At 59.1% G+C, this 122,384-nt stretch overlaps 6 protein-coding genes across 7 annotated transcripts in view; 1 reads left to right on the forward strand and 5 right to left on the reverse strand.

Annotated features, from left to right (window-relative positions):
- Window positions 1-16,386: 16,386 nt before the first annotated feature.
- On the reverse strand, window positions 16,387-57,101 carry LOC135982782 (fibril-forming collagen alpha chain-like). Its single transcript, XM_065590959.1, has 8 exons — window positions 56,991-57,101; window positions 56,497-56,694; window positions 54,998-55,195; window positions 53,663-53,725; window positions 26,841-27,128; window positions 17,847-18,113; window positions 17,092-17,379; window positions 16,387-16,451 (listed from the first exon to the last, which is right to left on the reverse strand). Exons 1-8 carry the CDS (start codon window positions 57,040-57,042, stop codon window positions 16,387-16,389), a joined length of 1,419 nt encoding a protein of 472 aa, XP_065447031.1. The 5' UTR covers window positions 57,043-57,101.
- A 488-nt stretch (window positions 57,102-57,589) lies between these two features.
- On the reverse strand, window positions 57,590-69,016 carry LOC122173137 (natural cytotoxicity triggering receptor 3 ligand 1-like). The gene is made up of 3 exons (XM_065590960.1): window positions 68,867-69,016; window positions 58,031-58,360; window positions 57,590-57,915 (listed from the first exon to the last, which is right to left on the reverse strand). The coding sequence occupies exons 1-3, from the start codon at window positions 68,946-68,948 to the stop codon at window positions 57,590-57,592; spliced, it is 738 nt and encodes a 245-aa protein (XP_065447032.1). The 5' UTR covers window positions 68,949-69,016.
- Window positions 69,017-75,404: 6,388 nt separating this feature from the next.
- On the reverse strand, window positions 75,405-86,948 carry LOC112061013 (tyrosine-protein phosphatase non-receptor type substrate 1-like). The gene is made up of 6 exons (XM_065591051.1): window positions 86,672-86,948; window positions 85,629-85,958; window positions 84,970-85,272; window positions 82,212-82,496; window positions 78,001-78,390; window positions 75,405-77,422 (listed from the first exon to the last, which is right to left on the reverse strand). The coding sequence occupies exons 1-6, from the start codon at window positions 86,715-86,717 to the stop codon at window positions 77,361-77,363; spliced, it is 1,416 nt and encodes a 471-aa protein (XP_065447123.1). The 5' UTR covers window positions 86,718-86,948; the 3' UTR covers window positions 75,405-77,360.
- A 1,575-nt stretch (window positions 86,949-88,523) lies between these two features.
- Window positions 88,524-94,602, reverse strand: LOC122173221 (natural cytotoxicity triggering receptor 3-like). Its single transcript, XM_042847233.2, has 3 exons — window positions 93,428-94,602; window positions 92,727-93,080; window positions 88,524-92,356 (listed from the first exon to the last, which is right to left on the reverse strand). The coding sequence occupies exons 1-3, from the start codon at window positions 93,486-93,488 to the stop codon at window positions 92,145-92,147; spliced, it is 627 nt and encodes a 208-aa protein (XP_042703167.2). The 5' UTR covers window positions 93,489-94,602; the 3' UTR covers window positions 88,524-92,144.
- A 143-nt stretch (window positions 94,603-94,745) lies between these two features.
- CD19 (CD19 molecule) lies at window positions 94,746-119,379 on the reverse strand. Of its 2 annotated transcripts, XM_065591052.1 has the most exons (17): window positions 119,069-119,379; window positions 118,446-118,724; window positions 111,404-111,637; window positions 105,933-106,229; window positions 105,286-105,378; window positions 104,764-104,812; window positions 104,366-104,436; window positions 102,736-102,843; window positions 100,704-100,754; window positions 100,434-100,499; window positions 99,491-99,550; window positions 99,199-99,258; window positions 98,758-98,829; window positions 97,717-97,794; window positions 97,535-97,621; window positions 96,276-96,359; window positions 94,746-96,157 (listed from the first exon to the last, which is right to left on the reverse strand). In XM_065591052.1, the coding sequence occupies exons 1-17, from the start codon at window positions 119,313-119,315 to the stop codon at window positions 96,078-96,080; spliced, it is 2,016 nt and encodes a 671-aa protein (XP_065447124.1). In that variant the 5' UTR covers window positions 119,316-119,379; the 3' UTR covers window positions 94,746-96,077. The 2 variants fall into 2 exon arrangements, with proteins under 2 accessions (XP_065447124.1, XP_065447125.1); XM_065591053.1 differs by lacking the exon at window positions 96,276-96,359.
- Window positions 119,380-121,737: 2,358 nt separating this feature from the next.
- Window positions 121,738-122,384, forward strand: part of RABEP2 (rabaptin, RAB GTPase binding effector protein 2) — a 6,395-nt gene continuing 5,748 nt past the window's right edge. The window contains 1 exon segment of the mRNA XM_065590961.1: window positions 121,738-121,744. Coding sequence (XP_065447033.1) covers window positions 121,738-121,744 — 7 coding nt within the window.

The raw sequence follows: 122,384 nt of genomic DNA on the forward strand, positions 1-122,384 counted from the left end.
TGTATAACCGGGTGGGGTTGGAGCAGCTGTATGACATCTGCCCTCCGGACCTTAAGATGTGGCTGGTGGACCGGAAGCCCAAAGATCTGCGCAGTGCAGGGGTGCTGGCAGATGAGTTTGTGGACAGCAGATCGGGGCAGGAGGGAGACCCACATCGGGGACTCAGAAGGGGAGTCACCCAGAGACCTCTCCAAGGTGGGACTTCAGGGACCTGAAATGTAATTACTGTGGCCAAAAGGGACACAAGGTGGCCCAGTGCCTGAAGATGAAGGAAATGGCCAAGCAGAACCCGCGGGGTGTCAACTAGGTGGAAGCCCCAGAGAGGGGGCACCGCCGGTCCAGGGGGGTGCAGTCGAGAGGGCTGTGCCGGGGGAGGGGGAGTGCCAATGTTATAGCCGATGGTATACCATGGGGCGGGGGCCCTGAACTTCCCCAGGTGACTGGCTAAGTGACCCTGCTCCGTTCAGCCTCGAAGGGGGGAGAGATGTGACAAAGTGGGGGATTTTCTTGTTTGTTTTCTTGTTTTCAGTGGGGTTTCAATGGTTTGCATGCAGAGGGGGTGGGACTCAGTTTCCCTGGGTTTTACTGGTTTAACGAGGGGAGGGGAGAGGGAGTTTGTTGGTATAGAGAACCGGAGAGGGAACTTGGGACCCTCCAATGGCCTGGAGGATGGAGACCCCAGCGACCGGACCTGGAGACCCAGCTCAGGAATCGCAGCCGGTTCCAGCCAGAGGACAGAAGCGAGGAGAGGAGGCCCAGGGGACCCGGTTTACGACCCTGTTTCCCTAGAGAGAAGACAATGGACAGAGGCGGGGCTTGGGGCCGGGGATCTCAGATGCCCAGCTGGGAGCAAGGGGGCTCTGGGCTGGAGAGGGGGAGCAGGCAGAGCCCACCTGGATGCAGAGAGACTGGGATGTGCTGTGCTGAGGGAGGACAGGCCTGAGGGTCAGAGAGTTTCCTGTGCTGTGTTCAACTCTCAATAAACCCTCCTGTTTTACGCTGGCTGAGAGTCGCTCTGAGCTAGAGATCAGGGTTGCATCAACCCCTTCGGGGGTGGAGGCCCGGGGGGTCCAGAGCGAGTGGACTCCCTGAGGGGGCCCATGGCAGAGACAGACGTGCTAAGGCTCAGAGAGGTGCGGCTCCAGGAGGTGGAGGGGCCTGACCCCGAGAGAGAGTGGACCCCCGAGAAGGGCTGTCGCACTGAAAGGGGCACCCCCCACGGACCGCACGGGGCCAAGAGTGGGCACGATCTGTGAGTCCGTGACAGCAGGATTTCCAAGTTTATGGATCTTGGGTAGCAAATAGAATACCCTGGTCGGGGTTCTAGGCATGTGTCTGTACAGATCTGTTCCTGTGCTTTGTCAGGGAGTTTCTTGAGCAGATGGTGTAGTTTCTTTTGGGAACCCTCAGTGGGATCAGAGGTTAATGACCTGTAGAATGTGGTGTCAGAGAGTTGCCTAGCAGCCCCTTGTTCATATTCTGACCTATTCATAATGACAACAGCACCTCCTTTGTCAGCCTTTTTGATTATGATGTCAGAGTTATTCCTGAGGCTGTAGATGGCGTTGTGTTCAGCACGGCTTAGGTTATGGGGCAAGTGATGTTGCTTTTCCACAATTTCAGCCCGTGCACGTTAACGGAAGCAATCTATGTAGAAGTCCAGTCTGTTGTTTTGATCATCCGGAGGAGTCCACGCAGAATCCTTCTTTTTGTAGTGCTGGTAGGGGGGATTCTGTGGGTTAGTATGTTGTTCAGAGATATGTTGGAAATATTCTTTGAGTCGGAGACGTCAAAAGGAGGATTCTAGGTCACCGCAGAACTGTATCATGTTCGTGGGTCTGGAGGGACAAAAGGAGAGGCCCCAAGATAGGACAGACTCTTCTGCTGGGCTAAGAGAATAGCTGGAAATATTAACAATATTGCTGGTTGGGTTAAGGGAGCTACTGTTGTGGCTCCTTGTGGCATGTAGCAGTTTAGATAGTTTAGTGTCCTTTTTCCTTTGTAGAGAGGCAAAGTTTGTCTTGTAAATGGCTTGTCTAGTTTTTGTAAAGTCTATCCATGAGGAAGTTTGTGTGGAAGGTTGGTTTCTTATGAGAGTATCCAGTTCTGAGAGCTCATTCTTAATCTTTCCCTGTTTGCTGTATAGGATGCTGATCAGGTGGTTTCGCAGTTTCTTTGAGAGTGTGTGACACAGTCTCTCAGCATAGTCTGTGTGATATGTAGATTGTAATGGATTTTTTACCTTTAGTCCTTTTGGTATGATGTCCATCTGTTTGGATTAGGAAAGGAAGATGATGTCTGTCTGTATCTGTACGAGTTTTTTCATAAAATTGATAGATTTCCACTCCATACAGCTAAATGCAGTGCCTTGCATAATGACAGGTTTCAGAGTAGCAGCCGTGTTAGTCTGTATCCGCAGAAAGAACAGGAGTACTTGTGGCACCTTAGAGACTGACACATTTCTCTGAGCATAAGCTTTCGTGGGCTACAGCCCACTTCTTCGGATGCATAGCCTGGAACATATAGTGAGGAGATACTGTATATACACATACAGAGAACATGAAAAAGTGGGGGTTGCCCTACCCACTCTAAGAGGCTAATTAATTAAGATGAGCTATTATCAGCAGGAGAAAAAAAACTTTTGTAATGATAATCAAGATGGCCCATTTCAGACAGTTTGACAGCAAGGTGTGAGGATACTTAACATGGGGAAATAGATTCAATGTGTGTAATGGCTCAGCCACTCCCAGTCTCTATTCAAACCTGAGTTGATGGTGTTTAATTTGCATATTCATTCAAGTTCAGCAGTTTCTCGTTGGAGTCTGTTTTTGAAGCTTTTCTGCGGCAAAATTGCCACCTTTAAATCTGTTACTGATTGGCCAGAGAGGTTGAAGTGTTCTCCTACTGGTTTTTGAATGTTATGATTCCTGATGTCAGATTTGTATCCATTTATTCTTTTGCGTAGAGACTGTCCGGTTTGGCCAATGTACATGGCAGAGGGGCATTGCTGGCACATGATGGCATATATCACATTGGTAGATGTGCAGGTGATTATAGCTCATCTTAATTAATTAGCCTCTTAGAGTGGGTAGGGCAACCCCCACCTTTTCACGTCCTCTGTATGTGTATATATATCTCCTCACTATATGTTCCATTCTATGCATCCGAAGAAGTGGGCTGTAGCCCACGAAACCTTATGCTCAAATAAATTTGTTAGTCTCTAAGGTGCCACAAGTACTCCTGTTCTAATAGCTGGGTACTCTGACCTGCCCCGAGGGCCTCAGCAAAATCACACACCCAATTTCCACCACTAAAGAATTTGTGCAGTACACAGGGAAACTAAGGTACACACAGTATTAGTGTGGGACAGTAAGACTCACATGCAACATAACAAGATGAATAAAACCCCACTTCGTCACACAGTCTCACCCCTCATCGGTCCTCACACCTCCCCTTGTATTTTTGAACATCCCCCATAATTTCAATTCCTGGAGAAAACACTTGTGGAAACTCTGTCCCTCGCGCCGTCTCCTTCCTTCCCTGGCCTGGCCGGGCCTGCCTCGGCTTCGGCTGAGCTGTCCCCGTTCGGTGCAGGGGCCCCAGGAACAGCAGCAACGGCTTCTCCCCCTTCCTGGGACTTGCTCACTTTGGATCCAGCAAAATCTGAACATCCCAGAAAACAAAATGAGTGAGAGGGTTCATCAGTCCGGTCTCCTGATATTTCGCCCCAGCCCCTCACCAGCCCTGGCGTCCAGTGCGAGAACTGAAATGGTTTTAAGCCTGTTCCTGATTCTGGGCGGCCTGACTCATGCTTGAGCCATGGGGGCTGGGGAATACAGCTGGCCCCATGTGACCCCATCAGCCCCACCCATGCAGTGACCCCCCATCCTCCCACCGTGGGATCCACAGCCCACAGGCAGTGGAATGAGACCGACCCCATAGCGTGACCCCTCTGGAGTCGCTCTCCCCTCCTGCCCCTCACCTGTGCCCTGCGCCCCGTCCTGCTCCTGTGTCTCGCTCTGGTCCTGGCCCTGAGCAGGTAACAGCGGCTGCTGCTCAGACCCCTCCCCGGCGTCGCTGACCCCGTCATTCCCCATCCCCACCGTGTCCTCGCTGCACGTCTTGTCTCCGCTCCCAGCTGGGTCCTCAGGGGGCGTCTCCCAGGCACTGGAAGGAGCTAGACAGAGACAATGAGACAGACGGGGTCGGAGCGACACACCGGGTCAGTGTGTGTGTGTGGGTGTCTCGTAGACACGTCCGGCTGGAGCTCGGGGCCAGGAACGGTGGATCCCTGAGAGCAGGCGGGTGAAACCTCCCCTGGGGATGGGCCCTGCTGCAGGGGGCTGAGTCTGTAGAGAGACCCCCCAGCCCCGCAGCCCCTGAGGTGTCCCTGGCTGTGTCCCTGCCCCCACAGTCTCCCCGGACTCTCTGCTCCTGCTGGCCCTGCGCTCCCTCCCCCGTGTGCCCCTGGGGGCTGCTGTTCTGCCCCTCCAGCTCCCCTCTCCCCCGTCTCTCCTGCCCTTCTGCGCATTTCTAGGGTTTTCAGCTTTCTAATCGAACAAAATTGAACACCCTTGCCCCGCCCCTGCCCCACCCCGGCCCCGAGGACCCACCCCTACCCTGCCCCTTCCCCAAGGTCCCACCCCCAGCTCATTCACTCCCCCTCCCTCTGTCCCTCGCTCTCCCCCACCCTCACTCACTCGCTCATTATCACCCGGCTGGAGCAGGGGGCTGCGGTGCAGGAGGGGAAGAGGGCTCCGGCTGGGGTTGCAGGCTCTGGAGCGGGGCTGGGGATGAGGAGTTTGGGATGCAGGAAGGGGCTCTGGGCTCGGGTGGAGAGGTTTGGAGTGTCAGAGGTGGCTCTGAGCTGATGCAGGGGGTTGGGGTGTGGGAGGGAGTAAAGGCTCTGGGTGCAGGCTCCGGGCTGGGGCCAGAAAAGAGGGATTCAGGGTGAAGAAGGGGGCTCAGGACTAGGCCAGAGGGTTGGGGTGTGGGAGGGGGTGCAGGGTGCGGGCTCCGGTTGGTGCTGACCTCAGATGACTCCCAGGAAGTGGCCGACGTCCCTCTGGCTCCTAGGCGGAGGCGCGTCTAGACGGCTCCATGAGCTGTGCCCGCCCACAAGCACCTTCTCCCCAGCTCCCATTGGCCATGGTTCCCAGCCAATAGGAGCTGCAGAGTGGCGCGCGGGCCAGGAGCACCGCACGTAGCCCCGGTGGATGCCCCTACACCTAGGAGCTGGAGGGACATGCCGGCCACTTCCCGAGAGCTGCGCGGAGCCGGATACGGAGCCTGCCAGCCCTGCGCTAACAGGAGTTTTAATGGCCCGGTTGGCAGTGCTGACCAGAGCCGCCAGGGTCCCTTTTCGACCAGGTGTTCCGGTCCAAATCTGGACACTTGGCAACCCTCGGCATTTCTCCTGCCCCCTTTCCTCCCATGATACTCCCCCCACTCACCGCTGCCTCCTGGCTCTCTTGGGGCGTCTTCCTTTTGTGCAGTATCCAGCACCGTGTTTGCAGCTGGCTCCCCCGTCCCCGCTGCAGTGACACTGGAGGCAGCGTCTCTCCCCTGCTGCCCAGCCAGCGCTGCCGAAGCTCCTTCCGTCCCCGGCCCGGCTGGGCCTGCCTTGGCGTTGGCTGAGCTGTCCCCGTTCGGTGCAGGGGCCCCTGGGCCTGGAGCAGCAGCGACGGCTTCTCCCCGTTCCTGGCACTCGCTCAGTTCGGATCCAGCAGAATCTGAACGGCCTAGAGAACAAACCGAGCGGGAGGGTGAGTCGCCGAGGGGGTCCCTGGGTCAGTTCCTTTGGCAGAACAGGAGCCCCCGGGGTTACCCTGAGCCTGGCAGCGCCACAGGCTACCCCAGCCCCGCCTGGAAACAAAGGGTTAACTCAGGCCCCAGAGTCTCTGCCCAGTTCCTTGGTCCGGTCTCCTGATATTTCGGCCCAGCCCCTCACCAGCCCTGGTGTCCAGTGCGAGAACTGAAATGGGTTTAAGCCTGTTCCTGATTTGGACGGTGGGGGCGGGGGGCCTGACTCATAGTGTTTGAGCCATGGGGGCTGGGGAATACAGCTGGCCCCATCTGGCCCCCGTCAACCCTCCCATGTACTGTCCCCCCATCCTCCCACCTTGGGATCCACAGGCACACATAGCGGAAGGAGACCGACCCCATAACGTGACCCCTCTGGATTCGCTCTCCCCTCCTGCCCCTCACCTGTGACCTGTGCCCTGTCCTGCTCCTGTGTCTCACTCTGGTCCTGGCCCTGAGCAGGTAACAGCGGCTGCTGCTCAGACCCCTTCCCGGCGTCGCTGACCCCATCATTCCCCGTCCCCACCGTGTCCTCGCCGCAAGTCTTGTCGCTGCTCCCAGCTGGGTCCTGGGGGATCGTCCCCCGCATGGAGCAGCTCAGGGTCACCTCCTGTCCCAGGAGACACTGTGCTGGCCCCAGCACCTCGGAGACTAAGTGGGGGGCTCCCCTGCCTGGGGTCAGAGCGACACGGGGTCAGTGGGGGAGGGTCTGGGAGACGCGTCCGGCCGGAGCTCGGGGCCGGGAACAGCAGATCCCTGAGAGCAGGAGGGTGAAACCTCCCCTGGGGATGGGCCCTGCTGCAGGGGGCTCAGTCTGTAGAGAGATCCCCCCCAGTCCCACAGCCCCTGGGGTGTCCCTGGCTGTATCCCTGTCCCCTCAGCCTCCCCAGACTCTCTGCTCCCTCTGGCCCTGCGCTCCCTCCCCCCTGTGCCCCGGGGGCTGCTGTTCTGCCCCTCCACCTCCCCTCTTCCCCGTCTCTCCTGCCCTTCTGGGCATTTCTAGGGTTTTCAGCTTTCTAATCGAACAAAATTGAACACCCTTGCCCCGCCCCTGCCCCACCCCGGCCCCGAGGACCCACCCCTACCCTGCCCCTTCCCCAAGGTCCCACCCCCAGCTCATTCACTCCCCCTCCCTCTGTCCCTCGCTCTCCCCCACCCTCACTCACTCGCTCATTATCACCCGGCTGGAGCAGGGGGCTGCGGTGCAGGAGGGGAAGAGGGCTCCGGCTGGGGTTGCAGGCTCTGGAGCGGGGCTGGGGATGAGGAGTTTGGGATGCAGGAAGGGGCTCTGGGCTCGGGTGGAGAGGTTTGGAGTGTCAGAGGTGGCTCTGAGCTGATGCAGGGGGTTGGGGTGTGGGAGGGAGTAAAGGCTCTGGGTGCAGGCTCCGGGCTGGGGCCAGAAAAGAGGGATTCAGGGTGAAGAAGGGGGCTCAGGACTAGGCCAGAGGGTTGGGGTGTGGGAGGGGGTGCAGGGTGCGGGCTCCGGTTGGTGCTGACCTCAGATGACTCCCAGGAAGTGGCCGACGTCCCTCTGGCTCCTAGGCGGAGGCGCGTCTAGACGGCTCCATGAGCTGTGCCCGCCCACAAGCACCTTCTCCCCAGCTCCCATTGGCCATGGTTCCCAGCCAATAGGAGCTGCAGAGTGGCGCGCGGGCCAGGAGCACCGCACGTAGCCCCGGTGGATGCCCCTACACCTAGGAGCTGGAGGGACATGCCGGCCACTTCCCGAGAGCTGCGCGGAGCCGGATACGGAGCCTGCCAGCCCTGCGCTAACAGGAGTTTTAATGGCCCGGTTGGCAGTGCTGACCAGAGCCGCCAGGGTCCCTTTTCGACCAGGTGTTCCGGTCCAAATCTGGACACTTGGCAACCCTCGGCATTTCTCCTGCCCCCTTTCCTCCCATGATACTCCCCCCACTCACCGCTGCCTCCTGGCTCTCTTGGGGCGTCTTCCTTTTGTGCAGTATCCAGCACCGTGTTTGCAGCTGGCTCCCCCGTCCCCGCTGCAGTGACACTGGAGGCAGCGTCTCTCCCCTGCTGCCCAGCCAGCGCTGCCGAAGCTCCTTCCGTCCCCGGCCCGGCTGGGCCTGCCTTGGCGTTGGCTGAGCTGTCCCCGTTCGGTGCAGGGGCCCCTGGGCCTGGAGCAGCAGCGACGGCTTCTCCCCGTTCCTGGCACTCGCTCAGTTCGGATCCAGCAGAATCTGAACGGCCTAGAGAACAAACCGAGCGGGAGGGTGAGTCGCCGAGGGGGTCCCTGGGTCAGTTCCTTTGGCAGAACAGGAGCCCCCGGGGTTACCCTGAGCCTGGCAGCGCCACAGGCTACCCCAGCCCCGCCTGGAAACAAAGGGTTAACTCAGGCCCCAGAGTCTCTGCCCAGTTCCTTGGTCCGGTCTCCTGATATTTCGGCCCAGCCCCTCACCAGCCCTGGTGTCCAGTGCGAGAACTGAAATGGGTTTAAGCCTGTTCCTGATTTGGACGGTGGGGGCGGGGGGCCTGACTCATAGTGTTTGAGCCATGGGGGCTGGGGAATACAGCTGGCCCCATCTGGCCCCCGTCAACCCTCCCATGTACTGTCCCCCCATCCTCCCACCTTGGGATCCACAGGCACACATAGCGGAAGGAGACCGACCCCATAACGTGACCCCTCTGGATTCGCTCTCCCCTCCTGCCCCTCACCTGTGACCTGTGCCCTGTCCTGCTCCTGTGTCTCACTCTGGTCCTGGCCCTGAGCAGGTAACAGCGGCTGCTGCTCAGACCCCTTCCCGGCGTCGCTGACCCCATCATTCCCCGTCCCCACCGTGTCCTCGCCGCAAGTCTTGTCGCTGCTCCCAGCTGGGTCCTGGGGGATCGTCCCCCGCATGGAGCAGCTCAGGGTCACCTCCTGTCCCAGGAGACACTGTGCTGGCCCCAGCACCTCGGAGACTAAGTGGGGGGCTCCCCTGCCTGGGGTCAGAGCGACACGGGGTCAGTGGGGGAGGGTCTGGGAGACGCGTCCGGCCGGAGCTCGGGGCCGGGAACAGCAGATCCCTGAGAGCAGGAGGGTGAAACCTCCCCTGGGGATGGGCCCTGCTGCAGGGGGCTCAGTCTGTAGAGAGATCCCCCCCAGTCCCACAGCCCCTGGGGTGTCCCTGGCTGTATCCCTGTCCCCTCAGCCTCCCCAGACTCTCTGCTCCCTCTGGCCCTGCGCTCCCTCCCCCCTGTGCCCCGGGGGCTGCTGTTCTGCCCCTCCACCTCCCCTCTTCCCCGTCTCTCCTGCCCTTCTGGGCATTTCTAGGGTTTTCAGCTTTCTAATCGAACAAAATTGAACACCCTTGCCCCGCCCCTGCCCCACCCCGGCCCCGAGGACCCACCCCTACCCTGCCCCTTCCCCAAGGTCCCACCCCCAGCTCATTCACTCCCCCTCCCTCTGTCCCTCGCTCTCCCCCACCCTCACTCACTCGCTCATTATCACCCGGCTGGAGCAGGGGGCTGCGGTGCAGGAGGGGAAGAGGGCTCCGGCTGGGGTTGCAGGCTCTGGAGCGGGGCTGGGGATGAGGAGTTTGGGATGCAGGAAGGGGCTCTGGGCTCGGGTGGAGAGGTTTGGAGTGTCAGAGGTGGCTCTGAGCTGATGCAGGGGGTTGGGGTGTGGGAGGGAGTAAAGGCTCTGGGTGCAGGCTCCGGGCTGGGGCCAGAAAAGAGGGATTCAGGGTGAAGAAGGGGGCTCAGGACTAGGCCAGAGGGTTGGGGTGTGGGAGGGGGTGCAGGGTGCGGGCTCCGGTTGGTGCTGACCTCAGATGACTCCCAGGAAGTGGCCGACGTCCCTCTGGCTCCTAGGCGGAGGCGCGTCTAGACGGCTCCATGAGCTGTGCCCGCCCACAAGCACCTTCTCCCCAGCTCCCATTGGCCATGGTTCCCAGCCAATAGGAGCTGCAGAGTGGCGCGCGGGCCAGGAGCACCGCACGTAGCCCCGGTGGATGCCCCTACACCTAGGAGCTGGAGGGACATGCCGGCCACTTCCCGAGAGCTGCGCGGAGCCGGATACGGAGCCTGCCAGCCCTGCGCTAACAGGAGTTTTAATGGCCCGGTTGGCAGTGCTGACCGGAGCCGCCAGGGTCCCTTTTCGACCAGGTGTTCCGGTCCAAATCTGGACACTTGGCAACCCTCGGCATTTCTCCTGCCCCCTTTCCTCCCATGATACTCCCCCCACTCACCGCTGCCTCCTGGCTCTCTTGGGGCGTCTTCCTTTTGTGCAGTATCCAGCACCGTGTTTGCAGCTGGCTCCCCCGTCCCCACTGCAGTGACACTGGAGGCAGCGTCTCTCCCCTGCTGCCCAGCCAGCTCTGCCGAAGCTCCTTCCGTCCCCGGCCCGGCTGGGCCTGCCTTGGCGTTGGCTGAGCTGTCCCCGTTCGGTGCAGGGGCCCCTGGGCCTGGAGCAGCAGCGACGGCTTCTCCCCGTTCCTGGCACTCGCTCAGTTCGGATCCAGCAGAATCTGAACGGCCTAGAGAACAAACCGAGCGGGAGGGTGAGTCGCCGAGGGGGTCCCTGGGTCAGTTCCTTTGGCAGAACAGGAGCCCCCGGGGTTACCCTGAGCCTGGCAGCGCCACAGGCTACCCCAGCCCCGCCTGGAAACAAAGGGTTAACTCAGGCCCCAGAGTCTCTGCCCAGTTCCTTGGTCCGGTCTCCTGATATTTCGGCCCAGCCCCTCACCAGCCCTGGTGTCCAGTGCGAGAACTGAAATGGGTTTAAGCCTGTTCCTGATTTGGACGGTGGGGGCGGGGGGCCTGACTCATAGTGTTTGAGCCATGGGGGCTGGGGAATACAGCTGGCCCCATCTGGCCCCCGTCAACCCTCCCATGTACTGTCCCCCCATCCTCCCACCTTGGGATCCACAGGCACACATAGCGGAAGGAGACCGACCCCATAACGTGACCCCTCTGGATTCGCTCTCCCCTCCTGCCCCTCACCTGTGACCTGTGCCCTGTCCTGCTCCTGTGTCTCACTCTGGTCCTGGCCCTGAGCAGGTAACAGCGGCTGCTGCTCAGACCCCTTCCCGGCGTCGCTGACCCCATCATTCCCCGTCCCCACCGTGTCCTCGCCGCAAGTCTTGTCGCTGCTCCCAGCTGGGTCCTGGGGGATCGTCCCCCGCATGGAGCAGCTCAGGGTCACCTCCTGTCCCAGGAGACACTGTGCTGGCCCCAGCACCTCGGAGACTAAGTGGGGGGCTCCCCTGCCTGGGGTCAGAGCGACACGGGGTCAGTGGGGGAGGGTCTGGGAGACACGTCCGGCCGGAGCTCGGGGCCGGGAACAGCAGATCCCTGAGAGCAGGAGGGTGAAACCTCCCCTGGGGATGGGCCCTGCTGCAGGGGGCTCAGTCTGTAGAGAGATCCCCCCCAGTCCCACAGCCCCTGGGGTGTCCCTGGCTGTATCCCTGTCCCCTCAGCCTCCCCAGACTCTCTGCTCCCTCTGGCCCTGCGCTCCCTCCCCCCTGTGCCCCGGGGGCTGCTGTTCTGCCCCTCCACCTCCCCTCTTCCCCGTCTCTCCTGCCCTTCTGGGCATTTCTAGGGTTTTCAGCTTTCTAATCGTACAAAACTGAACACCCTTCTCCTGCCCCCTGCCCCACCCTGGCCCCGAGGCCCCACTCCTGCCCCACACCGTCTTCAAAGTCCCATCCCACGCTCACACCCCCTCCCTGTTGCTCGCTCTCCCCCACTCTCACTCACTTGCTCATTTTCACCTGGCTGGAGCAGGGGGCTGGGGTGCGGGAGGGGGTGAGGGCTCTGGCTGGGGTTGCAGGCTCTTGGGTGGGCCCAGAGATGAGAGATTTGGGGTACAGGAGGGGGATTCAGGTTGGGGATGATGGGTTCAGACTGTGGGAGGGGGTTCGAAGCCGGGGCAGGGGGTTGGGGTGCAGGAGGGGGTGCAGGGTGCAGGCTCTGGGAGTGAGTTTGGGTGCGGGAGGGGGCTCAGTGCTGGGCCAGGAGGTGCAGGGTACGGGCTCTGGTTGGCACTGACCTCAGACAGCTCCCAGGAAGTGGCCGGCATGTCCCTCCAGCTCCTAGGCGGAGGCGCAGCTAGGTGGCTCTGCGAGCTGCGCCCGTCCGCAAGCACCTTCTCTGCAGCTCCCATTGGCCATGGTTCCCAGCCAATGGGAGCTGTGGAGTGGCGCTTGGGGCGAGAGCACCGTGTGGAGCCCTGGTGGCTGCCCCTACACCTAGGAGCTGGAGGGACATGCCGGCCACTTCCCGAGAGCTGCACGGAGCCGGATACGGAGCCTGCCAGCCCTGCGCTAACAGGAGTTTTAATGGCCCGGTTGGCAGTGCTGACCAGAGCCGCCAGGGTCCCTTTTCGACCAGGTGTTCCGGTCCAAATCTGGACACTTGGCAACCCTCGGCATTTCTCCTGCCCCCTTTCCTCCCATGATACTCCCCCCACTCACCACTGCCTCCTGGCTCTCTCGGGGCGTCTTCCTTTTGTGCAGTATCCAGCACCGTGTTTGCAGCTGGCTCCCCCGTCCCCGCTGCAGTGACACTGGAGGCAGCGTCTCTCCCCTGCTGCCCAGCCAGCGCTGCCGAAGCTCCTTCCGTCCCCGGCCCGGCTGGGCCTGCCTTGGCGTTGGCTGAGCTGTCCCCGTTCGGTGCAGGGGCCCCTGGGCCTGGAGCAGCAGCGACGGCTTCTCCCCGTTCCTGGCACTCGCTCAGTTCGGATCCAGCAGAATCTGAACGGCCTAGAGAACAAACCGAGCGGGAGGGTGAGTCGCCGAGGGGGTCCCTGGGTCAGTTCCTTTGGCAGAACAGGAGCCCCCGGGGTTACCCTGAGCCTGGCAGCGCCACAGGCTACCCCAGCCCCGCCTGGAAACAAAGGGTTAACTCAGGCCCCAGAGTCTCTGCCCAGTTCCTTGGTCCGGTCTCCTGATATTTCGGCCCAGCCCCTCACCAGCCCTGGTGTCCAGTGCGAGAACTGAAATGGGTTTAAGCCTGTTCCTGATTTGGACGGTGGGGGCGGGGGGCCTGACTCATAGTGTTTGAGCCATGGGGGCTGGGGAATACAGCTGGCCCCATCTGGCCCCCGTCAACCCTCCCATGTACTGTCCCCCCATCCTCCCACCTTGGGATCCACAGGCACACATAGCGGAAGGAGACCGACCCCATAACGTGACCCCTCTGGATTCGCTCTCCCCTCCTGCCCCTCACCTGTGACCTGTGCCCTGTCCTGCTCCTGTGTCTCACTCTGGTCCTGGCCCTGAGCAGGTAACAGCGGCTGCTGCTCAGACCCCTTCCCGGCGTCGCTGACCCCATCATTCCCCGTCCCCACCGTGTCCTCGCCGCAAGTCTTGTCGCTGCTCCCAGCTGGGTCCTGGGGGATCGTCCCCCGCATGGAGCAGCTCAGGGTCACCTCCTGTCCCAGGAGACACTGTGCTGGCCCCAGCACCTCGGAGACTAAGTGGGGGGCTCCCCTGCCTGGGGTCAGAGCGACACGGGGTCAGTGGGGGAGGGTCTGGGAGACGCGTCCGGCCGGAGCTCGGGGCCGGGAACAGCAGATCCCTGAGAGCAGGAGGGTGAAACCTCCCCTGGGGATGGGCCCTGCTGCAGGGGGCTCAGTCTGTAGAGAGATCCCCCCCAGTCCCACAGCCCCTGGGGTGTCCCTGGCTGTATCCCTGTCCCCTCAGCCTCCCCAGACTCTCTGCTCCCTCTGGCCCTGCGCTCCCTCCCCCCTGTGCCCCGGGGGCTGCTGTTCTGCCCCTCCACCTCCCCTCTTCCCCGTCTCTCCTGCCCTTCTGGGCATTTCTAGGGTTTTCAGCTTTCTAATCGTACAAAACTGAACACCCTTCTCCTGCCCCCTGCCCCACCCTGGCCCCGAGGCCCCACTCCTGCCCCACACCGTCTTCAAAGTCCCATCCCACGCTCACACCCCCTCCCTGTTGCTCGCTCTCCCCCACTCTCACTCACTTGCTCATTTTCACCTGGCTGGAGCAGGGGGCTGGGGTGCGGGAGGGGGTGAGGGCTCTGGCTGGGGTTGCAGGCTCTTGGGTGGGCCCAGAGATGAGAGATTTGGGGTACAGGAGGGGGATTCAGGTTGGGGATGATGGGTTCAGACTGTGGGAGGGGGTTCGAAGCCGGGGCAGGGGGTTGGGGTGCAGGAGGGGGTGCAGGGTGCAGGCTCTGGGAGTGAGTTTGGGTGCGGGAGGGGGCTCAGTGCTGGGCCAGGAGGTGCAGGGTACAGGCTCTGGTTGGCACTGACCTCAGACAGCTCCCAGGAAGTGGCCGGCATGTCCCTCCAGCTCCTAGGCGGAGGCGCAGCTAGGTGGCTCTGCGAGCTGCGCCCGTCCGCAAGCACCTTCTCTGCAGCTCCCATTGGCCATGGTTCCCAGCCAATGGGAGCTGTGGAGTGGCGCTTGGGGCGAGAGCACCGTGTGGAGCCCTGGTGGCTGCCCCTACACCTAGGAGCTGGAGGGACATGCCGGCCACTTCCCGAGAGCTGCACGGAGCCGGATACGGAGCCTGCCAGCCCTGCGCTAACAGGAGTTTTAATGGCCCGGTTGGCAGTGCTGACCAGAGCCGCCAGGGTCCCTTTTCGACCAGGTGTTCCGGTCCAAATCTGGACACTTGGCAACCCTCGGCATTTCTCCTGCCCCCTTTCCTCCCATGATACTCCCCCCACTCACCACTGCCTCCTGGCTCTCTCGGGGCGTCTTCCTTTTGTGCAGTATCCAGCACCGTGTTTGCAGCTGGCTCCCCCGTCCCCGCTGCAGTGACACTGGAGGCAGCGTCTCTCCCCTGCTGCCCAGCCAGCGCTGCCGAAGCTCCTTCCGTCCCCGGCCCAGCTGGGCCTGCCTTGGCGTTGGCTGAGCTGTCCCCGTTCGGTGCAGGGGCACCTGGGCCTGGAGCAGCAGCGACGGCTTCTCCCCGTTCCTGGCACTCGCTCAGTTCGGATCCAGCAGAATCTGAACGGCCTAGAGAACAAACCGAGCGGGAGGGTGAGTCGCCGAGGGGGGCCCCTGGGTCAATTCCTTTGGCAGAACAGGAGCCCCCGGGGTTACCCTGAGCCTGGCAGCGCCACAGGCTACCCCAGCCCTGCTTGGGAACAAGGGGTTAATTCAGTCTCCAAAGCCCCTGCCCAGTTCATCGACCCAGTCTCCTGAGTCTGGGGGGGCCTGACTCTGTGACAAAGTGGGGGGTTTTCTTGTTTTCTGTGGGGTTTCAATGGTTTGCATGCAGAGGGGGTGGGACTCAGTTTCCCTGGGTGTTACTGGTTTAACAAGGTGAAGGGAGAGGGAGTTTGTTGTTACAGAGGACCGGAGAGAGGACTTGGGGACCCAGCCAATGGCCGGGAGGATGAATACCCCAGCGACCAGTGACCTGGTGACCTGGAGACCCAGCCCAGGAGTTGCAGCCGGTTCTGGCCAGTGGGTGGACAATGGGCTGCAGAGTGAGGACCCAGTGACCTAACCAGCCGGTTCCAGCCAGAGGACAGAAGCGAGGAGAGGAGGCCCCGGTTTACGACCCTGTTTACCTGGAGAGAAGACAATGGACAGAGGCGGGGCCTGGGGCCGGGGATCTCAGATGTCCAGCTGGGATCAGGGGGGCTCTGGGCTGGAGAGGGGGAGCAGGCAGAGCCCACCTTGATGCAGGGAGACTGGGATGTGCTGGGCTGAGGGAGGCCAGGCCTGAGGCCCTGAGAGTTTCCTGTGCTGTGTTCAACTCTCAATAAACCTCCTGTGTTATGCTGGCTGAGAGTCACTCCGGTCTAGAGAACAAGGCGGGGGGAGGGCATCGTCCCCTTCGGGGGTGGAGGTCCCGGGAGCCCAGAGCGAGTGGACTCCCTGAGGGGGCCCATGGCAGAAACAGAGGTGCTAAGGCTCACAGAGGTGCGGCTCCAGGAGGTGTAGGGGCCTGACCCCGAGAGAGAGTGGACCCCCGAGAAGGGCTGTCGCACGGAAAGGGGCTCCCCCCACGGACCGCACGGGGCCACGAGTGGACACAATCTGTGAGTCCGTGACAGACTCATAGTGTGTTAGCCATGGGGGCTGGTGAAGACAGTTGGCCCCTTGTGAACCCCATCAGCCCCCCCATGCAGTGACCCCCCCCCATCCTCCCACCTTGGGATCCACAGGCACATGTAGCGGAAGGAGACGGACCCCATAGCGTGACCCCTCTGGATTCGCTCTCCCCTCCTGCCCCTCACCTGTGCCCTGCGCCCCGTCCTGCTCCTGTGTCTCGCTCTGCTCCTGGCCCTGAGCAGGTAACAGCGGCTGCTTCTCAGGCCACTTCCTGACCCCCCACCCCAGCCTCGCAGTCCCTGGCTGTGTCCCTGTCCCTTCAGCCTCCCCAGACTCTCTGCTCCCACTGGCCCTGCGCTCCCTCCCCCCTGTGCCCCTGGGGGCTGCTGTTCTGCCCCTGCAGCTCCCCCCCGTTCTGGGCATTTCTAGGGTTGCCAGTTTTCTAATCCCACAAAACCAAACAGCCTTGCCCTGCCCTCTGCCCTCTACCCCACCCCTGACTTTGGACCACGCCCCCACCCTGCCCCTTCCCCAAGGTCCCACCCCCAGCTCACTCACTCCCCCTCCCTCTGTCCCTCGCTCTCCCCCACCCTCACTCACTCGCTCATTATCACCCGGCTGGAGCTGGGGGCTGTGGTGTGGCAGGGGCGAGGGCTCCAGCTGGGGTTTCAAGCTCTGGGGTGGGGACAGGGATAAGGGGTTCAGAGTGCAGGAGGAGGCTCTGAGCTGCTGCAGGGGTTTGGGGTATGGAGGGGTGTGGGCTCCGGCTGGGGGTGTGGGCTCTGGGTGGCCCAGAGATGAGGGATTTCAGGTGCGGGAGGGGGCTTTGTGCTCGGCCAGGGGGTTGGGGTACGGGAGGAGGTGCAGGGTGTGGGCTCTGGTTGGCACTGACCTCAGACAGCTCCCAGGAAGTGGCTGGCATGTCCTCCAGCTCCTAGGCGGAGGCGCAGCTAGGCGGCTCCATGAGATGCGCCCGTCCGCAAGCACCTTCTCCGCAGCTCCCATTGGCCATGGTTCCCAGCCAATGGCAGCTGCAGAGTGGCGCGCGGGCCAGGAGCACCGCACGTAGCCCCGGTGGATGCCCCTACACCTAGGAGCTGGAGGGACATGCCGGCCACTTCCCGAGAGCTGCGCTGAGCCGGATACGGAGCCTGCCAGCCCTGCGCTAACAGGAGTTTTAATGGCCCGGTTGGCAGTGCTGACCGGAGCCGCCAGGGTCCCTTTTCGACCAGGTGTTCCGGTCCAAAGCTGGACACTTGGCAACCCTCGGCATTTCTCCTGCCCCCTTTCCTCCCATGATACTCCCCCCACTCACCACTGCCTCCTGGCTCTCTCGGGGCGTCTTCCTTTTGTGCAGTATCCAGCACCGTGTTTGCAGCTGGCTCCCCCGTCCCCACTGCAGTGACACTGGAGGCAGCGTCTCTCCCCTGCTGCCCAGCCAGCGCTGCCAAAGCTCCTTCCGTCCCCGGCCCGGCTGGGCCTGCCTTGGCGTTGGCTGAGCTGTCCCCGTTCGGTGCAGGGGCCCCTGGGCCTGGAGCAGCAGCGACGGCTTCTCCCCGTTCCTGGCACTCGCTCAGTTCGGATCCAGGAGAATCTGGACGGCCTAGAGAACAAACCGAACGGGAGGGTGAGTCGCCGAGGGGGGCCCCTGGGTCAGTTCCTTTGGCAGAACAGGAGCCCCCGGGGTTACCCTGAGCCTGGCAGCGCCACAGGCTACCCCAGCCCCGCCTGGAAACAAAGGGTTAACTCAGGCCCCAGAGTCTCTGCCCAGTTCCTTGGTCCGGTCTCCTGATATTTCGGCCCAGCCCCTCACCAGCCCTGGTGTCCAGTGCGAGAACTGAAATGGGTTTAAGCCTGTTCCTGATTCGGACGGTGGGGGCGGGGGGCCTGACTCATAGTGTTTGAGCCATGGGGACTGGGGAATACAGCTGGCCCCATCTGGCCCCCGTCAACCCTCCCATGTACTGTCCCCCCATCCTCCCACCTTGGGATCCACAGGCACATGTAGCGGAAGGAGACGGACCCCATAGCGTGACCCCTCTGGATTCGCTCTCCCCTCCTGCCCCTCACCTGTGCCCTGCGCCCCGTCCTGCTCCTGTGTCTCGCTCTGGTCCTGGCCCTGAGCAGGTAACAGCGGCTGCTGCTCAGACCCCTTCCCGGCGTCGCTGACCCCGTCATTCCCCGTCCCCACCGTGTCCTCGCCGCAAGTCTTGTCGCTGCTCCCAGCTGGGTCCTCGGGGATCGTCCCCCCTATGGAGCAGCTCAGGGTCACCTCCTGTCCCAGGAGACACTGTGCTGGCCCCAGCACCTCGGAGACAAAGTGGGGGGCTCCCCTGCCTGGGGTCAGAGCGACACAGGGTCAGTGGGGGAGGGTCTGGGAGACGCGTCCGGCCGGAGCTCGGGGCCGGGAACGGCAGATCCCTGAGAGCAGGAGGGTGAAACCTCCCCTGGGGATGGGCCCTGCTGCAGGGGGCTCAGTCTGTAGAGAGATCCCCCCCAGTCCCACAGCCCCTGGGGTGTCCCTGGCTGTATCCCTGTCCCCTCAGCCTCCCCAGACTCTCTGCTCCCTCTGGCCCTGCGCTCCCTCCCCCCTGTGCCCCGGGGGCTGCTGTTCTGCCCCTCCACCTCCCCTCTTCCCCGTCTCTCCTGCCCTTCTGGGCATTTCTAGGGTTTTCAGCTTTCTAATCGTACAAAACTGAACACCCTTCTCCTGCCCCCTGCCCCACCCCGGCCCCGAGGCCCCACTCCTGCCCCACACCGTCTTCAAAGTCCCATCCCACGCTCACACCCCCTCCCTGTTGCTCGCTCTCCCCCACTCTCACTCACTTGCTCATTTTCACCTGGCTGGAGCAGGGGGTTGGGGTGCGGGAGGGGGTGAGGGCTCTGGCTGGGGTTGCAGGCTCTTGGGTGGGCCCAGAGATGAGAGATTTGGGGTACAGGAGGGGGATTCAGGTTGGGGATGATGGGTTCAGACTGTGGGAGGGGGTTCGAAGCCGGGGCAGGGGGTTGGGGTGCAGGAGGGGGTGCAGGGTGCAGGCTCTGGGAGTGAGTTTGGGTGCGGGAGGAGGCTCAGTGCTGGGCCAGGAGGTGCAGGGTACGGGCTCTGGTTGGCACTGACCTCTGTGGAAGCAGAGAAAGAACTGACAGGAAGGGGATGCAATACATGACAGTTTGTTAGCAAGAGTCAGACTAACTGTAACCCTGATAACGCGAGATGTGTAGAAGCGAGGAATGTGTGAGGCGGGTGAGAAAGAGCTGTGTAAGAAGTCATTATGACCTGGTATAGATAAGGTGTAGAAGACCTTGTGTAGATAAGGTATAGAAAATATTGTATGTTGTCAAGAGTCAAAACAAGTGAGGAAATTAGATATCAAGATGGCCTATGTATAAACAAAATGCAACTGTTGCTCATTATTGTCTGTAACAAAAGGTATAAATGCTTGCTGTAATTGTTTACCTGTTGAGAGACCTGCTTAGCTCTCTCCCTCTGCGCAATTGTGAGAGTTAATAAAGCATCTGACTTGCTATACCTAAACAAATAGTGAGAACTCTGTTTTTCTCCGACAATTTGGGGGCTCGTCCGGGATGGCAACGCCCGCAGAGGCACCGGCAGCTGCTACGGATCGTTCCCCTTTGAACCCCATGGCGCCACAATAGAGGTAGGAGACCTTTTGAAATCTCTATTGGGGTGTCGGAGGAGGACTGTCCGTGGGGCCGTCTGTCCCTGTTGGGCTCACGCCATCCGAACTTATTGACTGTGCAGCAAGGTCAGATGCTGAGCGGCGTAATAGGGGAATTGTTTGCCGCCCCCTGTATGCATATGCTAGGTGCATAGGGTTTGCACCTGTGTTGAGGGGTTGTTACCGCCTCAGGAGGGGTTTTTACCGCCTCAAGTGATGCATCGAGGTACTTGGGAATAGTACCTGGAGGTACTTGGGAATAGTACCTGGAATAAGGCCTTGGTGTGTGTGTGTGTGTGTGTACACCAGTGTGAATTGAGTGTTACCGGAAGACGCCCAGAGTACTCTGCGAAGTCTTTTGGCTCGTGACCAGAACTACTCTAACGCAAGCCCGGTAACTAGAGGATCTTTTAGGAGATCCGACCCACGGTGGGCTAACTCGGCCTGGCATCGTCCGGCGAGGAGGCTACCTGGGTCTAGGAGTGTGTGAAACCCATCTTCCCTCCCCTTTTTCCTCTCTGTGTGAGCCACTGACAGTCTGATCATCTCACTGGATGTAACAGAGTAAGCGGCGCCGTCTCTCTGAGACTAGCCGACGCTCTTTGCTGAAGGGAGGTGTAGGAGGGTCGTGGCCATCCTTGTTAGTCTCTCCTGTGTGAATACCCTGTAGGGAGAGATCCTTAGTTTATGTGCCGCTAGCGCGGACAGGGCATCCTCCTCCCTGTGTGTGTGATTGGAAAATGGGTGGGGGACAGTCTAAGGATTCCCTCTCACCCACTAAGGGTACCCCAGCTTATTTCATGTACGTACATTATAGTACTAAAACCTGCAGGTATTTAGAGAATTGAAATCATTACACGCGTGAAAATTCATCTAAACAATGCCCACTAGAAGGTACCTTCAATCTAGATAAGATCATACATCTCAGAGGAGCTTTTAATCACCAAAAAGCCTCTGACACTCAATGGGAGCAATTTGTCTATTGAGGAAAGGAACGGGTTAATTTGAAATTCAGCTTGGTCCAGAGATAAAGAGAAAGTTAATCTGCGATCAAGGTCAAGAATCAATGCAGACCAGGCTAAGTACAAAGAAAAACTGCTTTCGGCCCCAGCTGACTGTGAAAAAATATAGACAGAGTCAAACCAAAGGCAATACAAGTTACAGTGCTGAGATTACATTTGCAAAGCTTAACTGTCCAGTGAGATCCAACAGTCTGCCTTTGCGACCCTGGAGCCGGCGTGGTTTGGGGAAGCTGAAGAAGCCACAGGCAGCCGGCCTGGACTGGAATCACTGAAAAGACGCCCCAGGAGACCCCAGGGTGTAAAAGAACTGCCCTCCCAAGAGAGGAAGCAAGTTGGAGATTGCACAGCACCTTCTCTGAACGTTATACACAGACGTGGCCAGTCTGGACGTACGTGTGTGAGTATGAAAGTGTGCCTACTCTCAGCCGCAGTAAGTCTGAGAACCGGAGAGGGGTTTAGCATTCCTCTTTCCACCCCGGCTGACCGGGAAGGGTGTCAGGTGGATCTACCCCAGTCGTAGCAGGACTGGGCAATAGAGAAGTTGGAGAAAAGGGAAGAGTTGTGTACTTGATAACTAGAATTGAGCAATTAAGAGCATAGATCATGAACCAGGCAGCAACTCAAACCTACGCCCAGGGCAAGTTGCAAGCCTTGAGACAGGACTTCCAGGCAGAAAAGGAAGCACTGGCTAAGCAAGTACCGGTCCTTCAGGGACTTGTCAGAATTTAACCATTTGTGTTTGCATATGCTGTAAGAGCAGTGTGTTTGCCACAAGAGAAAATTGAATAGTTAAATGCCAATGGGTCATGTGTTTTGCCCAAGTGGCAAGCCTCACGAGGGAGGACTCGGGTAGCCTTGTGAGTAAGAATGTTTAAGAGAAGAGACCAGGAAGGGTGGGGGCTAGTTGAGAAGCCCACCCTCCTATCTAAATTGGTAGTGAAAAAGCTGGTGCCCATAGAAGGGACGGTTCAGCGAGAAAAGCAGGATCGGGCCCAAGCGGGCAGGCAATAGATAGAGAGATTGGAGAACAGGTTGGAAACTTTGAGGGCATAATGGAAGGAAAGGAGTAAGTAATTATAAGCATGGGGATTTCAAATCCCCAGGATAATAATGTGTGTAAGACAGAGTCTTTGTACCAAGGTGCAAGGCTCTCCTTTCTTCTGCTGAATAAAGCAACTCTTCCTTATCCCTGTCTGGCTGTTATTGGCTCTCAGCTAGGTGGACCCAATATTTTGGTGACAGTTACTGGCGACTCCGGTTAATGAATTTCTGTCTTATACATTTAGGCGTTAGGTGTGTGGACGGAACTGAGCCTCTCATTTGTAATTCCTCAGAGTGGAAGCCATCGCGTGCAATGAAGCTCTGAGGTTGAATTGGGATCCCTCTGTCCCGTCCCCTGTAGAGGTCAGTATTAGTAGAAATTCCTGTAATAGGATCCTATTAGGCCATAATTCCCTCTGTTCTCTGTGTAATTCTCTGTTAGAGTATCAGCAGGCAGATGGGTGGGTCTCTGGTAAAACCCTCTAAGGATAGCCCTTTGAATTATATGTTAAGTAAATGGCTTTTACCCAGTGTTCAGGAAAGAATAAAGATTTGAATTTGTTTTTGGGTAACAAAATAGCAGATGAAAGATCTGGTAAAAAGAGAGAGAAGGACAGTGCCCCTGGCTCTGTGTGGTCGAGCTGTCACTTTACTAGGGGTGCATGGAGATTTTGTAAGCACAAAAGAAACAGTTACACCTTGTGTAGAAATTGATGTGGCTAGTGTTGTGGAAATTGAATTGTGAAGAGGATGTGCATTTTCCCCAGAACATGTGCAGTGTATATTGTAGCAGAGGTAAAAGAAATGCAAACCTACCAATATAGGTTGTGTTGTCTCTTTCAGATCACTGGGTGTTTGAAAGCAGGAGTTAGAAGTAAAAGGCAATCAAAAGTCTGGGAAAGTTAATTGTGTCCCTTTTTACATAAGAATTTTTAAGCTGTGGATAGCTTTGGATCTGGAAGCAAGCCAGAAAGCATCTGTATTAATGCAATTTTCTAACTAATAAAGTAGAAGCCACTGAAACCTGGGCTGCCTATGAAACAAATACAAGGAAATATGGGGTAATTCCTCTGTTTTGTCTAAAATCAACAAGAGTATGTGTGTATATAAAGGAAATATTTTAAGCAATGACTGACTACCCAGAAGGGGTAGACCTCTGTTCTTTTGTCTTTCAGATCATCAGAGAAAACGGATGCCAGCTGAACAGCATTCAATGTACCATGTATTTACTGGTACAATAGGAACTATTTTTGTGTTCTTTGTCCTGTCTTGTGGTGTTTGTCTTGTGGCCAGAATTGTTGGGTTTAATATTTTCATAAGACAGTCTAGTTCAAAATTAAATAGAAGGGTTAAATCAAAAAGCAGATACTTGTTTTTATTCAACTTGGAATACAAAAAGTGTTTGGATAAATCAGGAAAATGTGATATACTAAAGTCTAATACAGTTGCTTAAGTAAGAAAAAGAAACTTCATTGGCCAGATTTTTTTAATTGAAAAAATTGTTGTTAAAATTTGCGTACCAACAGTCTTTTGAAGCAAGGACATGGAAGGTTAACCCACTCCCCATATTGCCCATGGGATCCTTCTGGCTACCTCAGATTTCTAGCCAGAGGGCTGGGGAGGGAGGAAAGCTATTGGACACCTGAGGTTGTACCGAGTGGACTCCTCAAAAGTGGGTGTGCTTGTCCTGGTTTGTTGCTCCAAAGCTCTGTAATAAAGTTATTTTACTGGAAGGGTGTACATGGCATACATTGAATAATAAGACTAATGTACTGTATAATGGCAATGTGTATGTGTTCATTGTTGGGAAAAGGTGTATGAGTGAAAAGTGGAAGTTTCCTTTGTAGGTTAAAAGAAGCCAAGAAGGGGAGAAGGAAAAAGAACAGAACGAGTTAACTGAGGAAAAATAGCTAGCAAGCTCAGTCCAAAGATAAGATGCTGGCACCATCCAAGGACACTGCCCACAGCTAAGACTTGGCTGATAGCCAAGAAAAGGGGGGCCTGAATGTGCCCAAGCAACTATGAGATCTGCAAAACACTGCCAGGCATTAATGAAATGTGTTAGGTTTCTTTTCTCACAGATAAAAGAAGTGCTACCCAAAGACCCCAGCAGCCCTGCCATTCATTGAAACAAGGAGACTGAGTCTACGTAAAGTCCATCAACGAAAGACTGCTTTGGCTCCACACTAGAAAGGCCCTTTCCAAGTCCTGTTAACCACCAACACCGCTGTGAAGTGCCAAGGACTGCCTGCCTGGACCCATGCTTCTCACTGTAAAAAGACCCCTCCACCTCGGGAGGACTCTTCGACTGATAAGCCTATTTCTCCTTCTAGCTCTGCTGTGTCTTCTGGACAGCAGGGAAAAGAAAGAAAGAAAAAAAAGACAAGGTGAAGTGCTAGTAACCTCTCCCTTGTCCACTGACAGACCTACTGTGCCTCTGGATTTTTCTAGAAGAAGCAAAACCATTACAGGGTGATGTGCTAGTAACCTCTCCCCTGTATGATGCTAAACCACACTGTTTCAGGAAAAGAGAAGAAGGAACACTTGCTTCACTGAAACCACAAAGTCCAGGGATTCCTGACTACAAGAGACATTAAGAACTGACCCTGGTGAAGAAACAAAGAATTATACACTGGCAGGAAGAAACTTGTGGGACCCATGCTTGGGAACGTGGTATTGATTGGATTTTGGGGTTTATTCTACAGGCTGCGCCCTGTGTTTTGGATAAGTCCTTCAGCATGTATTGCCCTCCCTAATTGGATTTTAAATGATAAGTACCAAAGGCACCTTGTTGCCATTGCCCCTGCCATCTCCTCCATTACACTATTACCCCTGTAACACATCCAAATACAGACAATGCCATATATTTGATAAAACCAATCCCTTCACACTTTAGTGATTTATTTAAATATTGTTTAAATATATTTTTAAAGTTCAGGATATCCCATATAAGCGAACAATTGAATGGATCAGTGGAGATAAAAGTATATGATATCACTACCAGTGAACCCCAAGAATTTATAATTGCTCACAGGGGGCTGCCATTAGATTAGCACAACAGAGGGCTTGGGTTATTTCCTCTAGAAAGAAGAGAGACTTGACCGGATCCCTTTGGGATGGGGCCAATAATGCAGCAGCAGTTTGGAATATTTTTAAGAACCAAGAACATGATGAGAAATTGGGGCAACTAGAGAAGGCCATTGGCCTTGTTTCTGGAGCACAACTAACCCAGGTACAGGCTGGAGTTGATGAGTTACATGTTATTTCCGCCCTTAGTTCAATGACCCAGAAGTTGCTGACAGAGATGGTATTGAATATCACTGAGGCTGGGAAGGCATTGCAGTGGGATCTAGCATGCTCAGAGATTCAGGATTTCTTGAATGACCAGCTAATGGCCATTCGGAATGATCTAGAGCACCAGGCTTGGCCCACTGCCCTTACAGACACATCAGGAGTACCATCTGATCTGTGGCCATGGAGACATACTTGGAAACTTTCTGGGTGGAAGTGTGGACGTTCTCAGTGCTCCTTCCAAGCATATGGACCGGTTCAGGGGGTGTGGGCTCCCACATACCGAATCCTGCCGGGTCCATGGGGAGGATGCATGTGGGATTGGGTAATTCATCGAGACATCTGGGAAATTAGACCACCTGGTATGCCCAATCGATTTTTAGTCAGTGCTCCTGGGATTACATCTGACATTTGGATGGGGTTAGGGAGTCAATGGACATTTTGGCCGTTACAACCCCCACAGCTTCAGTGTATCCGTAAACTGAAGCCAGGAGAAGTTGTTACTCTTCATGACTACATTTGCTGGGAGGGTAGGGGACAAGGAACTACCCTGACAGGACACTTATTTTTTTAAGCTAATGATAGCTGTGTGTATGTTAAAGCCACCACATTGCAAGACATACATTTTAATCTCATTACCACTGCAGGCAATCATATTATTTACTGGCCTGCAGATAGAATTTTGCAAGTAGTCCTTAGGTTCCAGATACCCTTTAATTGGACTAGTTTAGTACCTGATCGATTTCAAAATTTGCTTTCATTGTTACCAGAGGTTCAGAAAATCTCTGAAGTACAAGGGCAAATTCACATGCTTCAAAATATGTATCAAGTTAAAAAGTATGCCTTTCAGACAGCTTATAGAGTATCCACCTTATGTACTAAGTATGATGTATTGTGTTATATGACTAAGGCTGTACAACAACCCCATCATATTATCGCTATGGGAATGTTATTGCTTGTGTTGTGCAGGAGTATGTTATTGTTGTTGTAAAGGACGTAATAATAGTAATACCTTTCATGTCCATGCTCATCATGCATTGTCATTACATCCAATCAAAACCCCTAACGTTGAAGCATCTGATGTAGAATCTGAATTCCGAGATTTAATGCAAATAGAGATTTGAAAATGTTTGTTGTACTAGTAGTACAAAAGGGGGGGTTGTGGAAGCAGAGAAAGAACTGACAGGAAGGGGATGCAATACATGACAGTTCGTTAGCAAGAGTCAGGCTAACTGTAACCCTGATAACGCGAGATTTGTAGAAGCGAGGATTGTGTGAGGCGGGTGAGAAAGAACTGTGTAAGAAGTCATTATGACCTGGTATAGATAAGGTGTAGAAGACCTTGTGTAGATAAGGTATAGAAAATATTGTATGTTGTCAAGAGTCAAAACAAGTGAGGAAATTAGATATCAAGATGGCCTATGTATAAACAAAACGCAGCTGTTGCTCATTATTGTCTGTAACAAAAGGTATAAATGCTTGCTGTAATTGTTTACCTGTTGAGAGACCTGCTTAGCTCTCTCCCGCTGCGCAATTGTGAGAGTTAATAAAGCATCTGACTTGCTATACCTAAACAAATAGTGAGAACTCTGTTTTTCTCCGACACCTCAGACAGCTCCCAGGAAGTGGCCGGCATGTCCCTCCAGCTCCTAGGCGGAGGCGCAGCTAGGTGGCTCTGCGAGCTGCGCCCGTCCGCAAGCACCTTCTCTGCAGCTCCCATTGGCCATGGTTCCCAGCCAATGGGAGCTGTGGAGTGGCGCTTGGGGCGAGAGCACCGTGTGGAGCCCTGGTGGCTGCCCCTACACCTAGGAGCTGGAGGGACATGCCGGCCACTTCCCGAGAGCTGCACGGAGCCGGACACGGAGCCTGCCAGCCCTGCGCTAACAGGAGTTTTAATGGCCCGGTTGGCAGTGCTGACCGGAGCCGCCAGGGTCCCTTTTCGACCAGGTGTTCCGGTCCAAATCTGGACACTTGGCAACCCTCGGCATTTCTCCTGCCCCCTTTCCTCCCATGATACTCCCCCCACTCACCGCTGCCTCCTGGCTCTCTCGGGGCGTCTTCCTTTTGTGCAGTATCCAGCACCGTGTTTGCAGCTGGCTCCCCCGTCCCCACTGCAGTGACACTGGAGGCAGCGTCTCTCCCCTGCTGCCCAGCCAGCGCTGCCAAAGCTCCTTCCGTCCCCGGCCCGGCTGGGCCTGCCTTGGCGTTGGCTGAGCTGTCCCCGTTCGGTGCAGGGGCCCCTGGGCCTGGAGCAGCAGCGACGGCTTCTCCCTGTTCCTGGCACTCGCTCAGTTCGGATCCAGCAGAATCTGAACGGCCTAGAGAATAAACCGAGCGGGAGGGTGAGTCGCCGAGGGGGGCCCCTGGGTCAATTCCTTTGGCAGAACAGGAGCCCCCGGGGTTACCCTGAGCCTGGCAGCGCCACAGGCTACCCCAGCCCTGCTTGGGAACAAGGGGTTAATTCAGTCTCCAAAGCCCCTGCCCAGTTCATCGACCCAGTCTCCTGAGTCTGGGGGGGCCTGACTCTGTGACAAAGTGGGGGATTTTCTTGTTTTCAGCCCAGACCCTCACCAGACCTGTGCGAGAACTGAAATGGATTTAAGCCAGTTCCTGATTCTGGGGGGGCCTGACTCTGTGACAAAGTGGGGGATTTTCTTGTTTTCTGTGGGGTTTCAATGGTTTGCATGCAGAGGGGGTGGGACTCAATTTCCCTGGGTGTTACTGGTTTAACGAGGTGAGGGGAGAGGGAGTTTGTTGTTACAGAGGACCGGAGAGGGCACTTGGGACCTCAGCCAATGGCCTGGAGGATGGAGACCCCAGCGACCGGTGACCTGGCGACCCGGAGACCCGGCGACCCGGAGACCCAGCCCAGGAGTTGCAGCCCTCCCTGAGGGGGCCCACAGCAGAGACAGACGTGCTAAGGCTTAGAGAAGTGCGGCTCCAGGAGATAGCGGGGCATGACCCCGAGAGAGAGTGGACCCCCGAGAAGGGCTGTCGCACTGAAAGGGGCACCCCCACGGACCACACGGGGCCACGAGTGGGCACGATCTGTGAGTCCGTGACAGACTCATAGTGCTTTAGCCATGGGAGCTGGTGAAGACAGTTGGCCCCTTGTGAACCCCATCAGCCCCCCCGTGCAGTGACCCTCCATCTTCCCACTTTGGCCACATGCAGCGGAATGAGACTGACCCCATAGCGTGACCCCTCTGGAGTTGCTCTCCCCTCCTGCCCCTCACAGGTTTTTGTATATTGCCATTCCTGATATCTGAATGGCAATATACAAAAACCTGTAGGAGAACACTTCAACCTCCCTGGCCACACAATAGCAGATGTAAAGGTAGCCATCTTACAGCAAAAAAACTTCAGGACCAGACTCCAAAGAGAAACTGCTGAGCTCCAGTTCATTTGCAAATTTGACACCATCAGATCAGGATTAAACAAAGACTTTGAATGGCTATCCAACTACAGAAACAGTTTCTCCTCCCTTGGTGTTCACACCTCAACTGCTAGCAGAGCACCTCACCCTCCCTGATTGAACTAACCTCGTTATCTCCACACTGATATATACCTGCCTCTGGAGATTTCCATTACTTGCATCTGAAGAAGTGAGGTTCTTACCCACGAAAGCTTATGCTCCCAATACTTCTGTTAGTCTCAAAGGTGCCACAGGACCCTCTGTTGCTTTTTACAGATTCAAACTAACATGGCTACCCCTCTGATACTAGTCTGTACAGAGACCCTCCCAGCCCCGCAACCCCTGGGGCGTCCCTGGCTGTGTCCCTGTCCCCTCAGCCTCCCCGGACTCTCTGCTCCTGCTGGCCCTGCGATCCCTCCCCCGTGTGCCCCTGGGGGCTGCTGTTCTGTCCCTCCAGCTCCCCTCTCCCCCGTCTCTCCTGCCCTTCTGGGCATTTCTAGGGTTTTCAGCTTTCTAATCGAACAAAACGAAACAGCCTTGCCCTGCCTTCTGCCCCACCCCTGACTTCGGGCCCCACCTCCACCCTGCCCCTTCCCCAAAGTCCCACCCCCAGCTCATTCATCCCCCTCCCTCTGTCCCTCGCTCTCCCCCACCCTCACTCACTCGCTCATTATCACCCGGCTGGAGCTGGGGGCTGGGGTGTGGCAGGGGCGAGGGCTCCAGCTGGGGTTTCAAGCTCTGGGGTGGGGACAGGGATAAGGGGTTCAGAGTGCAGGAGGGGGCTCTGAGCTGCTGCAGGGGTTTGGGGTATGGAGGGGTGTGGGCTCCGGCTGGGGGTGTGGGCTCTGGGTGGCCCAGAGATGAGGGATTTCAGGTGCGGGAGGGGGCTTTGTGCTCGGCCAGGGGGTTGGGGTACGGGAGGAGGTGCAGGGTGCGGGCTCTGGTTGGCACTGACCTCAGACAGCTCCCAGGAAGTGGCCGACATGTCCCTCTGGCTCCTAGGCGGAGGCGCAGCTAGGCGGCTCCATGAGATGCGCCCGTCCGCAAGCACCTTCTCTGCAGCTCCCATTGGCCATGGTTCCCAGCCAATGGCAGCTGCAGAGTGGCGCGCGGGCCAGGAGCACCGCACGTAGCCCCGGTGGCTGCCCCTACACCTAGGAGCTGGAGGGACATGCCGGCCACTTCCCGAGAGCTGCGCGGAGCCGGATACGGAGCCTGCCAGCCCTGCGCTAACAGGAGTTTTAATGGCCCGGTTGGCAGTGCTGACCAGAGCCGCCAGGGTCCCTTTTCGACCAGGTGTTCCGGTCCAAAGCTGGACACTTGGCAACCCTCGGCATTTCTCCTGCCCCCTTTCCTCCCATGATACTCCCCCCACTCACCGCTGCCTCCTGGCTCTCTCGGGGCGTCTTCCTTTTGTGCAGTATCCAGCACCGTGTTTGCAGCTGGCTCCCCCTGTGACGCAGCAGGGAGCGGGGCGGATTGACCTGGGAATGTCATCTAGTTTTACTGGGACTGTCTGCATGGGGGATGGGAGAGTAGGGGGTGACTTCGCTGGAGGGGCGATACCTGAGCCTGTAACCTGAGCCAGGAGGGGGGTGGGGCCAGGTGACACCTTTGCCAGGGAAACTGGACAAAGGGACGGGAGGAGCCGGGGGAAGGGGAGAGAGACGACTAGAGGGGGTTTTGGTTTCAGTTTTGGGCTGGGTGGTGAAATGCAGGGAACCCCAAAGCTGGGGTCTAAGCTCCCTAACACCCCCGCTACCCCGCCCAAGGACTTGACTGAGGGGTCTTGGTTGTACCTACAAGCTCTGCTTGGGATTGTGTTTCTGTCGTCTAATAAACCTTCTGTTTTACTGTCTGGCTGAGAGTCATGGTGAATCGCAGGAAGTGGGGGGTGCAGGGCCCTGACTCCCCCACACTCCGTGACACCCCTGTCCCCACTGCAGTGACACTGGTGGCAGCACCTGTCCCCTGCTTCCCAGCCAGCTTTGCCGAAGCTGCTGCTGGCCTCATCCTGGCCGGGCCTGCCTCGGCATTGGCTGAGCTGTCCCCGTTCGGTGCAGGCTCCCCGGGACCTGACGCAGCAGCGATGGCTTCTCTCCCTTCCTCGGACTTGCTCAGTTCGGATGCAGGAGAATCTGAACGTCCCAAAAAACAAAACGAGTGGGAGGGTTCATCAGTCCAGTCTCTGGGGATGCATGCTCTGGGGTGGGGCCGGAGATGAGGAATTTGGGGTGCAGGAGGGGGCTCTGGGCAGGTGCAGGCATTTGGGGTGTGGATGGTGTCACGGAGTATTGGGGAACTCAGGGCCCTGCACCCCCGGCTTCCTGCGATTCACCATGACTCTCAGCCAGCCAGTAAAGCAGAAGGTTTATTTGGATGACAGGAATACAGTCCAAGACAGGTCTTGCAGGCACAGACAGCAGGACCCCCTCAGTTAAGTCCAGCTTGGGGTCCCAGGGCATCCCAGCCCACCCCCCTTTGGGGGGAGTCAGGGCCATCTCTGCCTCCCAGCCATCTCTCCAGCCCGCTTCCAGCACACTGCCTTCAGCGACCCCTCCCACAGCCTTTGTCCAGTTTCCCGGGCTAAGGAGTCACCTGGCCGCCAACCCCTTCCTGGGTTCTCATGTTACAAGCTCAGGTATGTTCCCTCGGGCAGACTCAGACTCCCATCCCCCAACGCAGACTATCCCAGCCACACTCCCCTGTCAGCATTCACAGACCACAGTAAGAACAGGCCCAGTTCGTCACATCTCTCCCCCCTTCGAGACCGAACTGAGCGGGGTCACTTTAGCCAGTGACCCGGGGAAGTTCGAACCTACCCCCGTTCCCATGGATGCCCCCGCATCCCTTCCATTCCTTGGTGAAAATTACACCAGGCCCCTCCAGTTTCACGCCCCTCCCTTAGGTCGGGGTGCTTGATGGCACTCGCAGTTCGCATGTGGGAAGGTTTATGCGGCCTGTGCCCTTTTCCCACCCCCATACCTCTGGGGTTCCAACTGGGCTGTGGTCTTCTCCCAGCGCTCCAGTCTGGAGGTCTGTGCTTTGGGCTCTCTTGGTTTAGAGCCGCCCTTTTAACCTTGGCCACCCTCCGGAAAGGATCCTTTATGCTGGGCAAGGGTCCTAAAGCTGTTTTCCCCTTGTCCCAGGCCTTCCTCCCCCTCTGACAGGGGTCACAGGATCCGCAGTACTGTCGGACAGTAACAAAGACCCCAGGCCAGTAAAAGCTCCGTAGCAGCCTCTGCTGGGTACGCCAGGTTCCCTGGTGCCCTGAGAGAGGAATGTCATGGGCCCGGCACAGCAGCTGGCGGCGATACTTCTGGGGTACCACCAGCTGCCTCCTGATCCCCCCTGACTCAATTTTCCCTGGGGGAGCCCATTCTCGGTACAGGAACCCCTTCTCCCACGGGAACCTTTTCCGGCCACCTCGTCCCATGGTCTGTACCGCATTGAGGTCGGCCAGGTCCCTTATCTTCCGCAAGGAGGGATCTCTCTGTAACTCGGCCTGGAACTCAGCAGCTGGGACAGGGATGGCCACCTGCTCTTTCTCGCCCGCTGGGTCCGAAGCTGCAGCCTCCCTGAGCTGTGTCCCTGGGCGTTCCCTCCCCACCAGGTTAGGGTCCTGCGCCTCAGGCAAGGCACCCCCCCCGAGGCCAGGGCGCAGTGCCCCTCGCCGGCTCTGACTGCGGGTCACAACTAAGGCGGTCTGGGGGCTGCTTGGCCAGTCCTCTAGGTCCCCCCCCATCAACACCTCAGTGGGCAAATGGTGGTGCACTCCCACGTCCTTGGGGCCCTCCTTGGCCCCCCATTTCAGGTGTACCCTCGCTACGGGAACCTTGAATGGGGTCCCGCCCACCCCGGTCAGGGTCAGGAAGGTGTTGGGCACCACCCGATCTGGGGCCACCACCTCGGGCCGGGCCAGTGTCACCTCTGCGCCCGTGTCCCAGTATCCATAAACTTTCTTCCCATCCACCTCCAGGGGAACAAGGCACTCGCTCCGCAGGGACAGCCCCGCGCCAACCCTGTAAACGGAGAACTTTGAATCCGGAGCATCTGGCCCCCCAGAGAAGCTGGCCTAGGGCCCTTCTCTTTCTTGAGCAGTTGATAAGCTGCCAGCCCCTCTTGCGTGAGAAGCCTGCCCCTCGTCCGTCTGGGCCTCTACCAAGTTAACCCGGTGCGGGTTCGGTCTGCTCAGTCTGTCCTTGAGCTTGGGGCACTGGGCCCGAACGTGGCCTCTTCGGCCGCAGTAATAGCAGCTCAGGTCCCGTGGGTCCCCTCGAGCCGGTCGGTTGTCCCTGATGCTGGGCATTTCCCGGGGGAGGGGATTCCCAATATTCCCCCTTTGGGAGGTCCCAGGGTGACTCTCTCTCTGCATCGCGGCGGGCCTGTTCCTTTGGGGCTCCTCCCTGCCACCCCCTGACCGGCTCTTTACAAACTCATCAGCCAGCTGCCCGGCGTGTCGCGGGTTCTCTGGCTTTCTGTCCACCAACCACAGCCTCAGGTCGGATGGGCACCGCTCATACAGTTGCTCCAGTACCAGCAGTTTAATCAGGTCCTCCTTCGTCTGGGCCCCACCAGCCCACTTGCTGGCGTATCTTTCCATGCGGACGGCTAGTTGCAGATATGAGACCTCAGGGGTTTTATCTTGACTCCGGAACCTTTCCCGGTACATCTCAGGAGTCAGCCCAAACTCACGTAGCAGGGCCTTTTTGAATAGTTCGTAGTCCCCTTTCTCTGCCTCTCCCAGTTGGCGGTACAATGCCACGGATTTGGGGTCCAGTAAGGGGGTAAGGACCCGGAGTCTGTCCGCGGGATCCACCCGGTGCAGCTCGCAGGCCGTCTCAAAGGCCTCCAGGAAGTCATCCATGTCCTCCCCCTCCTTGTATGGGGCCATGATGCACTTATCAAAGCTCCGTGCAGTCCTGGGTCCCCCCTCACTCACCGCAGCCGGGGGTTCGCTGCCCTTCAATCTCGCCAGTTCCAGGTCATGCTGACGCTGTCTCTCATTCTCCTGTCTCTGTCTCTCATTCTCCTGTCTCTGTCTCTCATTCTCCTCCCGTTCACGCTGATGCTGTCTCTCTTTCTCCTCCCGTTCATGCTGACGCTGTCTCTCTTCATGCTGTCTCTGTTGTTCATGATCCTCCAGCTCTCTCAGTTTTAGCTCTTTCTCCCATTCCAGCCAATTCCGCTCCACGGATGCCGAACGTCGCCGGGAGGATCCCCTGCTGGCCGGCGAGCTTCGCCGGGAGGGTCCCCTGCTGGCCGGGGGGGCCACGGCGCCTTCGGTATTTGCTGGGCTCCTCCCCACCCCTCCCCTAGGCATAGGAAGGAGGGGTCTCGGGAAGCCCTCAGCAGCCGGCTGACCACTCCCAGCTGGGACAGACACTGGTGCCTGCGCTGCATTTGCCAGGCTGCTTCCCTGAGACACAGGGATCAGTTCATTCGCGCGATCTTCCGCCTCCAGCTGGGCAATGAGCTGTTCTTTGGTGAGCCTCCCAATGCGCAGCCGCCTCTGCTTGCACAGCTCCACCAGGTCGCTCTTAAGCCGCTTGGCATACATCTTCCTGCTGGCCACTCACCGGCCTGTGTGCTCACAGCTCCCCACAGTTCCCAGGGGGCCCCCTAGTGTGCCAGCCCTTCTCGAGGTCACCACCTCTCTGCCAGGGTCGAGCTGCAGACTCCTCCGCCCCTGGGACCACTCGCTGCGATCCCCCCGGGGGACCCTGTTACTGCAAAAGTCCTTCTCGCTGGTCACACACTCCCAGGGGTAATAACCATCTCTCTCCCACTCTTCAGCAGGCCTGGTCCCCGTCAATCCCCCTTCGTTTTACTGCTCCCCAGTCACTTACTGCAGGAAGTGCCGTCCACAGGGTGCAGTAGATCCCACCGCTGCCACCAGTTGTCACGGAGTATTGGGGAACTCAGGGCCCTGCACCCCCGGCTTCCTGCGATTCACCATGACTCTCAGCCAGCCAGTAAAGCAGAAGGTTTATTTGGATGACAGGAATACAGTCCAAGACAGGTCTTGCAGGCACAGACAGCAGGACCCCCTCAGTTAAGTCCAGCTTGGGGTCCCAGGGCATCCCAGCCCACCCCCCTTTGGGGGGAGTCAGGGCCATCTCTGCCTCCCAGCCATCTCTCCAGCCCGCTTCCAGCACACTGCCTTCAGCGACCCCTCCCACAGCCTTTGTCCAGTTTCCCAGGCTAAGGAGTCACCTGGCCGCCAACCCCTTCCTGGGTTCTCATGTTACAAGCTCAGGTATGTTCCCTCGGGCAGACTCAGACTCCCATCCCCCAACGCAGACTATCCCAGCCACACTCCCCTGTCAGCATTCACAGACCACAGTAAGAACAGGCCCAGTTCGTCACAGATGGGTGAGGTCTCCGGCTTGGGGTGTGGGCTCTGGGGTGGCCCAGAGATAGAATAATAGACTATCAGGGATGGAAGGGACCTCAGGAGGTATCTAGTCCAACCCCCTGCTCAAAGCAGGACCTAATCCCAACTAAATCATCCCAGCCAGGGCTTTGTCAAGCCTGACCTTAAAAACCTCTAAGGAAGGAGATTCCACCACCTCCCTAGGTAACGCATTCCAGTGTTTCACCACCCTCCTAGTGAAAAAGTATTTCCTAATATCCAACCTAGACCTCCCCCACTGCAACTTGAGACCATTGCTCCTTGTTCTGTCATCTGCCACCACTGAGAACAGTCTAGATCCATCCTCTTTGGAACCCCCCTCAGGTAGTGAAAGCAGCTATCAAATCCCCCCCCCATTCTTTTCTTCTGCAGACTAAATAACCCCTATTCCCTCAGCCTCTCCTAAGTCATGTGCTCCAGCCCCTAATCATTTTTGTTGCCCTCCGCTGGACTCTTTCCAATTTTTCCACATCCTTCTTGTAGTGTGGGGCCCAAAACTGGACACAGTACTACAGATGAGGCCTCACCAATGTTGAATAGAGGGGACTAATCACTTCCCCCGATCTGCTGGCAATGCCCCTACTTATACAGTCCCCTACAATCCCCTACTTATACAGCCCAGATGAGGGATTTGGGGTGCAGGAGGTGGATCTGGGCTGGGGTTGATGGGTTCAGAGTGAGGGATGGGGTTCCAAGCTTGGGCAGGGAGCTGGGGTGTGAGAGAGGGTGCAGGCTCAAGGACAGGGTTTGAGTGCAGGAGGGGGCTCCGGGCTAGTGTGACGTTATTGACATAAACTGGGACCATATAGATCATTGTTGCAACCAAGGTCCTGTAGTGGCACCCAAATCTTGTATAAAGGGGGTCAAATGGGGTGTCTAAGACAAGGTTATGGTTTACTGGTTATGATTATGCTGTCTATATGTGTGTATCAGTTTTGTAGTTGAAGTTATGAATATTGGCTCTATACTGTCTGTATTTCAAACTTATGCTATGCTGCTGGGTGACATCCCAGACAAGCTGAGATTAGCTCTGCCTAGCCTGCTTGATGGCCCATTAAGGACCATCAGCTATACAATAGACTCATTGAGAGAAGGCAAATATGCCTTCAGACTCAGCAAAGTATGCAGGGACTGGCCCATGTGACTCCAGACTCCATTTTGCTGTAATTTTCCACAGTAAGAACAAAGAGGTGATCTTACACCTGGAAAAGACTATATAAGGCTGATGCCTCATCTCCATCTCGTCTTCAATCCTGCTTCTTACCTCTGGAGGAACTTTGCTACAAACTGAAGCTCTGAACAAAGGACTGAGGACCCATCCCAGCGGGGGATGTATTCCAGAGACTTGATTTGAACCTGCAGTTTATTCCATCACTGCTACAAGCCTGAACCAAGAACTTTGCCATTACTGTGTGTAATTGATTCCATTTAACCAATTCTAACTCTCATCTCTATCTTTTTCCTTTTATGAATAAACCTTTAGATTTTAGATTCTAAAGGATTGGCAACAGTGTGATTGGTGGGTAAGATCTGATTTGTATATTGACCTGGGTCTGGGGCTTGGTCCTTTGGGATCAGGAGAACCTTTTTTCTTTTCCTGGGGTATTGGTTTTCATAACCATTTGTCCCCATAACGAGTGGCACTGGTGGTGATACTGGGAAACTGGAGTGTCTAAGGGAATTGCTTGTGAGACTTGTGGTTAGCCGGTGGGGTGAGACTGAAGTCCTCTTAGTCTGGCTGGTCTCTCAAAGGTGATGAAATATTCAGCAATATCACTGGATTCATCATACTCTGGACATAGTTGCTCCCATTTGTGGATTTTTGGGGAAGGATTGTTGGGGTTATTCGGTAGGTTTGCCTTAGAGGTGGAAAAACCCCAGCCTTGGGCTGTAACTGCCCTATTTGAGCAATTTGTCCTGCGTTGGCACTCTCAGTTGGGTTCCGCCAGAACCGCATTGTCACAGCTAGGGCAGGGTGTTGGGGTGTAGGAGGGGGTGTGGGAGGGGGTGCACCCTCGGGGAGGGAATCTGGGTGAGGGAGGGGGCTCTGGACTGGGGCTGGGGTTTGGGGTGTGTGACGAAGCAGGGGATTTTCTTGTTTTTTCGTGGTTTTCCAATGGTTTGCATGCAGAGGGAGTGGGACTCAGTGTCCCTGGGTGTTACTGGTTTAACGAGGTGAGGGGAGAGGGAGTGTGTTTTACAGAGGACCGGAGAGAGAACTTGGGGACCCAGACGATGGCCTGGAGGATGGATACCCCAGCGACCGGTGACCTAACGACCCGGAGACGCAGCGCAGGAATTGCAGCCGGTTCTGGCCAGTGGGCGGACAATGGGCTGCAGAGTGAGGACCCAGTGACCTAACCAGCCGGTTCCAGCCAGAGGACAGAAGCGAGGAGAGGAGGCCCCGGTTTATGACCCTGTTTACCTGGAGAGAAGACAATGGACAGAGGTGGGGCCTGGGGCCGGGGATCTCAGATGCCCAGCTGGGAGCAGGGGGGCTCTGGGCTGGAGAGGGGAAGCAGGCAGAGCCCACCGGGATGCAGAGAGACTGGGGTGTGCTGGGCTGAGGGAAGCCAAGCCTGAGGCCCTGAGAGTTTCCTGTGCTGTGTTCAACTCTCAATAAACCTCCTGTTTTACGCTGGCTGGGAGTCACTCCGGTCTAGAGAACAGGGTTGCAACAACCCCTTCGGGAGGTGGAGGCCCGGGGGCCCAGAGCGAGTGGACTCCCTGAGTGGCCCACGGTGAGAGAAAGACGTGCTAAAGCTCAGAGAGGTGCGGCTCCAGGAGGTGGAGGGGCCTGACCCCGAGAGAGAGTGGACCCCCGAGAAGGGCTGTCCCACTGAAAGGGCACCCCCACCCCCACGGACCACACGGGGCCAAGAGTGGGTATGACCTGTGATTCCGGGGGTGGGAGCTGGAGCTGAAAGCGAAGGAGCTGGAGCTGGAGAAATGGAGGCTGGTGGACCGTGCAGAACAGCAGAAGCAGGTGTTGGAGTTGGACGAGCGGCGAGCCAAGAGGGCCTGCCGGGGGCTAAGTGGGGAAGGGCCTCGAGATGCCAAGACCAAACTGCTGCCCCAGTTTGAGGAGAGGGGGGATATTGATGCTTACCTCAAAGGCTTGTGAACTGAACCAGATTGACCCCGCAGACAGGCTCCGCTGTCTGCCCCCCAGCTGGGTCCCAAAGCCATACAGGCGTTCAGTCAAATGGATGGTGTTGAGATGTGGGACTACGACCTGTTCAAACAGGCTTTGCTGCTGAAGTTTGAACTGACCCCCGAGGCGTACAGGAAACGATTCCGGGGTGTGCGCAAGGCCTCAGGTGTCTCTTACAAGGAGGTCACCAACTTGCTGGGGGAATATCTCTGTGTGACAAACTGGGCCTGTTCTCACTGTGGTCTGTGAATGCTGACAGGGGAGTGTGCTGGGATAGTCTGCATTGGAGGATGGGATCGGCCCGGGGGCGCATTCCTGGGAGTGTAACATGAGAACCCAGGAAGGGGTTGAAGGCCAGGTGACTCCTTAGCCCGGGAAACTGAACAAAGGCTGTGGGAGGGGTCGCTGAAGGCAGAGTGCTGGAAGCGAGCTGGAGAGATGGCTGGGAGACAGAGATGGCTCTGACCCCCCCCCTTCGAAGGGGGGCGGGCTGGGATGCCCTGGGACCCCAAGCTGGACTTAACTGAGGGGGTCCTGTTGTCTGTGCCTGCAAGACCTGTCTTGGACTGTGTTCCTGTCCTCAAATAAACCTTCTGCTTTACTGGCTGGCTGAGAGTCATGGTGAATCGCAGGAAGCCGGGGGTGCAGGGCCCTGAGTCCCCCAATACTCCGTGACAACTGGTGGCAGCGGTGGGATCTACTGCACCCCGTGGACGGCGCTTCCTGCAGTAAGTGACTGGGGAGCAGTAAAACGAAGGGGGATTGACGGGGACCAGGCCTGCTGAAGAGTGGGAGAGAGACGGTTATTACCCCTGGGAGTGTGTGACCAGCAAGAAGGACTTTTGCAGTAACAGGGTCCCCCGGGGGGATCGCAGCGAGTGGTCCCAGGGGCGGAGGAGTCTGCAGCTCGACCCTGGCAGAGAGGTGGTGACCTCGAGAAGGGCTGGCACACTAGGGGTCCCCCTGGGAACTGCGGGGAGCTGTGAGCACACAGGCCGGTGAGTGGCCAGCAGGAAGATGTATGCTGTGACGAACTGGGACTGTTCTTGCTGGGGTGTGTGAATGCTGACAGGGGAGTGTGACTAGGATGGTCTGCATCGGGGGATGGGAGCCGGCCCAAGGGAACATACCTGAGCTTGTAACATGAGAACCCAGGAGGGGGTTGGAGGTCAGATGACTCCGGGGCCCGGGAAACTGAACAAAGGCTGTGGGAGGGGTCGCTGAGGGCAGAGTGCTGGAAGCAGGCTGGAAGGAGGCTGGAGAGATGGCTGGGAGGCAGAGATGGCTCTGACCCCCCAAGGGGGTGGGCTGGCATGCCCTGGGACCCCAAGCTGGACCTAACTGAGGGGGGCCCTGTTGTCTGTGCCTGCAAGACCTGTCTTGGACTGTATTCCTGTCATCCAAATAAACCTTCTGCTTTACTGGCTGGCTGAGAGTCATGGTGAATCGCAGGAAGCCGGGGGTGCAGGGCCCTGAGTTCCCCAATACTCCGTGACAACTGGTGGCAGCGGTGGGATCTACTGCACCCCGTGGACGGCGCTTCCTGCAGTAAGTGACTGGGGAGCAGTAAAACGAAGGGGGATGGACGGGAACCAGGCCTGCTGAAGAGTGGGAGAGAGACGGTTATTACCCCTGGGAGTGTGTGACCAGCGAGAAGGACTTTTGCAGTAACAGGGTCCCCCGGGGGGATCGCAGCGAGTGGTCCCAGGGGCGGAGGAGTCTGCAGCTCGACCCTGGCGGAGAGGCGGTGACCTCGAGAAGGGCTGGCACACTAGGGGGCCCCCTGGGAACTGTGGGGAGCTGTGAGCACACAGGCCGGTGAGTGGCCAGCAGGAAGATGTATGCCAAGCGGCTTAAGAGCGACCTGGTGGAGCTGTGCAAGCAGAGGCGGCTGCGCATTGGGAGGCTCACCAAAGAACAGCTCATTGCCCAGCTGGAGGCGGAAGATCGCGCGAATGAACTGATCCCTGTGTCTCAGGGAAGCAGCCTGGCAAATGCAGCGCAGGCACCAGTGTCTGTCCCAGCTGGGAGTGGTCAGCCCGCTGCTGAGGGCTTCCCGAGACCCCTCCTTCCTATGCCTAGGGGAAGGGTGGGGAGGAGCCCAGCAAATACCGAAGGCGCTGTGACCCCCCCGGCCAGCAGGGGGTCCCCCCGGCGAAGCTCGCCGGCCAGCAGAGGATCCTCCCGGCGACGTTCGGCATCCGGGGAGCGGAATTGGCTGGAATGGGAGAAAGAGCTAAAACTGAGGGAGCTGGAGGATCGTGAACAACAGAGACAGCATGAACGGGAGGAGAATGAGAGACAGCATCAGCGTGAACGGGAGGAGAAAGAGAGACAGCATCAGCGTGAAGAGAGACAGAGACAGCATGAACGGGAGGAGAATGAGAGACAGCATCAGCGTGAAGAGAGACAGCATCAGCGTGAACGGGAGGAGAAAGAGAGACAGAGACAGGAGAATGAGAGACAGCGTCAGCATGACCTGGAACTGGCGAGATTGAAGGGCAGCGAACCCCCGGCTGCGGTGAGTGAGGGGGGACCCAGGACTGCACGGGGCTTTGATAAGTGCATCATGGCCCCATACAAGGAGGGGGAGGACATGGATGACTTCCTGGAGGCCTTTGAGACGGCCTGCGAGCTGCACCGGGTGGATCCCGCGGACAGACTCCGGGTCCTTACCCCCTTACTGGACCCCAAATCCGTGGCATTGTACCGCCAACTGGGAGAGGCAGAGAAAGGGGACTACGAACTATTCAAAAAGGCCCTGCTACGAGAGTTTGGGCTGACTCCTGAGATGTACCGGGAAAGGTTCCGGAGTCAGGATAAAACCCCTGAGATCTCATATCTGCAACTAGCCGCCCGCATGGAAAGATACGCCAGCAAGTGGGCTGGTGGGGCCCAGACGAAGGAGGACCTGATTAAACTGCTGGTACTGGAGCAACTGTATGAGCGGTGCCCATCCGACCTGAGGCTGTGGTTGGTGGACAGAAAGCCAGAGAACCCGCGACACGCCGGGCAGCTGGCTGATGAGTTTGTAAAGAGCCGGTCAGGGGGTGGCAGGGAGGAGCCCCAAAGGAACAGGCCCGCCGCGATGCAGAGAGAGAGTCACCCTGGGACCTCCCAAAGGGGGAATATGGGGAATCCCCTCCCACGGGGAATGCCCAGCGTCAGGGACAACCGACCGGCTCGAGGGGACCCACGGGACCTGAGCTGCTATTACTGCGGCCGAAGAGGCCACGTTCGGGCCCAGTGCCCCAAGCTCAAGGACAGACTGAGCAGACCGAACCCGCACCGGGTTAACTTGGTAGAGGCCCAGACGGACGAGGGGCAGGCTTCTAACGCAAGAGGGGCTGGCAGCTTATCAACTGCTCAAGAGAGAGAAGGGCCCCAGGCCAGCTTCTCTGGGGGGCCAGATGCTCCGGATTCAAAGTTCTCCGTTTACAGGGTTGGCGCGGGGCTGTCCCTGCGGAGCGAGTGCCTTGTTCCCCTGGAGGTGGATGGGAAGAAAGTTTATGGATACTGGGACACGGGCGCAGAGGTGACACTGGCCCGGCCCGAGGTGGTGGCCCCAGATCGGGTGGTGCCCAACACCTTCCTGACCCTGACCGGGGTGGGCGGGACCCCATTCAAGGTTCCCGTAGCGAGGGTACACCTGAAATGGGGGGCCAAGGAGGGCCCCAAGGACGTGGGAGTGCACCACCATTTGCCCACTGAGGTGTTGATGGGGGGGGACCTAGAGGACTGGCCAAGCAGCCCCCAGACCGCCTTAGTTGTGACCCGCAGTCAGAGCCGGCGAGGGGCACTGCGCCCTGGCCTTGGGGGGGGTGCCATGCCTGAGGCGCAGGACCCTAACCTGGTGGGGAGGGAACGCCCAGGGACACGGCGCAGGGAGGCTGCAGCTTCGGACCCAGCGGGCGAGAAAGAGCAGGTGGCCATCCCTGTCCCAGCTGCTGAGTTCCAGGCCGAGTTACAGAGAGATCCCTCCTTGCGGAAGATAAGGGACCTGGCCGACCTCAATGCGGTACAGACCATGGGACGAGGTGGCCGGAAAAGGTTCCTGTGGGAGAAGGGGTTCCTGTACCGAGAATGGGCTCCCCCAGGGAAAATGGAGTCAGGGGGGATCAGGAGGCAGCTGGTGGTACCCCAGAAGTATCGCCGCCAGCTGCTGTGCCGGGCCCATGACATTCCCCTCTCAGGGCACCAGGGAACCTGGCGTACCCAGCAGAGGCTGCTACGGAGCTTTTACTGGCCTGGGGTCTTTGTTACTGTCCGACAGTACTGCGGATCCTGTGACCCCTGTCAGAGGGGGAGGAAGGCCTGGGACAAGGGGAAAACAGCTTTAGGACCCTTGCCCAGCATAAAGGATCCTTTCCAGAGGGTGGCCAAGGTTAAAAGGGCGGCTCTAAACCAAGAGAGCCCAAAGCACAGACCTCCAGACTGGAGCGCTGGGAGAAGACCACAGCCCAGTTGGAACCCCAGAGGTATGGGGGTGGGGAAAGGGCACAGGCCGCATAAACCTTCCCACATGCGAACTGCGAGTGCCATCAAGCACCCCCGACCTAAGGGGGGGCGTGGAACGGAAGGGGCCTGGTGTAATTCTCACCAAGGAACTGGAGGGATGCGGGGGCATCCATGGGAACGGGGGTAGGTTCGAACTTCCCCGGGTCACTGGCTAAAGTGACCCTGCTCAGTTCGGTCTCGAAGGGGGGAGAGATGTGACGAACTGGGACTGTTCTTGCTGGGGTGTGTGAATGCTGACAGGGGAGTGTGACTAGGATGGTCTGCATCGGGGGATGGGAGCCGGCCCAAGGGAACATACCTGAGCTTGTAACATGAGAACCCAGGAGGGGGTTGGAGGTCAGATGACTCCGGGGCCCGGGAAACTGAACAAAGGCTGTGGGAGGGGTCGCTGAGGGCAGAGTGCTGGAAGCAGGCTGGAAGGAGGCTGGAGAGATGGCTGGGAGGCAGAGATGGCTCTGACCCCCCAAGGGGGTGGGCTGGCATGCCCTGGGACCCCAAGCTGGACCTAACTGAGGGGGGCCCTGTTGTCTGTGCCTGCAAGACCTGTCTTGGACTGTATTCCTGTCATCCAAATAAACCTTCTGCTTTACTGGCTGGCTGAGAGTCATGGTGAATCGCAGGAAGCCGGGGGTGCAGGGCCCTGAGTTCCCCAATACTCCGTGACATATGCCAAGCGGCTTAAGAGCGACCTGGTGGAGCTGTGCAAGCAGAGGCGGCTGCGCATTGGGAGGCTCACCAAAGAACAGCTCATTGCCCAGCTGGAGGCGGAAGATCGCGCGAATGAACTGATCCCTGTGTCTCAGGGAAGCAGCCTGGCAAATGCAGCGCAGGCACCAGTGTCTGTCCCAGCTGGGAGTGGTCAGCCGGCTGCTGAGGGCTTCCCGAGACCCCTCCTTCCTATGCCTAGGGGAAGGGTGGGGAGGAGCCCAGCAAATACCGAAGGCGCCGTGACCCCCCCCGGCCAGCAGGGGATCCCCCCGGCGAAGCCCGCCGGCCAGCAGAGGATCCTCCCGGCGACGTTCGGCATCCGGGGAGCGGAATTGGCTGGAATGGGAGAAAGAGCTAAAACTGAGAGAGCTGGAGGATCGTGAACGACAGAGACAGCATGAACGGGAGGAGAAAGAGAGACAGCATCAGTGTGAACGGGAGGAGAAAGAGAGACAGCATCAGCGTGAACGGGAGGAGAAAGAGAGACAGCATCAGCGTGAACGGGAGGAGAATGAGAGACAAAGACAGCATGAACTGGAACTGGCGAGACTGAGGGGCAGCGAACCCCCGGCTGCGGTGAGTGAGGGGGGACCCAGGACTGCACGGAGCTTTGATAAGTGCATCATGGCCCCATACAAGGAGGGGGAGGACATGGATGACTTCCTGGAGGCCTTTGAGACGGCCTGCGAGCTGCACCGGGTTGATCCCGCGGACAGACTCCGGGTCCTTACCCCCTTACTGGACCCCAAATCCGTGGCATTGTACCGCCAACTGGGAGAGGCAGAGAAAGGGGACTACGAACTATTCAAAAAGGCCCTGCTACGTGAGTTTGGGCTGACTCCTGAGATGTACCGGGAAAGGTTCCGGAGTCAAGATAAAACCCCTGAGATCTCATATCTGCAACTAGCCGTCCGCATGGAAAGATACGCCAGCAAGTGGGCTGGTGGGGCCCAGACGAAGGAGGACCTGATTAAACTGCTGGTACTGGAGCAACTGTATGAGCGGTGCCCATCCGACCTGAGGCTGTGGTTGGTGGACAGAAAGCCAGAGAACCCGCGACACGCCGGGCAGCTGGCTGATGAGTTTGTAAAGAGCCGGTCAGGGGGTGGCAGGGAGGAGCCCCAAAGGAACAGGCCCGCCGCGATGCAGAGAGAGAGTCACCCTGGGACCTCCCAAAGGGGGAATATGGGGAATCCCCTCCCACGGGGAATGCCCAGCATCAGGGACAACCGACCGGCTCGAGGGGACCCACGGGACCTGAGCTGCTATTACTGCGGCCGAAGAGGCCACGTTCGGGCCCAGTGCCCCAAGCTCAAGGACAGACTGAGCAGACCGAACCCGCACCGGGTTAACTTGGTAGAGGCCCAGACGGACGAGGGGCAGGCTTCTCACGCAAGAGGGGCTGGCAGCTTATCAACTGCTCAAGAAAGAGAAGGGCCCCAGGCCAGCTTCTCTGGGGGGCCAGATGCTCCGGATTCAAAGTTCTCCGTTTACAGGGTTGGCGCGGGGCTGTCCCTGCGGAGCGAGTGCCTTGTTCCCCTGGAGGTGGATGGGAAGAAAGTTTATGGATACTGGGACACGGGCGCAGAGGTGACACTGGCCTGGCCCGAGGTGGTGGCCCCAGATCGGGTGGTGCCCAACACCTTCCTGACCCTGACCGGGGTGGGCGGGACCCCATTCAAGGTTCCCGTAGCGAGGGTACACCTGAAATGGGGGGCCAAGGAGGGCCCCAAGGACGTGGGAGTGCACCACCATTTGCCCACTGAGGTGTTGATGGGGGGGGACCTAGAGGACTGGCCAAGCAGCCCCCAGACCGCCTTAGTTGTGACCCGCAGTCAGAGCCGGCGAGGGGCACTGCGCCCTGGCCTTGGGGGGGTGCCTTGCCTGAGGCGCAGGACCCTAACCTGGTGGGGAGGGAACGCCCAGGGACGCGGCTCAGGGAGGCTGCAGCTTCGGACCCAGCGGGCGAGAAAGAGCAGGTGGCCATCCCTGTCCCAGCTGCTGAGTTCCAGGCCGAGTTACAGAGAGATCCCTCCTTGCGGAAGATAAGGGACCTGGCCGACCTCAATGCGGTACAGACCATGGGACGAGGTGGCCGGAAAGGGTTCCTGTGGGAGAAGGGGTTCCTGTACCGAGAATGGGCTCCCCCAGGGAAAATGGAGTCAGGGGGGATCAGGAGGCAGCTGGTGGTACCCCAGAAGTATCGCCGCCAGCTGCTGTGCCGGGCCCATGACATTCCTCTCTCAGGGCACCAGGGAACCTGGCGTACCCAGCAGAGGCTGCTACGGAGCTTTTACTGGCCTGGGGTCTTTGTTACTGTCCGACAGTACTGCGGATCCTGTGACCTCTGTCAGAGGGGGAGGAAAGCCTGGGACAAGGGGAAAACGGCTTTAGGACCCTTGCCCAGCATAGAGGAGCCTTTCCGGAGGGTGGCCAAGGTAAAAAGGGCGGCTCTGAACCAAGAGAGCCCAAAGCACAGACCTCCAGACTGGAGCGCTGGGAGAAGACCACAGCCCAGTTGGAGCCCCAGAGGTATGGGGGTGGGGAAAGGGCACAGGCCGCATAAACCTTCCCACATGCGAACTGCGAGTGCCATCAAGCACCCCAACCTAAGGGGGGGCGTGAAACTGGAGGGGCCTGGTGTAATTCTCACCAAGGAATGGGAGGGATGTGGGGGCATCCATGGGAACGGGGGTAGGTTCGAACTTCCCCGGGTCACTGGCTAAAGTGACCCTGCTCAGTTCGGTCTCGAAGGGGGGAGAGATGTGACGAACTGGGCCTGTTCTCACTGTGGTCTGTGAATGCTGACAGGGGAGTGTGCTGGGATAGTCTGCATTGGAGGATGGGATCGGCCCGGGGGCGCATTCCTGGGAGTGTAACATGAGAACCCAGGAAGGGGTTGAAGGCCAGGTGACTCCTTAGCCCGGGAAACTGAACAAAGGCGGTGGGAGGGGTCGCTGAAGGCAGAGTGCTGGAAGCGAGCTGGAGAGATGGCTGGGAGACAGAGATGGCTCTGACCCCCCCCCTTCGAAGGGGGGCGGGCTGGGATGCCCTGGGACCCCAAGCTGGACTTAACTGAGGGGGTCCTGTTGTCTGTGCCTGCAAGACCTGTCTTGGACTGTGTTCCTGTCCTCAAATAAACCTTCTGCTTTACTGGCTGGCTGAGAGTCATGGTGAATCGCAGGAAGCCGGGGGTGCAGGGCCCTGAGTCCCCCAATACTCCGTGACACTCTGCAAGTGGGGGAAGGGCGCAGGGGCCGTACTGCAGAGGACGTGTATAACCGGGTGGGGCTGTAGCAGCTGTATGACATCTGCCCTCCGGACCTCAAGATGTGGCTAGTGGACGGGAAGCCCAAGGATCTGCGCAGTGCAGGGGTGCTGGCAGATGAGTTTGTGGACAGCAGATCGGGGACAGGAGGGAGACCCACCTCGGGGACTCAGAAGGGGAGTCACCCTGAGACCTCTCCAAAGCGGGACTTGAGGGACCTGAAATGTAATTACTGTGGCCAAAAGGGGCACAAGGTGGCCCAGTGCCTGAAGATGAAGGAAATGGCGGCCAAGCAGAACCCGCGGGGTGTTAACTGGGTGGAAGCCCACCGAGAGGGGGCACCGCCGGGCCCAGGGGCTGCAGTCGAGAGGGCTGTGCCAGGGGGAGGGGACCACCAGGCCAGGCCAGCAGGGGAAGGCGGGGCCCCAGGTCCAGAGCACCCGTACCCAATCCGCCGGGTGAGCGTGGGAGAGGCCCCGGGGGACAATCGCCACATCATCCCCATTGAGGTGGGGGAAGACGCGTCCAGGGGTTCTGGGACACGGGTGCAGAAGTGACACTGGCGCGGTCCGAGGTGGTGGACTCAGACCAGCTAGTGCCCGATGCCTACATTGTGACGAAGTGGGGGGGTTTCTTGTTTTCTGTGGTTTCAATGGTTTGCATGCGGAGGGGGTGAGACTCAGTTTCCATGGGGGTTACTGGTTTAACGAGGTGAGGGGAGAGGGAGTTGTTGTTGCAGAGGACTGGAGAGGGAACTTGGGACCCAGCCAATGGCCTGGAGGATGGATACCCCAGCGACCGGTGACCTGAGACCCCAACCCGGAGGCCCAGCTCAGGAGTCGCAGCCGGTTCTGGCCAGTGGGCGGACAATGGGCTGCAGAGTGAGGACCCAGTGACCTAACCAGCCGGTTCCAGCCAGAGGACAGAAGCGAGGAGAGGAGGCCCCGGTTTACGACCCTGTTTACCTGGAGAGAAGACAATGGACAGAGGCGGGGCCTGGGGCAGGTGACCTCAGATGCCCAGCTGGGAAGCAGGGGGGCTCTGGGCTGGAGAGGGGGAGAAGGCAGAGCCCACCTGGATGCAGAGAGACTGGGATGTGCTGGGCTGAGGGAGGCCAGGCCTGAGGCCCTGAGAGTTTCCTGTGCTGTGTTCAACTCTCAATAAACCCTCCTGTTTTACGCTGGCTGAGAATCGCTTGGGGCTAGAGATCAGAGTGGCATCAACCCCTTCGCGGGGTGGAGGCCCCGGGGGCCCAGAGCGAGTAGAATCCCTGAGTGGCCCACGGCGAGAGACAGACGTGCTAAGGCTCAGAGAGCTGCAGCTCCAGGAAGTGGAGGGGCCTGACCCCGAGAGAGAGTGGACCCCCGAGAAGGGCTATTGCTCTGAAAGGGGCACCCCCCACGGACCGCACGGGGCCAAGAGTGGGCACGATCTGTGAGTCCGTGACAGGGTGCAACACGAAGTGCATGGTGCAGGCTCCCGGAGGGAATTTGGGTCTCGGAGAGGGTTCAGGGCTCGGACAGGGAGTAGCGGTGTGGGAGGGGATTCGGGGTGCAGTCTCTGGGAGGGAGTTTGGGTCCGGGAGGGTGCTCCGTGCTCAGTCAGAGGGTTGGGGTGCAGGAGGGGGTGCAGGGTGCAGGCTCTGGGAGTGAGTTTGGGTGCGGGAGGGGGCTCAGTGCTGGGCCAGGAGGTGCAGGGTACGGGCTCTGGTTGGCACTGACCTCAGACAGCTCCCAGGAAGTGGCCGGCATGTCCCTCCAGCTCCTAGGTGGAGGCTCAGCTGCGCTAACTGGAGTTTTAATGGCCTGGTCGGCGGTTCTGACCAGAGCCGCCAGGGTCCCTTTTTGACCAGGTGTTCCGGTCCAAAGCTGGACACTTGGCAACCCTCGGCATTTCTCCTGCCCCCTTTCCTCCCATGATACTCCCCCCACTCACCGCTGCCTCCTGGCTCTCTCGGGGCGTCTTCCTTTTGTGCAGTATCCAGCACCGTGTTTGCAGCTGGCTCCCCCGTCCCCACTGCAGTGACACTGGAGGCAGCGTCTCTCCCCTGCTGCCCAGCCAGCGCTGCCAAAGCTCCTTCCGTCCCCGGCCCGGCTGGGTCTGCCTTGGCGTTGGCTGAGCTGTCCCCGTTCGGTGCAGGGGCCCCTGGGCCTGGAGCAGCAGCGACGGCTTCTCCCCGTTCCTGGCACTCGCTCAGTTCGGATCCAGCAGAATCTGGACGGCCTAGAGAACAAACCGAGCGGGAGGGTGAGTCGCCGAGGGGGGCCCCTGGGTCAGTTCCTTTGGCAGAACTGGAGCCCCTGAGTTACCCTGAGCCTAGGTACAAAGGGTTAATTCAGGCCTAAGAGCCTCTGTCCAGTTCATTGGTCCGGTCTCCTGATATTTCGGCCCAGCCCCTCACCAGCCCTGGCGTCCACTGCAAGAACTGAAATGGTTTTAAGCCAGTTCCTGATTCGGGGGACAGGGGGCCTGACTCATAGTGTTTGAGCCATGGGGGCTGGGGAATACAGCTGGCCCCATGTGATTCCCCCCCCCCCCCATCAGCTCCCCATGCAGTGACCCCCCATCCTCCCACCATGAGATCCATAGGCACATGTAGCGGAAGGAGACCGACCCTATAGTCTGACCCCTCTGGAGTCGCTCTCCCTCCTGCCCCTCACCTGTGACCCGCGCCCCGTCCTGCTCCTGTGTCTCGCTCTGCTCCTGGCCCTGAGCAGGTAACAGCGGCTGCTGCTGTGACGAAGTGGGACTGTTCTTAATGTTTCCTTTGAATACTGTGTGGGTGCCTCAGTTTCCCCTATGCATTTCTTAAGTCTCTAGGTGGTGGGATAAAGGCCAGTGTGCATAAATCACTGACACTCTGTCTCCTGGCAACAAATGGCTAGGCCCCTTCCCCTCTGCAAGGCGATAACTAAAGGTGAATAAAGAGATCAGGTGACCTCCTGGCCCGGGAAAGAGAAAAAGCCCAGAGAAGGAGGGGCTGGAGGGGGTTTGGGTTGGAGCTGGCTGGGGACGAGGAGTGAGGGCAGATGGGGTTGTCTGGCTCGCTGGGCCCCAGAATGGACCCAGCTGAGGGGTCCTGTTCTCTGTACCTACACGCTCTGTTTTGGACCATGTTCCTGTCGTCTAATAAACCTCTGTTGTACTGGCTGGCTGAGAGTCACGTCTGACTGCGAAGTGGGGGTGCAGAACCCTCTGGTTCCCCCAGGACCCCGCCTGGGCGGACTCGCTGTGGGAAGCGCACAGAAGGGCATATGCTGAATGCTCCCAGGAGAGACCCAGGAAGGTGAAGCCGGGTGAGCTTCTTGCCCTGAAGACAGTCTGCTCCGAGGGAGAGGAGGCTCCCCAGAGTCCTGACTGGCTTTGTGGGGAGCAGTTCCAGAGCATCGTCTGGAGACTCCGTGACAACTGGTGTCAGCCGTGGGATGTACTGCACCCTGTGAAGGCGCTTCTTGCAGTAAGTGACTGGGGAGCAGTAAAACAGAGAGGGGATAACGAGGACCAGGCGTGCTGAAGGCTCAGAGAGTGACAGTTTCAGGGGGCGATTAACACCTAGGAGTGTGAGCAGCGAGAAGGACTGTTGGAGTAACAGGGTCCCCCCCGGAGGACTCCTGCGAGCAGTCTCAGGGGCGGAGGAGCTTGCTGCTCGACCCTGGGAGAGGGAAGGACGTTTGCAGTAACAGGGTTCCCCTGGGGATCGCAGCGAGTGGTCCCGGGGCGGAGGAGTCTGAAGCTCGACCCTGGCAAAGAGGTGGTGACCACGAGAAGGGCTGGCACACTAGGGGTTCTTCCTGGAAACCGTGCGGGAGCTGAAAGCACACGGGCCTCTGAGTCCAAAGCAACTTGGGAACAGCGGAGTGATGGCCTATCACCATCTCCTCAAGAAGGACATTGTAATCCTGTGCAAAAAGAGAGGGTTACACATTGGGAAGTTCACCAAGGCCCAGTTAATTGTGCAGCTGGAGGACGAGGACCGCTCTAAGGAGCAGATTCCTGACCCAGACGGGGCTACAAGAAGATCTGGGAGCAGCTGGAGCAGTAGCCAGGCATCCCCAAGAGTCTGGTCCCCAACCAGACGGGGGGTCTTCACGCTCGGGTTCCCCATCGGGGTTGGAGACGGATGGGACTGGAGCTGAGTCCGAGAGAGCGAGAGGACCGTGAGAGACAGCGAGAGCCCGAGGAAAAGCTGCAGGAGAAGCAGCGGCAGCATGGACTGGTGCTAGTGGAGCAGAGAGGCATAGGGGGCTCCCCAGGGGTGAGTGGGGATAGATCCCGGGCTGCCAGTTCTGCAGGGAGCTCAACACTAAATTCCTGCCCCTGGTTAAGGAGGGGGGGGGTGTGGATTCCCACCACATGGCCTTCAAGCAGGCGGGTGATTTGAACCAGGGGGACCTTGCGGAAAAGCCCCGGTATCTAGCCCCCTTGCTGGGTCCCAAGGCCATAGACGCTGTCAGCCAGATGGGTGGGTGGTGGACAGGCTCCCACTCCTGGCCCCGGCCTATATGTCTGCGTGGAGTCTCCTGGGCTCAGGCCCCTCGGACCCCCAGTGGGAGCGGAAGGTGGGGGTCAATGGGGAGACATGCCTGGGGCGGCGAGACCCTGGGACACAGAGAACTGTTGTCAGGCCCCAGGGGGTGCAGCCGCAGACGCTGAGGGGCTGTGTGAGCTGGGGGAAGGTCCCCGGGATGAAGCCCCTTGCCCTGCCTATGGCCCGGATCCCTGTGCAGACCCAGGAGGGGTCGGGCTGGCTGATAGTTGGGGTTCTCCAGGATATCGGCTGTGAGGTCCTGTTGGGGGGTGACTGTGTCTCTTTGGCCCTGCTCCTGTAACGGCCGAGGATTTGAATTTGAATCCAGGGAACCAATTGGCTAAGAGGGAAATGGTCCGTGAAAATGCAAATGACCTGGCTGGCAGGAGGGAGGGGCTGCTGGGCTCAGGATACCTGCCTACCTGTACCCAGACCCCTGGGGCTGAGTGGGAGGGAGAGATGCTCCCCACCCCCCTGCACACCGGAGAGGGGGCTCATGCTGGCTTTGATGCTGTGACCAGAGCAGTGAGGCCCCACTGGGACAGCCAGGGCCGCGCTGAGCACGGTGGGAGCTGAGACCCCAGCTGAGTGGGGGGACACCCAGGCAGGGCAGGTCGGCTGCCAACCAGGCTTGCCTGGTCCGGACGTGCTGCTGGGAAGTGATTACACAGCAGGGAGGGAGCTACCAGGGACAGGGCTCAGTGGGGCTGTAACCCCAGGCCCAGCCAGCGAGAGGGAGCAGGTCCCACTCCCTTCCCCAGCAGCTGAATTCCAGACCGAGCTGCAGAAGGATCCCTCCTTGGAGAAGCTGAGGGAACTTGCTGGCCACAGCGCTGCAAACCCCCTTGGGGAAGGCTGCAGGGACAGAGTCCGGTGGGAGAAGGGCTTCCTGTACTGGGAATGGGCTCCCCAAGGGGAAGTAGAACTGGGGGGAATCGGGAGGCAGCTGGTGGTGCCCCAGGAATCCACAGGGTTCTTCCCTTTCGAGCTGCTGGATGGGAGGAGAGTGAGGGGACCCCCGGACCTGGAAGGGGAGGATTGGGAAGAGGAGGGAGAGGACCCCCAGGTGGATCTCTTCCCTGAGGTGGGAGCCAATCTCCCCATCAGGTGTTCCCCGTTCAGAGTCACTGGGAAAACAGCCCAGAACCTGGAGAGAGAGGTCAAGGACATGCTGGCTTTAGATGTGATCCAGCCGTTGAACAGCCCATGGGCCTCACCCGTGGGGCTGGTCCCCAAGGGAGACAGAATGATCTGGTTTTGTGGGGACTATCGGAAGCTTAAAGCCATCACCGTGTCCGATGCCCACCCCATGCCTAGGCCTGGGAAGATTCTAGACAAGCGGAGGGGGATGGAGAACGTGGCCCTGGCGTACGTCGATGACGTGTGGCTTTAGCCAGACCTGGGAGGAACACGTGTCCCATGTGAAGAGGGTGCTGGGCTGCCTGAAGGAGGCAGGACTGACGGTAAAAGCCGAGAAGTGCAAGGTGGAGATGAGCAGAGATTGGCCCATTCCCCAGACCAAGAAACAAGCCCGGGCCTTTGTCAGAATGGCGGGGTGCTACCAGAGGTTGGTACCCCACGTTAGATCCCTAGCTGCCCCCATCCCTGAGCTAGGTGAGAGGGGTAAGCCAGACGAGGTGGTCTGGACCAAGCAGTGCCAGAGGGCTCTCTGTATACTGAAGGAGGCTCTAATCCAGGGCCCGGTAAATCTGGTAAACCCAGACTTTGCCAAGCCTTTTGCAGTGTTCACCAACACCTCAGACGCAGGGCTGGGCGTGGTGCTAATGCAAGCCGATGCTGAGGGGACAGAGACACCTGTTCAGAGGGTGGACAAGGTCAAGATGGGGGCTCTTAACCAAGAGAGCCCGAATTGCAGCCCTCCAAACTGGAGCACTGGGAAAAGACCCAATCCCAGTTTAAACCCCAGGGGTATTGGGGTGGCAAAAGGGTACGGGCTGCATAAACCTTCCCACATGCAGCCTGCAAGCGGCATCAAGCACAACAGACCCACGGGAGGGCCTGAAACTGGAAGGGCCTGGTGTAACTCGCACCAAGGAATGGGAGAGATGATGGGGCATCCATGGGAACGTTGGTGGGTTCGAACTTCCCCAGATCACTGGCTAAAGTGACCTCGCTCAGTTCAGTCTCGAAGGCAGGAGAGATGTGACGAAATGGGACTGTTCTTAATGTTTCCTCTGAATACTGTGTGTGTGCCTCAGTTTCCCCTATGCATTTCTTAAGTCTCTTGGTGGTGGAATAAAGGCCAGTGTGCATAAATCACTGACACTCTGTCTCCCTGGCAACAAATGGCCAGGCCCTTCCCCCCTGCAAGGAAATAGCTAAAGGTGAACAAAGAGATCAGGTGACCTCCTGGCCCAGGGAGCTGGCTGGAGACTAGGAGGGAGACAGGGTTGTCTGGCTCGCTGGGCCCCAGAATGGACCTGACTGAGGGGTCCTGTTCGCTGTACCTACAAGCTCTGTTTTAGACCATGTTCCTGTCATCTAATAAACCTCTGTGTTACCGGCTGGCTGAGAGTCACGTCTGACTGCGAAGTGGGGGGTGCAGGACCCTCTGGCTCCCCCAGGACCCCGCCTGGGCGGACTCGCTGTGGGAAGCGCACGGAGGGGCATATGCTGAATGCTCCCTGGAGAGACCCAGGAGGTGAAGCCATGTGAGCTTCTTGCCCTGAAGACAGTCTGCTCCGAGGGAGAGGAGGCTCCCCAGAGTCCTGACTGGCTGTGTGGGGAGCAGTTCCAGAGCATCGCCCGGGGACTCTGTGACAGCTGCTCAGACCCCTCCCCAGTGTCGCTGACCCCGTCATTCCCCATCACCACCATGTCCTCACTGTGCATCTTGTCTCTGCTCCCAGCTGGGTCCTCAGGGGGTGTCTCCACGGCACTGGAAGGACCTAGACAGAGACAATGAGACAGACGGGGTCAGAGCGACATGCTGGGTCAGTGGGGGGTGGGGGGGTCTGGGAGACGCATCCGGCTGGAGCTCGGGGCCAGGAACGGTGGATCCCTGAGAGCAGGAGGGTGAAACCTCCCCTCGGGATGGACCCTGCTGTAGGGGGCTCAGTCTGTAGAGAGACCCCCCCAGCCCCATAGCCCCTGGGGTGTCCCTGGCTGTGTCCCTGTCCCCTCAGCCCTCCCCGGACACTCTGCTTCCGCTGGCCCTGCGCTCCCTCCCCACTGAGCTGGAGCAGGGGGCTGGGGTGTGGGAGGGGGCTCAGGACTGGGGCAGGGCATTGGGGTGCGGGAGGGGGCGAGGGCGCCGGTTGGCGCTGACCTCAGACGACGCCCAGTAAGTGGCTGGCATGTCCCTCCAGCTCCTAGGCGGAGGCGCGTCTAGACAGCTCTGCGAGCTGTGCCCGCCCACAAGCACCTTCTCCCCAGCTCCCATTGGCTATGGTTCCCAGCCAATGGGAGCTGTGGAGTGGCGCTTGGGGCGGGAGAACTGCGCGGAGCCCTGGTGGCTGCCCCTACACCTAGGAGCTGGAGGGACATGCCGGCCACTTCCCGAGAGCTGCACGGAGCCGGATACGGAGCCTGCCAGCCCTGCGCTAACAGGAGTTTTAATGGCCAGGGTCCCTTTTCGACCATGGTGTATCTGACTTTTTATTTTTATTTTTTCTGAGAGCAGCTGGAGTTTTTTTTTTTCCTTTGCCTGTAGGCAGAGGAGTTAAGCTACAGCAAGGGAATTCACAGGCTAAAACGAAAGATACTCTAACGCATTTCCTTGCTATTACTTACAATTTCTGTACTTTTAGATGTATCATTTCAGGATCTTTTTAGGAGCTGGGTTACCTGCTTGATCTCTCTCTTTGTCCCAAGAGGGAACAAAACAAACAGCCCAAACAAAACCTCCCCCACCCCAGAATTGAAAGTATCTTCTTTCCCCATTGGTCCTTCTGGTCAGGTGCCAACTAGGTTAATTGATTCTGTACCTCTGGCCAGGAGGGATTTGATGTTACTGCAGACATAAAGGTTTTTACCCTTCCCTTTATATTTATGACGGTGCTGGTGAATACTGCTGATCCCATGTGACCCCCCCATCAGCCGCCCCCCATGCAGTGACCCCCCCCATCCTCCCACCTTGGGATCCACAGGCACACGCAGCGGAAGGAGACTGACCCCATAGCGTGACCCCTCTGGAGTCGCTCTGCCCTCCTGCCCCTCACCTGTGACCTGCAACCTGTCCTCCTGCTCCTGTGTCTCGCTCTGGTCCTGGCCCTGAGCAGGTAACAGCGGCTGCTTCTCAGACCCCTCCCCGGCGTCGCTGACCCCATCATTCTCCATCACCACCGTGTCCTCGCCGCGCGTCTTGTCTCCGCTCCCAGCTGGGTCCTTGATGGGCGTCTCCACGGCACTGGAAGGACCTAGACAGAGACAATGAGACAGACGGGGTCAGAGCGACATGCTGGGTCAGTGGGGGGTGGGGGGGTCTGGGAGACGCATCCGGCTGGAGCTCGGGGCCAGGAACGGTGGATCCCTGAGAGCAGGAGGGTGAAACCTCCCCTCGGGATGGACCCTGCTGTAGGGGGCTCAGTCTGTAGAGAGACCCCCCCAGCCCCACAGCCCCTGGGGTGTCCCTGGCTGTGTCCCTGTCCCCTCAGCCCTCCCCGGACACTCTGCTCCCGCTGGCCCTGCGCTCCCTCCCCACTGAGCTGGAGCAGGGGGCTGGGGTGTGGGAGGGGGCTCAGGACTGGGGCAGGGCATTGGGGTGCGGGAGGGGGCGAGGGCGCCGGTTGGCGCTGACCTCAGACGACGCCCAGTAAGTGGCTGGCATGTCCCTCCAGCTCCTAGGCGGAGGCGCGTCTAGACAGCTCTGCGAGCTGTGCCCGCCCACAAGCACCTTCTCCCCAGCTCCCATTGGCTATGGTTCCCAGCCAATGGGAGCTGTGGAGTGGCGCTTGGGGCGGGAGAACTGCGCGGAGCCCTGGTGGCTGCCCCTACACCTAGGAGCTGGAGGGACATGCCGGCCACTTCCCGAGAGCTGCACGGAGCCGGATACGGAGCCTGCCAGCCCTGCGCTAACAGGAGTTTTAATGGCCAGGGTCCCTTTTCGACCATGGTGTATCTGACTTTTTATTTTTATTTTTTCTGAGAGCAGCTGGAGTTTTTTTTTTTCCTTTGCCTGTAGGCAGAGGAGTTAAGCTACAGCAAGGGAATTCACAGGCTAAAACGAAAGATACTCTAACGCATTTCCTTGCTATTACTTACAATTTCTGTACTTTTAGATGTATCATTTCAGGATCTTTTTAGGAGCTGGGTTACCTGCTTGATCTCTCTCTTTGTCCCAAGAGGGAACAAAACAAACAGCCCAAACAAAACCTCCCCCACCCCAGAATTGAAAGTATCTTCTTTCCCCATTGGTCCTTCTGGTCAGGTGCCAACTAGGTTAATTGAACTGATCACTTACCGTTACAGGTAAGTGATTCTGTACCTCTGGCCAGGAGGGATTTGATGTTACTGCAGACATAAAGGTTTTTACCCTTCCCTTTATATTTATGACAGTGCTGGTGAATACTGCTGATCCCATGTGACCCCCCCATCAGCCGCCCCCCATGCAGTGACCCCCCCCATCCTCCCACCTTGGGATCCACAGGCACACGCAGCGGAAGGAGACTGACCCCATAGCGTGACCCCTCTGGAGTCGCTCTGCCCTCCTGCCCCTCACCTGTGACCTGCAACCTGTCCTCCTGCTCCTGTGTCTCGCTCTGGTCCTGGCCCTGAGCAGGTAACAGCAGCTGCTTCTCAGACCCCTCCCCGGCGTCGCTGACCCCATCATTCTCCATCACCACCGTGTCCTCGCCGCGCGTCTTGTCTCCGCTCCCAGCTGGGTCCTTGATGGGCGTCTCCACGGCACTGGAAGGACCTAGACAGAGACAATGAGACAGACGGGGTCAGAGCGACACAAGGGGTCAGTGGGGGGTGGGGGGTCTGGGAGACGCGTCCGGCCGGAGCTTGGGGCCGGGAACAGCAGATCCCTGAGAGCAGGAGGGTGAAACCTCCCCTGGGAATGGGCCCTGCTGCAGGGGGCTCAGTCTGTAGAGAGACCCCCCAGCCCCCGCAGCCCCTGGGGTGTCCCTGGCTGTGTCCCTGTCCCCTCAGCCTCCCCAGACTCTCTGCTCCCTCTGGGACCCCACAGCCACTGGTCTGGGCCCATGTTACCTTTCTGCGCCCTCCTCTGTCTCCAGTAGTAAATGGCTAATGCAGCCACCATGACTAGCAGCAGCGCGATGCAGACCCCGGTGATGGCTTTTGAAGGAGCCGCGCCTGCACCTGCTGATGAAGGAGCCGGAAAGTCAGAGCCCTGCCCAGGGCAGCTCCCTGTGAAGCGCGCTGCCCTCCCCAGGGGCTCCAGGGCCAGGCCCCCAGCCAGGGGAACCCCAGGGCCAGGCCCCCAGCCAGGGGACATTGGAGACCCCAGGGGTTTCTGGGCTGTGTGTGATGGCAGAGTGCAGATGAATATACCCAGACTGAGCGGCTCTGCCTGGCCCCAGCGCCCGTGAGCACAGGACAGACTGGTGCCCAGTGGCTGGGTCATTGGTCGCAGGGACCGAAGGAGACAGGCCCTGCCCAGCTCCCGGCACTGCAGCTCAGTGGAGGAGGGACATTGTGCTGGGACCAGACAGCCTCACTGCACTGGCCCCAGAGTTCACGCCCGTCGGACTGGGGCCGGGACAGGCTCTGAGACCCAGGGTGGGACAGGGAAATCTCTCCCCATGGGCAGAGCAATGGAAAAATGGAGGACCCAGAGCCCCACTGGCTCAGTATCCCCCCAGCCCAGACTCACGTGTGACATCTAGGGGGAACTCCTCCCGCAGGGGCTGAGCCAGAGCCGCGTGGCTGACGTGACAGGAGAAGTTGCTGCCGGAGTCGCTCGCGGTGGGGGTGAAGGTGTAGGTCAGGGTGAGGTTAAAGGTCCCATCCGGGTTGCTCTGGGGGGCAGAGCGGGTGGCGTCGGTCAGAACCCGCCCGTCTCTCAGCCACGTGACGGTGACGTCCCCAGGGTAGAATCCCCACACGTGGCAGGGGAAGGAGGTCGCTGTGTCTGTCCCGGACGATCGCCGGGGGATGGAGAGTCTGGGAGCAGCTGGAAGACGGAACGAGACGCCCAGAGTTACATGGAAGAAGCTCCATGAATCCAGCGTCGCGGCCGAGATTTCACTCTCCCAGGAAGCAGGAACGTCACCGTTTAACAAACTCACCTGTCACCTGCAGCTCCAGGTGCTGCTCAGATCGGTCGGGCGTGTAGATGAGGGTGCTGGTGTATCTGCCTCCGTCCTCCACCCTCACGTTCCTCAGCCCCAGGGAGCAGTTCCCCCTGCTCAGCTCCTCCGGGAAAAGCTTCACCCTGGGCTGCTGAGTCGGCTGTTCTCTGAGGTACTCGGCCACCTTCTCACCTCCCCGGGCCCAGCCCAGGTAGAATTTAGACAGACTGATGGGTTCGCTCACAGCGAAGCTACACGGCAGCAGCACGTCCGAGCCCAGCACGGCTCTCACCGGAGAGGGCCCCACGGACACGATCAGCTGGGACTCTGGGGGAGAAACACGCAGTGAGCTGGGCCCAGTCAAACAAAGTGTGTTTTGCTGAACACGTCCACGTGCGAGATGGTCCAGCGGGGACCCAGGGGTGCTGGTCTCACCTGCAGGCTGGGGGACGTGTCCTGGAAAGCAGTGACGCTACCAGGAGCTTGGGTCAGAGCGGAAAAGCAACTCACCACCGGCTCCCGGAGCACAAAGGGCTCCTGTGCCCCTGGGAGGTATAAACGGGACCAGCGAGTGGGACGTTCCAGGTGTGATTTACCTCTGTACCTGGTGAGACCGGCACTGGGATCCGGCCCCCGGCTCTGGGGTCCCCACTTTAGAAAGGACGTGTAAGAGTTGGAGCAGGTGCAGAAAATGGACAGATACATTCCCGGCAGGGTGGAGATGGGGCGGGACAGCGAGGGCCTGACAGCGCTCGGTCTGTTAGCGCATCAAACAGCCAGCTGAGGGTGACTTGTCCGTAGTGTATAATTACATGTCTGGGGAGCAAATCCTGGGTGCTGAGGGTCCCGTTCACCTAGCAGAGGAAGCCGAACACGGCCCAGTGGCCAGGAGCTGGCGCCAGCCACATTCACATTGGAAATGAGGCACAAAGTGAGCAGCCAGGCTGCCTGCCCACCGGCACAAACCCCCCAGGCGGAAGTGGGGACAGTGTCACTACCTCTGGATGGCTCCAGCCCAGCCAGGAGGCTTTTCGGGAAGGGGCGTTAGCCAGGCACAAGTCACTGGGCCCAGTGCAGGGGTGGCCGGATGAGATTCTCTAGCCGGTGCCCCGCCGGACGTCAGACAAGAGGATCTGGCCCCCTCTGGCCATAAGCCCTGTATCTAGGAAGCGGAGCAGGGGATGGGACCCAGGCTGGGCAGTGCATGGGCCAGTGAAATGAGCCCCGGGCTGCTCTGGGGACACGGGGGTTGTGACGTTATTGATATAATCTGGGACCATATAGATCATTGTTGCAACCATGGTCCTGTAGTGGCATCAAATCTTGTATAAAGGGGGTCAAATGAGGTGTCTAAGACAAGGTTATGGTTGGCTGGTTATGATTATGCTCTTTATATGTGTGTATCATTTTTGAAGTTGAAGTTATGAATATTGGCTCTGTACTGTCTGTATTTCAAACTTATGCTATGCTGCTGGGTGACATCCCAGACAAGCTGGTGTTAGCTTTGCCTAGCCTGCTTGATGGCCCATTAAGGACCATCAGCTACACAACTGACCCATTGAGAGAAGACAGATAGCCTTGTGTGACAAAGTGGGACTGTTCTTAATGTTTCCTCTGAATACTGTGTGGGTGCCTCAGTTTCCCCAATGCATTTCTTAAGTCTCTAGGTGGTGGGGAAAGGCGAGTGTGCATAAATCACTGGTTTCAGAGTAGCAGCCGTGTTAGTCTGTATCCGCAAAAAGAACAGGAGTACTTGTGGCACCTTAGAGACTAACAAATTTATTAGAGCATAAGCTTTCGTGGACTACAGCCCACTTCTTCGGATGCATAAATCACTGATACTCTGTCTCCCTGGCAACTAATGGCCAGGGCCCTGCCCCCCGCAAGGAAATAGCTAAAGGTGAACAAAGAGATCAGGTGACCTCCTGGACCGGGAAAGAAACAAAGGCCAGAAAGGAGGGGCTGGAGGGGGTTTCAGTTTGGAGCTGCCTGGGGACTAGGAGTGAGGGCAGACAGGGTTGTCTGGCTCGCTGGGCCCCAGAATGGACCCTGTGGAGGGTTCCCGTTCGCTGTACCGACAAGCTCTGGTTTAGACCGTGTTCCTGTCGTCTAATAAACCTCTGTGTTACCGGCTGGCTGAGAGTCACGACTGACTGCGAAGTGGGGGTGCAGGACCCTCTGGCTTCCCCAGGACCCCGCCTGGGCGGACTCGCTGTGGGAAGCGCATGGAGGGGCATATGCTGAATGCTCCCAGGAGAGACCCAGGAGGTGAAACCCTGTGAGCTTCTTGCCCTGAAGACAGACGGTCTGCTCCGAGGGAGAGGAGGCTCCCCAGAGTCCTGACTGCAGTGATTTCCCTACACCCCCCCTGAATTTCCCCAACACCCCCCCTCCCAGTTTTGTGAATTAGTTACATGCCAATTTAGTGACTGTTTGGAAATTTGAATTGAAATTGAAACATTAATACATACTTTAAAAGCATATGTATGATAAAATACGTGTATCTGAAAAAGTATCATAGATGTGAAAAGTAGGAACATAGACTAGCTTCCTTCTACAGCGGTTGTTTTTATGACAATGTCAGTGCATTCATTTCGGGGACATTGGCCAACCTAATCATTTCAAATGATGATTTGTAAGCAAAGTCTAAATGAGCTCTTCCTGACAGCTAGTGATGAGCTGGGGCTGGGGGGAAAGGCTTCAGGACCAGATTGTATTTACATTCACACCTAATCTACCTAGGTATCCAGCAAACAGAGCTGTGCTGCCCAAGTGATTTTGGTTGGGTTTGGGTTACAAATCACTTGAATGCAGGGCTGGGGGGTGGGGGGTGGGGGGGGATGAAATGTTGTTGTTCTTATTGTATGAGTAAAAGGCAGTAGAACTGTACTTAGCCTGTGCTGATTGAGGGCATCAAGCGAGAGGGTGGGGACCTGTCCCTCTCCACTGGTTAAAGACAGAGCTGATTAAGCTCCATAGATAGTCTTTTGTTCTGTTAAGTTTCAGAGTAGCAGCCGTGTTAGTCTGTATCCGCAAAAAGAGGAACAGGAGTACTTGTGGCACTTTAGAGACTAACAAATTTATTAGAGCATAAGCTTTCGTGGACTACAGCCCACTTCTTCGGATGCATATAGAATGGAACATATATTGAGGAGATATATATACACACATACAGAGAGCATGAACAGGTGGGAGTTGTCTTACCAACTCTGAGAGGCCAATTAATTAAGAGAAAAAAACTTTTGAAGTGATAATCAAGCTAGCCCTTGATTCTATATGCATCCGAAGAAGTGGGCTGTAGTCCACGAAAGCTTATGCTCTAATAAATTTGTTAGTCTCTAAGGTGCCACAAGTACTCCTGTTCTTCTTTTTGCAGATACAGACTAACACGGCTGCTACTCTGAAACCTGTCATTATGCAAGGCACTGCATTTAGCCGTATGGAGTGGAAATCCATCTTGCCAGCAATGCCCCTCTGCCATGTACATTGGCCAAACCGGACAGTCTCTACGCAAAAGAATTAATGGACACAAATCTGACATCAGGAATCAAAATACTCAACAACCAGTGGGAGAACACTTTAACCTGTCTGGTCATTCAGTGACAGACCTGCGGGTGGCTATATTACAACAGAAAAACTTCAAAAACAGACTCCAACGAGAGACTGCTGAGCTAGAATTGATATGCAAACTAGACACAATCAACTCCGGTTTGAATAAGGACTGGGAATGGCTGAGCCATTACAAACATTGAATCTATCTCCCCTTGTAAGTATTCTCACACTTCTTATCAACCTGTCTGTACTGGGCTAGCTTGATTATCACTTCAAAAGTTTTTTTCTCTTAATTAATTGGCCTCTCAGAGTTGGTAAGACAACTCCCACCTGTTTATGCTCTCTGTATGTGTGTATATATATCTCCTCAATATATGTGTAGATAAATCTCTGATAATTTTCATATGACTTTACATTGTGCCTCTTCATATAACCTTGTGGTGGGTCTACCCACGTGTGACCTCTGTTTTCATGGGACTTTGTATCAAAGCCTCATTTAGAAACATTGCATTGCCCTTGGTAGAATATTATAGCCCCTAAGGATAGAATAAGATAGAAGAAAAATTTCTTTTTGCTAGCAGTAGAACAAGAGCTCTCCCCCCCCCCCCCACTCTTAATCAATTGCCCTGTTGAATGAATGAGGTGTGGATGAGCAAGGCATGGAAGGCAGCACCTCCAGACAGCCTCAACTGTTGGAGTATCAGGGGGTAGCCGTGTTAGTCTGTATCTACAAAAACAACAAGGAGTCTGGTGGCACCTTAAAGACTAACAGATTTATTTGGGCATAAGTTTTCGTGAGTAAAAACCTCACTTCTTCGGATGCAACTGTTGGAGAGGGGCTGGGAGCCAGACCCAAGGACAATAAAATGTGTCAAGTGGGCTCATTAAAGACAAGCAGACATACCGACGGCCTCGGGGGTTAGAAGCAAGCACCTTCTTTTGGAAACACCCTCTTTGCAACATTGGGACAACACTCAAAAGAAAGCAGCACAAAGGACCAATGGACACAGACACAGAGTTTGAATCTGGTCTAGATTTGCATAAGAGGAAAGCTGCTATAAAAGTGAGGTGTCTTGCAGAGGACCCCGGGTCTCATCTTGTCAACATGGGAGCATCGATCCGGATCGGCAGAAGCCCGGCTCCACCCCCTCCCCCATCTAACTCACCTGGCCAGTGAAGTTAAGGGGAGCAACTAATTGGTAACAACAAGACGGAGTGTGTTTGTGTGTGTTTGTGTGTGTGTGAGTGTAAGTGTAATATATTATATGCATATAATACAGTGTTAATGAATACATGTATCACTAATAAATGTGGCGTTTTGTCTTATTCCCCCTGAAAAGATCCTGTGCAGTACTTTAAGTACAACATTTGTTCCATTCTATATGCATCCAAAGAAGTGGGCTGTAGTCCACGAAAGCTTCTGCTCTAATAAATTTGTTAGTCTCTAAGGTGCCACAAGTACTCCTGTTCTTTTTGTTCTGTTAAGTGACCACTGCAGCTGAAATCACTGATAATCCGGTCTTTAAGTGCTTAGACCTGCTGTGGGGACAGTGTTTCTGTGGAAGAGACACCCCAGTCTGCACTAGCAGCGAGGTTCCCCCACTGAGAGCTCAGCTGAAATCACTGAGAACTGGTGGAACCTCAAGAGACCAACTCGCAGAGGTCACAGCGGCAGGTGGCAGCAGAAGGTGACGGCGCAGGGCCATTGGCAACAGAGCGATGGAGTGAACGGTGGCACAACAAACAACAGTGGCCAGAGCGAACAGTGAGCAGCTGGTGGAACAAGCAAGGTGCCTTCTTGCCCCCCACCTGGGAGGTGAACTCATGTGAAAGCACCTCTGAACTCTGAGTCTCCATTGACCAAGGACAACACCGGTGAGTGGGGTGCGGTGGAGGGAAAAGTGAGGGGCACGTTAAATAAACGTTTGTTTGTTGGACTATATTTTAGTGACTTTACTCCAGAATGTTAGATTTGTGACTGGGAATGGAAACTTATATAAATATGTTTCCTAGTAGGCCAAGATTTTTAAAACGCATTATTTGCCAAGGTTGTTATCTCACATCATTGCTATCTTGAGAGGTCATTATGTTGGGGCGTTTCTGTACCAAACATTTTTATTATTATAATTATTTTTACATAAGAATGGTCATACTGGGTCAGACCAATGGTCCATATAGCCCAGTATCCTGTCTTCCGACAGTGGTCAATGCCAGGTGCTTCAGAGGGAATTAACAGAACAGGGAATCATCAAGTGATCTATCCCCTGTTGCCCATTCCCAGCTTCTGGCAAACAGGCTAGGGACACTCAGAGCAGGTGTTGCATCCCTCCCTATCCTGGCTAATAGCCACAGATGGACCTATTCTCCAGGAATTTATCTAGTTCTTTTTTAAATCCTGTTATAATTTTGGTCTTCACAGCATCCCCTGGCAAAGAGTTCCACGGGTTGACTTTATGTTGTGTGAAGAAGTACTTCCTTTTGTTTTTTTTTAAACCTGCTGTCTATTAATTTCATTGGGTGACTGCTAGTTCTTAGGTTCTGTGAAGGATTAAATAACATTTCCTTATTCACTTTCTTCACACCAGTCAAGATTTTATAGACCTCTAGCATATCCCACCTTAGTCGTCTCTTTTCTAAGCTGAAAATTCCCAGTCATTTTAATCTCTCCTCCTGTTTCATACCCCTAATCATTTTAGTTGCCCATCTCTGTACCTTTTCCAATTCCAATATATCTTTTTGGGGATGGGGTGCCCAGATCTGCACACAGTATTCAAGGTGTGCACGTACCATGGATTTATATAGAGGCAATATGATATTTTCTGTCTTATTATCTATCCCTTTCTTAATGATTCCCAACATTCTGTTTGCTTTTTTGACGGCCGCTGCACATTGAGTGGATGTTTTCAGAGAACTACCCACAGTGACTCCAAGATCTTTCTTGAGTGTTAACAGCTAATTCAGACTCCATCATTTTGTATGTATTGTTGAGATTGTTTTCCAATGTGCATTACTTTGCATTTATCAACATTGAATTTCATCTGCCATTTTGTTGCCCAGTCACCCAGTTTTGTGAGATCCCTTTGTAGCTCTTCGCAGTCTGCCTGGAACTTAACTATCTTGAATAGTTTTGTATCATCTGCAAATTTTGCCACCTCACTGTTTACCCATTTTTCCAGATCATTTATGAATATGTTGAACAGTAATGGTCCCAGTACCAACCCCTCAGGGATACCACTATTTATCTCTCTCCATTCTGAAAACTGATAATTTATTCCTACCCTTTGTTTCCTATCTTTTAACCAGTTACTGATCCATGAGAGGACTTCCCTCTTATCCCATGATAGCTTATTTCTCAACAGTCAATTTAAATTAAATACATTTTTTTAATTATATTTTTTTAGAAATCTAGACCTGTTAGGTGTTTTGGTATAACTTGCATTATCCTTATGTTAAATTTGCATTATCCTAACAAAACATTTACTTTATTCATATATTTTCTACATTGCAGGTCAAAGTGAAAATGAAAAGACAAAAAACAATACAACAATTTTTCCACTCAAAGGCCTCAAAAACTAACCAAGGTGAAGAACACATCAAGAACAAGACTATATCAACATGTCATCTGAAGGTTCAAGTGGTATATCTACATCTGACCAGCCCGAAGCACAAATACAGCTACCTACTGAAGAAACAGTGTCTCCAAAACCTAAAGGCAGTTCCCGATGTTTGTCGGTCAAAGTGTTCCCGTTTATTGAAGTTACAAAATATGGCTACTGGTGCACCTCTTGCAAAAAAGCTTACGAAGAGGGAAAGCTTCCCAATGTTATAACTGGTAAAAGTGGAGGAGTTTGGTTTGTCAAACCGATCAGCAAAGCCAATGCTGACAAACTACGTGAAAAGGCTGCAAAACACCAGGCCTCTGGAGTGCATCAACATGCAGAAAGCCTTATAAGCCCACTTTCAAAGCCAATTTTAGAAGTACTTAATGAGGCTGTTAAGAATGCTGGAGACACAACACAGTTCATGTGAACAAACATGGCTGTGGCATCGTACTTTCTATTTAAGCAAGAGATACCACACACTACAAACTGGAGGCCAATGTTAAGTGCATTGTCACTTGTTCATCCTGAAGTTGAACACTGGCTCCAAACAAGACCAGCAAATGCTCACTATTTTTCTGCAAGAAAGTCAACAGACTGGCTAGAAGCATGCAGTGCAACAGTGAAAGACTCAACAGTTGAAAAAGTGAAGAACTCTCTCACCACATTCAAAAAATTTGCATACATGGCTGATGAATGCACTAATGCTAATGGGCATCAAGTATTAAGTCATTGTGTACATTATCTTGATGTCAGGGGTAGGCCAGTAGATGGATTTCTAGATGTTCAAGTTATAGAAGACACATTGGCTGCATCTGTGACAACCCACATCTTAGAAGAGTTAAATGCTTGTCAATTGGACCCCAAACAGATGGCTGCTTGTGCATTTGATGGAGCTGCAAACTTCTCTGGAAGACATAGTGGAGTACAAGCTTTGCTCAGAGAAAAGTGTAACCCTAATCTCTCCTATACACATTGCAGAGGCCATCTACTCCAACTAGCACTAGTACGAGCTGCAGAATCTTCAAAAGACATTTTAAAAGCTATAAATTTAATGTCTTCATTATATTCTTTTTCAGTAAGAGTCCAAATAGACTGAATATCTTGGAAAATATAGAAGATTCACTGGGACTGAAGTTCAAATTAGTCCAACCTGGGAAAACCCACTGGCTTTCTCATGAGCGATCCTTGGCTGTTGTCTTAAAATTACTCCAGCCGTTATTACTGGCTTTGGAAAGTATCTACCAAGATGGGATGGATCTAAGTAGTGAGGCTGGTGGATTACTTTTGCTACTATGTTCAGAGAAGACTATTGCCATTATCTCTCTCGTAAGTCTACTGTTGAAACCACTTGGGTCATTACACAAGGCCATCCAGGCATCCGCTACAACAGTAGTAGATCTTTGTCCAGCAATAGAACCTACATTTGGATCAATCAGAGAGCTATCCATTGAAAAAGTACTGGAAGAAGCAAAGACTTCAGTCCAGAAGTTCACTAACGAAGGCATTTATATGCTCTAATAAATTTGTTAGTCTCTAAGGTGCCACAAGTACTCCTGTTCTTTTTGCGGATACAGACTAACACGGCTTCTACTCTGAAACCTGCATTTATATTGAATCCTTAGTGAAGAGGACAAGAAGTGTTTGTTAAGACGACTGAAAAAGTGCACAGACTTGATTCTTAAAAATCTACAAGAGCGACTTCTAGATTCTACTCAACCTCCACGTAGCTTTTACAGATGCCTGTCCTATAAAACACCAACAGTTGAGTGGAGTGAGGCACTACCAGCAATGGGGCTGCCATATGAACAGGACAGAATAGAGAATTTGAACACAGAGTGGAATATCATACGACGAATGAATGAAGATTTGACTTCAACTTCTTTTTTATCATCACTAGTGGCTCGACCCGATCTTTGTGTTCTGTTTCCTGGGATGAAAGAAGTAGGAATTCATCTCTTGCTACTCCTGGTCACAATAGCTACACAACAGATGAGCATTCTTTTTCATAATTGAATAGAATTTTGTGTTCTGAAAGAAGTCACCTTCTGCTTGACCATGTGAATGAACTAATGAGCATATCAATTGAAGGAATGGAAGTACCAGACACACGAGAAGCCACCAAAGATAAATGCATTGCATTCAAGAAGTTCATTAACAGAGTTGTGCAAAACTATAACAAGAAACCAAGAAGGATGTATATGTAGTGCTTCATAGAAGGTTTGAGTAGCCAACTTTAATTTGTGTGATTTTAAAACATGAGTTAAATCTAATAAAATGGTCATGAAACATTTTTCAGTGTTTACTATGGTGCCATACAGCCCACCTTCAGCCTCACAGTCTCACCCCTCATCGGCCCTGACACCCCCCCCGTAAATTCAAACACACCCCCAATTTCAATTCCTGGGGAAGCCACTGCCTGACTGGCTTTGTGGGGAGCAGTTCCAGAGCATCGCCCGGGGACTCCGTGACACCTTGTAACTCAGCAAAGTATGCAGGGACTGGCCCATGTGACTGCAGACTCCATTTTGCTGTAATTTTCCACAGTAAGAACAAAGAGGTGTTCTTACACCTGGAAAGGACTATAAAAGGCTGATGCCTCATCTCCATCTTGTCTTCAATCCTGCTTCATACCTCTGGAGGAACTTTGCTACAAACTGAAGCTCTGAACAAAGGACTGAATGACCCATCCCAGCTGGGGATGTTCCAGAGACTTGATTTAAACCTGCAGTTTATTCTATTGCTGCTGCAAGCCTGAACCAAGAACTTTGCCATTACTGTATGTCATTGATTCCATTTAACCAATTCTAACTCTCATCTCTGAAAGACAGTATAGAGCCAATATTCACAACTTCAACTTCAAAAATGATACACACATCTCACTGCTTGTGTGACTTGTGGTTAGCCAGTGGGGTGAGACCAAAGTCCTCTTTGTCTGGCTGGGTTGGTTTGCCTTAGAGGTGGAAAAACCCCAGCCTTGGGCTGTGACTGCCCTGCTCTAAGCAATTTGTCCCGAATTGGCACTCTCAGTTGGGTCCCACCAGAACTGCATCGTTACAGGGGTACAGACAGGGCAGTCCTTTCCTTTGCACTCGCTGGGCTGGGGCAATCAACGTGCTGCTGGCTGTGTCTGGCTCAGGTCAGCAAAGACCCGCTTCAGAGTAATGGCGCCTGCTCCTGATGGGGACACGGGGAGCGTTGCCTGGCAAACCCCAGCCTGGGTTTCTGCAGGGCCCGTCACAGCACCAAGTCCACAGCCGGCCACGGCAGAGAGTGGGGTGAGCTGGGTTTGGTCACAGAGTGATGTTTGTCCCCCCTGCCTCCCACCCGTTCCCCTCCAGGGTCACTGCTGGGATATCGTACCCAGAACAGACCTGGGCTCCTTCACTGGCAGCTCCCTGGCTCCCCGTCTGAGCTCTCAGTGTGCCCGTCCCTTCACTCAGACCCCGACCCCCCTCTCCTGCCCCTGGGATTCCCCACGGCTCCCCTGTTCCCTCCCCCGGCTCCTGTCACACCCTGGGGCATTCACACGGGCTCAGGGCAGACTCAGCAGCTGAGGCCGGGCAGAGCTGGGCAGTGACTGACCCTCCGGCACCCAGGCCCCGTCCCCGGGACTTTACTCTGCTGGGAGCCCCGGGGCCCTGCCCTGCCCGCCCCCAGGACACCAGGGGTCTGTACTTACCGGCCACCCCGAGGACAAGGAGGGGGATGAGGAGACCCACCAGCCCCATGGTCCCTGCCCTTCGTCCCCACAGAGTCGCCATCTCCGGGCTGTGAGCGGATTTGCTTTCGCTTTCTCTCCCGAAGGGCCATAAAAGCAGGTGAAGAGGCAGGAATCACCTTCGAGTCCCAAGTCCTTCGCTGGCACAGAAACCAGCCACACCCACACCCTACACAACCCTGCAGGCTCAGGGCCGCTCCTGCTCCTCCCAGCGCAGAGGTGAGCCCAGCCTTCCAGTCGGCCCCCCGAGCCCTGGGGAAATGGGAGCTGCTCCCAGCAGCTCACCCACCTTTGGGGTGTCCCGGCCAGACCCAGCAGGGCCGCTCTGGAGCTGGCACTGGGGGACTGTGGCTGGGAGCTGGGTGCACTGGGTCTGGGTGCTGCATGGGGTTGCTGGAGCCAGCGCTGTGCAGGGCCTTGCCCCCCATTGCCCCAGCCTGGGTTGCTCTGTGTAAGGGGGTTCTGCGCCGCTCCAGGCCTGGGGGCAGCCGTGCCCGTTTCACTGGAACAGCTCCACTGATCGGCGCATCGTGAGTGTAAACAGGACTCAAGCCCCACAATGGCCAGTCCCGCCCTTCAGCTCCATTTCCAACGGTTCCTGCCGTGAGCAGGGTCCCGAGGCCGCAGGGGGCAGGGAGGGCTGGTGATTGCTATGGGTCACCTTGGGGTAACTGCTTCCTCCCTGCCATCCCCTTGGCCCAGCCCTGGGTGATGACAGTCGGTCGTAGTAGCGCAGGGAGGATGGGCTGAGTCGGCAGCCCCCAGCATCACAAATGGGTGTCTGTGAAGGGGGTTTAATGCTGCTGAGACGCGCTGGACTGCAGGGACAGAGCCGGGGGACGTGGGATTTGCTCCAGGGCGTCTGGGGGCTGCAGGGATCCATGCCCGGGGCAGGCTGGCGGCTGCAGAGTTTGTTTATCACCGGGGTGAGTGAACGGGGGTGTTAGTGACGCGGTGACAGACCCTCAGCCTGGCCGCTGTGACTGGGGGTCGGTGGGACTCTGCGCAGGGGACGAGAACATCCCTTGGTCACTCGCTAAGAGAACCAGCCACCCGGGGAGCCGGCCCTGCGCTATGTGTTCCTGGCACTGCCACCTACCGCCCCGTGCAGCGATTCGCCCGAGGCCAGTCTGCAGGCTCCGTAGGCAGCTGGGTTTCCTGTCTCAGCCTCAAGAGCACGGGGTGCGTGTTACCAGCCAGCCCTGCTGAGGTCGGGCAGTCTCTGTGCTCGTCATGGAGTCACGGGCTCAGGACAGGACTCTTGTCGCGTGACACCCCTCGGGGAACATTGTCACTGGGGGGAGCCTCCTCGGCTGCAGCGCCTCCTGGGTCTGACCTCGGAGCATCCAGCCCCCAGTTCACCCCATGAGCTTTCTGCAGTGGGTCCCCCTGGACGGAGCCCTGGGGCAGCTGGAGGGACCCTGCCCCACACTCCGCGGCCAGCCATGATTCCCAGCCAGCGTGTGACCCAGACAGGTTATCAGCCCTCGGGAACCCAGCGCAGAACAGGGTTTGTTAGCACAGACATCAGGGACTTTCAGCCAAACCCATCTTGGGGGGGTCTTTGGGCTCCCCCCCCCCCCCCGATTCCCTACCCAGGAGACTGACCAGCTTCCAGCCGCCCAGCCTCAGTCACGCCCAGCTGCCCCACCTCCAGGCTTTGTCCCCTTCCTGGGCAAACAGGTTATTTACTCCTTCTTATAATACTAGAACTAGGGGTCACCCAATGGAATTAATAGGCAGCAGGTTTAAAACAAACACAAGGAAACATTTCTTCACACAACGTACAGCCAGCCTGTGGGACTCTTTGCCAGGGGATGTTGTGAAGGCCAAGACTATAACAGGCTTCAAAAAAGAACGAGATGAATTCATGGAGGACAGGTCTTTCAATGGCTGTTAGCCAGGGTGGACAGGGATGGTTGTGACGGGTCCCCCCCCAGGGTGACACCTGGAACTGGGGTACCACAGAGCCCCCCTGACCCAGCAACTGGGCTCCCTTTCACCCTGTGCTGCTCGGACCAGTCTTCCAGGCCCTCTCCCAGGCTCCAGCACACACACAGGTAGGGACACACCCAGCTGCAGTTACACACACGGGTTCTTTAACCAGCCCCTGCCTGGGACGGCTCAGCTAAGGCACCTCCCAGTTCCTAAAGTGCGCACCCCCCTCTGGAGTGTAAACCCAACATTATACCATCTTGCGCTGCACAAGGAACTGTACAGCGTAACCTCATTAAATTCAGCCTCTCCCTCAATGTGGAGAGAGCTATGCAACAGCCGTTTACCCCGAGTTATGACTCCCACATCCTGGTTTTAGACAAAGCAAAAACAAGTTTATTAACTACAAAAGATAGATGTTAAGTGATTATAAGGGCTAGCAAACAGATCAAAGCAGGTTATCTACCAAACAAAACAAAAACGCAAACTAAGCTTAATATACTAATGAGATTGGATACGAGTAGCAAATTCTCCCCCTAAATGATGATTCAAGCAGACTGCAGAGATTCTTAAGGGGCCAGTTGCACTTGCTCACAGCTGGGAATCCCCAGGTGATCTTTTCACAGGCTAGAAATCCCTTTAGCCTGGGTCCAGCACTTCCCCCAAGTCAGTCTTTGTTCCGCAGGCGTTTCCAGGAGTCGACTTGGGCAGGGAGTCAGTGAAGAGTCCCGATGATGTCACTCCCCTGCCTTAAGTAGCTTTTGCATATGGCAGGAACCTTTTGTCTCCAAGCTTAGTTCCCACGCCCGTCAGTGGGAAAACACTGGTATTCCAAGATGGAGCCAGCACCAGGTGACCTGGAAGTCGTCCTTTTGTCCTTTTTAAAACACTGGTGCTGTAATTAGCTTAACGCGTGAAACACAAAGTTGGTGCAAACCAGAATGTTTTGGTTTCACCAAGTTGCCACCGGCCGTTTTCATCATTTCAACGCTTTGTTTTTCAAGTCCAGAAATGTGTCAGACCCAAGCGGGCAGCCTGCCCCTTCAGAGCTCATCTGTACAGCTCACTAACCTTGATCTGTGGGACGGGGCTTGGGGAGTCGGTGTTGCCAAGCCCACGCTGGAGCATCCACACTGCACTGTAAACCCAGGTTACAATCGCCAGTCCTGGGTCTCACAGCCGTGCTAACACATCCGTACTGCACTGTGCAGCCCTCCTGACTTGGGACTGCGGCTTGAGTGGCGTCCACACTGCACAGTGACAGGGCTTGGACCCAAGTCACAGCAGGACTCAAGCTCTGACACACCTCCTGGCAGGGTCCTGGGCCCTGAGCGCTGCTGACCCGTGTCAGACTGATTTGTGTGGGAACAGAAGAGGGGACTCAAACCGGAGTGAGAGTCCGGGCTTAGAGCGCTGTGTGGACACACATGTAAGGGACAGTGGTGCTGGGCCGGCCAGTCCTGTTCTGTTATCCGACCCAGCTGGGGAGGGAGCACATGAGTATAAAAGCCAGCAAGTGGCTCTATTGAGTGGTGGGGGGCTGCAGAAGGGCAGTTGCTCCTTTGGTCGCCCCTGGAGAAGGGTAACTCGTGGGCAGTCAGCCTGGGGCAGGCGTGAGGAGCGGCCTGGACTCCCGCAATGAGCCCAGAAGCAGGAGAGACTGAGTGAGACAAGGCCCTGGAGACAGGAGAGTTCAGTGAGAAGCTGCAGGAAGGGACAGTTGCTTCCCGTATGTAGAGCTGACGAATGAAATTGTTTCTTTTTAATTACTATTGTTATTAAGACTTTATTAATAGGACTTTATTTTGTATCAAATGAACAAACAGAACTTCATGAGTAAAGTTTTATGACTGAAACAGCGTTCGTTCATAAAACCGGCTTTCGCAAGAACCAGCGAAATGGCAATAAAGCTGCTCGTTAAGCCCCCGGAGTTGGCGCGTATCGAAAAGTCCGTGATAAGCAGCTGTTCAGTTCAATTACCGTCCGCTCGTTAGAGCCGCGGCTGTTCGGCCGGCTGCTCTTGCAGTATCAGTTCAATGGCTGTTGGGGTCACTGAGCCTTGCTGTTCGGGTCACTGTTTTACCATTGTAACCCCTGCTCACTGTTTGCCTCCCAACACTGTAAATTGTTCATGACACTTGTTTTGATAAGACTCCGTATTGTAACTCAAACTCCATTTTGAAATGCTCACTCCATTTTGCAAAACCTGCTGTAACCTTGTTAACTTAGTTTAGATGTGTGAATGAGGGATGCATGGATGATGGAATCAACCTCCAGCCCCAGCCCGTCCTGACAAAGTGAAGTGCAAACACCAATGGCTGAAGATGCAGACAACAGCCCTGACAAAGTGAGACGAGTCCACCCTAAAAGAAAAGAACAAATGTGCAATTGAAACAAGATCAAAGTCAGGTCCGAGGCTGACAGTCAGGTCTGCAATTGATGGGGGATCAATCACACAGTACCCAGAGGCAGCGTGACACAGCAAGACCCATAGACTCTTGTTCAAACTAAAGCCTACAAAAAGGATGGATGAGATGGAAGACTTTGGGTAACGTTCTGCTGACAACATCGAAGGGCATCGGTGCGCCCAACAGAGACCGGCCCTTCCTCGTGCCCGGCTTTCCTATCCAGTTAGCCGCCATGAGCTGTGAACTCAAGCTGCGAAACCAAGCTACGGACTCAAGCTACGTCCAGGACTGTTAACTATACAACAGCTGCAGAACATCTGAGTGTGTGTGTGTGTGTGTGTCTGTGTGTAGGTATTAGGTATTAGCTATTGGTTATAAATCAAATTGCGTTCTCATAAAAAGCGTGGCATATTGCCTTGTCCCCTGAAAAGATCCTGGGTAGTTTTAGCAGCATAACACATAGTCCCTGTATGGCAGGGGGCTGCTGGCCCCTCACTTACACTGAGGGGGATTCTTGGCTGGCCCCTCTCCCAGTGCCAAAAGAAAGGGGACGGGCTGAAGAGAAATCGAGATCCTGAGCCTGACGGTCCCCAGGGCCAATGGGGAAAGGCTATTGCTCCAGGTCAGCCCAATAGACAGGGCAGGCAGCCAATGAGGGAGCCAGGAGCCCGGGGTCCCGTCCTGCGGGTGAGCTGGAGCTGCCTGAGCCAGAGCGGGCAGAGCTAAGGGGAGAGCAGCCGCCTGCGCTGAGCTGGGGGCAGAGAAGCAGCAGCAGAGGGGCCAGAGGAGGGGGAGCCGGGAGCTGGAGCCGGAGCAGCCCAGAGCCCCCTCTGAGGTCCCGCCCCGGCCCCGCCCCTCCTCTGAGACCCCGCCCGGCCCCGTCCCTCCTCTGAGACCCTGCCCTGGCCCCGCCCCTCCTCTGAGACCCCGCCCAGCCCCGTCCCTCCTCTGAGACCCTGCCCTGGCCCCGCCCCTCCTCTGAGGTCCCGCCCCGGCCCGCCCCTCCTCTGAGACCCCGCCCCTGCCCCGCCCCTCCTCTGAGACCCCGCCCCACCCCGGCCCCGCCCCTCCTCTGAGATCCTGCCCCAGCCCCGCCCCTCCTCTGAGACCCCACTCACTCCATCCCCCCTCCCTCTGTCGCTCGCTCTCCCCACCCTCACTCACTTGCTCATTTTCACCAGCCCGGCTCAGGGGGCTGGGGTGCAGGGGGGGGTGAGAGCTCCCTCTGGGGATGCAGACTCTGGCCCGGCTCTGGGGCCAGGGATGAGGGGTTTGGGGTGTAGGAGGGGGCTCCAGGCTGCGGGGGGTGGAGCTGAGGGATTCAGAGTATGGGATGAGGCTCCGGGCTGAGGCAGGGGATTGGGATGTGGGAGGAGATACGGGCTCTGGGATGGGGGTGCAGCCAGAAATGAGGGGTTCAGGGTGTGTGAGGGGGCTCTCGGCTGGGGCAGGGGGCTGCGGTGTGGGGGAGGTGAGGGCTCCAGCTGGGGTGCAGGCTCTGGGGTGGGGTTGGGGATGAGGGGTTTGGGGTGCGGAGGGGGCTCTGGCCTGGGACCAAGTGGTTTGGAAGGCGGGAGAGGGCTCAGGACTGGGGCAGAGGGTTGGGGCACGGGGGGGTGAGGGCTCTGGCTGGGGGTGCAGGCTCTGGGGTGGACTGGGGATGAGGGGTTTGGGATGTGGGAGGGGGCTCAGGGCTGGGGCACAGGGTTGGGGTGCAGGGGGGCTCTGGCTGGGCATGTGGGCTCTGGGGTGGGGGTGGGAATGAGGGGTTTGGGATACAGGAGGGGGCTCAAGGCTGAGGCAGAGGGTTGGGGTGCAGACTCTGGGGTGGGGCCAGGGATGAGGGGTTTGGGGCACAGGCTGCCCTGGGGCTGAAGTGGGGAGAGACGACTCCCCCCACCCTCTCTCGCCGCAGCAGCTCGGGGCTGGGGGAGAGGTGCCTCTCCCCGGCTGTGGGACGGGGCTGGGCTGGGCTGGGGGAGAGGCGCCTCTCCCCGGCTGCAGCAGATCCGACGGGGCTGGGCTGGGCTGGGGGAGAGGCGCCTCTCCCCTGGCCGCAGCCCTGAGCCCCTGTGCGGGGCTTAATAGGCAGCTGGCAGCTTAGAGGGACTCGAAGTTTGAGCAGGAAAGAGGCCAAATGGAGATGTGTCTGTGACGGAGCAGGGAGCAGGGCAGATTTGACCTGGGAATGTTGCAGGGGGTTGCAGTGGGGATGTGGGACTTCCCTTGAAGGAAGCTACCTGAGCTGTAACCTGAGCCAGGAACGGGGGTGGGGAGAATTAACACCTTCTGCCCGGGAGACTGAACAAAGGAGAGGAGCAGCGGGAGGGGCTTGGAGTTTAGTTTCGGTTGGGGCTGGGTGGTGCAACGCAGGGAACCCCAAGCTGGGGTCTAAGCTCCCTGAACCTCCCAGAGGGACCTAATTGAGGGGGTCTGGTCGTACCTACACGCTCTGCTTGAGACTGTGTTCCTGTCCTTAAATAAACCTTCTGCTTTACTGGCTGGTTGAGAGTCGCAGTGAATCTCGGGAAGAGGGGTGCAGGGCCCTAACTCCCCCACACTCCGCTACAGTGTCCAGGGCCGTTTATAGCTTCTGCCAAGTGAAGGGAATCCCCCATTGTTCTCCTGTGGAAAATTACAGATAATAAGATGGGGTTTGGAGTCACAGGGGCAAGTCACATGTCCATGCCGGCTTCCTTTAGTCACAGCAGAGGCCATTCCCCACACTCCAGTTAGAACGTTCACAGGCACGTCCGTTTGGTGTAACCGTGTAGACAGGCATCTCCCATTGGGAGTTAAGTGTTCTTTGATGGGCTAAATACCTTATTGGTGTTACCACACGAGCAAACATTTGAAATACAGGTACCTCGTTAACATTCATAACTTCAGATACAAATGTGATACATGCCTAGAAATACCATAATCATATTCAGCAAACCAAATGACCTCTCCATAGCCGCCTTACTTGACAGACTTTGTACAAGATTTGTTGCAGTTGTATAACGGTGGTAGCAGCAATGATCTACATGGTCATATTCTAATCAGATAACATCACACCTCCACTCTCGGATCCTGCTGGGCTGAGCCTGCCCGCCCACACCTGGTGCACCTGGAATGGAGGGGCAGGCCCAGCCCTTGTGTTGTGTCAGGGTCAGGTGCAGCCTCACCACAGAGTCCGTGTCCCGGGAGGGGGAGCTGCACAGTGATCTCCCACCTGTATGCACAGAATTTTTAATTGTTTGGCGCTGAATTCCCTCAGGAGCAAAACTCCATTTTCAGGCTCTGTGTCTCTCTGACTTCCTCAGTTCCCAGGTGAGAGAGACCAGGCTCCTTCCAGAAGCCAGCCCTTTCTCCCGCACCTCCCAGCCCTTTGTTCCCGAGCTGGGGTCTCTGCCCAGCTTCCCTGCTGGGGGGTGGGGACATGCATCCATGTGTCAGTGTGCTGGTGATTGGGCTTTGCGTTGTCTTCTCAGTTCTCCATTGAGATGGCCTGTCCTTTTTAATGACCCATTCACTCTGCTCAGACAGCTGGGCGACACACACACTCCTGTGGCTCTTAGCCGGCCCTGAGAGCAAACTTAATCCGCCGTCCCCCACCGGTAGCAATGCAATGTCTGAGGGAAACTGAGGCATTCACATTGGGCTTGTGGATTTGGTGTTTCCAAGCCCATGCTGGAGCATATACGCTGCATTGTAACCCTGAGTTCACAAGTTGCTGGCCCCAGGTCTCACGGCCGCGCTAACACATCTGTACTGCACTGCACAGACCTTCTGACTCGGGGCTGCGGCTTGAGCTGCATCCACACTGCACAATGACAGGGCTTGGACCCGAGTCACAGCAGGACTCAAGCTCTGACCCACCCCCCTGGCAGGGTCCTGGGACCCAGACCCTGAGTGCTGCTGACCCGCGTCAGACTGATTTGTGTGTGAATGGAAGGGGGGCTTGGGCTCAAACCGGAGTAAGAGTCTGGGCTTAGCGCGCTGTCCCTCCCCGATCCCCTGCTGTGAGACACCAACAGCGGGAAATCCTGGGTTTGGGGTGTTCCGTTCAGTACTGTCCAGGTGCTTCGTACTGTCTCTGGGACCCCCAACAGGCTGGGGTGCTGTCCCCGCTATTCCTCTGCAGGCTGGGCTGCTGCCGGGTCCACAGCTGATCCCTGAGTCTGACCGGAGGCTGCAAAGCAAAGCAGTTCGGGAGCTCCTGGGCCGGCTCAGCGGGAGTCTAACATCCCCCGGGCTCAGGTCCCTCAGCCCACATGTTACACCCAGCTCAACTCCCTCGGGCCAGAGGTGTGTTTTACACCCGCCCCAGCCACACCTCTGCTCTGCTGGGTCCCCGGGAGCCCTGGCGGTGTCACTCCCACCACAAAGGGCCAAATGAGCGTAGCAGAACCCACTCCCCCCCCCGAGGCCGCCCCCACGTCAATGCACCTTCTTGGTTCCTATGGACCTGGCTGGCCAGCTGGGGGCCCTGCTGCTGCTGTCCCTTCCCGATTGGGAACGGCTCTTAGCACGTCCCCATGGCACAGAGCTCGCCACACGCTACTGAAGCCCCACAAACCCCACCCCCGAAAGGGTCCGTGTTGTCACAAGGGGGGGAACTGAGGCAAGGAGAAAAAGTGACTTGCCAAAGGCCTAACGCAAACCAGTTACAGAGCTGGGAACAGAACCCAGGAGTCCTGACTCGCAGCCTCCCCCCCGCCCCGTGAACCTCTGGCCTGCGCGGCGATCCAGCGGCACCCCCAGACTCACGGCACAGGTTGTAGCCTCCGAACTCCTTGGTGCTCAGCGTTCTCCCATCCTTGCTGATGAAGCAGCACTGGTACCGGGCTCCCAGATCCTCCGGGCTCCTGACACGAAACATGAGCGTCGTGGCCAGAGTGGTGGAGCCTTTGGCCAAGGGCAGCATCTGCGTCTGGACTTTGTACGGAGCGCTGATGGGAACAAGCAGCTGCTCCTCCCCGTCGCTCCCAGCTGGGTCACCCTTGGCGATGGGCATTAGCTTTTCATTTGGGCACTTTGCACACTTGGCCTTCGTGCCCGCCGGGCAGTGGTAGCCAATGCACACGAGGGAAACGTACTCCCCGGGGACCCAGACTTTAGGCCCCACGATGTCGCTCACTGCGAACGTCTGGTGGGCAGCTAAAGAGAGAGAGCATCGTAGAGACACATGATTATTTATACTGCACCAGCTGTGACATTATGAATGTAATATAATATCTCATTGAAAGGTGACAGGGCCAGAAAGAGTTAATTAACTCACAGACTGACCTGAACCATGGCCAAACTTTAGAGACTGGGTAGGAAAATATGTAAATGATTAGAGCTTTGAAATGCAAATCTGCATTGTTAGAGATAAAAGGGGAGATGTTTGCTCAGGGCTTGTGATGTAAGCAAACAAGTCTTGTCTATTGCTATAGCTTTGATTCAAAGATCAAAAAAGGGAATATTAACATTTAGGAAGATACTTGAGGGAAATAGTATTATTGTCTCTGTGTCTCTTTGAAGGTTGTGGTAACCTGGATCTGAACTGTTTAATGGATAAATTACCCTGTGCTAATTGCCAGGATGTTTGGAAGGAGAATTAAGCCTATTGTTTTCTCAGGCCGAAAGGCTGCTGAAAATGTATAAAAACCCTGGGACACGATCCTGCTTCATCTCAGATCTGCTTTGGGTTTCAAGAGGGGGAAACCTTAAGCCATAAGGATTGAGATCCCCAGTCACTGACTGGAGCCACCCTGAATATGGACATTGGACTATAACCTCTGGACTATTTCTAAAAGGACTTTTGGCAACGACAAGCTCATCTCTGCTGTGTCTGAACCTCAAGAATTGAATTCAAGTCTGTCTGTATATTGATCTTTTAACCAACTCTCTCTCGCTTTTCTTTTTAATACATTTTAGTTTAGTTAATAAGAATTGGCTATAAGCGTGGATTTGGGGTAAGATCTGAGTTATAATTGGACCTGGGTATGTGGCTGATCCTTTGGGATTGGAAGAACCTTTTCTTTTATCTGATGAGATCAGATTGTCAGTAATATCATCATCATATCTGACAGGTGTGTCTGGACGGAGGCCGGACGCTGGGCACTTTAAGGGAACTGCGTTGGCTGGACTCTGAGTAACCAGTGAGGTTCTATAGAAGCTGTTTTGGGCTGGTTGGTAAATCTAAGTATTGGAAGATCCACCAGCTTCTGGGGTTTGTCTGCCCCGTTCTGTTTGCAGTTCACCTTGATTGAGTGACCTCAGCTGGCTCCCACGGGCAGCATCATCACACCAGCGCCCCCGTCAGGGACCAGAGCTACGCTGCGTGGGGTGTAATGAAAAGCGGCCCTGCCCCAGAGAGCCTGCAATGGAGGTGAGGGCGAGAGACGCGAGAGACAGCCCATTCTGACTCTGGGCTGTGCAGTGGGCCCAGCTCCCCGGCTGCCAGGCCGCGGCTGCATGTCTGGGGTTCCCGTGGAGTCTGAAGGGGAGCGGCAAGGAGCTTTCGGGGGGGCTGCGGGGAGCTGCTTGGGACAGAGATCCGGGACAAGCCTGCGCCAGTGTTGGCACTGGGTGGTGGGCCGGCGCGGGACTGCTGGAGGAGGAGGCCGGGCTGCTGCCATCGCTGGGAAATGAGGCGAACGCCTGACGTCTGCGCTGAACAACGTGGCAGATGACTGAGCGTTCGGGACAACGTGTGCCGGGTGGAATTCCTAGGGAGTACTGGGTGGGGGAGATTGTGCCCCTCCCCAGCCTATGCCGTGTGGCCTTTTCTCTGCCAATCACCTGTGACGTGAGGCCAGTGGAAGACCCAGGCTGGATTCTCCCAGGGCCTGCTGACAAAGAAAGGACTTCTGAAGAAACAGCCTGAGTTTCAGGTGACTCAGGCCTTTGTTCTGACCCAGCAATGGAACAGGGCCGTTGTGGGGATGGGACTGGCGGTGATCTCTGTTTATGAGCAGATGGTTTTGGGGGGGTTGTGGGGACCTTGTGGGGGAGAGAATCTCCATTCTAACGCTGCTGCTGTCACCCCACGGGTGCATCTACACTGGAGCTGGGGTGCAAGGCCCAGCTCATGGAGCCAGGCCCGTGTGCACGCGGATCATGCTAACCACAGGGGGCACAAGGGGCAAGCTGCCCACGTCCATGCCTAGCATCCAAGACGGGTACGTATGCAGGCGGCTAGCCCCTCTCACGCTGCTGCGGCTGCACGGCTAATCTTAGCCAGCTCCCTCGACCAGAGCTAGCGCCACCAGTCTCACGCCTCGGCCTCGAGGTGCAGGCCCACCCTTCACAGAGGCAGAGGCGGACACAGAGAAAGGGAGACCAAGAGAAATGTACTGACTGTCTTAGGACTCTGAAATCCGACTCCTGGCCGATTTACCGAGGGCCGGGTGACCAGACAGTAAGTGTGAAAAATCGGGAGGGGGGGGGGGTAATAGGAGTCTATATAAGAAAAAAACCCAAATATTGGGACTGACCCTATAAAATCGGGACATCTGGTCACCCTAACCGAGGGCTGGTCAGTGCAGCCTCCAGGCGCTGAGCCCAACACGATGGGAACAGTGCTAGCCTGCAGTGGGCCTCTCTGGGCATCCTTGCGCGGCTTGGAAGTCAAGGGGGAACCGGGCGTGAGGCCTCGCAGACATTTACGGCTCGTTTGAAAGCCCGGTCACAGGTACCTGCACGTACAGCGAATGCTGCCCACGCGTTTCCATTCTAAAGGGCCACGTCAGGCACCAGGACGCTGTCAGCCGGCGCCCGTCTGGGCTGACGCCTGGCCCGGCTCTCCCGGGTACCGTTGTTTGGAAAGAGCAAAAACAGCTCAGCCATTATTAGAGATGGAAGGAATTGGGGGGAGGGACGGGGGGGGACACAGTCAGCTTTGTCACCAACTGTACTGGGAGGGGGGTGAACCCCTCTGGTGTCTGTTGGGTTGGTGTTAGACCCTTGAAATGCAGCAGGGACCCTGCCCCAGGGACACTGATGGGCTTTTTTAATGGCCCAATGAAAATCGTTTCTTTGTGTGAGTGACGGTTAAAAACTAGACCTGGCGCCCGCCGCCGGCAACGCACTGAACTACTGGCACCACACACAGGTCTGTAAACTCAGACCTGCCCTGCCGGGAGCCCCCGGGACCGGGCGGGTGGGGAGGTGCAGGAGAAAGCCCCGTGCAGCTGCACCCGGCCGAGCCATCCCTTACCTCTGCTTCTCTTGTACAGGAATAACGTGACTCCAGCCACCGCCAGCGCTGAGACCAGCACGGACACCACCAGGACTATGACACTGACCTGAGTCCCCTCACTTGGGGAGAAAGGGAACCTGGGTTTGGCCCCCTGAGCCAGCCAGTCCCCAGCCCTGGGGCCAGATGGGAGCTGGCAGCCCCTGGAGGGGACAGGCCCCATATCCCATTCCCCACCTCCTGAGCCAGCCAGTCCCTGCCCTGGGGCTGGGTGGGAGCTGGCGCCCCCTAGAGGGGAGAGGCCCCATATCCCATTCCCCACCTCCTGAGCCAGCCAGTCCCTGCCCTGGGGCCAGATGGGAGCTGGCGCCCCCTAGAGGGGACAGGCCCCATGTCCCATGCACCATCCCCATAGCCAGCCAGTCCCTACCCTGGGGCCCGATGGGAGCTGGCGCCCCCTAGAGGGGACAGGCCCCTGCCCCATTCCCCGGCCCCTGAGCCAGCCAGTCCCTACCCTGGGGCCAGATGGGAGCTGGCAGCCCCTAGAGGGGACAGGCACCATGTCCCATTCCCGCCCCCCAAGCTGGCTGTCCCCTGCCGTGGGGCCAGATCAGAGCCAGCGCCCCCTAGAGGGGACAGGCCCCGTGTCGCCCCCTGAGCCAGACAACGTCAAGCTCTCCAAGGGAGGGTGAGGCTAGTGTCCCTTCCCCCAGTTCTGGGGCAGGAACCCGCCTCCCTTCCAGCTGGCAGGCCCCTGACACCAGCCCCCGCTCTCCCTCCCTGTCCCCTCACTCACGCTCCAGGTGCACCCGCACGCTCCGGACGATGGGCCGGCTCAGCGTCTCGTGCTGCACCTCGCAGCTGATCTCAGCGCCCTCCAACTCCGCCGCAGGCTTGAACTGGTAGAACGACTCCAGATTGAAGGTGCCATTAGGGTTCACGCCGGGGGCTTCTGTCCGGACCCCATTGAGGAGCCAGTTAACAGCGATGGCTTCTGGGTAAAAACCCTTCATGTCGCACGTTAACACCTGGGCCTTGCCTTGCACAAACGTGGGGGCGTGAATGTTCACCATGGGGGAGACTGCAGAGGGGGTTAACGACACCAGGTCCGTGTGAGTTGTTACACGGACGCTCAGAGAGACAGCACCACCCCGGGACAGCCCGCGGGGCGAGGCCAGGATCCAGATCCCACAGGACGGGCAGAGCAGGGTACGGGCCAGGTAAGGTCGCCAACTAGCTACTCGCACAAAACCGAAAACCCTTGCTCCGCCCCCTGCCCCGCCCCTCCTATGAGGCCCTGCCCCTGCTCACTCCATCCCCCCTCCCTCTGTCGTTCACTCTCCCCCCCTCACTCACTCGCTTATTTTCACTGGGCTGGGGCGGGGTGGGGCTCCAGCTGGGGGTGCGGGCTCTGGTGTGGGGTCAGGGATGAGGGATTTGGGGTGAAGGAGGGGGCTCTGGGCTGGGGCTGAGGGGTTCGGAGTGTAGGAGGGGGCTCCGGGCTGGGGGTTGGGGTGTGGGGGTGGGGTGAGGGCTACGGCTGGGGTGTGAGCTCTGGTGTGGGGCCAGGGATGAGGAGTTTGCGGTTGGGATGAGGTGGGGATTTTCCCTTGTTACGTTTTATGTGAGTCTTACTGTTGAGCCTATGTGAGTTTTACTGTTTTGCATGAATACGGTTTGTGCCTCAGTTTCCCTGTGTGCTGCACCAATACCTCGGTGGTGGGAAGAGGGGTGTGAGACTTCGGCTGAGACCTCTGGGGCAGGTGAAGCTGCTCCAGCTGCCTGCCCATATGCTATAACCGGTGCTCTTTGTAACCTGAGACCCAGGAGGGGGATGCGACCAGGTGACTCTGCCCAGGAAGCGAGACAAAGACAAGGAGGAGGAGCAACGGGGGTGTTGGAGGTGGAATCGCTGGAAGTTGGCAGTTTGCTTGGGGGGAATGGAAGAGGGGAAGTCCAGGGCATCTGGCCCAGAACGCCCCCAGAGGGACTTGGCCGAAAGTCACTGATTTCTGTGCTAACAAGCTCTGCCCTACGCTGTGATCCTGTTGACCAATAAACCTTCTGTGTTACTGGCTGAGAGTCACGTCTGACTGCGAAGTGGGGGGTGCAGGACCCTCTGGCTCCCCCAGGACCCCGCCTGGGCGGACTCGCTGTGGGAAGCGCACGGAGGGGCAGATGCTGAATGCTCCCAGAAGAGACCCAGGAGGTGAAGCCGTGTGAGCTTCTTGCCCTGGCGACAGTCTAGACACAATCAACTCCGGTTTGAATAAGGACTGGGAATGGCTGAGCCATTACAAACATTGACTCTATCTCCCCTTGTAAGTACTCTCACACCTATTATCAAACTGTCTGTACTGGCCTAGCTTGATTATCACTTCAAAAGTTTTTTTTTTTTTCTCTTAATTAATTGGCCTCTCAGAGTTGGTAAGACAACTCCCACCTGTTTATGCTCTCTGTATGTGTGTATATATATCTCCTCAATATATGTTCCATTCTATATGCATCCGAAGAAGTGGGCTGTAGTCCACGAAAGCTTATGCTCTAATAAATTTGTTAGTCTCTAAGGTGCCACAAGTACTCCTGTTCTTCTTTTTGCTCACAGAGAGGAGACTTCCCCTGCCTGACTTCGTAGGGAGCAGTTACAGAGCATCACCCAGGGACTCTGTGACCGGGGTGCAGGAGGGGGCTCCGGGCTGGGATCGAGGGATTTGGAACATGGAAGGGGAATCAGGGCTGGGGCAGGGTGTTGGGGTGCAGGAGGGGGTCAGGGGTGCAGCCTCTGATCAGCGCTTACCTCAAACAGTTCCCAGACGCAGCGGCATGTCCCACCTCCGGCTCCTCTGTGGAGGCGCACCCAGGTGGCTCTGCACGCTGCCCCATCCACAGGCACCACCCCCACGGCTCTCCTTGACTGCGGTTCCCGGCCAACGGGAGCTGCAGAGCCGGCACTTGGGGCAGGGGCAGTGTGCAGAGCCCCCTGGCTGCTCCTACACATAGGGACCTGACGGGGGACATGCTGCAGCTTCTGGGAGCCTCTCGGAGCCACAGCAGGCAGGGAGCCTGCCTTAGCCCTGCTGCGCTACCGACTGGACTTTTAACGGCCCGGTCAGCAGTGCTGACTGGAGCCATCAGGGTCCCTTTCCAGCCAGGCATTTCGGTCAAAAACTGGACACCTGGCAACCCTAGGGCCAGGCCTGCCTGCTGCAGCACCCCGCCACTGTTACTAGCCACACCGCCGTGCCCGGGCATGTGCACGCCAGCGCCAGCACCCTGGGAGCGAGGAGACGGGGTGGGGGCGCAGCTTTGGCAAGAGGAGGAATCTGGCGAAGCGGCAGCTCTGGGACCAGAGGCCCAGAGTCAGTGACTGGCCCCAGGTTGCTCGGGGAGTCCGGAGCAGAGCTGGGATCTGAACCCAGGTTTCCTGAGGCCCAGCCAGTGCCCAAACTACCAGGCTATGCTTCCCTCAGGAATGCCCCCACCCCATCCCCTGGGGCCGGCCAGTCAGTGCCTCCCGGGGCCCTTCTACCTCTGCCCCCCGCCCACACTGTCACCTCCGAAAATGAGCTGGAAGTCTGTCTGCAGAGCGCCCCGCGGCACAGCAGCGTGCTGGACCTGGCAGGAGAAGGTGACGCCCTGGTCCTGCTCCGTGGGCTGGAAGGTCAGAGAGCTGCTGACGTTGAAGGTGCCGTCCGGGTTCCTCTGGGGCGTGGGGAGCGGGGACGCCGGCAGGACCTCCCCAGCCCTCAGCCAGGTCACCGTGATGTCGGCCGGATGGAAGCCGGACACGGAGCATTTCAGCAAGTTCGGCTCCCCCCTCAGCACCGCTTTACTGGGGACGGCAACGGTGGGCACGGCTGCGGGGAACCAGAGGGCATCAGCAGGGAGAGCCCAGGGGAGGGTCGGGGGGCCCCAAGCATCCCCTGCTGGGCTGGGTGGTTCCTCCCCCCAGGACACCCAGAGCTGCCCAACTATGAACAGGAACGCCAGGGCAGGCAAACAGCCCCCTGGAGGCACCAGCTCCTGGCTGGCGGGGCGGGTGGGGGCTGCCAAGTCACGTGCTGGGAATTTAAGGAAACCCCTTGCCCACCTATCCCCGAAACACCCTGCCCGGCCCCAGCGACACGCGCAGTGCGGGCCGTGCCCAGAGCAGAGGGGCCGGCTGCAGAGCCAGTTCCCCCGCCTGTCACCCCGCTCCCTCGCCAGCACTGACCCAGCACTGCCAGGTGCAGGCTCTGCTCCCCTCTGTCCGGGCTGTGGATGACCAGGCACCGGTAGGCTCCCTGGTCCGACACGGTCACATTGCGCAGAACCAGAGAGGTGTTGCCGCTGGCGAGCTGCTCCGTGTCCATGGAGGCCCCCGGCCGGAAGACGTTGAGGGAGTCATCGTACGACACCAGCTCCTGGTCCTGGAAATACCAGTGCACAGCCAGGTACTCTGGGCTCATGGGGGTGTCCACCACGGTGAAGGTGCATGGGAGGAGAGCCTGGGAGCCCAGCTGAGCCGCCACTGGGGAATCCACCGTCACCTCCAGCTGGGCGCCTGCATGGAATGGAGCCCGGTTCATCCCCAGCCTGCTTCAGAGAACGGCTCGCAGCCAGACAGAGGGACGCAGAGAAGTGGAGCCGGGAAAGGAAGGAAAAGAGGTTGGGGGAGGGGGATTAAATAGCTTTTGTTCAACTAAATATTCTCTAAGTCGGGACTGTTAAACGTCCAGCCCGGGGGCCAGATGCGCCACACACAACAGATTCACCAGAATTTCAGCTTTCATTTAAAACACAGCATGTTTCTACCCCTCATGGCTGCAGAGATAACCTTCTGTGTGTGACATATGTAATCATGCTGCCTGGGTCTGCAGAGAGCCTGAGCCCATGGCTGTGAGGGGGCGAGCTGCCCTGAATGTGACTGACACGGTGACGCTGCCTGGGTCTTCAGTGTGAACATGAACTGTTGGTCACTGGTGGTTCTGGTGGCTGGGGGAGGGGCTCGCTGCGGGGCAGCAGATCCATGCACCCCGGAGGGAGAGAGACACTGGGGACGGGCGATGGACAAAGGCAAAGGCAGCAATATCGGTAGATGGCGAGTCTCTGGTTCATGGCGGAGGTGACACCGTGAACAACAACCAGACGTTTAGTGCTGCCTGAGAGCCGCGCCCTCCCCTGTGCAAACCTTGTGCGGCCGTGGGAGAGACTCAGGCCCCGATCCCTGCCTGACAGTGACTGGGGAGAGGGCTGGGTCCTTGCCCATATACTCACAGACGCCCCCGAGAAGCAGAGAGAAGAGCCCGACTCGCGCCGCCATAGCCCCGGCCGGGAGGGGCTCTAGCTGCCTGGCTGCACCTTGGCAGCAGATCCTGGGCTTACAGCAGGGAGCAGTGACCGGAGGCTTTCACTTTCCCTTCCCGTATAGCTGGTTGCCTTGTCTCTGCCCTCTGCACAGCCAGGCAGTGAGCAAACAGAGCCATGCCCAGGCCTGCTGTGTGCACGCCAGCCTGGTCCTGATTTACACAGTGTGACGTGCTGCCGCACTGAAGCTAGTCTAGGTAAGCATTGGCCGGGAGGGGGGAGGGGGCGCCAACCTCTGGGGCCTGGCTCCCGGGAGGAGGGGAAACCGTTGATCCGAGCCAGGTGTTTCTTCAGTGCAACCCTCTTTCCTCACAAAGGACAAGCCGTGGTGGCCCTGGACATAGCAGCCAGCAGCGCCGAGCTCAGAAACCTCCACGTTTGCCCCTTTTCTGCCCCGTGGAGCGCTGTCTCGCTGTGTCCCCTCAGGGCCACGCTCCCAGCTCCCACAGGCTACAGCAGGGACGCTAACCCCTGCACTGCCAGCCAGAGAACGCCTGTAACCCGCCCGGCTCCACGCAGTGCCGCGGCTCCTTGCCCCCACGATCTGCACCTGGGTTCACACCTGGGGGCCTGCCTGCACCCGTGGGCTTTATGGGGGTGTCTTAGACCTGACCACAGGCAGCCAGAAGCACCCCGCAGAACGTGAGTCAGGGTTAAAGTCCCGTCCTTGTGTCCCCTCGGGGGCCTGACGCACTTTATCCCCCATCTCTCAAGGCTCTACCTCCCTGGGCACGAGGACCAGATGGCTCCTCGGGCTCCGAGAGGATTTTATTACTGTCATGGGGTGTGACGGTGCTGCCCGTGGGAGCCAGCTGAGGTCACTCAATCAGAGTGAACTGCAAACAAAACGGGGCAGACAAACCCCAAACGCTGGTGGATCTTCCAATACTTAGATTTACCAACCAGCATAAAACAGCTTCTGTAGAACCTCACTGGTTATTCAGAGTCCAACCAACGCAGTTCCCTTAAAGTGCCCAGCGTCCGGCCTCCGTCCAGACACACATGTCAGATATGATGATGATTCCTGACAATCTTATCTCATCATATAAAAGAAAAGGTTCTTCCAACCCCAAAGGGTCAGCCACACACCCAGGTCCAATTATAACTTAGATCTTACCCAAAATACACACTATAGCCAATTCTTACTAACTAAGCTAAGAAAAGAGAGAGAGTGTTGGTTAACAGATCAATATACAGACAGACTTGAATTCAATTCTTGAGGTTCAGATACATAGCAGAGGTGAGCTTGTAGTTGCCAAAAGTCCTTTTAGAAATAGTTCATAGGTTATAGTCCAATGTCCATATTCAGGGTGACTCCAGTCAGTGACTGGGGATCTCAATCCTTATGGCTTAAGGTTTCCCCCTCTTGAAACCCAAAGCAGATCTGAGATGAAGCAGGATCATGTCCCAGGGTCTTATACATTTTCAGCAGCCTTTCGGCCTGAGAAAACAATAGGCCTAACTCTCCTTCCAAACATCCTGGCAATTAGCACAGGGTCATTTATCCATTAAACAATTCAGATCCAGGTTACCACAACCTTCAAAGAGACATAGAGACAATAATACTATTTCACTCAAGTATCATCATAAATGTTAATATTCTTCTTTTGATATTTGAATTAAAGTTATAGCAATAGACAAGACTTGTTTGCTTACATCACAAGACCTGAGCAAACTTCTACCCTTGAGATCTCTAACAATGCAGGTTTGCATTTCAAAGCTCTATTCCAGGGGTAGGCAACCTATGGCACGCGAGCTGATTTTCAGTGGCACTCACACTGCCCGGGTCCTGGCCACCGGTCCGGGGGGCTCTGAGTTTTAATTTAATTTTAAATGAAGCTTCTTAAACATTTAAAAAACCTTATTTATTTTACATACAATAGTTTAGTTATATATTATAGATTTATAGAAAGTGACCTTCTAAAAACGTTAAAATGTATTACCGGCACGCGAAACCTTAAATCAGTGAATACATGAAGACTTGGCACACCACTTCTGAAAGGTTGCCGACCCCTGCTCTATTCATTTACAGATCTTCCTAACCAGTCTAGGTTCACCCATGGGTCAGGTCAGTCTGAGTTAATTAACTCTTTCTGGCCCTGTCACCTCCCAATGAAATATTATATTACACTCATAATGTCACACGGGGCCAGTGGACGATGCTCTGGAACTGCCCCCTACGGAGCCAGGCAGGACTCTGGGGGATGCAGCGAGGCCTTGTGGTTCCCCGCCGCCCGGAGAGGGATGAGCGCCTCTCAACACCAGAGTGAGCAGAGCCAGCGAGTCCCACGCCTGCCCCCCACAGGTCAAGGCGCAGGAGAGGAACTATAAAAGCACAAACCCAGAACTTGCTCGGGGCCAGACGCCTCCGGCCTAGTCAGGGCTGGATCCAGGCACCAGCGGAGGAAGCACATGCCTGGGGTGGCACATGCTAAGGGGCGGCATTCCGTCCATTCTTGGGGCGGCACCATTCGGGCGCCTTTTTTTTTTTTTACTTGGGGGCGGCAAAAATGGAAGAGCCGGCTCTGTGCCTAGTTCCCGGTTGGGAGACCCCAGTGACCTACGGCCGGCTCGAGGACTGGCCTGACCTGCCGGCGCCCACCAGAGCCCGAGGAGCTGCCCAGCCTGCCCCTCGCCAGTTACCCGGAGGAGCCCATGGTGCTGGGCCCCCCGGAGGACACCGTCCGGCCCAGGTACCTCCAGAGGGGGAGTTCGGAAGTGGCCCGGGGGCAGCCGACCCGAGTCTGGGTGCGACGCTGCCAGAGCCCATGTCAGTGTGTTGCGGCCGGGATCCCACTGGCTCAGCAGCCAGCCGTCTGCCGCTGCTGGGGCCCCGGGCTGGGACGCAGTGGAGTGGGAGGGCCTGCGTCCCCCCTGCCACCCCACTCGCGGGTCTCAGTCTCCCCATCTCCCCGGACGTCTGAGCCGAGAGCCTGGGCTGGTTGTTAACCTGTCTTAGCTCAGCCCCTGCCTGAGCCACTGACTCTCTGCTGCCCGGCCCTGACCCAGGGCCTGGACCTGCTATTGCACAAACTGGTCCTCAGCCCCTGCCTGAGGACCTGAGCCCGTGACTCACTATTGCCGCCGACCACGGGCCAGGTGCGAATCACTGTCTGTGTTTGCCTCCCGCAGACAGACCCCCGCGGCCAGGCGAATTCCCCGTCAGCAACTGGAATCATAGACTCATAGACTATCAGGGTTGGAAGGGACCTCAGGAGGTATCTAGTCCAACCCCCTGCTCAAAGCAGGACCAACCCCAACTAAATCATCCCAGCCAGGGCTTTGTCAAGCCGGGCCTTAAAAACCTCTAAGGAAGGAGATTCCACCACCTCCCTAGGTAACCCATTCCAGTGCTTCACCACCCTCCTAGTGAAATAGTGTTTCCTAATAGCCAACCTAGACCTCCCCCACTGCAACTTGAGACCATTAGGAAGGAAGTAGGAAGACGGTGTGGTTCCCCACCGCCCCGGAGAGGAACAAGCCCCGGGCAAACCCCCAACACACAGCATGCCTCGTCTCTCTGAGCAGACTGAAGAAGCTCACACAGCTTTGACCTTCCTGGGTCTGACCTCGGAGCATTCAGCATCCCCTTCCACACTAGGGTGACCAGACATCCCGATAAAATTGGGACCATCCCGATATTGAGGCATTTGTCCCGCGTCCCCGACCGGGTTTGGTCAGGACGCAATTTGTCCTGATAGTTCATGGTACTCTGTTTTTGTTTTTGTTTTCCTCCGCCGGCAGCACGCCTCTTTTTTTTTTTGCTCCGCCGGCGACCCCCCGCCCCCAATGTGCCCCGATATTTTCTTCCTCTCATCTGGTCACCCTATTCCACCCTGTTCGCTTCCAGCAGCGAGTCCGCCCGGGAGGGGCTTCTGGGGCAGCCAAAGGGCCCTGCACCCCAACTCCACAGTCAGACGTGACTCTCAGCCAGCCGGTAAAACAGAAGGTTTATTAGTCGACAGGATCACAGCGTAGGACAGAGCTTGTTAGCACAGAAATCAGTGACCTTCAGCCAAGTCCATCTTGGGGGGAGGGGAGTCCCCCTGCACCCTAAGCCAGCTGAGACTGACTCGCTTCCAGCTGCCTGGCCCCTGCCGGCCCGTTGCTCCTCCTCTGTCCTGGGCCAAGAGTCACCTGGTCACATCCCCCTCCTGGGTCTCAGGTTACGAAGGGGCGGCCATATCATTCCTGCAGGCAGCTGGAGCAGCCCCCGCAAGTCACCCCCCCTTATTCCCACCACCTGGACATTGGTGCAGCACACAGGGAAATTGAGGCACACACAGCATTCATGCCAAGCAGTAAGCCTCACATAGGCTTGCATACAACATAACAAGGGAAAATCCCCACTTCCTCACAATTACAGTCAGAGAAACGTCCCCCCGCCACACCCCACCCACACACACAGACACCAGCCAGCTCAGGCTGGTCTGGCACCACAGCAGCGCCTCTGGTGGACAAAAGGCAGAACTGCAGCATATTTTCTGCAGAAACAAAATTCTGCCTCCCTCGGACAAGAACCCTGCGCTTGCTGTGGGGCGGGGGCGCGATGTGGGACAAGTGGAGTGTGGGGTGTCAGCACAGGGGGCGGGGCAGACCCGGAGGCTCCCTCCCTCCTGAGACGTCCCCAGCAGTGTGGCCAGCGGCAACAGGGCAGCAAAATAAAATGCCGCAGCGCACAACTGCTAAAAAACCGCAGCAATGGACAGCGGAATATAGCCCAGCTGGGCTAGCAGAGCATGTACCTGGCAACTTTTGCCGGCGCCCCTAGGACGTGCCTCCTGTGCCTAACCGGCAATCCAGCCCTGACAGGATGCAAAGACCCCCGGTCCGTCCCGTAGCGCTGGGGTTGCAGCCGTGGCAGACCTCAGCAGTGCCCCTCGGCTGCTATTTCAGCCCTGAGCTGTTCCCGGCCCTGCGAGCAGATGTGGCTCTGTTTCAGTTCCCCCGGCAGAGACAGGCTCCCCGGCAGGCTGCAGACCACGCGGGGAGGCCGGGCTGCGCTCTGGGGCTGTGGCTTGTGGGGGCGAGAGCTGCTGGTCGCAGGCCCTGCACCATGCGGCGGGGCTGTGTGGCTGTGGCGGGAATGGCATCGCCCACATGGAGCCTGTGCACCGTCTGCTCAATGCCCTCCCGGGGGAGCGAGAGCTGCTGGGCCCCCGGGTTCCCAAAGAGCCTCCGCACGTCCCAGGCCCCTCATCTCACAGCCGCCTCCCATCGGGCACCTCTCTCCTTTCCAGGGCGCAGGTTGCCAGGGGACTCCTGGGGGTTCCCTCCCCGGCCGCTGCTGTCCCCCAGCCGACTGCACGGGAACAAGGGAGGGGACCCTGGGGACAAGAGGGCCCCGGAGCGGAGGGGATGGTGCCCTGCGGCCGACCAGCCATCAGAGGGGTCGGGGGGCTCCGTCCTTCCCTGCCAGCCCAAGGGTTGGCCGTGATTGCGGGTCCCCAGCCTGTCCCTGGGCACCAGACCTCATGTGCCTCCGACGGTGCCGCAGGCCCTGGCACTCCCGGCACACCATGGCATGCAGGACCAGCAGGATGGGCGCCAGGACTCCCAGGGGGCCACAGGCTGCCCAGCGCTGCACCCCGGATCCTGGAGAGGGAACAGAAGGGAGCATGTGTGGGTCCCTGCAGAGGGGGCAACAATGGGCTGCTGGGGGTCCCCCATCATCCATTCCCCTCCTTTGTTCTGCCCCCTCTTTCCCTCCATCCCCCTCCTCTCCCTGCCCTTCCCCCTTCCCTCCATCCCCCTCCTCTCCCTGCCCTTCTCCCTTTCCTCCATCCTCTCCCTGCCCTTCCCCCTTCCCTCCATCCCCCTCCTCTCCCTGCCCTTCTCCCTTTCCTCCATCCTCTCCCTGCCCTTCCTCCTTCCTTCCATCCTCCTCTCCCTGCCCTTCCCCCTTCCCTCCATCCCCCGGCTCCCCTGTCCCCCAGGGGGTCACACGGACGGGGTGGAGGGGTACCTGGTCTCTCCCCCAGGACGCTGAGTTCAGTCCCGTTGCCGGCATGGCTGCTGGTGGCCGAGGTCCAGATGAAGCAGCGGTAGAGCCCGGCGTCGTGCTGGGTGAGGTTGGCCAGGTGCAGGGACGCGTCCCGCTGGTGCCGAAAGCGCCCCGAGTCCAGGGCAACGCGGCTGCGCAGCTCAGTGACCTGGTGGTGCGGGGGGTAGATCTGCACCTCCCCACTGCCACCGGGTGCGCTCCGCACCCAGGTCACTGCCAGCTTGGAGGCCTTTGGGGCGGCGGAGAAGGTGCAGTTCAGGAGCACGGAGCCCCCCAGGGAGGCCCTCAGCTCCGGTGGCTGATGCACCCGGACCTCTGCGGGGGAGGAGAGAGACATAGAGCGAAGCAGGAGAGGCTGCGACCCCCCCTGCAATCTCTGGACCCCCCACTGCTGGGAACCCTCCCCCCTTCCCAGACTCCCTGCTGCTGGGGACCTTCCCCGACCCTGCCCTTCCCCAGTTCCCCCAACTCTGCTGCCAGGGTCTCTCCCCAACCTCCCATCCTTCCCCTGCTGCCAGGAGCATCCCTCCCCTTCTCACCTGGCGTGTGTTCCCCAGGCTGCCCCACTCACCAGGAACCTGCCCCACTCCCCATCCCAGGCCTGCTGTCCCCGCACCACCCACCTCCCCCCGGGATCCCTGAAGTCAGCCCCTGCATGGTACCTGACCCTTGCAGCGGGAGGCAGCTGAGGAGGACGAGCCAGATGGGCAGCATGCAACACATCCTAGGCTGGTAACAAGCCCTGGGGCGGCTGCTGGGTCTCCGAGGGCTCCGGGCTCTCGCAGGGCAGGGAGACGCCCGGCAGATTCTGTACTCACACCTGGTTGGTTCCAGCAGCGAGAGACCAGCCTGTGGTGCCCACCCTGGGTGCAGGGCCTGGCCACGGTGCCAAGGGCGCCAGGTAACAGAGATGTCCTGCAGCCGCCCTACAGAGCCAAGCCCCCAGCCGGGGAGAGGTGGGTGTGACCATCACTGGGTGCTGCGTCCAGGGCTGGGCTCTGCACTGCACAGACGGGGAGACGCGGGGAAGGGGTTGGCAAAGGGCCGCCTGGCGGAGCTGGATCCACTCGGGTCAGCCGCACGAAGCGGTGAGGGACACCTGCCCGGGGAGGGGATTCCTGAGAGCAGAGCCCTCGGCGGCCAGCAGAGCAGGGCAGAGTGACAACCCGAAAAGTGCCAGTGGAGCTGCTCACCTAGAGCCGGCGCAGATTGTCCATCAGCCCCTCGCAGCGCCCAGGCGTCAGGACACGAGGCTTTCGCACGTGAGGGCACCAGTCAACTCACCAGAACGACGCCAAATCCTGCTGCCTCCCCTGGGCCGAGCCCCCGGGAGCTGCGGCTCTGAGCCAATCTTACAGAGAGCCTCGTTCAGCGGCGGCTGGGTCGGGATGGCCCCTCGGTCAGAGCGCAGAACGCGCCCAACCACCAGTGGCCGCGTCATTTCCCACCCACCCCCGAGGAGCGGAGTCTGTGGGCGTCTCACTGTCGTCAGAGAGATGGAAGTGAAACCAGGCCGGGATCGGGGCTGCAGGGCCACTGGGAGAGCTGAGACACAGCCACACCTGGGCCCAGGGGTGGCTCAAAGCCATGGTGATACCAGCCCTCCACACACAGCTTCACGGCCCAGCCCTCACACACAGCAGGGTCCCCCCCACACCCGCCTGGAGCCAGTGTCCCACGGAGACCCCTCTCTTTGAGGGGGGCCATACAAGGCCAGCGTTCAAAGAACTCAGCTTCAATTATTCTCAATGGCGCGGGAGGGACAAGATTTTTCCATTGTTCTCAGGACCCAGGTGTCCTGGCTCCCAGCCTCTCCCCCACCCCCACCCCCATTCTAACCCTCTAAGTCCCACTCCCCACCCAGAGATGGGGAGAGAATCCAGGAGTCCTGGCTCCCAGCTGCCCGCTCTAACCACTAGACCCCCTGAGCCAGGGATAGAACTCAGGAGTCCTGACTCCCAACCCCGCCCCCAACTCCACGCCCTTCCCACTTCTGGCTGTAACCTGACCCCAGTGACACAAACTCAGGCCAAGGATAATAGGATTTATTACGGATGGGGGCACACTGGGGTGGGGGGGGTAGGATGTTTGGGGGGCATGTTGCCTGCCGTGGCCCCCGCTCTTCATACACACAGGGGCGGCTCCAGGCACCAGCGCAGCAAGCGTGTGCCCGGGGCGGCAAGCCGCGGGGGGCGGTCTGCCTGTCCCTGCGAGGGCGGCAGTCGGGCTGCCTTCGGCGGCATGCCTGCGGGAGGTCCACTGGTCCTGCGGCTTCGGCGGCAATTCGGCGATGGGTACGCGGAAGCCGCGGAACCGGGGACCTCCCGCAGGTGCGCCGCTGAAAGCTGCCTGCCTGCCGTGCTTGGGGCGGCAAAACACATAGAGCCGCCCCTGCGTACACATCAGGCCAAGGGGCAGTGGAGATGTGTGGGGAGAAATTGCTGCTCAGGAGGGTGTGTACTGGTGCTGGGGCCAACCTGTCCGTCCCCAGCGTGTAATGGGGTGGTGGGTACAGACATGGGGGGGGGGCTGTACACAAGTGTGTCATTGGGGGGTACAGGTACTGGGGTGGCCCTGTCCTCAGCGTGTCATCGGGGGGGGGGGTACAGGCACTGGGGGGCCCTGTCCCCAGCATGTCATCGGGAGGGCCCTGTCCCCAGCGTGTCATCGGGGGGGGGTACAGGCACTGGGGGGGCCCTGTCCCCAGCATGTCATAGGGGGTCCAGGCACTGGGGGGCCCTGTCCCCAGCATGTCATAGAGGGTACAGGTACTGGGGGTTCCCTGTCCCCAGCGTGTCATCGGGGGGGTACAGGCACTGGGGGGCCCTGTCCCCAGCATGTCATGGGGGGTACAGGTACTGGGGGGGTCCCTGTCCCCAGCGTGTCATCGGGGGGGGGTACAGGCACTGGGGGGCCCTGTCCCCAGCATGTCATAGGGGGTACAGGCACTGGGGGGGCCCTGTCCCCAGCCTGGACATGCACGTGTCAGGCGCCGAGGGAATGCGGTCCAGCCCAGCTGGATGGAGCTGCCCGTGTGGGGCAGCCGAGCCCGGGGCGGGGGCAGGCCAGAGGCACCTGGGGGCACGGTGTCGGCAGCTGGCCATGGCAGAGCCATGGAAACAGTGTCTGGAGCCCTGCGGCACAGCTCCCAGAGCCCACGGGCCCCCCGCAGCCTTGGGGTCGTCCCCGGCAGCGGGGCCCAGGACGTGGGATGGGGAGCGGATCCATGGGGGCGCGGGGCCCTCCCCGAGAGCCCTGTGCTCGTGGGCTCAGCTACACTCGCTGCCTGTCTCGGCCCAGGGGCGGCGTCTCCTAGTCCCGAGTCAGGCTTCGGGGCACCGCCCGCCTGGCGGGTTCAGCTCCCACGGGCCCTGGGGCCCTGAGCCCCGCAGCTGCAATGAGAGAAAACAGGTGAGAGCCCAGGGGCGCCCCCGCCACTGACCTCTGCCCCCAGGCCCTGCCCCGGGTACCCCCCAGTGCCCATCTCACCACCACCCACCCATCACTCACCGTCTCCTCGCAGCTCCAGGCTCCCCTCCCGGGGGGGCAGGACGCAGCCTGGCCCCCCCTCCATGTTCTCGTAGGAATCGGCATCTGCGGACGGGAGCTGGGCTCAGAGCCAGGGCCTGGGGGGGCTGTTGCCCCCACTCCGCCCCCCCATACACATCTCATCTCCGGTGAGGGAGGTGGAGGGCTGAGCCCCTCCCAGCCCTTCTCCTGGGGAGCCTCCCCCTGCACCCCTGGCCCTGGGGGGGGCAGCTGGTGTGGTGGGGGCAGAAACATCTTGGGTGCATCAGGGAGAGGGCCTGGTGTGGGGGCCCCAAGGCCAGGGATGGTCCCTGCATGCTGGGTTATTGGGGTCACCCCTGGGAGGGGGGCTGGGAGATGGGGTGACCTCAGGGGTGTCAGGGTGCTGGGGTATGGGAGTGACCCAGGGAGGGGGCTCAGGGCACTAGGATATGGGGTGACCCCAGGAAGGGAGACTCGGGGGGCTGAGATATGGAGGTGACCCCAGGTAAGGGGGCTTGGTGTGCTGGGATATGCGTGTGATGAAGTGGGACTGTTAACGTTTCCTCTGAATACTGTGTGGGTGCCTCAGTTTCCCCTATGCATTTCTTAAGTCTCTAGGTGGAGGGATAAAGGCCAGTGTGCATAAATCACTGACACTCTGTCTCCCTGGCAACAAATGGCTGGGGCCCTTCCCCCCCTGCAAGGAAATAGCTAAAGGTGAACAAAGAGATCAGGTGACCTCCTGGCCCAGGAAAGAGACAAAGCCGAGAGAAGGAGGGACTGGAGGGGGTTGGAGTTTGGAGCTAACTGGGGACTGGAAGGGAGGGCAGACGGGGGTCTGCCTCACTGGGCCCCAGAATGGACCCGGCGGAGGGGTCCCGTTCGCTGGACCTACAAGCTCTGTTTTAGACCATGTTCCTGTCATCTCATAAACCTCTGTGTTACTGGCTGGCTGAGAGTCACGTCTGACTGCGAAGTGGGGGTGAAGGACCCTTTGGCTTCCCCAGGACCCACCTGGGCGGACTCGCTGTGGGAAGCGCACGGAGGGGCATATGCTGAATGCTCCCAGGAGAGACCCAGGAGGTGAAGCCGGGTGAGCTCCTTGCCGTGAAGACAGTCTGCTCCGAGGGAGAGGAGGCTCCCCAGAGTCCTGACTGGCTTTGTGGGGAGCAGTTCCAGCGCATCGCCCAGGGACTCCGTGACAACGCGGGTGACCCTGAGTGGGATATTGGGGTCTCAGCCCCGTTCCTAGAGCTCACCTTCCTCCTGGCTGCGGTCCCGGAGGCGGAGGTGCCGGGCGGGGGCTGCATACAGAGCCCCGGCCATCTCCTCATAGGCCTGGGAGCCTGTGGGGAACAAGGGGGCATCAGGGAAAGGTCAGGGGACCCTCTCGCCCCAGCCCCCCCCCCCCCCCCCCGGGAGAGCTTCCAGCCCCTCTCACCAGCAGAGCCCTCGCTGTGTCCGTCCTGCCGATCCCGCTCCGGCTCCTCACACGCACCCAGCAGCAGCATCCGCAGGTCTGGGGGCAGAGACCAGCCACTGGGTGAGGCCACACAGCACCCCCTACAGGCACCCCGGGAGCCACACACACAGCGCCCCCTACAGGCACCCCAGGATCCACACACACACACCACACCCCAGACTTCACCCCCTAAGGGCACCCTGGGATTCACCCCCACACACATACAGCACCCCCAATAGGCACCCCGGGATTCACACACACCCCCACAGAGCTCCCTAAAGGCAACCCAGGATTCACACACACACACACACACACACACACACACACACACACACAGCGCCCCCTACAGGCAACCCAGGATTCACCCTCCCCACACACAATGCCCTTATAGGCACTCTGGGATTCACACACACACACACACAGCATCCCATACAGGCACCTTGGGATTCACCCCACACACACAGCGCCCTCTACAGGCACCCCAGGATTCACACACACAGAAACACACAGCGTCCCCTACAGGCACCCCAGGTTTCACACACACACACACACACACACAGTGCCCCCTATGGGCGGTCTGGGATTCACACACACACGCACAAACACACACAGCACTCCCTATGGGCACTTCAGGATCCCCCTCCAAACACAGCGCCCCCTATAGGCATCCCGGAATCCCCCATAAACACACAGACAGTGCCCCCTACAGGCACCCTGGAATTCACCCCCCCACACACACACACACCATGCCCCCTACAGGCTCCAGGGGATTCACACACACACACAGTGCCCCCTACAGGCACCTTGGGATCCCATACACACAGTGCCCCCTACAGGCACCCCGGGACTCACCCCCCCACACACACACGCACAACGCCCCCTACAGGCTCCATGGGATTCACACACACACACAGTGCCCCTTATAGGCACCCTGAGATCCCAGACACACGCAGATCCTGGGGGGGAAGACTGACCCCGAGCCCCCCCACCCAGGGACCCCACAATCCCTGAGCCCATCACCTGTTACGAGCCGCGCAGCTCCAGGGCTCAGCGGGGCGCTGTCCTCCTCCGTGTTCTCGTAACACTCGCTGTCTGCCAACACAGGGGCAGGTCCCTGTCAGCAGCAGCCCCTGCCTGCTCCCCTCCGATGGGCTTGTGGGGCAGGGGCACCCTACTGGGGGGGGGAGGGCAAGCCCCTGGACTGCCTGGAGTGACCAGGGATCCCATTACCTGGGGCCATAGGCCAGTGTCACCAGGGGAGCCGTTACCGGGGTGATGAATGGGTTGCCAGGGGTGTTGTTACCAGGGCGATGCTCTGGACCCTGGGAAACCATTGCCCTGGGCGCGCAGATCCCCACCCACCCCCAAACCCCAGGGTGATGGGCCCCTCCCACCCTGGGGGATGCCTGGGAGTGGGGTGTGGCCTCAGGGTAGCCCCCCACCAGCACCCCACACTGTTACCTTCAGAGACCTGGTCTTCGGCCCCGGGGCTCTGGCGAGCATTTGTGTAGTGGGCAGCATCTGGGGACCGGGAGGAGGGAGACCAGTAAGTGAGAGATACAGGGAACTGGGGGTGCAGGGCAGGGGGCTCTCTCAGCCCAGGGGAGACCCCCCGAAACTCCACACTCAGCCCTGCACCCTGCCACACCACAGCCTCACCCCCCCCCCGAGACCCTGCTCTCAGCCCTGCCCCCCATTCCCCAGCCAGGACCCCGCTCTCAGCTCTGCCCCCCCATCCAAGTGCCCCCATTACCTGAAGTCCAGTTGCCTCCTGCTCTGTTCTCCTCCAGACTGTTCTCGTAGCAGGCGCCGTCTGGGGGAAGGATGGGAGGGCGTCAGGGGAGCGGATGCCCCTAAACAGGCCCTGAGCTTCGCCCCCTGTGGAGATTGCAGGCCCCAATGCAGACTAGGGCCAGAAAGACTGAGGAAGTGAGGAATGGGATACGGGGCCTTTCCCCTCTAGGGGGCGCCAGCTCCCACCCAGCCCCAGGGCAGGGACTGGCTGGCTCAGGGGGTCAGGGAATGGGACACGGGGCCGTTCCCCTTTAGGGGACGCCAGCTCCCATCTGGCCCCAGGGCAGGGATTGGCTGGCTCAGGGGAGTAGGGAATGGGACACGGGGCCGTTCCCCTTTAGGGGACGCCAGCTCCCATCCGGCCCCAGGGCAGGGACTGGCTGGCTCAGGGAGGCAGGGAATGGGACACGGGCCGTTCCCCTTTAGGGGACGCCAGCTCCCATCTGGCCCCAGGGCAGGGACTGGCTGGCTCAGGGGGCAGGGAATGGGACACGGGCCGTTCCCCTTTAGGGGACGCCAGCTCCCATCTGGCCCCAGGGCAGGGACTGGCTGGCTCAGGGAGGCAGGGAATGGGATACGGGGCCTTTCCCCTCTAGGGGACGCCAGCTCCCATCTGGCCCCAGGGCAGGGACTGGCTGGCTCAGGGGGTCAGGGAATGGGACACGGGCCGTTCCCCTTTAGGGGACGCCAGCTCCCATCTGGCCCCAGGGCAGGGACTGGCTGGCTCAGGGAGGCAGGGAATGGGACACGGGGCCGTTCCCCTTTAGGGGGCGCCGGCTCCCGTACGGCCCCAGGGCAGGGACTGGCTGGCTCAGGGGGGTCAGTCCCGTCTCATCCCCTGTGCAGTGGGTGGTGCAGGGTGAGGGTGGGGGAGCCGGGGGTGGTTTTAGGGGGGCTGTTACCGCTGGAGCCTTTGTCCCCCATGCACAGTTTCATGTCCCCATTGGTGTTTTCATAGCCATCGCCATCTGGAGCCAGGAGAGAAAAACAGAGCAGGTGACCCCAAACCATGGCCCTGGGGTGGGGGGGCAGCCCCACCCCTTCCCATCACCCTTCCCCATGCCCCCCATCCTGTCCCCTCCCAGCGCCCCCCTCCACTCCATCGCTGCCCTGTCATGCCCCCAACCCCCCTCTCTAACCCCAGCTCCCCGCCTCTCCTGCCCCCCACTCACCCTCGGGTGCTGGTTCTTCCTCACTGTCCGGGTGCTCGTACTCCTCCTCATCTGTGGGGAGAGGGGGTGTCAATGTGGGTCTTGTGCCCCCCAGTCCCTTTACTCTGGTCCCTCCCTGTGCTGAGCTGCCATCTCTCGCTCCATAGGGCCCCCTGGGGGGCAAGGATCCCCCTCCCCCATCTGTCCTTGTAGTCCCCCTGCCCCTCCCACCCACTGCACCCCATGCCAATCACTCCCCTGTCTGGCCATCACCCCATTTTGTGGCCCATGACCCCCCTTCCTGGCTCTTCCTGATTGTGGCTGGCCCCCATTGCTGCCCCCATCCCGTCTGGGCCCCCATTACCCCCCCTTTCTCCCACTGTGTGCCCCTGCCCCCTCAGTACCCCCCCAACCATTCATCTGGCTGTAGCCCCATCACAGCCTGTGACATTCTATACCTTGGGGGAGCGTCCTGTAACCCCCATATTCCTCATTTTTATCTAATTGTGATCTCACATAGAAAGCAGGCCTTGTAAGGTATCAAGGGAAAGGTTATGATCTGCTGAGAGTCATTTCTCTATCCATAGATGTGTATCTTTAGTGCATAGGAAGTTATGAGATTGTGTTGTGTGGTTGTCATAGAATCATAGAATATCAGGGTTGGAAGGGACCTCAGGTCATCTAGTCCCACCCCCTGCTCAAAGCAGGACCAATTCCCAACTAAATCATCCCAGCCAGGGCTTTGTCAAACCTGACCTTAAAAACCTCTAAGGAAGGAGATTCCACCACCTCCCTAGGGAACCCATTCCCGTGCTTCACCACCCTCCTAGTGAAAAAGTTTTTCCTAATATCCAACCTAGACCTCCCCCACTGCAACTTGAGACCATTACTCCTTGTTCTGTCATCAGGTACCACTGAGAACGTGCTGTGAGTTGGGGAATCAGCCAGATATTGGCTCCCCAGAGGCAACAGCCAGGAAAGTAACCAACACCTGGGCAGGGTGTGAAACAGCCCATCACCAGCCATTGTCTAGCAAGGGAGCTACAACGCAATGACTCACCTGCACGAGGCCCCACCAGGGGAATTGCTCAGCCTGGCCTGGGGACTCAGCAACGCCCCCAGACAGGCCTGGCCTTGTGTGTCCCAAGCCCATGGACTGAGGGTATGAACCAGACACAGGGGCCCCACGCTGGGCCTTTCTCCTCCCCCCACCTACGCTGCAAGCAACAAGGACACTCTGAAGACCCCAACTGAGGGTGAAATCTGTGTACTAGGAACTGCAATATCCAGTGAAGTGAGAAAAACTGCGTAATCTAGATGTTGCACAGTCTAATAGGGTTGAGAGTTTAGACTGTGACCTTATATTTTATTTCTTTTGGTAACTAACTCTGCCTATCACTTAATCAGGGCCGGCTCTAGGCACCAGCATTCCAAGCATGTGCTTGGGGCAGCAAAAAACCTGGAGCCGGCCCTGCACTTAATATCACTTAAAATCTATCTTTTGTAGTCAATACACTTGTTTAACTGCTTATCTTTCCCAGTGAGTTTGTGTGAAGGATTTAGTAAATCTGCTCAGATTTACAAAGGCTGGGGAACCAATTAATAAATTTGCATTGCTCGTCTTGAGCAGCGCAAGACGATATATTCCTGAGGTACAAGGCTGGGAGCTGGGAAGATTTGGCAGGTGCCTTTCTCTGCGAGATTCATGAGTGGCTCTGGGAGCATTAATGCAAGTTAGCTGGGTGTGGGGCTCCACATGCTGTTGTGCTGAGTGATCACAGCGCCTGGAGGGGGTTTGCTGCTGGTCATTAGCAAGACATTGTGAGAGACAGCCCAGGCTGGAGACAGTTCAGGGTGCACAGTGGTCCCACGGTCCCAGGCTGCACCCCGAGGATCCCGTCACACACCCCACCCCAATATGTGCCCCCATCACTCCCATCCTCCCAGTCTGTTCCCCTGCCCCCTCTCTGCACCCCACTCCTGCAGTGCTTGGAGAGCCGGGGGGCGAGGGGGGGCTGGGTTGGGGTCACCCCGGGGGGGGTCTGATACTCACCCTCTGACTCGACAGTACTGATGGGCCCCTCTGCAGGCAGTGGCCGCCCCTGCCCTCTTGCACCCGGTGCCACGTTCTCATAGGGCACTGCATCCGTCTGCCTTACACCTGGGAACACCAGAAGATGCACAGTGAGGGAAGGGCGGCATGGACGGGGGAGTCACACCAGCTGGCCTGGGCAGGAGCAGGGAGAAGGGGGTCAATGCAGCCAGATGTGGCAACTGGCCATCCCTGGGATCGAGCCCCACAAGCTCTGGAGTTGGATTGAAGCAGGGCATCAGCACGCCCCTCCCTGGGCTGACTATGGGGATGCGGCTCCCTGGGTGACTGGAGTGAGGGTACACAAGGCGAGGGGGGCTCTGCATTAAGACAATGCCTGTGATTCAGTCGCATGCCTCAGGGCTGTGGCCTGTCACTTGCAGGGTCAGGAAGGAACTTGTCCCCCTTTGGCTGGCTGGATTCTCAGTTTTATTTCACCTTCCTCTGAAGCACCAGGGACTGGCCCCACTGGGGAGGGGACACCGGGCGGGCAGGCTCTGAGGTGAGTCCCGACACACTTGGCTGGTGGGGCTGGCTCCTGTGCTCAGAGTGACCCTTTGCAGGGTCAGGAAAGATTCTTTCCCCAGGTCAGATTGGCTGGGACACTGGGGGACCATGGGCTGCTGCAGGCGTTGGGGGCACCCCAGGCTCCCCCATTCTCTGCCTGGGGCCACAACAGCTCAGCCTCCTTGGGACTAAACCACTTCAGTGCAACGGGTCCATATGGGGGGGGGGTTACAATGGGCTGTGATACGCAGGGGGTCAGGCTGATCCAATAGCCTCTTTGGGCCTTGATCGCTATGAAAATATGGGGGGGGCACTCACCTGGGGGGCAGAGTGTTCCTGTAGAGAGTGGGGAAGCAGGGGGGCAATAGGGTGTGGGGGACAGTCACCAGCTGTGTTTGAAGGGTCAGACTGTTCTTGTGGCAGGCAGGGTGTGTGTTGGGGGGCAAAAGGAGCCATTGGGGTGTTGGGGGACCCAGTGGAGGCAGGGGCCACGCACTGGGGGTGTCTGCTGGGGGCAGGATGTTCCTGTGGGGGGCAGAGGCTGGGGGTGCTGGGTAGAAGGTGTTGGGAGCAATGGCTGTTGGGGGGCTGGGTAGAAGCTGTTGGGGGGCAGTGGCTGTTGGGGGGCTGGGGGCGCTGGGTAGAAGGTGTTGGGAGCAATGGCTGTTGGGGGGCTGGGTAGAAGGTGTTGGGGGGCAGTGGCTGTTGGGGTGCTGGGTAGAAGGTGTTGGGGGGCAGTGGCTGTTGGGGGGCTGGGGGCGCTGGGTAGAAGGTGTTGGGAGCAATGGCTGTTGGGGGGCTGGGTAGAAGGTGTTGGGGGGCAGTGGCTGTTGGGGTGCTGGGTAGAAGGTGTTGGGGGGCAGTGGCTGTTGGGGGGCTGGGGGCGCTGGGTAGAAGGTGTTGGGAGCAATGGCTGTTGGTGGGCTGGGTAGAAGGTGTTGGGGGGCAGTGGCTGTTGGGGGGCTGGGGGGGCTGGGTAGAAGGTGTTGGGAGCAGTGGCTGTTGGGGGGCTGGGTAGAAGGTGTTGGGGGGCAGTGGCTGTTGGGGTGCTGGGTAGAAGGTGTTGGGGGGCAGGGGCACTCACCAGTGATGTCTGCAAGGGGCAGGACATTCCCGTAAGGGGTGTGAGCCCCGTTCCCAGTCACCTTGAAAAACCTGGAAATGGAGTAATCATCACCAGGAAATCAGAATCACAAACTCCGCACACACACCCCTGCCACTGCCAGGCAGAAACCCCGGCCCACCCTGCCCCCCACCGCTCCCAGAGACACCCCACAGACACCGCATGGGTCAGAGACATCCTGTCCCTGGCTGCCAGACACCCCAGAGCCTCCTCCAGCCAGGGACCTTCCTGCTTACAGCAGCCCCCTCCCCACAGCCCACACAGACCCCCCTTCTGGCTCCCAGAGACACCCCCATCCCGCCCGGGGCACAGACCCTCCCTCCCCACCCCAGGTAGCAGGTTCTCCCCACCCAGGTCACCTCCTGGCCGGATCCATCAGGCGTTTCCTCCTCCTCCTGGTCTGCAGGGCTGGAACCGGACAGGGCGGTGAGGGGGGCACAGGGGAGCCAGTCCCCCCCCAGCCCCCAGCCACCCCCCAGTGCCCCCAGCACCCAGTGCTCCTCCCCCACTCAGCCACCTCACTCAGCACCCCTCCTCCCAACCAGCCACTCGCCAAAACCTCCACACCCCATGCAGCACCCTCCCCCACCCAGCCAGCCCACCTCCCCCACCCAGCCAGCCCCGCTCCCGCACCCAGCACCTGTTCCACTCTGCCCCCGCCTGACCTCTGCTCCCTATGGCCAGGGTCATCACCCCAAGACTGAAGGTACCGTCTGGGGGGGAGGCGCCCCCCACAGTGGGGACCCCCTCCCCAGAGCCCTGAGGGCTGAGCCCAGTCACATCCACCCACCCCACAGCACAGAGCGGGCTGGGGAGGCAGGGCTACAAGGAGAGCCTGAGATGTGGGGCAGGGACTGGGGGTGTCCCAGCCCCCCACTCACCTCGGCGGATCTGGTAGTATCCAAACAGGGAGGCCAGGCCAATAGCAACGTATCCAAGTGCCGCAGCCCCCACGATCCAGGGCTGCCACCCTCCTGGGCAGAGACATCGTCACGGGCCTGGCCTCACCCCCCCATGTCCTCCCCATATCTCCCTCGTTACTGCCCCCCTGTACCCACCCCCACTAATTTCCCCACCCTCCTGGGCAGAGACATCGTCACAGGCCTGGCCTCACCCCCCCATGTCCTCCCCATATCTCCCTCGTTACTGCCCCCCTGTACCCACCCCCACTAATTTCCCCACCCTCCTGGGCAGAGACATCGTCACGGGCCTGGCCTCACCCCCCCATGTCCTCCCCATATCTCCCTCGCTACTGCCCCCCTGTACCCACCCCCACTAATTTCCCCACCCCTTGGGCAGAGACATCGTCACCCTCCTGCCCCACAACCCACTCTACACCCCATGGTCACTCTGCTCCCTACTTGTGCAGGCCGTGACACCCCCAGTCACTCTGCCCCCTACCTGTATGGGCTGTGCCCCCCCCGGTCACTCTGCCCCCTACCTGTGCGGGCCGTGACCCCCCCCCCCCCCGATCACTCTGCTCCCTACCTGTGCAGGCTGTGACACCCCCGGTCACTCTGCCCCCTACCTGTGCGGGCCGTGACCTCCAGCTCCACGGCGTGGCTGTGGTTGCCCCGGATGCAGCGGTAAGTCCCGGCCTGGTCGAGCGTCACTGCCGGCAGCACCAGGGCTGCCCCGGTGCCCAGGGCGAGCTGGAACATGTAGGCCCCGTGGCGCCGAGTCGCCAGTTCCACCAGCTGCTTCCATGAGCCCCCCGGGCCCAGCCGCTTCCAGGCCAGGGAGCCTTGGACCCAGGCGTCCGGCATGGAGCCATTGCAGGGGAGCCAGGCCGTGTCCCCCGCCAGCACCGAGAACGACGGCTCCCCTGCGGGGAACAGGGACGGTCAGGGCTGGGAGGGGAAGGGCCTGGGGGGTTGTAGGGCAGGAAGGCAGGAGCAGAGGGCAGAAGGCGATCGGGGTGCCGGGGTGTCAGCAGGAACTAGGGTTGCCAGGTGTCCGGTTTTCGACTGGAACACCCGGTCGAAAAGGGATCCTGGCGGCTCCGGTCAGCACCACTGACCTGGCCATTAGAAGTCCGGTTGGAGCAGGGCTGGCAGGCTCCCTGCCCGGCTTCACGCAGCTCCCAGGAGGCGGCAACATGTCCCTCGGCTCTAAGGTGCGGGGGCAGCCAAGGGGGCTCCGTGCGATACCTCCACCCCAAGCACCGACTCCGCAGCTCCCATTGGCCGGGAACTACAGCCAATGGGAGCCATGGGGGAGGTGCCTGCGGGCGCAGGCAGCACGCGGACCCCCTGTCCTCTATGCCTAGGAGCCGGAGGGACATGCCGTCTGCTTCTCCAGAGCTGCCTGATGTCAGCACCACCCGGAGCCTGCAGCCTGAACCCCATTCTGTGCTCCAACCCCCTGCCCCAGCCCAGATCCCCCCCACACACCCAAACTCCCCCCCCAGAGCCCGCACCCCCCCACACACCAACCCCCTGCCCCAGCCCGGAGCCCCCACACACACCCAAACTCCCCCCCAGAGCCCGCACCCCCCCACACACCAACCCCCTGCCCCAGCCCGGAGCCCCCCCACACACCCAAACTCCCCCCCAGAGCCCGCACCCCCACACACACCAACCCCCTGCCCCAGCCCGGAGCCCCCCACACACACCCAAACTCCCCCCCAGAGCCCGCACCTCCCCACACACCAACCCCCTGCCCCAGCCCGGAGCCCCCCCACACACACCCAAACTCACCCCCAGAGCCCGCACCTCCCCACACCCCAACCCTCTGCCCCAGCCCTGAGCCTCCTCCCGCACCCAAACTCCCCCCCAGAGCCCGCACCTCCCCACACCCCAACCCCCTGCCCCAGCCCTGAGCCCCATCCTGCACCCAAACTCCCCCCCCAGAGCCCGCACCCCCCCACACACCAACCCCCTGCCCCAGCCCGGAGCCCCCCCCCACACCCAAACTCCCCCCCAGAGCCCGCACCCCCCCACACACCAACCCCCTGCCCCAGCCCGGAGCCCCCCACACACACCCAAACTCCCCCCCAGAGCCCACACCCCCCCACACACCAACCCCCTGCCCCAGCCCTGAGCCTCCTCCCGCACCCAAACTCCCCCCCAGAGCCCACACCTCCCCACACACCAACCCCCTGCCCCAGCCCGGAGCCCCATCCCGCACCCAAACTCACCCCCAGAGCCCGCACCTCCCCACACCCCAACCCCCTGCCCCAGCCCTGAGCCTCCTCCCGCACCCAAACTCCCCCCCAGAGCCCGCACCTCCCCACACACCAACCCCCTGCCCCAGCCCTGAGCCTCCTCCCGCACCCAAACTCCCCCCCAGAGCCCGCACCCCCCCACACACCAACCCCCTGCCCCAGCCCTGAGCCTCCTCCCGCACCCAAACTCCCCCCCAGCGCCCGCACCTCCCCACACACCAACCACCTGCCCCAGCCCTGAGCCCCGTCCCGCACCCAAACTCCCCTCCAGAGCCCACAACCCGCACCCCAAACGCCTCAGCCCCACCCCACAGCCCTCACCCCCCCCTGCACCCCAACCTCCTGCCCCAGCCCGGATCCCCCTCCCACACCCAAACTCACCCCCAGAGCCCACACCTCCCCACACACCAACCCCCTGCCCCAGCCCGGAGCCCCCCACACACACCCAAACTCACCCCCAGAGCCCACACCTCCCCACACACCAACCCCCTGCCCCAGCCCGGATCCCCCACACACACCCAAACTCCCCCCCAGAGCCCGCACCTCCCCACACACCAACCCCCTGCCCCTGCCCTGAGCCCCGTCCCGCACCCAAACTCCCCCCCAGAGCCCACACCTCCCCACACACCAACCCCCTGCCCCAGCCCTGAGCCTCCTCCCGCACCCAAACTCCCCCCCAGAGCCCACACCTCCCCACACACCAACCCCCTGCCCCAGCCCGGATCCCCTCCCCACACCCAAACTCCCCCCCAGAGCCCGCACCCCCCCACACACCAACCCCCTGCCCCAGCCCGGAGCCCCCCCCACACACCCAAACTCCCCCCCAGAGCCCGCACCTCCCCACACCCCAACCCCCTGCCCCAGCCCTGAGCCTCCTCCCGCACCCAAACTCCCCCCCAGAGCCCACACCTCCCCACACACCAACCCCCTGCCCCAGCCCTGAGCCTCCTCCCGCACCCAAACTCCCCCCCAGAGCCCGCACCTCCCCACACACCAACCCCCTGCCCCAGCCCTGAGCCCCATCCTGCACCCAAACTCCCCCGCAGAGCCCGCACCCCCCCACACACCAACCCCCTGCCCCTGCCCTGAGTCCCATCCCGCACCCAAACTCCCCCCCAGAGCCCACACCTCCCCACACACCAACCCCCTGCCCCAGCCCGGATCCCCCCCACACACCCAAACTCCCCCCCAGAGCCCGCACCCCCCCCACACCAACCCCCTGCCCCAGCCCGGAGCCCCCCACACACCCAAACTCCCCCCCAGAGCCCGCACCCCCCCACACACCAACCCCCTGCCCCAGCCCGGATCCCCCACACACACCCAAACTCCCCCCCAGAGCCCGCACCCCCCCACACACCAACCCCCTGCCCCAGCCCGGAGCCCCCCACACACACCCAAACTCACCCCCAGAGCCCGCACCCCCCCACACACCAACCCCCTGCCCCAGCCCTGAGCCTCCTCCCGCACCCAAACTCCCCCCCAGAGCCCGCACCTCCCCACACACCAACCACCTGCCCCAGCCCTGAGCCCCATCCCGCACCCAAACTCCCTCCCAGAGCCCGCACCTCCCCACACACCAACCCCCTGCCCCAGCCCTGAGCCTCCTCCCGCACCCAAACTCCCCCCCAGCGCCCGCACCTCCCCACACACCAACCACCTGCCCCAGCCCTGAGCCCCGTCCCGCACCCAAACTCCCCCCCAGAGCCCGCACCTCCCCACACCCCAACCCCCTGCCCCAGCCCGGAGCCCCCCACACACACCCAAACTCCCCCCCAGAGCCCGCACCTCCCCACACACCAACCCCCTGCCCCAGCCCTGAGCCTCCTCCCGCACCCAAACTCCCCCCCAGAGCCCGCACCCCCCCACACACCAACCCCCTGCCCCAGCCCGGAGCCCCATCCCGCACCCAAACTCCCTCCCAGAGCCCGCACCTCCCCACACACCAACCCCCTGCCCCAGCCCTGAGCCTCCTCCCGCACCCAAACTCCCCCCCAGCGCCCACACCTCCCCACACACCAACCACCTGCCCCAGCCCTGAGCCCCGTCCCGCACCCAAACTCCCCCCCAGAGCCCACAACCCGCACCCCAAACGCCTCAGCCCCACCCCACAGCCCTCACCCCCCCCTGCACCCCAACCTCCTGCCCCAGCCCGGATCCCCCTCCCACACCCAAACTCCCCCCCAGAGCCCGCACCCCCCCACACACCAACCCCCTGCCCCAGCCCTGAGCCCCATCCTGCACCCAAACTCCCCCCCAGAGCCCACAACCCGCACCCCAAACGCCTCAGCCCCACCCCACAGCCCTCACCCCCCCTGCACCCCAACCCCCTGCCCCAGCCCAGATCCCCATCCCGCACCCAAACTCCCCCCCAGAGCCCGCACCCCCCCACACACCAACCACCTGCCCCAGCCCAGAGCCCCCACACACACCCAAACTCCCCCCCAGAGCCCGCACCTCCCCACACACCAACCCCCTGCCCCAGCCCGGAGCCCCATCCCGCACCCAAACTCCCCCCCAGAGCCCGCACCTCCCCACACCCCAACCCCCTGCCCCAGCCCTGAGCCTCCTCCCGCACCCAAACTCCCCCCCAGAGCCCGCACCTCCCCACACACCAACCCCCTGCCCCAGCCCTGAGCCCCATCCTGCACCCAAACTCCCCCCCAGAGCCCGCACCCCCCCACACACCAACCCCCTGCCCCTGCCCTGAGCCCCGTCCCGCACCCAAACTCCCCCCCAGAGCCCACAACCCGCACCCCAAACGCCTCAGCCCCACCCCACAGCCCTCACCCCCCCTGCACCCCAACCCCCTGCCCCAGCCCGGATCCCCCTCCCACACCCAAACTCCCCCCCAGAGCCCGCACCCCCCCACACACCAACCCCCTGCCCCAGCCCTGAGCCCCATCCCGCACCCAAACTCCCCCCCAGAGCCCGCACCCCCCCACACACACCAACCACCTGCCCCAGCCCAGAGCCCCCACACACACCCAAACTCCCCCCCAGAGCCCACACCTCCCCACACACCAACCCCCTGCCCCAGCCCAGAGCCCCCCCACACACCCAAACTCCCCCCCAGAGCCCACACCTCCCCACACACCAACCCCCTGCCCCAGCCCTGAGCCCCATCCCGCACCCAAACTCCCCCCCAGAGCCCACACCCCAATCCTCTGCTCCAGCCCTGTGCCTCCTCCCCCCCAAACTCCCCCCAGAGCCCACAATCCACACCCCAAACGCCTCAGCCCCACCCCACAGCCCTCACCCCCCCGCACCCCAATCCTCTGCTCCAGCCCTGTGCCTCCTCCCCGCCAAACTCCCCCCCAGAGCCCACAACCCGCACCCCAAACCCCTCATCCCTGACCCCAGCTGGAGCCCTCAGCCCCCCAACCCCAACCCTCTGCCCCAGCCCTGAGCCCCCCCACCCCAAACCCCTCATCCCCAGCCTTCCCCAGCCCTCACCCCCCCGCACCCAACCCTCTGCCCCAGCCCTGAGCCCCCTCCCGCACCCAAACTCCCTCCCAGAGTCCACACCCCCTCCCACACCCCAAACCCCTGCCCCAGCTCTGAGCCCCCCTACCCCAAACCCCTCATCCCCAGCCCCACTCCAGAGCCCACACACCCCCACACACACCAACTCCCTGCTCCAGCCCTGAGTCCTGCACCCCAAGCCCCTCATCTCCAGCCCCACTCCAGCGGGTGAGGGAGAGTGAGCGACGGAGGGAGGGGGAAGGAGTGAGTGTGGGGTCTCAGAGAAGGGGCAGGGGGCGGGACAAGGATGTTCAGTTTTCTGCAATCAGAAAGTCGGTAACTCTAGCCGGGGGCACCGCAGGGTCCCTCACCTCCCAGGTGCAGCTGCACAGTCCAGCTCTGGTTCCCGGCCTGGCAATGGTACCGCCCGGCGTCCCCTGACTCCAGCCCCTCGATGAGCAGGGAGCTGCCGTTGGGCTGGTGCCGAGGGCCAGCGCTGACCGACTGGTTGTTTGCATCCCTGAACCAGTCCACAGCAGTGGCATTTCCCCCGGCGCAGGGGAGCACGACCTGCCCCCCCCGGGTCCCAGAGATGTAGAGCTCCCCTGGCAGGGGTGAGAGTGAGCTCAGACTGCAGCCCAGCCCCGTGTCCACCCAGTCTCTGCCCTCTGGATCAGCCCCCAGGTCCCCTGCTGCCTGCCCCCCAAATCAGCCCCCCACTGCCTGCCCCCCTGGATCAACCCCCCACAACCTGTCCCCCAGATCAGCTCTCCTCCCTCCACTGCCTGCTCCCCAAATCAGCCCCCCACTGCCTGCCCCCCTGGATCAACCCCCCACAACCTGTCCCCCAGATCAGCTCTCCTCCCTCCACTGCCTGCCCCCCTGGATGAGTCCCCAGGTCCCCTGCTGCCTGCCCCCCAAACCCTCCCCCCATCACCTGCCCCCCTGGATCAGCCCCCCACTGCCTCACCCCCGGATCAGCCGCCCTCCCCCCACCGCCTGCCCCCCGGATCAGCCCCCAGGTCCCCTGCCGCCTGCCCCCCAAATCAGCCCCCCACTGCCTGCCTCAATGGATCAACGCCCCATCACCTGTCCCCCAGATCAGCCCCCCACTGCCTGCCCCCCTGGATCAGCCCCCCACCACCTGTCCCCCAGATCAGCCACCCTCCCCCCACCGCCTGCCCCCCTGGATCAGCCCCCCACCACCTGTCCCCTGGATCAGCCCTGCTCCCCCCACTGCCTGCCCCCTGGATCAGCTCCCAGGCCCCCTGCCGTCTGCCCCCCAAATCAGCCCCCCGCTGCCTGGCCCCCGGGATCAGCTCCCAGGCTCCCCGCCATCTGCCCCCCAAATCAGCCCCCCACAACCTGTCCCCCAGATCAGCTCTCCTCCCTCCACTGCCTGCCTCCCTGGATCAGCCCCCCACCGGCTTGCCCCCGGATCAGCCACCCTCCCCCCACCACCTGCCCCCCTGGATCAGCCCCCCACTGCCTCACCCCCAGATCAGCCACCCTCCCCCCACCGCCTGCCCCCCAGATCAGCCCCCAGGTCCCCTGCCTCCCAAATCAGCCCCCCAAATCAGCCCCCCACTGCCTGCTCCCCTGGATCAGTCCCCAGGTCCCCTGCCGCCTGCCCCCCCAAATCAGTCCCCCACCACCTGCCCCCCCAGATGAGCTCCCAGGCCCCCCGCCACCTGCCCCCCAAATCAGCCCCCTACTTACTGCCCCCCTGGATCAACCCCCCACCACCTGTCCCCCAGATCAGCCCTCCTCCCCCGACTGCCTGCCCCCCCAGGTCCCCTGCCCCCTGCCCCCCAAATCAGCCCCCCACTGCCTGCCTCAATGGATCAACGCCCCATCACCTGTCCCCCAGATCAGCCCCCCACTGCCTGCCCCCCTGGATCAGCCCCCCACCACCTGTCCCCCAGATCAGACTCCCTCCCCACACTGCCTCACCCCAGATCAGCCCCTCTCCCCCCCCCCCGCCTGCCCCCCTGGATCAGCTCCCAGGACCCGCACAAATCAGCCCCCCTGGCAACTGCCCTCTGGATCACCCCCTCCCCCTACTGCCTGCCTGTGATGAAGTGGGTGGGGTTTCTTAGTGTTTTGCATGAACAGTGTGTGCCTCAGTTTCCCTATGTGTTGCGTGTTTAACGAGGTGGGCGAGGGTTTGTTGTTACAAAGGACCAGGTATGACCTTGCCTAGCAGTTGGGACCCCAGACAGAGGCCTGGAGATGGGAGACTCTAGCAACTGGTGACCGGGTGACCAGGAGGCCCACCCCAGCTTGGCAGTCAGTCAGTTCTGGCCAGTGGGAGGACAATGGGATGAGGAAAGAGGACCCCGGTGACCTGACCAGCCGGTTCCAGCCAGAGGGGAACAGAGGATGGAGGAGAGAGGGCCCCAGTGACCTGTTTACCTGGGACCGAACACAAAGGATGGAGGAGGGGTCGAGGGGGGAGGGGATATAGGAGGCTCGGCTGGAAGGAGGGGGCTGCTGGACTCGGGGGAGACAGAATAGCCACAGCCCACCTGGATGCAGGACAGACCTAGACATAAGGTGCTGAGACTGGCTAGGCCCGAGGGCCCTGAGAACTGCCTGTGCTGGGTTCAGATGCTCAGTAAACCCTCCTGTGTGACACTGGCTGAGAGTCGCTGCAGGCTGCAGATCTGGGGGCATCGCTCCCTCTGGGCATGCGGGTCCCGGGGGTCCAGAGCCAGTGGACTCCCTGAGGGGGCCCATGGCAAGAGACAGGCGTGCTAAGGCTCAGAGAGGTGCGGCTCCAGGAGGCAGAGGGGCTTAACCCCCGAGAGAGAGTGGACACCCACGAGAAGGGCTGTCGCACTGAAGGGGGTTCCCTTCAGGGACCGTACGGGGCCAAGAGTGGGCACAATCTGTGAGTCCGTGACAATATGGTAGCAGAGGATGGTTGGCGGATGCACCCTACAGACAATTGGCTGCGAGCGCTGGCGCTTTGCAGTGAGTGGCTGCCAGGGATAAAACGAGGGAATTGAAGGAACCAGCAAGGAAAGGGTCTAGAACCATCTCCGTAAGAGGGACCTGGCACGTCTGTGCAGGGGGAGAGGGCTGAGCGTGGGGAGGCTTACCTAGGAGCAGCTGATTGCCCGGCTGGTAGAGAGTGACCAGTCCAAGGAGCAAGTTCCAGATCCCAGGGGGGCTTTTGGGATGCCCGGAGAGCCTGGGAGTAGCAGGGGGCAGTCAGGGTAGCAGCAGGAGGGCCAGATTCAGTTCCCCAGCCAGGAGGGGGTCTTCCCAACCTGGGCTCCCCCCAGTGGATGTGAAGAGATGGAAACTGGAGCTGAGAGTGCAGGAGCTGGAGCTGGAGGGGCGGAGGTTAGCTGACCGCTCGCAGTGAAAACATGAGCTGGAGGAGAGGCAGGCCAGGAGGACCAGCCACGGGGTAAGTGGGGAAGGACCCCGAGGTGCCAATTCTGCAGGAAGCCTAGATTCTGAAGTGTGCCCCGGTGTAATGGGGTGGGGGGGGGGGATATCGATTCCTCCCGCACTGCCTGTGAGGAGGCTTGTGATTTGAATCAGGTTGACCCGGCGGACAGGCACAGCTGTCTAACCCCCTGTGATGGGGTGAACAAGGCCCAACAGCCCCTTGCTGGAGCTCTCAGGATTCTGCCACTCCCATCCCAGGGAAGGAGTGGTGGAGAGATGCTCCAAGTGGCTTAGAGTGATGAAGAAGCAATTAATCAGAGGGGCTGCTGGAACGGCCAATCAGGGGCCAGGAGGGCCCTAGAAAAGGAGCTGCAGACTACAGCGGTAGTTAGTTGCTTTGTGGAGCTAGAGAAGAAAGGAGTGTGTGCCTGGCTGGATGAGCAGCGGTACCAAAGACAATCTGCTGGCAGGGACCAGGGGAGCGAGAGGTTCCTGGCTGGCAGCTAGAACTGAGTCAAAGACAATTTGCTAGCAGGGACGTGTGACGAACTGGGACTGTTCTTACTGTGGTCTTTGAATGCTGACAGGGGAGTGCAGCTAGGATAGTCTGCATTGGGGAAGGGGAGACTGACCGAAGGCGAATACCTGAGCATGTAACATGAGAACCCAGGAAGGGGTTAGAGGCCAGGTGACACCTTTGCCCGGGAAACTGAACAAAGGCTGGAGAGAGAGTTTCAGGAGCTGGCTGGTGGAATGGCTGGGAGGCAGACAGGGCTCTGACCTCCCAAGGGGGCTGTGGGGCCCTGGGACCCCAAGATGGACCTAACTGGGAGGGATCTTGTTGTCTGTGCCTGCAAGACCTGTCTTGGACTGTGTTCCTGTCATCTAAATAAACCTTCTGCTTTACTGGCTGGCTGAGAGTCATGGTGAATCACAGGAAGCCGGGGGTGCAGGGCCTTGTGTCCCCCCACACTCCGTGACAACTGGTGGCAGAGGTGGGATCTACTGCACCCCGTGGACGGCGCTTCCTGCAGTAAGTGACTGGGGAGCAATAAAACGAAGGAGGATCGACGGGGACTAGGTGTGCTGAAGAGTCAGAGAGAGACAGTTCAGGGGGCGATTAACCCCTGGGAGTGTGTGACCAGAGAGAAGGACTGTTGCAGTAACAGGGTCCCTGGGGGATCGCAGCGAGCGGTCCCGGGGTGGAGGAGTCTGCAGCTCGACCCTGGCAAAGAGGTGGTGACCTGAAGAAGGACTAGCACACTAGGGGTCCCCCGGGAATGGTGGAAAGCGGAGCGCACAGGCTGGCGAGTGGCCAGCAGGAGGATGGATGCTAAACGCCTTAAGAGTGACCTGGTGGAGCTGTGCAGGCAGAAGGGGCTGCGCATTGGGAGGTCCACCAAAGAACAGCTCATTGCCCAGCTGGAGGAGAGGGATCGCTTGGATGAACCGAGCCCTGTCCCTGAGGGAAGCCGCCCGGCGGATGCAGCGTGGGCCCTGGGGCCTGACATGGCTGGGAGGGGTCAGACTGCTGCCGAGGACATCCCGAGACCCTGCCTACCTATACCTAGGGGAGGGGTTGGGGGAAGCCCAGCGAATACCGAGGGCACCCCGACCCCGGCAGCCAGCAGGGGATCGTCCCGGCAGAGCTCCCTGTCCCTGGAACAGATACGGCTGGAATGCGAATGGGAGATAAGACGAGAAGAGCTTGAGTTAAGGATGCAAGAACTGAAGCAGGAGCGGGAAGAGAAGGAGAAACGACGTCAGCATGAGCTGGAATTGGCCAGGCTGAGGAGCAGTGGGGCCCCGGCTGCGGTGAGCGAGGGGGGACCCAAGACTGCAAAGAGCTTTGATAAGTGCTTCCTGGCCCAGCGTAAGGAGGGGGAGGACATGGATACCTTCCTGACGGCCTTTGAGAATACCTGCGAGCTGCTCCAGGTTGACCCTGCAGACAGGCTCCAGTTTCTCATTCCCTCACTGGACCCCACAGCCAGGGAGGTGTACAGCCGACTGAAAGGGGCGGAGACAGGGGACTACGAACTGTTCAAAAAGGCCCTGCTCCGCGAGTTTGGGCTGACCCCTGAGATGTGCCGGAAAAGGTTCCGGAGTCAGCGTAAAACCTGTGAGGTCACATACCTACAACTAGCCAACCGGGCGCAGGGGTATGCCCGCAAGTGGACAGCTGGGGCCCAAACTAAAGAGGACCAGCTTGACCTATTCGTACTGGAGCACGTGTATGAGCAGTGCCCATCCGACCTGAGGCGATGGTTGATGGACCAAAAGCCAGAGAACCCACAGCACACAGGCCAGCTGGCCGACAAGTTTGTGAACATTCGGGCAGGGGATAACAGGGAGGAGTCCCAAAGGAACAGGCCCGTCACAATGCAGAGAGAGAGTCACCATGGGACCTCCCAGCGGGGAAATACGGAAAACCCCCACCAAAGGGGAACATCCAGCGTCATGGCCATCCGACCCACTCGAGGGTCAGGGACAGGGCTTAACAGGGCTGAGACCGAGGCTTTGTCCCAGACACAGCAACGGGGGCCAGGCCCCGACCCCAGCAGCTGAATTCCAGATCCAGCAGCAGAAGGGTCCTGCCTGGAAGAAGCTGAGGGCCCTTGCGGGCCAGGGTGTTGCAAGATCCTGGGGGAGGATCGCAGGGAAAGATCCATGTGAGAGAAGGAACCCGCTACCGGGACAGGGCTCCCTGGGGGGAAACAAAACCTTGGGGGGATCAGGAGGCAGCTGGTGCTCCACCAGAAGTACCACTGGTGGTAGCACCTGGCTGCGCGGTACCTCTCTCTAGAGGCCAGCACACCGGGCAAAGGCTGCTGCAGAACCTTTACGGCCCAAGAAATGCACAGGGGTCCCCCCTTTCGAGTTGGTGTCTGGAAAGAGAGTGAGGGTCCCTTCGGCTTGATGAGGGGCCACTGGGAGGGGAAGACAAAAGGAAAATTCTGGGGAGAGCTCATGGAGCTCATGGGTGTGGCCAGGGAGAATCTAGCCAGGGCCCAAGGGAAGCAGAAGGGCTGGTAGGACAGCGTGCTGTTCCTATGGCACCGGGCGGTGGGAGAGGGGTTGTTGTTGGAACAAGTGTGACCTCGCCTGGCAGCCAGGACCCCGGACAATGGCCTGGCGATGGGGGGCCCTAGCGACTGGGAGAGAGGACCCCGGTGACCTGACCAGCCAGTTCCAGCCAGAGGGGAACAAAGGATGGAAGAGAGAGGGCCCCAGCGACCTGTTTACCTGGGACCGAAGACAAAGGATGAGGAGGGGCCAAAGGGGAGATGATCTTGGGGGCTCAGCTGGAAGGAGGGGGTGGCTGTACTGGGCAGGGGGAGCAGCCGGAGCCCACCTGGATGGGGGAGAGACCTAGATGTATGATGCTGAGGGAGGCCAGGCCTGAGGGGCCGGAGAGTTTCTGGTGCTGGGTTCAGACGCTCAATAAACCTGTGTTACACCGTCTGAGTCACTGCAGGCTAGAGATCAGGGGGCATCGTTCCCTCTGGGGGTGGGGGCCCTGGGGGGTGCCAAGCGAGGGTACTGCCCGAGGGGCCCACAGCAGAGACAGGCGTGCTGAAAGCTCAGAGGTGCGGTTCCAGGAGGCAGCGGGGCCAGGGGACCTATCCCTAAGGGAGTGTGACCTTCGCAGGGGGCTGTCACGCTGAAGGGGGGCTACTCCCAGGGGCCATACAGAGCCCAGAACAGGGGGCGTTTGAGTCCCTGACACTGCCCCCCTGGATCTGCCCCCTCCCCTCTCTGGATCAGCCCCCTAACATTCCCCAAAACACTATCTGCCTCCTGGATCAGCCCCCCACATCTGCACTCTGCCCCCCACCCCACTGCCTGCCATGGCTTAGTCCCCTAGGCCAGCCCCACACCTCCAGTGCCTGCCCCCTAACTCCCCACCCCGCCCTCCAACCACCACCTTCCCCCTAGTTGTCTCCTCCATCCAGACCTTGCCCCACTGCCCTGCCCCCCAGATGAGCCCCTTGATCCCCCCGGACTCACGGTTCCCTGGCACATTGAGCAGCACGTTCCCCCCGCTGTCTCCGTCCCACTGGCAGCTGTAGACGCCTGCGTCCGCGGTGGAGACGTTGGGCAGCACCAGGGACCCCTGGGCCCCAATGCCAATCCTGGTGCGGGGGGGCAGCTCCCCCAGGGTCACGTTCAGACTTAGCAGCTCCTGGCCCCATGGGCCCCTCCACAGCCAGGAAAGTGACAGCTGAGTGGGGGGGTCCCCATACACAGCCCCGGACTCCCCACAGGGCAGGACTGCAGCCTTCAACTCTGGGAGAGAGGGGGAGAAGAGACACATAAATGGGGAACCAGCCTCCTCCCCAGCCATGGCCTCCCAGCCTCCCCCCTCAGTCACAGCCCCCCACCTTTCCCCAGTCCTGCTGTGGCCTGATCCCACAGACCAGCCCCCTCACCATGCCCCCACCCCAGCCCGGTCCAGCCACCGCCTGGCCCATCCTCCACCTGTCACAGCTCGCCAGCCTCTCCCACACGCCCCCTGGCTCCCCCAGCCCTGAGACATCACCCGGGCCCAGCCCTGGCCCAGACCCTCCCCTACTCCCCCCTTAGCCTCCTCCCAGTCTCCCTGGGCCACTGCTTCCCCCAGAACCTCCCACCTGTGGCATTGACCCGTCTGGCCGTCTCCCCCTGCCTCGGGTGGGCCCCGATCCCGGCCGCCACCACCCAGCCCAGCAGCGTCAGCAGCAGGAGGCAGTGCGGCTTGGGCGCCATCCCCTTGCCCAGTGCAATGGCCCCGCGGCGGGCGCCTGGCGAGGGGAGGGCCCCAGGGGCGGGCGGGCCCAGAGCTAGGGCTGCTATTTCCAGCAGGGCCTTGTGGTTGTGGCGGGCGGGGCCCTGGACCATGACGTTCTCGGCAGAGGGTCCCAGGGGGTAGCTGGGCCCTGCAGCTGGTGGGGAAGGGTCATGGGGTCCACAGCGGAGGGGTGTCGAGAGGGGGGGTGCAGCCCCATAGATTGGGGGTGAGTTCTCTGATCGGAGGGGTGAGGCCTGAACGCCCCTGGGATTTCCTGCCTGTGACAAGGCATCCACTGAAGGGAAAAGGAGATGGGGGCAGACCACGTCCCCTGACCCCACCTCCCTCCCACCCCACATCCCCCATCTTGTGACCACCCACCCTGTCCTGCTGCCCCACATCCTGTGTCCCCTCTCGTGGGTAGCTCCACCCCATCTTCCCCAGTGTGTCCCCTCCACCCCATGGAACCCCCACCCTGAATCCCCACCATGCAACCTGTCTGCCCCAGTGCCGGCCCTGTGTCTGTGAGTGTCTCTCTCTACCCGGCCTCCACACTTCCTGGCATGTCCCTGGGGGACTCTGGGTTGGTGTAAACACCCTTGCAGGTGCATGAGGAGCACGGGGTGGGCGGGAGGGAGGGGGGCTGCTTTCTGCCTGGGTGATCAGACCTGATGTTCTCACCAAGTCCCAAGTCCTCCCTAAATCCTCAGCTCCTGGAGTCAGGGGTTGGCAGGGGAATCCCAGCTCTCACTGGCGTAGACGGGGCGGGGGGGGGGGGGGGGCTGGAAACGCTGCCTCTGAAGGTTCAGCCAGGCAGCGAATGCACATTGTTCATTAGTGAGGGGGGGCAGGGTAAGAACAGCCTGTGATTCCTGGGCCTGATCCTGTGATTTTCGGGCCCAACCCCACAGAGGAGGGGGGAGATGCTAGGGTCTGTGTTTGTGTGTGTGGCGGGGGGGGGTAGTTGTCAGGGTCTGTAAGGCAGTGGTTGCCAGAGGAACATGGTGGCTGGGGGTGATTGCTAGGGGGCAGTTGCCAAGAGGATGTGGTTGCTGACAGTGAGTGGAAGGAGGAGCTCATTACCAAAGAGTGGTTGTGACAAAGTGGGTTTTTTCCTCCTTATTATGTTGTACGTGAGCCTATGTGAGTCTTACTGTTTTGTATGAATGCAGTGTGTGCCTCAGTTTCCCTGTGTGCTGCACCAATACCTCGGTGGAAGGAATAGGGGGTGTGACTTTTGCTGAGACCCTTGGGGGCAGGTGAGGTGGCTCCAGCTGCCTGTACATAAGTGATGGGCAGTGCCCTTCATAACCTGAGACCCAGGAGGGGGATGCCACCAGATGACACTTTGCCCGGGAAGCGAGACAAAGACCAGAGGAGGGGCAATGGGGGTGTCAGGGGCCAGGCAGCTGGAAGTCAGTCAGTCTCTGCTGGCTTGGGGCTCAGGGGGAGGGCCAGGACACTGGCTCTGGGCTCCCCTCCCCCTACAATGGACTTTACTGAATGTTCCTAATGTCTGTGTTAACAAGCTCTGTCCTGTGCTGTGTTCCTGTCAACTAATAACCTGTCCATGTCACACGCTGGCTGAGAGTCCCGACTGGCTGCGGAGTTGGGGTGCAGGGCTCTCTGGCTTCCCCAGGAGCCCCGCCCGGGTGGACTCGCTGTGGGAAGCGCACGGTGTGGAAGGGGAGGCTGAATGCTCTGAGGTCAAACCCAGGAAGCCGAAGCCGTATAGGCTTCTTGCCTTGGCGACTCCTGACTGGCTTCATTCGAAGCAGTTCCAGAGCATTGGTCCTGTGACTCTGTACACAGTTGCCAGGGGGATGCAGTTGCCAAGGGCAGATGCCAGGGGTGGTTACCAGGGAGATTTATTTCAGAGTAGCAGCCGTGTTAGTCTGTATCCGCAAAAAGAACAGGAGTACTTGTGGCACCTTAGAGACTAACACATTTATTAGAGCATAAGCTTTCGTGGACTACAACCCACTTCTTCGGAAGTGGGCTGTAGTCCATGAAAGCTTATGCTCTAATAAATTTGTTAGTCTCTAAGGTGCCACAAGTACTCCTGTTCTTTTTTCAGGGAGATTTAGTTGCCCAAAGTGGTTGCTGGGGTTGGTAGCTAGGGAGAGGCAGTTGCCAGGTGTGGTTGCAGAGAGGAATGGTGGTTGCGAGGGAGAGGCAGTTGCCAGGGGGGTAGCTAGGGTCAGGCGGTTGCCAGGGCTGGTTGCCAGGGAGAGGCTGTTGCTGGGGTAGTTGCCAGGGCGAGGCCGTTGCCGGGGCTGGTTGCCGGGGGATGCGGTTGCCGGGGCGGGGGTTGCCAGGCTCTCCTAAGCTCGGGCTGGCGGCCCCGCAGACAGACCCCGCCCCGCCCCTTCGGGCCTCTCCGCTGCCTCCCGAGACCCTTCGGCCCGGCTCGGGCTTTCGGCTCCCTCCGGAACCGCTCGGCTCTTTCCGGGACCGCCCGGGTGGCCCCGCCCCCAGCTGGCCCCGAACGCGGAAGTGCGGAGCCTGCGCTGGGGGAGCCGCGAGCGGAGCATGGAGGGTGCGAGGCCGGGGGGGGGCCAGTGACCCTCGGGGGCGCAGAGGGTGCGGGGGGGGGTGACCTAGAGGAGGGGCTCAGGGTGTGTGTGTGGGGGGGTGACCCCTGGGGGAGGGGCTCAGGGTGTGTGTGTGTGGGGGGGGTGACCCCTGGGGGAGGGGCTCAGGGTGTGGGGGGGGCGGGGGGTCCCTGAGGGAGGGGCTCAGGGTGTGTGGGGGGGACCCCTGGGGGTGGGGCTCAGGGTGTGTGTGTGTGGGGGGGGGGTGACCCCTGGGGGTGGGGCTCAGGGTGTGTGGGGGGGAGGGGGATCCCTGAGGGAGGGGCTCAGGGTGTGTGTGTGGGGGACCCCTGGGGGTGGGGCTCAGGGTGTGGGGGGGGGCGGGGGGTCCCTGGGGGAGGGGCTCAGGGTGTGGGGGGGGACCCCTGGGGGAGGGGCTCAGGGTGTGGGGGGGGCGGGGGGGTCCCTGTGGGAGGGGATCAGGGTGGGGGGAGGGGGACCCCTGGGGGAGGGGCTCAGGGTGGGGGGGGGGGAGGGGGAGGGGCTCAGGGTGTGTGTGTGGGGAGTGACCCCTGGGGGAGGGGCTCAGGGTGTGTGTGTGGGGAGTGACCCCTGGGGGTGGGGCTCAGGGTGTGTGTGGGGGAG

Source organism: Chrysemys picta, chromosome 4 (assembly GCF_011386835.1).
Source record: "Chrysemys picta bellii isolate R12L10 chromosome 4, ASM1138683v2, whole genome shotgun sequence".
Classification (NCBI taxonomy): Eukaryota; Metazoa; Chordata; order Testudines; family Emydidae; genus Chrysemys; species Chrysemys picta.

Excerpts from the sequence above, each read along its gene's own strand:
- LOC135982782 (XM_065590959.1), bottom strand. The coding sequence starts at position 57,042 with ATGGTGGCTGCATTAGCCATTTACTACTGGAGACAGAGGAGGGCGCAG. Across the intron at positions 53,726-54,997 it reads GGACAGGTTGCAGGTCACAG|GTCCTTCCAGTGCCGTGGAG; the intron begins GTGAGGGGCAGG and ends GTCTCTGTCTAG. Across the intron at positions 18,114-26,840 it reads GAGAGAGCCAGGAGGCAGCG|GCAGGGGAGCCCCCCACTTT; the intron begins GTGAGTGGGGGG and ends CTCTGACCCCAG.
- LOC122173137 (XM_065590960.1), bottom strand. The coding sequence starts at position 68,948 with ATGGCGACTCTGTGGGGACGAAGGGCAGGGACCATGGGGCTGGTGGGT. Across the intron at positions 58,361-68,866 it reads CCTTGTCCTCGGGGTGGCCG|AGTCCCAGCTGATCGTGTCC; the intron begins GTAAGTACAGAC and ends TTTCTCCCCCAG. Across the intron at positions 57,916-58,030 it reads CCTGGAGCTGCAGGTGACAG|CTGCTCCCAGACTCTCCATC; the intron begins GTGAGTTTGTTA and ends TCCGTCTTCCAG.
- LOC112061013 (XM_065591051.1), bottom strand. The coding sequence starts at position 86,717 with ATGGCGGCGCGAGTCGGGCTCTTCTCTCTGCTTCTCGGGGGCGTCT. Across the intron at positions 85,273-85,628 it reads CCTGCACCTGGCAGTGCTGG|CCGTGCCCACCGTTGCCGTC; the intron begins GTCAGTGCTGGC and ends GGTTCCCCGCAG. Across the intron at positions 78,391-82,211 it reads CGTGCGGGTGCACCTGGAGC|CTGCCCACCAGACGTTCGCA; the intron begins GTGAGTGAGGGG and ends CTCTCTCTTTAG.
- LOC122173221 (XM_042847233.2), bottom strand. The coding sequence starts at position 93,488 with ATGTGTTGCATGCTGCCCATCTGGCTCGTCCTCCTCAGCTGCCTCCCG. Across the intron at positions 93,081-93,427 it reads CCTCCCGCTGCAAGGGTCAG|AGGTCCGGGTGCATCAGCCA; the intron begins GTACCATGCAGG and ends CCTCCCCCGCAG. Across the intron at positions 92,357-92,726 it reads CGTCCTGGGGGAGAGACCAG|GATCCGGGGTGCAGCGCTGG; the intron begins GTACCCCTCCAC and ends TTCCCTCTCCAG.
- CD19 (XM_065591052.1), bottom strand. The coding sequence starts at position 119,315 with ATGGTCCAGGGCCCCGCCCGCCACAACCACAAGGCCCTGCTGGAAATA. Across the intron at positions 118,725-119,068 it reads CAGACGGGTCAATGCCACAG|AGTTGAAGGCTGCAGTCCTG; the intron begins GTGGGAGGTTCT and ends CCTCTCTCCCAG. Across the intron at positions 105,379-105,932 it reads GGAGGTCACGGCCCGCACAG|GAGGGTGGCAGCCCTGGATC; the intron begins GTAGGGGGCAGA and ends GTCTCTGCCCAG.